This window comes from Emydura macquarii, unplaced genomic scaffold (assembly GCF_026122565.2).
Source record: "Emydura macquarii macquarii isolate MOO-44397 ecotype Brisbane River unplaced genomic scaffold, CSIRO-AGI_Emac_v2 contig_3470, whole genome shotgun sequence".
Taxonomy (NCBI): Eukaryota; Metazoa; Chordata; order Testudines; family Chelidae; genus Emydura; species Emydura macquarii.
In genome coordinates, this window is record NW_027133607.1 from 8,123,566 (window position 1) to 8,267,744 (window position 144,179).

Below are 144,179 nucleotides of genomic sequence, written 5' to 3' on the forward strand. Positions count from 1 at the left end.
TACAGAACCGCTTGCCATGTACTCCAAAAACTCCTCCCACACATTCCTTACATCTTCATCACTGTGCCCTGTTCACTCCACCCTTTCAGACAGCTTCCAAACATTAGCTGGAGTTACACACAGCTATGAGAGCCTCTATCACGAGGGTGCCCTGCAGTGTTATCTCCCTTTCAACCAAGTATTTTGTGTGTGTTGTTGATATTTAATAAAAAAAATACTCTCTGAAAGATCATCTGTATTTCTCTCCTGCACACGGTGGTTGCTGCTGCAATTAATACACAGTGGCAATGGGCACATTTGCACACTACAAATTACGGTCAGTATGCAATCATAAAAATTTACGTGCAAGGCAGCAAGTTACCAAAGCATGGCAGAATGCTTTATAGAAAGACACATTACTGGTGCTCATTGTAAAAATGGTTCCTCAAAGCCTCCCTGATTCGAATAGCCCCCCTTGTGCCCCCCAATAGCCCAGGTGTCTGCTCAAAATCAGCTGCCAGGTGATCTGCCTCATACTCCACCCCGGGGAAACTTTTCACTCTTAGCCTTACAAATATTATGCAGCGCACAGCAGGCTTCTATGACCATGGGAATATTTTCCTTATTTGGGTCTAGCCTGCCATAAAGGCAGCGCCAGCAAGCTTTTAATCTGCCAAACACACATCCAATGGTCATTCTGCAGCTGCTCAGCCTATTGTTGAAGAGCTCCTTGCTGCTGTCCAGATTTCCTGTGTAAGGCTTCATAAGCCATGGGAGACGGGCAGGGGTATTCAATAGCTGGACCATGGGCCAAACCTGGATTACCAGACGCTTTTGAACAGACTGCAAAATCTTTTTATTTACTTATTTTTATCATTATTGTTGTTATTTTCTCTTAAGTCTGGACCTTGACTAGATCTTGACAAATAAATTTGGATCTTGACAAAAAATAATTGATCACCCCTGGAGTCAGGGGTAGACTGGATCTCCCAGATCACTATGGGCATTTCAACATTCCCCATTGGAATCCTGTGGTCCAGAAACGAAGTCCCAGCTTGCAGTTTTATGTACAGGTTAGTGTTCCCGAAGATGAGTGAGTCATGCACCTTCCCTGAGCACCCCGTGTTGATATCAGTGAAACGAAACAAACCCAGTGATCCATAAGCGCCTGCAATACCATAGAGAAGTACCCCTTTTTATTGATGTACTCTGTCACAAGATGCTCTGGGGCCAAATTTGGGATAGCATGCCATCTATCACTCTGCTGCAGTTAGGGAATCCCATTGGTGCAAAACCATCCACTATTTCATGCATATTTCCAAGAGTCACAGTCCTTAGTAGCAGGTTGTGATTAATGGCCCTGCACACTTGTGTGAACACAACCCCAACAGTGGACTTCCCAACTCCAAACTGATTAGTGACTGAGCGGTAGCAGTCTGGAATTGCCAGCTTCCACACAGAGATTGCCACATGCTTCTCCACTGAGAGGGCAACTGTCACTTGGGTGCCCTTGTGGCTCAGTGTAGGGGCGAGCTCTGCACACAGATCCAGGAAAGTGGATTTGCGCATCTTAAAGTTCTGTAGCCACTGCTCGTCATCCCATACATGCATCACAATGCGATCCCACCACTCAATGCTTGTTTCCTGAGGCCAGCACCAACATCCACCATGGCAAGCTGTTCCGTGAATGCCAAAAGTAATCTGGTCTCATTTCTTTTCATGACACACAGCAGGGCAGGCACCATGGATTCCTATTCAGATTCAGAGCTCATGAGATACTGCATGATCAGCTGTGTTGCGTTCTTAATACTGACCACAACAGTAGAGAACAGTGCAGGTTCCATCCTTCCAGGCAGAGATGGTGGTAAACACACATCAAACGCACAGAAAACAGGGGCCATTAAAAAAAGGTGTGATACCTGATCGGAAGCCCATGGAATGATGGGACAGAAAAAATGCATCGTGGGAGGTTGAGCACCTACCCATGATGCACTGCAAACCACTACGCCTTCCCACAACTCCTAGCTGCAGAAGATGGCGAGTTGCACAGTGGGATAGCTACCCACAGTACACTGCTCTCACTGTCAATGCTAGCACATCAATTGAGGACGCGCTTTGCCAACAGAAGGAGTGTTGCATGAACGCGCACAAGCGATGCAAATAAAGTGGCTTATGATCATCGTTGTAACTGGTGTCAACAAAACTCCGTAGTGTAGACAAAGCCTAAATAGCCAACACAAACAAAGTGGTGGGAGAAAGAAAGCATTGTTATTTTTAATCCCATTTGGCACACGGGGAACTAAAGCACAAAGACAATAAGTGAAATGCCTAGGGTCACACAGGAAGACTATGACAGAGGTGGGAACTGAACCCGCATCTCCAGAATCCCAGCCCAGTCTCATTGCCTTGTTGTCTCTTTTCCTGCATGCTAAGGCTATGTCTACATTACCACTTATGCCAACAACATTTATGTTGCTCAGGGGGTGTGAAAAAACACATCCCTGAGCGACATAAGTTTCACCAGCAAAAGTGGTAGTGTGCACAGAGCTATGTTGGTGGCCTCCATAGCTACTGCCGCTCACTGAGGTGGTTTTATTATGTCGGCAGGAGAGCTCACTCCTGTTGGCACAGAGCAGCTAATGACACAAGTGGTCTTACAACGGCACAGCTGCAACAACACAACTGTGCTGTGGTAAGCTCGCTAGTGTAGCCATGGCCTCAGCTACCAGCCCGTTATGATGTGATGTTGCTGCACTTCCTGTCCGATTGTTTTGATGAGTAAAAATAGTTGAAATTCAGTAACAGGTGAGAGTCACTGAATCCAAGAGATTAAGGAGGAAACATAAGGAAACATATAGCAGACGGAAGTGTGAGTCAGGGAAAGACTCATTCCTCTTTATTCTTCATTAACATCTCTTCGAAAAACAAACACGGGGCTAAATCAGTTCACATGGTTATTGTTATGCTGTCAATAGCCCTGCTCCCAAGAGAAGGACACACACGGTTCAGCGCACACTCTCCAAGTTTTCAAAGAGCTGCATTTCCGGGTATGGAACAAAATGCCAAAGGAAGCAAGCCAACATGGAAAAACCCCAACTGTTTTTGTTTGCTGTATTCTGTTCTGCTTTGGCATCAAATGGGTATTTGCTCACCTGTATAGTAATACCACAGAACCTCATCAGTTCACACTGACAGCTGAGGAACTCATTGCAAGTTACAGTGATTTGCAAATTAGTGTCAGGAGTAGTGCATCACAACATCTTTAGTTGATTTGTATCTATTTCTATACTCATTCAACAAATGCATTGCAATAGAGTTAAAAAAAACCCCGAACTCTTAGTAATGTGTGATCTCATAGTGGCCCACACCCAGAAAAACACGTTAGCATGTGCTTAACTTAAACCTATGACTAGTACCAGTTAAGTCAATGGGAGTACTTGCATGCTTATAGTTAACCATATGCTTAAGTGCTGGACCGGGAAGTATGGCGTCTGCTCTGAGAGGTGAGGATTAACCATTTTTGTGGCGGTGTTATTCTGAACATGAGTGGGCTTGATTTTTTGCTCCCATGCACCTTGTGTAGTCATTTAAAGCTTGGGCAAAATCAACGTATCATGCTGCCTTTCTGATCTGATAGCACTTTGCACTTACCCTGCACAGGGGTAAATGGCTATACACTGTGCAAGGTAAGAGAGGATCCAACCCATTAAGTGTGTTGATTACTCCTGTACTGTGATGTCTACAAAAGACTTGACAATGGTTAGGAATGCTGATACCACTCAGGCTGACCAATATTGTCTCATTGTTTCCTTGTAACCCCATCTGTCTGCCTGTTATCAATCTGTTTTATGCTGCTGCTGTTGTAGCTGTGTCTGTCCCAGAATATTAGAGAGACAAGGTGGGTGAGGTGATATCTTTTATTGGACCAACTTCTGTTGGGGAGAGAGAGAGGCTTTCTGAATACCTTTCCCAGACCAGAGGAAGAGCTTTGTGTAACTCAAAAGCTCATCTCTCTTCCCAACAGAAGTTGGGCCAGTAAAAGATATCACCTCTCCCACTTTGTCTTTCTGTATCCATCTGTTGTCTCTTACCATAGACTGCAAGCTCCGTCGAGCAGGGGCTGTCTTTTTTGTTGTTGTTTTTGTACAGTGCCTAGCACAATGCAGTCCTGGTCCATGACTACGGCTCCCTGGCACCATGGTAATAAATAATAATAATTAATATTGGTGTGAGAATAAGCGAGACTCCACTGTGATGCGTTGCATTTATATAGCACCTTTTATCAAGAGCCTCATGGCCCCTGTGTAAAGTGGGTTAAGGATTATTACCCCCATCTTGGAGATGGGGAAACTGAGGCATGCAGCTGGTTAAGTGCTTTGTTCAAGATCACACAGCAATTCTGTGCAGAGCTGGGAATAGAACAAGGAATTCTGTAAGCAAACAGAACTCAGTTCTTGAAGTCAGGGGTGGTTCCCCCATTTAATTGCATGGGAACAGGAGCAGACTTTTAGTGAATGGAGCTGGCTGAATACTTTTTCATTCAAACAATTTTGCTATGAAAAATGGCTTATCGGGAACGAAAATTTTCATTTTGGTTGGATTTTCCTGGCTTGTCAATGAAAAAAAGAAATGGAATTTGGGGGGGGGGGGGAATATTCCGTTTTTTGTTTCGGAAAACTATTTTTTTAAACCGAAAACCAACGTATCTTTTACCAAAACATGGCTTTTAGAAACGGAAAACGTGTGTGTGTGTGTGCATGCATTAGGGGTGGGGAGCTGTTGGGGTTTTTTCCTTCTTCCAAAAATCTGCTGGAAGCATTTTGGCAGGAAATTTTGAAAAAAAATGAAAAGTAATTGGCACGTTTTACCAGCACTAATGCTACCTTTTTTGCACAAGCATAATCCCCTTGGAATCAATGGGACTATTCACTGCCTAAAGGTTCCTGAGACCAAAGAGGAGAGTTGGATTCCCATAGAATGTCAGGACATTTTAACATTCCATCAGTGTCTGAATCGTGCTTAACCTGATGTTCCATGTTAACTTCACTGTATCAAACAACTTCCCCTCCTGTCTCTACAGAAGCCACTCTAGGTTCTTTTCCTTTCTGCTTACAAATGAAGCTGACTTCTCTATCTGGGCCTCAGTCACGGCAGCTGGAGAATAGAAAAGAAGCTGAGTCTCTGGGGAAGTTATTGCTGGTGTATGAGGCAGTTTTATTTCCGGGGGAAGTGATTGCATAGGCCAGCAGCAGTCTTGTTATGATTTACCCAACAGCCTAAATGAGAGGGGATTTTCACAGGATAGTGGAACAGGGTCTCAGTGGTATGATGACGTTGGTTACACTGGCAGATCAGCTATATACCAGTGTCAGTTATCCTGGGAGATCAGCATCTTTTATATTGGGAGACATTTAAACCTTTAGAAGATATTGAAATACTTCTTACAAACACCAGAATCCAGACTGGTTCCTATAACAATGATCCACAAATAAACGATGCCTAAGAACTGGAAGGAAAAATAAACAGGTGATTTAAAAGTCACTTGTACTCAAAGGAAGTAAATATCACCCTGCCATGAAGTCTGTCTCTTTGTCTGTTAATGCCTATATGTCACTGGCCAGGTTTTAAATCCAGTCAGGTGATGGGTGAGGTATTATCAGGTGATGCTGCTGTGAGATCTTTATTGTCTGAGGAATTAATCTAGAGGTGGAAAAAATTAACTCTTTGAATCCTGCGACATGCATAAAAGATTAATCATTTCCCCCGCAATACTAAAGGTCTCTTTGCACCCCAGAGTACAGTGTATTAAATGTGTATGTGTGTGCCAGAGCTCTCTATGGAGTGGAATCATAACTGCTCCATTGTGTCATTTGCCCTATAGAGCTGGCACCGAAGTGCTGGGTCCTATGTATGGAGTAGGAACATCTCTGTCAGATCTCTGCTGCTATCATGAAGTTTAGGATGACCACAATGTGTGCAGCAGAGTGACAATTCTCAAGTTTCTATATGGCCACAGATGATTACCATATAAAATGAGAACAGAGAAAACTTTTGGACAATTAACTCAGCCTGGAAGTCATAACCACCCAGCCCTTCCCATATTACCTAAATTACCCTTCACAGACATCCTGTGAAGGTTTACATTTATACCCATTTTTAGACCCATATTTTATTTATACTACAGATATACCCATTTTAGATATGGAAAAACTGAGATAGAGGGGACAACTTGCAGTTCAGTGGTTTAGAACAGTTGCCTTAGACTTAGGAGACCTGGGTTCAAGTCCCTACTCTGCTGCAGATTTCCCGTGGGATCTTGGTCAACTCACTTAGACCCAGATCCTCAAAGGTTTTTAGGCACCTAACTCCCAAAGAAATCAGTAGGAGTTTCGTCGATTTGGGCCTTTGTCTCCTAATGCCTCAGAGCCTGTCTGTAAAATGCAGATAATAGCACTTCCTTACTTCCCAGGGGAATTGTGAGGATCAATACATTAAAGATGGTGATCGCATTCTGTGGTGGTGGAGCCATACAAGCACTTTAATTAGATATGAGTCAGAAGTGTCAGAGCTAGCACTAGAATGAAGGAATCCAGAGGCCAAGACTCCTGCTCCAACCACTGGCCAGTGCTCTCTTTTATGATATGTCGGCAGTAAAGCACATATGCCAAACACATCTCTTGAATGTTAAGACAAGGATTATCAGATTGCTGTGTCTGCTCACATGGCCCTCACCACTGCAGTATCTGAGCACCTCACGGTCCTCCATAGATTTTATCCTTACAACAGCCCTGTGAGATAGGGAAATATTATCCCCATTTTACAGATGGGGAACTCAGGCCCAGGTAGATTCAATGACTTGCCCAAAGTCCCACAGTATGACTGTGTCTGAATCCAGGACCTTATCCACTAAATCGCCCTTCCTACCATATAAAAATATTAATCCTCTTTGTTTGCCTTTAAGTAACGTCTAGAAAGATCAATAGACTGAATGATAGATCCATTCCTGAAGTGAGATTTTTTTCTGCCATATTTCAGCTCAGATCAAACTTTAACTAGCTGGGTTTCAAAGCCCTGAAAAGAGAGACTTATAATGGAAACAGCAGCTTAGTCTTAATCATAGCAATGTGGCTATTATAATAATAGATTATTTGTACTTCCCTTTTCAAGTGTCGCTTTCACTTCCCACTCACGTCTACTTTCTCAGCTGTCACCTCCACTTCAGTCTCCCATTTACACTGAACCATGTCACACACTTCTACAAAATATTTTCCAGTGTTGGGGCTTTTGTTTAAAATATGTCTAACAGTTTGGGGCCAAACTCAGATCCCATTGTAGCCAATGGCAAAAATCTCCCTGATGACAATAAAACCAGGATTTGGCCCCTGAGATAGAAGAGTGGGAGCAGTCTGGATGAGCTTTTCTTTGGTCAGGCAACACATTTTTGTCTTGAGGAGTTTCCACCATCTACAGATTCCTAAGATAAGGATGGCATTTCTTGTCCAAGAAGGATAAACAGAGAATGCGCTAAGATGGTGACTGACAGAACAAGTGTTTTGCGATTCTTATTGATTTTTACTGGGTTAGTGCCTAGGCACTCCAGTCAATTATTAGGGCCTCAGTACTACCAACTAGAAGACAGAAAAGACAGTCTCTGCCCCAGAAAGGTCACAATCTATGTATTCTCAGAGAAGTGGTTAGTCTCTCATTACTCAGCCAGGGAACTGCAGTAATTCTTTGCCAAGAGCCTAATTGTTCTTTCTCGAAACGTGGCAATTTCCTGCAATATCTCTGGGAGATCTTACTAAATTCAGTTGAAACAGCTTTGGATTCCATTGCATTATAAATGCAAAGATTATGCATTGTGGTGGGCCTGTGTGTAACTTTGCTAGGTAGGAGACGTGGCCAGCGTAAACCCCAGGGCAATGTTCCAAGCTTCAGACAAGGAACTTTTGGGACAGAGTTAAGTAGGTTTCCTAGTAAATACCTAGGGGGAGCTAAAAGCAAATTCTCACCTCCAGACCCAACCTTTTGAAGCGATGTCCTGAGGAGAGAACCGTTTTCTGCTGATTACCTGTTCGTGGTCTCAGGAGATCGATGACCTAAGCTATATAAAAGAAAGAGCAACCTATGAGTTGCGTGTTCTGATTCAGAAGCTGTTATGAACTTGTAATCACATGAATTCCCTTTTGTGGGATTTGAAGGACTGAATCTTCCCAGAGTCCTTCTTGGAGTTGGGGGTGATTTCTGGTAATTTTATTATCATCCAGGCAGGTTCCCTTGTTTTCTCTGTAATGCTTTCACCTTAAGAATAAATATGCTTGCTTAGAAAAGGCTGTGTGGTGACTTAGAGCTGGGGACAATTGCATTGTTCACAGCCTTCGAAGAGTAAGCACTGCACCAGTGCAGGCCCATCTAAGCAGTCTGGCTTCCTGGGAATGACACAGTGTAGGCAGGAAACTGTGCAGCCTGGAAAACCCCCAGTCAGAAGGGGAGAGACGTGGGGCTCTGCCCAAAAGAGGTCACAACTGGGGAGCCAGAAACCTAAGTGTGGGAGCTCTTGCTGGACTCCGAAGGGGGAAGAGAGATGCAGGTGTCCTGAACTGTGACATTCTCTGCTTTTGGGGAATATGGACGGGGCCCAGCTTGGGCAGAGGTTGGTGGCTCCAAAGAAGAGGGGTGGACTGGCTCCTAGTCTCTGCTATTTTCTCCTCACTTCCCTGGAGCTTGTGGAAGCTTTTCTGCTGGCGTTCAGTGGAGTTGGGGCCCAGTGGCCATGGGATGCAGGATTAGGGTGGGAGGAGCGTGGAGCATGCTATGCTGTGGAGAATGCTACCACGCATCCAAAAACAATCCCCAGGGGACATTTACCCGGAGGTTGCAGCTTGTTGGACCAACAGCAAAGCCCAGCGAATGGCTGCAGCTGACGTAGGAGACTTGAGGCTCCAATCACTTTTCCGTAGCCTTGTTCTGCCTCTTGGGGGAGTTGGGGACACTGCATTCAAGATGCCATGGAGCCATGCTGTCAGGGAGCTGGGGGAGGTTCAGGGGACCTCAGAGCTGGGATAGAGGCACAGGACCTCCACATGGATGGTTTTTGCTACATGTGGATCCCCTAAGATCTGCAGGGATCCTGGGAGGAAGGAGATTCCTCACCCCAAAACCCCATCCTCAGAGGCTCTGCCCCCCCAAGCTTACATATTTGTGACGTGCTTTGAGATCCTCAGATGTAAGGGCCGAGAGAGCCAGGAAGTCTATAATAGCCACAGCTGAGTGAATTGCACTTTCCAGCCCTGGGAGCAGCTTTTTCTGCCGACAGCAGAGAAACAATGAAGATAAATTGATCCGAATAAAATGTAATACCCAATCAGCATGCATTCTTAACCGTCAGGGTTCTGATGAGCCAAAGACCCATCAAGAGCCAGCTCCTATGGCATGTCACTGCTAAGACAAAGACAAAGCAATGGAAAATGTGGCTCAGCCTATTTGATTATGTGTAATTGCTTTCAATACGCTCAGGGTCTGACTGGCAAATGCGGTCAGAGAGAGGCGCAGCTGTGCATCTGAGCTGGCGAGGAAGGATTGTGGAGGCGTTTGCCTAGCAGTGAGGGAGAGCTGAGCTGAGGATGAATGCAAAAAGAAAAGGTCAGCGCACTCCCAGTGTTTCCCTCTCTTTGGACACAGCCGTCTGAAATCTGAATAGAGGATTAAGGGTCACGCAGAAGAATTCTCAATGCTAAGAAAGCTGCCCATGTTTTCAGACACAGCTACAATGATCCAGACTTGATCCTCCCCTGGATGATCTAGGGTTGCCAGCACTGTATTTCAAAAATAAGGGACTGTTTTCTTAGCCGATATTATTATTGTTATTATTATTAACAATCATTATTAATAAAGCAGTACTCACCTACATTTGCCAGGAGTATTTCCTGCTGCTTTTTGCAGCACTCAGCAACTCCTGATCCTGTTGTACAGAGATGAAGAAATAAGGGACGTCCTTTCTAATGAGGGACTGTTGGCAATCCTAGACCCCTTCCTTGTAATGCTGAGGATTGTTTACACGTGGGCCTCATGCATGTGCTGAAATATCCTTTGAGCAGCTTCTAAATTTGTTTTACTCCATGGAACCTTGGAGCCAATAAACCCAGGAAAGTTTCCCTGTATAAAGGCTGCACACTGTGCTCTTCTGTTCAGTCCTGTGCATGACCGCTGGGACGCGGTGAGAAAGGCAATCTCAAAACGAAGGTGCGAGCCATGATTTTCAAAAACAGACGCCTAATATGAGGTGCCTATGTCCATATTTGGACAGGTAAATATTTGGTCTGATTTAAAGGTGCTGAACGCTTTTTTAAATTACTGGAAAGGAAGGACGGCCCAGTGGTTAGGGTATAAGCCTTGGACTTGGGAGACGTAGGTTCGATTTCTTGCTCTCTTGTGACCCGGGGCAAGTCCCTGAGCCTTTCTAGCTATGTCTACACTGCATTGTGGACCTGGATCTGTGGGACTGGGGCTTGTGACTCAGTGGATATGTCTACACTGCAATTAGACACCTGCAGTTGGCCCGTGCCAGCTGACTCAGACTCAGGCTAAGGGGCTGTTTCATTGCAATGTAACATTCAGGCTCGAACTGCAGCCCGCACTCTGGGGCCCTTCCACCTCGCAGGGTCCTAGAGCCCCAGCTCCAGTCGAGCCTGGAAATCTACATAGCAATGAAACAGCCCCTTAGCCCAAGCCCTGCCAGCCTGAGGAAGCTGGCCGTGAGCGTCTAACCCAGTGTGTCCAAGCCCACACTTGAGCGTCCACACTACATGATAAACCTGGGCTTGCAGTTGCTAGACCTGGGTCTCGCAGCCGGTCTAACGTGTCCATACAGCGCTACACAGACCTTCTGTCTCGGGTCTACGGCTTGTCCATGCTGCAAAATGACAGGGCTGGGGCTCAGTCCTACCCCACTACTTGTGTCCTTGCTTACCCGAGTCAGATGGATTTGTGGACAGAAGGGAGGCCTTGGGCTCAGGTTCAAACCTGCATCAGAGCCCGGGCTCAGAGTGCAGTGTAGACATCCCCTCTTTGTCTCAGGTCCCCAACGGTACAAAGGGGATAATGACTCCGCCCTACTTCACAGAGGAGTTAGGAGGGTAAATATATTAAACACTGTGAGGTGCTTGGGTACAATGGTAATGGGGGCGAGATAAGTACCTTAGATGAATGTTTAGATATCGAACTATGCATAGAGGTGCTTAATGTCGGGCCCTCCTTTCTGAAAGTCGTAGCTATATTAGGGTTGCCACCCATCTGGGTTTTACCCGGACAGTCCAGTTTTTGGCTTCTGTGTCTGGGCTCCATAATGGTCCATATATGTATTTTTAAGTAGCTTGCGTGTGTTACAAATAAGCCACAGAGTGATTGAAAGTGAAAATATCTTTTACAATCCTGCAAAATGGTGTGATCTCTTGGCTAGAGCATTTGACTGGGACTGAGGACACCTGGGTTCTATTCCCAGCACTGCCCCTGGCCTGCTGGGTGACCCTGGGCGGTCACTTCAACTGTCTCTGATTCAGTTTCCCCTCCCATCTTTTGTCAAGTCAGAGTGTAAGCTTTTGAGGCAGGGACTGTCTCTTCCTCTGCGTCTGTACGGTGGCTAATGCAATGGTACGCTAATTAAGTTGGGGCCACTGGGTGCTACTTTAATATAAATAATAAATCAAATGTACTTTTTCGCCATTCGTGCTGCTTCTTTAGTTCCTGTATTTCACTCAGTTTGAAGAGTGGAACTCCCCGGGCCACTTTCACTTTCTGTTTAGTCACTTTCACTTTCTGGCGAGAGCAGACAGGAGCTCTGATGTGAGGCAAGAAGCTGGGCTTGAGTTAGGAGCTGGCTGACTCTGCTATGGCCGGCCAGAGGCCCTTGGTAGGAGGGTAGATCTGACATGGATGGTCAGGTTACTTGGAGACCAGGTGCTGGTGGTTAGAGTGTGAGAGCACCTGGATGCAAGGGAGGTGATTGAAGGCTGAGCCCAGTGGGGTTGGAGATCTTCCTTGAGATACTGGTTTTGGACTTGGACTCTGGGACTCTTGTACCCTAGAAGGGGCTGAGTGCTTTAAAGTGGCTTGGCCAGAGGGCCAAGTCACCTCTATGGCGGGAAGCTTGTGATGGAGGTGCCACCGGGCTGGGTCTTGCTGCGAGGGGGTGCTCTGAGATGGCAAATCTTGTCACAATGAACTCGGGCACATCACTTCCCCTCGCAGCCTCCATTTCTCCATCTGTAAAATGGGGATAATGATACTGACCTCTCTTGGAACGTGCTTTAAGACTAACAGATGAGCTGGGAGCTGGGACCTGGCAGGAAGAGGGCGGCTGCTGCCCACCTCCTCCGAGAGCCGGCGGCTGCTGCTAGCTTTCCAGCTGGGAGCTGTGACTGGGCAGGAAGCGAGCAGTTGCTGTGCGCCCTCCCCAAAAGCTGGCGGCTGCCGCCTGCCTCCTAGCTGGGACTGGGTGGGAAGTGGGCGGCTGCAGCCCGGCTTCCCGGGACTGTGGCAGCTCCCGCCTGTCTCCCAGCTGGGAGCTGAGACCCGTCGGGAAGCAGGAAGCTGCTGCCCGCCTTCCCCAAAAGCTGGTGGCTACTGCCTGCCTCTCAGCTGGGACTGGGTGGGAAGCGGGCTGCTGCTGCCTGGCTTCCCCAGAAGTTGGCAGCTGCCGCCCACCTCCTCTTCACTCTGTTTTTCCTCGGGTACCCCTTGCCTGCCTGTGTACCACAGGTTGAGAAACTATGCTCTGGAAGATCTCATGGAAACATGTGGAAGATCTTTTGGCAGACTCCAGCCTCTCTTCCCAGAATATCTTGCTATGAGATTATCAATTTGGTAACCGTCAACAGCGCATCATCTGCAAAGAGATGATCCCCAAGATTCTTTACATCTTGACTTTTATTTGAGCCAGGAAAATACAGACAGGGGAGAACCCTTGTCTTGTCTCTTGGCATGCTTACATTTGCCTGCAAGCATTGTACCCTTAGGAAGAGTGCTGGCTGATTTCTCTCAAGCTATAGAGCGATGGGCCATGTGGGAGGGGAGATTTCCCAAGAAGACGTCGTGTTGTGGGTGCTGTGGTGGTGATCCGGTAGGTGACACTGTTCTCTCCGACTGTGTCCCAAGCCAAAACCTGGTGAGGCACTAGCGGGTGATGTTTGAATGGAGGTGCCATCTTTCGGAGCAGGCACATAAGTAAAGTGCTGACCACTGGTACCTGGCACAGTGGGACCCAATCTGATCTTGAGCTCTAGGTGCCACTATAAAGACGATAAATCACAAGGCAGGTTTTTCGAGAGCAGGGATATTATCCCTAGCATCCTGGCTTCATTTTGATTTTACCTAGGGCCTCAATTTAGTAAGGCTCTGAAGTATGTGTTTTAATTTCAAGCATGGGCTGAAATCTTATTCCTGTCAATGGGACTCAAAGGTGTGCTCAGCTGTAAGCATGGCCTTAGGTGCTTTCCTGAGTGAGCACCCGATCCAACCCGTATTAAAGTCAATGGAAAGATTCCCAATGTCTTTAATGAGAGTCAGATTGGGCCTGAAATAGCCTCTGCAGCTTCAGCTGGAGAAACCAGATGGTATCATTAGGTACTGCTGATCAGCTGTGGCTCACCTCCCTGGTGGCAGGGAGAATTCCACTCTGTCCTAAGAAACTAGCTGCCAGACTGAAGTTCCTTAATGCTTCGAATACAAAACCTCCACTTGCTCCTGTCAAATCTCTCTGGCATCCATTGATTGTCTCATCTGGCCAGGCCACAGTTCCTACTGCTCCTTTACTTCTGTCTGCTGCCTGTCTCCCATTTATCAACCCCCAGCTGGCCTTTGCCATGAAAGCCTCAGGAACATTTGATATCACTGGGTGTTACAGGCCTGTAATCTGAACCATTTAGACACCACTGTATTTTAAAAGAAAAAAATAGCTCTCTGTGGCTCTTTCTATGGTCTGCAAATATCCATTTGCATAGGGACAGGAGCAGGATTCGATACAGATGTTTGGTAGAACACTGCACTGCAGAAATGCATGAGTTTTAAAGCCATTGAACTAAGCAATCTTATGCTGACACGTGAAGAATGTTAACAGGAGTCTGTCTCTGCTACCGAACACAGTCCGGTAGCACTCAGGAGGCTGAGCGTGTACACAGCATTTGTTCCCCTAGAAAATGTTAATGGATGATGCCTGGGCTCTCAGAGCAGTCACTGCAAAGCTGCTTAACTGCCTAAGGGGAGGTTAAAGGGGTCTGGAGAAGTGCTTGCAAATACATTAGACACACTGAGCCAATCTCTATTGTCAATGTTTGAAATAACCTAATCAGATTACAAGATGCATTTCCACCCTTATGAGGCTATGTCTACACTACAGTTTATGGGGGTAAAATTTATGTTGCTCAGAGTTGTGAATAACCCCCTCTGCTCCCCCAAGCGACATAAATTACATTGCTTCTCCCACCAACATAGCTTCTGCCACTTGCGGAGATGGTTTTATTATGTTGATGGGAGAGCTCTCTCTAGTCGGCATAGAGCGTCTTCAGACGTGCACCTGTGCCTCTGCAATGCTGTACACGTAGACATGCCCTGAGAGGCAACTTGTTCCGCTGGGTATGGCACCAGATCGTTACACACGCCTCAGTTGTGTTTCGAGTTCTGCCACTGACTGGCTGTGTGTCCTTGAGCATTAGAGAGGCAAGGTAGGTGACATAATCTCTTTTATTGGACCAACTTCTGTTGATGAGCGAGACAAGCTTCCAAGGTAAACAGAGCTCCTCTCCAGGTCTGGGAAATGCACTCAGAGGATCACAGCTAAATACTATGTGGAACAAATTGTTTAGCATAAGTAGTTAGCACAGATTTCAAGGGACCATTCAAGGTGAACTGGCCCATTAATATCTCTCCAGTAATAGAGGGAAAAGAGTTTTTTTTAAAAAGAAAAGCTGTGGGGTAGGGGTTAAGTGGGTTATAGATTGTTGTAATAAGCCATAAATCCAATGTCTCTAGCCAGTCCATGATTTTAGTATCTAGCAACGCTATGAATTTAAGCTCCCAGGCTCATCTTTTGAAGGTGGTGTGCAGATTTCTTTAAAGATGAGGACCGATAAGTCAGATATATAGTGATCGCTTATGAAAAGTGTTCACCCCCAGATGACACGGTGTTTTTGTCTCCTAGCATTTTTGTGTGTGAGTTCATTCAAGAGGGTAGTGATTGTCTCTTTTGTTATTGGGGCATTTAATGCATTGGATGAGGTACATGACTTGTTGTGACAGGCGTGTGCAGGACCCAGGGATCTTGAAAGGTGTGTTGGGGGGGAGGAGGGAAGTCGATCATTGTAGCAATGGATATGTCTGCAGGTTTTGTGTCTGTCGTTCTGGCAAGGTCTGGTGCCGATTTGAGTTGGTGGTTCCTGGTCTGTGAGGAGCTTGTTTCTGATGATGAGTTTGGAGAGATGGGGTTTTTTTTTTTGAAGGCCAGAAGTGGCGATTCAGGAAAGATTTCTTTCAGAAAGTGGTCCCCAATGAGTATGGATTGTAATTGGTTTGATGATATCCCATATGGGTTCCAGTGTGGGTTCTTAGGGGCTAAGCCTTAGCTGTTGTGTGGGAACAGTGATAGGTAACACAGAAACTACACTGACAGCGAGGTTCTCCACTACCTGGGTGTTTATTAGCTGCGGGGTACCTCAGAGGGCCAGGAAAGTGGCATGTCAACTTGAGTGTGTTGGACTTTCACATTGCAAGATGAGAAGCTGAGGCAAAGACACTGCTCAGTGCCCTGTGGGGTGGATGTTTGCCTCTGGTCATGTGCTTTTGAATTATGGTTGTGGTGTTTTACCAAATTAACATTGGGTCCCCTTTTCCCTTGTAATAAAAGTTTTAGTTTGTTGCATACAGGCTCAGTGCTTGTGAGAGGAGGAGAATTGCCTCTTAGAGGTGTCCAAGGGTGGTGTTTAGTTTTCCCAGATTACTGGGTGGGGGCTCGAGCTGGTTCTATTTTCTGTCGTAAAGAGAATCCCCTAGACATTGAACCCAGCCCTTGTTGGTGCCAACTCTACCTGGCAGGAGGGTTACACATGAAAGCGGGATGTGCATTTTATGGCTCCTCCCCATGAAATTGAACAGCATCTGCTTTGATGCTTCCTATCTAATTCCAGAATGAGGGTGTTTTGCGGTCTTTTAAAAAAACACAGAATATAAAATCTAAGCAGCTACTGTAGCTCTAGTGTTTATGATTATCCCAAACTGCCAGAAGCGGACAAGGAGCGTGTTAAGCATACAGCTTATTTCCTGAATACTTCCAAGAGGAGGATTCTTTAACAATGGTTAGAAGTGTCAGATTGATTCCAAGGGTCATGGTGGATTCTCCATTCCTGACAATTTTTAAATCAAGATTGGATTTTTTCTAAAAAATCTGCTCTAGGAATTATTTTGCACAAGTTGTAGGGCCTGTGTTATACAGGAGGTCAGATTAGATTATCACAATGGTCCCTTCTGGCCTTGGAATTTATGAATGCATGGCTGCCTTGGGTAATAAATTCCTCTTTGGGCCTGATGCAGCAGAGCCCAGGGGAAATCCTCAATGTTTCTGTTGACTTCAATGGCCTTTGGCTCAAGGCCCTTGCTCCATATAAAGCATAGCACCCATGCTACCCACCAATGTTCTGCAACCCTGAGCTGGATGGTTGAGGGGGCTCACTTCTTAGGGGAGAGGGTCATTGGTTCTCTGCCACTCTTGGCCTCTCTGTAACAGCTGCCAATTACGGTAGTGGTTTTAGTGCTGTCCCACCAGGAATTGGTCTGGTCCCACCAGCTCAATTCAGACAGGCCATCAAACAGCCATCCGGTTGTAGCACTTTTATTATTAAACATTTATATTACAGTGATGTCCAAAGGCCCCGATTAAGATTTGAACCCCCCCCCCCCCCCCCCCCCCCCCCCCCCCCCCCCCCCCGCACTTGGTGCAGTACAGACACAGATGAACAGATACTCAGGACTTGTCTATACTTAAAACACTGTAGCGGCACCACTGTAGCGCTTCAATGAAGCCGCTACCTACACTGACAGGAAGGGTACTCCACCTCCCCGAGAGATGGTAGTTAGGTCGATGGGAGAATACTCCCATCAGCCTAGTGCCGTCTACAGCAGGGCTTAGGTCAGTTTATCTGCATTGCTCAGGGATGTGGATACCAACTCAGCAACCAAGTAGCTAGTGCAGGAACTGGTAGAGATCCTATGATGAGGAGCACTATACAAGTGTCTGTAAGTACTGTCCTATGGAGTGTATTATCTCCATTAGAGCCTTGGGCCAAAATCTATTTCAAATGAGAAGTTCCTATGTAGCTTTATTCTTAATATATTTCCAGTGGGCTCTTTCACTCTGTCCTTACTCAGGCATAAACTCCCATTGTTTTAAATAGGAGTCAGGCCCTCAGGATTTGGCCCTTTGTTAATAGTTATATCTGGCGTAACACAGAACAGTGATGCTGCAAACGAACTTTTATTCTCTCCTCTGTCAGTTTCATGCACTAACACTTATTCCCTTGAAAAGCTGGAGGACGTCCGGTTTCTTTGCAAGCTGCCGTGCAAACGTTCCAGTGTCGTCCAGAGAGTCCTGCAATCCAGCCTGCAGGAGAATCCACACACAGGCTGCATGCTGGCCTGCACACGCCATGTGCAGAGCTGTAAAGAGACAGGACACTGACATGGAAATGAAATCCACAAGTAGGGATTTGTATTTCACATGCAACGCAAATGTCAGACTCCCGGCAAAGGGAATTAACCCAGGAGAAACTGGCCACGGGTGAATAATGACTGCAATTCCTTTTTCAATTATCTCATGCAATCAGTGCCCTGCACTCTACAGTGGTGAGACTTGAAATTGGACTGCTGTGTCCATTATGGATGCAGACAATGGGGGGTGGGAGATTAAATAAGAATGTTTTGTGCAGCAAGGAGCTGCCACGTTCAAATGAAGTAATATCCGCCTAATCGTTGTATAATATCACTAGCAAGAACGACAATCTAAAATCCTTCAATCAATGGCTGACACTTTAACAGGAGACGGCCCGAGAAACTAGAGAATCTGGCCCTGTAAGTCTTGGAAAGGAAAGATTTGTACTGGGGGTGTGGCTAAGCTGTGTAATGGCTGGTTCCATTCACAGAATCCATGGAACACACAGATCAGTGCCTTGGTTGGTGTACACTGTTGGCTAGTAGCTCCATTGACTTCAGTGAAGCTATGCAGATGTAGGATCAACTGGCACACGGTCTCTAACCATACAATGCAACATGTGTCAGTCTTGCAGAGAAGCAAGGCTGCAGCAAGTTGATCAGGCTGTAACTGGGTTCCAGTACGGCTGTTGTGCCAGTAGGCCGTCCTGTCTGCACTTTGTCTGGATAGCTAGGATAGCCAGTCCGCCTGCCTCCTTCCTCAGCCCAATCCTGTCAAGCGCCAAGCGCCTTCTCCTTCCACTCCCTCTCAAATCAGCTGGGAGTTGAGAATGCTCGGCATCTTGCAAGAGACACTCAGCACCTCACAGCTCTCTGTACAGGAGGATATCCCAAACTACATGACACACACCAACAATCCTCTGCCACTAGCACAAACAGCTGAGGCACTGTGGGATACATATCCGGACTAAGCCAGAACATGCTGATACTAACACAGTAGGGCATCAAGGTGGTATGGATGAGCCACAGCTGCTGACTCAAGATCACGAAGGAAAAAATGCTGCTGTACGGGTACCCTGAACAGCTCACACTGTAACCGGGGCAGGTGAGTGTAACAGGGCCTGAACACCTGACCTACAGTGTAGACTGGGAGAGAGTGGGAGTGTCTGTGGGGGTGTTGAGGGGGGCAGAGAGTGACTGGCTGATTAGAGGGCTGTTCGTGATGATGCTAAAAACAAGCATTTAGATCAACCTGATCATGGTGAACATTTCTGGACAACCCATGAGTTGCCAGTTTTGGCATCATTTAAAGCCATTTCATTTTTAGAAACACTAAGCTGAAGGGTGACTCATTTATTATCATGCGCAGATGGCATTGCCAACTTAATGCAATTACTACGGTGACTAGATTTGCATCCAAATTCCACTTACTATTCATTTACAAGTCATGCATCTGGTCCTGGTCGCAGATTAGGCACTGAACATACTGTGCTGTAATCTTTCTGGGGCAGGGACCCTGTCTTCTTACCTGTTTTTAAAGTGCCCACCACAGTACGGGTACTCAAAAAACAACCACCAACCAACCAGAGGGCCTTACCAGATCGATTTTTCCCATCTTTGGCATGCAGATCTGCTCCGAGGGACAACAGCGTTTGGATGGTACTTGTATGTCCTTCCTGCATTTTTAAGCACAAACACATTTGTTGCATGTTTGCTCAGCAGAGTGAGCCCTTTAAATCTTTCATTCATGAGCCTAATACAACCTACAGGAGGGGGAATAGAAAAGCAGTGTTTAGAGAAGCTCTGTATATGGCCACCACCATAAACCACCTGGCAAACCTTTGAAGAGCTACTGATATAGGTGCAGATTCTTTGGTCCAGTCAAGGAGCAGAGAGGTGCGGACTGCGGTTCCCTGATCCTGGGGCCAACCATGGTCTGCCTCAGTTCCTGGCATATGTTAGAGCAGCTGTAAGTTGTATCTGGCTGCCAATATCCTCAAGGAACTACTCAAGCAGCCAGAGATCACCAAAGCACAGCAGTGTTCCTGCCACACCACCTCTTTTCCAGGAACATCCCTTACACAGGAACAGAGCTACCAGGACAGCTCTGTGCCACTCAGCAATTCCCCCATGCAGGGGGAATCTTCCACTAGCCCGATAAGCTATACTGGCTGCCCCTTTGTGCTGCCACAACAGTGCGAAGAGACCACAGCAGGACTGAGATTCTCTGGCCCTTGACCAGCACTTCGGTGTGACATTTGTAATGGCCTCCCACGCCCATTACAGCTCTTTTGCCTTAACTGCTGTAAGCAGCATTGCAGGGGTTCCCCTATGATTTCATTGCTTCTGTCAAGCAAGGTCATTAGTCCTGCTAATGCTACCTGTAGAGCGGGCTACTATCATAACCCAAACTAAATAGAACAGCCACATTTGGAAAGTGTGAGAGAGAGTGTAGCGCCCAATCCAGTCAGGGGCTGAGTGCCCTCAGCTCCCACTGAAGTCACCAGTAGAAAGGAAGTCAGATGGAGTTGAAGGCAGTCCGTACTTCTTGGGAATGTTCATCACCTTATCGTGAGTGTGACACTCTGTCTAAAAGCAACACCCCAAAAACCCCATATAATTAGGATATATGCTGTACAAAATATGCCTTGTGAGGTATCATTTTAAAAGTCTTGATCTGCTAAACATTAATATCCTGGTGGATTGTATGTGCTATTATGGTACGTGAAGTTATAAAATATTGCTGAAAATGCTACTAGAACATGATTTAAGGTGGGAAACTCCCACAAACAGCCTTTCAGGCACAACACTGGTGTGGCCAGACAGCGTTGATGACTATTCCTCGCCCATTCAAGGAAAGAATCCACTAGCAGGGATTGTTGACAATGGGGACTTCACTGAGGAGGCACGTAGGCAATGGACCCTGACTGACCAATGAGAACGACCCCCCCAGGTCACAAGCTCAAGACTATAAAAGAAAGGGAGAGAGATGATCACTTGGCTTTTCTTCCCCCCCAGCTTAACAGTTGAAGGACATCAGGAAGACAAAGAACTTTGTCCTGGGGGAGGGGTGGTCCCAGGCGGGGAAAGCAGTCTATGCCCATGTACTGAAGATCTGTAGCTTGCTTGCAATCTCTCTCAGGGTGAAACATTTCTAGATTCAAATCCTGTTAGTGTTTGGAATTTAGACTGCGATCTTAGTTTTATTTCTTTGGTAACTATTTCTAGTCTCTTTATGCTTACTATTTACAATCACTAAAAATTTATATTTCTGTAGTTAATAAACTGTTTAATTTTTTTTTAACTTAACCAGTGTGGTTTTTGAGTGAAGTGTTTAGGCACTCTCAACTCAGGTTAACAGAGGCAGGTACATATTCTCACCACATCAAAGGGGACAGACTTATTAACAAGCTTGTCCTGGACAAATCTTTGACCAGTACAAGATAGTATAATCTCGGGGTGCACTCCTGTAGTGAAGAGCTTAGGGACAGTGGGGTTACTGGTTGATGCCTTGCTCTATGATGGGTATATGAATGGTTGAGGCAGAGTATTCATGTGACACATTTGGGTGTGTAGCACCATCTGTTGTCATGTTGGGTGATAATAGGGTCTGGAGGGGCTGTCTGTGTATCATCAGCAGAAGCATGGTTGGAGCTCAGCCCAGCTTGCAAGGGTGAAGAGATTCAGCAGTACCCCAGATTCAAGCTGTATCAGTGTGTAGTCCATGACAGTCAGTACCAGTGAAAGATCCTTTTTCAAACCCTGGAGACTGAAATCCTCAGCCTAGCCACTTAACAGATATAGTATGGGCAGTTTGCCTCATACTCCCTGCTAGTTAACCTTAACTCGATCTGATGGGAATCACCTCTAGGGGATGAAAGGATAATTTTTTTATCCTTGTCTTCTCAGTTGAAATGGTCAACATGGGAGCCCATTACTGCTAACTGTAGTGGTGGGTTTTGTGATGTGGATCCCTATCTCCTGTACCAAGGGTCCCACCAATTCACTTATTGGCCACTCCAGTCACGTATGTAACAACAAAAATCATGAAGGCCAGCCCAGTGGTCAAGTAGAACCGAGTTGTTGCTGCCACATAAGGAATCTAGAGTCAGGTCTTAAGTGTATCCCTTCTTCACCAAGCCAGCAGAGGAAAAACACTCAGCCCCTAGAGGGAAGAGAAAAGTGCTCTCCAGCCATCCCTTCTGCTCTGAGCAGAGGGATGGTAGGCTACTAAGATGCACAGCCTTTGAAACAGAGACAGCCCCAGAGAGCTGCAGCAGTAGCCTTGGCCCCATTTGTGGCTCTGCTCCTGGATGTGATCCCGGTCCCCGGTTCCACTTCTAGCCCTCCCAGGCCCTGGCTCCCGGCCCTGATCACGGCCCCTGAATGCGGCTCTGGCACTGCTCCCGACTGTGGCTCCCAGGGACGGGCCGGGGGGGGAAGGGAGAAACGCAGACCAGGTAAGGGGGAGTGTAACTCAAAAAGTTTGGGGACCACTGTTTTAGAGCAATCCTGAATCCTGGAAAACCCTCCTGCAAAAGACGACGGGATCCTAGAGCCTCTAAATGCCACCAGTCCTCTTATTCAATAGAGTTCAACTGACATGAGAAGTGGAAGTCAAAGGCTCCAGAAGTGAAAGGCTGTGACTGCTCTGAAGATTTTAAAGAAATTTGCCACTTTTGCTCTATCACCCGTACAGCTCCAGCCATGCTAGAAAAGGAAGGAGAGCTCATGTAGAATGACTCCCTGGTGACAGAGGCCTAAAGATGCCTCTTGTTAGCATGTTAGCACATTTAAGGTGTTAGCTGATCTTGCCTTTCCCCTCCAACCATCACTATGATCAAACGACTAAGGCCATGTCTACACTATGGCATAGCCCCGTAGCATAGACGCAGCCTACAGTGACAGAAAGGGCTTTTCTGTCATTGTAGGAACATTACTTCCCCAAGCAACAGTAGCATTCTTCCATCAACCTATCTGTGTTTACACTGGGGGTCAGGGCGCATAGCTATGGTGCTCAGGGGTATGGATTTTTCACACCCTTGAGTACCATAGCTATGTCAACCTAAATTTGAATTGTAGACCAGGCCTGAATCAAATTGTTTTTATTCTTTGCTGGCCAGTCAGCCCTAGGAGCCCTGATTCACTGTTAACAATGTAAACATTGGCAGCTGATGATTTCTTAAAAGGATTAGTCTTCATTAGGAAACAGTGTTTTCTCCCACATTGGAAATCTGGTCTGATTACTACTGAAGTCTAGGATTGACACTAGTGGGGGTGTATTTTAGATCAGAAACCTATGTCTTATTCATAGCTTCTAACCGCTATCTATTTGCTATTTATTTGCATTAGCCCTGAGAGCACTGGCATTTTCTGAAGGATTACTATATTTGTAGAATCTTACAAGAACAGAGATTGCCTCAGTGACACGGACTAATGATCCTTCGAGTCCTGGATCTTTTCTCTGGCTCTAGCCAATTTTGGATGCCTCAGAGGAAAATTTAACCCTCCCATTTCTCCTAAATAACGCTAAATAAATAATGCTGATTTGGCTGTTTCTTCTTCACACCAGCTAATTAGGCTTTGTTCTGCAGCATGTGTGTGGATAGCCCCCATTTGTGTCCTTCTCTCCTCTTTCCCATTTACTGGGTAAGTCAGCAGCCTAACAAGCTGCAATTCCCTCTATTCACAGCACCCAACGCATTACTGTGTGCACACATCGATAGCAATAAAAATCGTGAGCCAGCAGATGGTTTAGCTACAACAGCCTTAGCAGCAAATTGAGTTGAAAGCATAATTTGATTTTAATGTATTTATAAATGAAAAAAAACCCAAAACAAATTATGCTGCACATTGACACTGATTCTTAGAGAGGAACCAAAATCCATCAAACATTTTGCAAATCAGACTGTGTAGCTATTTGCTATGGCAGAGCTGTGATTTTTTCCAAAGCACATTTACATTCATCCTCCATCCCCGCAAAACACATGCTGTAAAATGTACTCTTGGCAGCCAAGAGGGCTTTCAACATAGTTCCTCAGTGAATAAGGAGGATAAGCTGGGAGAAAGGCCTCCTATGTGGGAGCCACCACGTGCCACAGATGGGATGGGATAGAAGAGGATAATGTTACTCGTTGTCTCGGTAAGTGCCACTGATGCATTTGTAAAAGAAGGATAAAGTGTCTAGACCGTGCCCTCAATGCTGCATGTTACAGTTCCTGAGACTGTGAGCTCCTCTGGGCAGGGACCATCCCTCTTTGTGTGGTTAGAAAGCAGTTAGCACATCCTGGGGGCTGCTGCAATCACACAATAATAGAGAGGGTGCAGCAGGTCTGTACTGCCAGACCCCCAGAAGGGATTCCAGATGACAGCCTCCGGGCTCCTGGGCAGAAGACACTGGTGAAGCAGCAGTGCCACCACTCTTAGTACAGTATGATCACCCCTCTGTGCCCAGCCAGCAATGCTGGTTGATGCAGGGAGGGTAGGGAAAGAGCCATAGCCCATTCACAACCTGGTCCTCCTTTCCCCTTTCTAGCCCCTGAGGGCACACAGATGTAGTAGGAAGTAGTAGATGCTATATTTCTTTATTAGAATTCAAGACAGCCCCTGAGTAAGTGGCACAAATGGGAGTGTGGGAAGCTTCTTGTACCCTCTAAGACCTTGTACACCTGCACAGGGTCTGGCCGGAATTCAACCCAACCTATTAGCAAAAAGGGCTACCCTTCTCACTACTGTAGTGTTTCTCAAATGGTGTGCTGCGGAACCCTAGGGTTCCGCGGGCTGTGTTGAAGGGTTCCGCAAAGAAGCGGAACCGCACCGCTGAAAGTTAAAAAAAAAATCGGGTGCCACCGAACAGCTGATGGGGCCGCCGAAAACGGCTGAGAGCGCACCGCCGAATCAAGCCTACACCGCGCCGCCAAAAAGAGGAAGATTTTCTCCACTTTTCGGTGGAGGGTATGGCATGGGCGTGCAAGGGTTCCGGAGGGGAAATAAAATTGAGAAACACTGTACTACTGTATTAGCTGATTCAGCAGGGCACTGTGCTATAGTCTGAAATTGCTAGTGTCATTGTTGGTTCATGACCTGCAGGGTCCCAAACTGGTAGGGAGACAGGAAGAGGATGAGGAGGAAATTCGAGACATGGGTTACTTCCATTTCCACTCCAGCCACTGATGAGTGGGCAAACTGTAAGCTGCTGAGTCAGTCCAAGACTAAGGAGAACCTCAAACAAACACATGGCTAAGATCAGCCCTGCTGACTCCTGCTCTTGAGAGCTGCAGAGCACTTACAGCTCCCCTTGGCTATCCAGCCAGAACTCCCTTCAACTACCAGACTTCAGTACAGACCCCTGCAGACAACAGATTGGTGGTGCAACTCCTACGGCGTGTACAGGTCAACTCCAGCACATGGCACAAGTTGTACCGTTCTGCAAGGTGCTAACTGAGCCAGTCTTCAGATGGCATTCAGGGCAAAAACCATCCTGACATACTCATCATCTCTCTTACAGCATGTCAGCTTACAACCGCATTGCACAAGCAAGGGAAAGCCGACAAACCTTGGCTGCATAATGTAGTGCCGTGAGTTGGATTGACGTTGCTCTCACATTGACATCTACATCAAGATCAGAGACAAGGAACCGGATGGCTTCGTCCTGTGCCGTGACTGCTGCCTGGTGCAAAGGCTGGGCTCCTACTGCATCTGTAGCTGTATAACAGGCCTAGCAGGTGGGAAATAAGGAATCATGAACAGCCTTGCCAAATTGTTGCCAACCTGGGTACAAACGATGTGTCTGTCCATTGTCATGACAATGACAATAAAAAAAAAAAACACATAATATTTTACTCATCCTTCAAAAGAACGACTCACCTGAGTCAGGTAGGATTATGTAATATTGGTATAAAACCCTTGTGTGTACAGTTGCATCAGCTCATTTACCAAGCTTTTAAAATGATTGGCAAAGGCTTCTGGGCCCATTTCTCTTCTCACTTGCACTGGTGTAAAACAGGAGTAACTTCATTGACATCAGTGAAGCTACACCAGTCTAAAACCAGGACAGGCCCATAGTCTTTCCAAATGCATGGAACACAATATTCTAGCTACAACAGGATCATCATTTCAGAGTATGCTGACATTTTGATAAACATCTAGCCTATCAATGGAATCCGGTCCCAACATGTAAAGGGAGGCTTTCAGGTCAAATGTTGCCAATTCTCACAATTTTATAGCTAGTCTTGTGATATTTAGTATTTTTATTAAAGCCCGAGCTTCTGGAGTTATGTGAACAGGTATGAACAGCTTTCACTTAAAACATAGGTATGGTTTTAGCTCTGAGAAAATGTTTAGCCGAGAAAATGTCGAAGACCAGAAGGCAAATAAAAAGAATGCAAAATGCATTAATATGGTCACGGATCAGGATGTGGGTGTTTAGGCCCAGTAGCTGGAACAATGGCAGTCAGGCCTAGTAGAGGGAGCAGTGGCGGTCAAGAACTAGGAGTCAGAGTCAATGGTCAGAGTCAAGGTCAGGAACCAGAAGTCAGAGCCAAGGGTCAGAACTGGAATCAGGGAGCAAGCAGGGTTGGAGCGGATTGGAGCAGGGCTGGGAGCAGAGCTGGCATGGGAGCAATACAGCTTGTAGGCATACGTGCTGAACAGCCATTGGCCTAACGCTGCTGCTGGGTTTAAGAGCACATCTGTGGGTTCCTCCAGCCAACCCGGCTGCCTGGCTAATCAGGTGATTCAGCTGCAAGTCCTCTGTTGCTCACTTGGGAGGCAGAGGGAGCTGGTCTCACGTTCAGCGGCAAATCCTAATTCCTCACAAAGTTTTTATACAAAATCTGATGATTCTTAAGCCAATTTTAAGATTTGGAGGGCCTGATTCTTGATTTTCGAAAACCTGGAAGTTGACAGTACTGCCTGTTAGTGTTTGCAATCCAAACGGCGCAGCACTGAGCTAGCGCATGAAGACCAGAAATGAAACTATTTAGAAACCGAACAGTCTCTTCCCATTGTCCATGCGGGTGAGAAATGGAAAATAAAAGCCAACTTCACCAACAGTGAGAAATAAATTAGATTTGTTTATATGATTTGCGGGTTTTATAGTGTAAGTTGACAACAGAACATACGTAATGAAGTGTTTTGTTATTTTAAATATACAACTGGATCTAACAGCAGCCTTATGATCATTTTAGAAGGAAATCAGAGGTCATTAGAAAGAAATACAGGGAGCAACAGCTGTTATAGGTGGAGAAAGTTCACTTCTTACACAGCCAGCCTGCTGTGGAAATCTACTGGCTCTCAGGTTATCACTCACAACTGTCAGAAGAAACTCTAGATCAAATATGGTATAAACACAGGCTAGAGATCCAGGAGTGCCTGAGTTTTAATCACAGCTTTGACATCAGCTCCTTCTGTAGCTTTAGGCAAGTAAGTCACTTTACCTGTTCTGTGCCTCAGTTTCCCCATCCATAAAATGGGGACGATAAACACTCCTGTGACATAGCGATGTAAGTGTGATGATCAGTTACCTAGTTAGGATTTATATAAATCATTCTGAAGAGGAAAAGCTCTAAGGCCCAGATTTACAAAAGCACTTAAGCAACTCGCTCCCACTGAAATCATGGGTAGGTAGGTGCCTGCATACCTTGGGAAATCTGGGCCTAAGTATTAACCATTAGGGCCCAGCTGTGAAGGCCTTCTCGCTACTCATATGAGTAGACCCACTAAGCCAATGATAACTTGGTATCACCTCACCAGTGGGAGTCACACATTCTGGTTTTTAGCAGAATCACCACCGTTAGCCACACCACTCACTTTTTACTCAGTCCTTCTGTTAACTTTAGTGGGAGTCTGCCTGAAAAGAGTCATCAAGATATGGCCCCATACGACTACACGAGCTAATAATGCCCTCTTTGCTGGGTTGCGTTTTGTATCTGGATCCTGGAGAAAAGACAATGTAGGTCTCTTGACACCTTACCTTATACTTTTCTAGAAGCAGCCGGGCTATGTCGATGTGCCCGTTTTGTATCGCATCCATAAAGGGAGTGACTCCACATTTGTCCCTGCTGTCAGGTTCATACTGGCACCTTGAAAAGATCATAAAACACGTGCTTGAGAAAAGAGAGGGCCAGATTCACTCCTGCGCGCCAGCTGCTTTGTGTTTTTGGAGCAGTGCATAGCAGCTACGCAGTAGTGTAGCTGGAGTGTTTCAGTGAATTTGACCAGAAGGATTTAGTCCTGTATGTGAGGCATTCCAGCTAAAATGATCACATGCCCCTCTCTCTCTGTCCCGTGTTGTATCATATTGGGTGCTGGCATGTGCCTTTAGAGTGACCCTGAGCTCTTTGGGGCACAGAGTTGTGATTTGTTTGGCCCAATTCCTGCAGGTTGAATTTCTCTGCCATGCGTGTGTGTGTGCGTGCGCGGGAGGGGGGCAGAAGTCTATGTACCATTTAAATCTCACTTACAGTCTCTGAACAGAACTTCTGTGGAAGATAAGTGGCGCACAGGCCATGGGTTGGCATAGGGGTGAATTGCACCTTTATTGCACAGTGTACAAAGACAGCACTACATACATTATTATCATTGCAAGCCAAACACAAGAACCTTACTCAGGCAGAACTCTCATTGGACCTGAGTAAAGACTGAGTCAAAATTGAGGATCTGGCCCAACACCACCATGATGGGTTAAATCCACCCCATGCCAAGGGTTTAGTGGGGCTGGGAGGAGTGTGAAGTCTACTATTGTGGAGGCTGTGGATGGAGATGGCTATAGCCTCCTTTTTCCAAGTGTATCTTCAACAGTGGGCAGCGCTGGTCAGGAAGAAAGTATGGCCAGAATGGCTAGGGGCGAACCGATTCAATGCAGTCTCCCCTGCCAGGACTCTATGGAGCCTCAGGCAGAAAATATAGCTACCCCTGGCAGAAAGCACGGAGGAGGATGGTGTCCTCACCTCAGGGTGAACCCCTGCTCCATTGCTCAGTGGGTCTCACTGGCACAGGCAAATTCAGTAGCTGGGATCAGTCAAGCTCAGAGGAATTACACCAGGGATAAATTAGGCTCAGATGGTTCTCTCATCGTCATAAGGACTCAGACAAACTGAAGGCAACAGGAGAGATTCAGCAAGAATAAGAGCCTGGTTACGTAATTGGGGCCTATGACACAGTGAATACTGAGGCAATCCGGAGAGTAAATTTGTCTGAAATCACCATAATCAGCTGTGAAAAGTGAGAGGAAATTGATACGTTCCCAAGGCTCAGAAACGTGCAGCTGGGATTTCTCAATGTCATCAATGTTCTTTGTGTCTGTTTAATCAAACAGGGCACATGCTCTAAATAAAAGGGGGCAGGCTGGGAGGAGGGAAGAGAAAAAGAGTGTGTGGGTGGGTAGTTAGATTTCACAGAAAAATTAGGACAGGAAGCCTGCTTACCGCTCAAGAAGCGTTTTCACTACGTCAAAACAGCCATGCATTGCTGCGGGAGAGAGGAAGTAGATGGTAATTCATGTTTTCATGTTTCCTCCCACCTACAAAGGAAAAATAAGTGGGTCTGGGCCCCTTTGGGCTTATCTGTGATGTATAAAGAAGTCCTGAAAGATTTTTAATTAAAACCTTTCGCTGCTTGTTATTTTTATTTTAGACGTATCAGGAATATCCAATCTTCCCTATGTCCTCCAAGGACTCTCCAGACAAAACATGAGAGAGAAGTGGAGAGAAAGCTTTATTTGCCCTGAAGTGCATGTGTGTTTTGAATCTTAACAAACATTTCTTTTCTTTTTTTGTTTGTCAGGCCTTTACGTGTCAAGTAAAACTAACACAAAACAAAGAGTTTAAAACAATCTGAAAAATATTCCCTTCCACTCTCAATTGTTCATGTTTTGCTTCCTTGAGAATTCAGATGGGCATGGCTCAGAACATCACACTGAGCTCGTAGTTGGGAGATGAGAGCAGGCATGCAAGGAACATGCACTTAGCCTTGTGGGGGGAAAAACCCAAGGTAAAAAAGCTCTTAATTGCAAATATAAAATCCTCTCTGGCCTTCCTGACACGATAGTGCAGCAAAATGGGAGAGGAAACCCTATTTTTCCCCCCATTTTCTTTGTAGGCCACCTGTATATAATAAAACCAAACTCACAGCTGCTACTAGCAGGCTATTTACTCATTTTGATTAAAGGGTTAGATAACACAGTAAATGTTTTAGTCTCCACAACCACAGAACTGTGGTTGAAGAAGGAATCTCAGCATATGTTGCATCTTAACTTTATGCTTTAATAGCAGCACTGTCAGCCTCAAGAGATCAAAAATCATGAGTCAGACCTGCAAAAATCACAAAATTGAAAAAATCATGAGATTTTTAGTTTAGTCTGTCTTTGAACTTCTTAATTCCCCTTTATTCCTCTGCCAACGTGTGTAACAATTTCAGGTTAAAAAGTCAACCTCTAATGCACCCAAAAATGCATGCCTCTCCCTGGCTACGCAGATTGAGATGCCTGCCTCATCCCTAAGACAGGGGAACTGCCATCCACTTCTTATTACTGTCTTGATCCAGAAGCAGCACTTCCCTGCCTCCCACTACCCTGGAATTTCTCTTCCTGGGACCCAGCAGTGCTACTTCCCTGACTCCACCCCTCCTCCCTCCAGCTGCCACAGGACTCTCTCTCTGCTGTAGGACCATATGTGGCCGGGCAGGCCTGTGTCCTTAGCCCCAAGCCCCCTCGCAGAGCTCTACCCCCCACCTAGCGCTGAAAACTGTGAGATCAGGGGAGTTTCTCGTGTCATTGCAACAGTTCCTCCTGCAGGCACCAAAATTCTGTGACCCTCTGGTCAGTTTGCAAGAGGTGGCAACACTAGCTGCTTGGACAGGACTCCCCCTCTCCACTGTCATCCCCAAGCTGGGGGGCCACCATTCAATCCTCTCCATCTCCTACCCCATCACTGTTTTCTCCATCCTTCTCAGCCTCTCTCCTGCCCCCTGTAATCACTCTCTCCTCCAGGGCCTAGCATAACAGAGCCCCGATCGCTGATTCACACCTACATCTCTCAGGGCAACAGGTGGTGCCAAATGGGAACACCCGTCACACAAATGGGAGGCGGGGTTGGGGAAGCAGCTACCCCCAACCCTGGTGAGAACTGGGCACCGCCATGTGTGAACCAGCATCTACAGGGCCCTGCTCCTTTTGGGGGGGGAGGGGGAGGAAGAGGGTCTGAGCCCCCTCTCTACCCCTTCATATGAGCTGAGATCAAGAGGGGGCAAAGCATCCCAGTTCCCCATGCTGCCTCAAGTGCTATGGTCACCCAGCGTTGCCTTGTGGGCATCCAGAACATTTAGTTCAGTTGCATTCAAACCTCTGAAAGTCAGGAACTGAAGAGTTAAAGTAAAGCAAACAAACTTCAGAAATCCAGGAAGTAGAGAAGGTGGATGCCACCCCCACTAGGCAACGTTAGCTCTGTCTGCCCTCTTTGAGCGAGAGCAGAGCATGTGAGCACTGGAGGACAAAGTCTAATCAACATTTTCTCTTCACTAAGGCAAAACTCAGGTTTAGGTCAGGTGCCGCAACTGGAGCTACCTACACCTGGGCCTACAGTCAAATGCTAAGCCCACTCCCCACAAACCACCCAGACTTGCTAAATGTTATCTCTTCGCCCTTGCCTTGAGGATTCCTTCCGAGACGTGGCCTTTACTCACCCCTCGCTAAGTCCCAGAAACCACCAGACTGCAGACAATCCCCATGACAAGACGACGCCTGGGCACTGCTATTGACACAGCCTACAGAGCTCAGCACTGAGATGAGACACACTTGATACCAGAAGCTACACGCGCCTTTTTCTCATATTGCAGTCACAGCTCTGCCAAGCTGTTCAAACTGGTCCCTCTACCATTCAGTACACCTACACCTTACACATGAATGCAACTGCAGCACTTTCACATTTAATGCTGGAATTCAAATTTACGGAACACAACACAAACAATGATGGCACGTTCTTTCAGTCCTTCCTCATATCTACTTAGTATAGACGTATACATTTTAAGGACAGAAGGGACTATTAACTAGTCTGATCGCCTATATAACACAGAGAATTCCATACAGTTACCGCTGTGTTGCACCTAATAACTTGTGTTTCACTCTAGCATCTTCCAGAAAGGCTTGACTTGAAGATCCCAAGCGATGGAGAATCCACCATTTCTCTTGGTTGTTTGTTAAACTTTGCCTCATCCTTACTGACTCATCCCCAGGGGCTATTGGCAGCTCCAGAGGGGCAGAATTAAGGTTGTGTTGTGAAGGTGATGTGAACCTTAACTGTTCATTTCTTAGTTTTCAGAAGTTTGAATGTATCTGGAAGGGCACAAGGCACAGACAAGCAACCTTAACTCTGTGTTAATGATGTTTTGGGGGTATTTAGTTAATTAAGCCTCAAAATACTCGTGTGAGGCATGGTGAGTATCCCCATTCACAGATTGTTAGTGAGGTACAGAGCTGTTAAAGAACACTGAGTGAAACAGTGAGGGAATCTGAACCTAAATTTTGGCACCCACAGTGCTCTCATCACAAGACCCCACTCCCTACCGTTCATGTTGTTAGAATATAACGCACACTTTGCACAGGTGTAGGAGGACTATACAACAAGCAAGGCAGTGGAGAATCAGACTTGCATGCCAATCCAGGTAGGCTTCCAATCTATTAACAGCCCCTACACCCAGCACAGATTATCCATACTCCTACCAGCAGCAGATTATCAGCCTTCACACAGGCACAGGTCACAGCTGCTGTTTTAGGGACAACTGCAAAAATTATAGCCTTATGCTCTTCTAATCCCTGAATGATACAAATCTCTTCTGGGGCCATTAAAAGTAGGCTCCATACCTGCTGTGTGCAGAGGAGTTCTCTTTATTTTGCTTTCTGTGTTCCAGCTGCTCGGAGACACTGTGAGCAAGTACTGGATGATCTGGGGATCACCCTCTCGACTTGCTATATGGAAGCAATTCCAGCCATCTTTATTCTTTAACAATGGGTTTGCTCCATGCTCAATGAGATCTTTAATCACCTCCATGTTTTTCCTGGTGCAAGCCATCATGAGAGGAGTCCTAGAAAAGGGAAGGGAGAATAAACACTGTGCACCCTCATTATACCACCAGCTGCTGCACAGCTAGCCTCTAAGATCCAGGCTGCATTGCTGTAACCACTGAGTTTGAAGCAAGATTTAAGGTTGGTTATGGCCAATGAGGGTTCTAGTACAGCGTGTGGGGGCAGGTCACTAGCCAGGATTATCTGGGTATACCTCATTTAATCATTTCCCAGGCATCTGCAGGGGCCTCTGGCAGGTCCCCCGTTCTCTGCCTGTGGCACACAACAGTCTAGTCTCTTGTGGGCTGCAAAACTTTGGTCTCATTTTGGTGTTGGTATTGAAGGCCTGTGACATACAGGAGGTGAGACTGGCTGATCTAGTGTTTCCTTCTGGCCTGTGACTCTATGACGGTTTGGCCAGCCAATGTGGACTAGGACTATGGAGCTGGTGAGCATGATGCATTTTATCATCTTGTCCTCTTGCAGTTGGCCCACAGACAGGTCATATATGACCTACTAAAGCCACTACAAGCTCGGGGAGATCTCCTTTAATTCAAGTTATCGAGGTCTTCTTGTAGCCGAAGTCCTGGATTCTATGCCACGTGGATAGTTTGGCTGATCACCAACATGTCTGAACAAGTGCAGCATATGAACTCACGACACATTCTAGAGCACCCTTTTCTCACAGTTAGTTTGGTCACCGTGCCCTCTGGCTGGCTGGACCATTTGAGCTCAAGTGAGTTTAACCTAGTTTAAGGACGGCCATTAGAACTGATTTTTACAGCAGAATAATTGGAAAACGTGACAAAGGGTGACACTGGAAATTCTTCTCATCATAAGCAATCAATCAAGTTTATGTGCACATCAGCAATAACAATGCACTCTTGTTTTCCACTAACATAAGAGAGAAAAGAAAGGCAGTGTGTACTTGAAATTTTGTTCTGTTGTAGATACAGCTGGTCAGATCAGTACTTTTTACCCCATACAGTTCCATTCCCTTCATCAGCATCGACAGTTGTGATTGTAGATAACAAATCACAAATTGGACAAACCCCTTTTCCAAGTCAATATGTGCTAGCCACAGTGAGATACTCATCTGATGCAATCAGCACAAGTGTGATGCTTCATACAATTTTTTTTTTTTTTTTTTTAACATTAAAGACTGTTCTCATTACACTAGGGGTGTGAAAACCTGGTAAGACTGTGGATTGCATTGGCATCTTCCTAAGACCTTAAGAACCATCCCCAATTGGTATACATAATAAAAGTAATGACTATCTGTACTTAATATTGTGACCCCTTCATCTGAGAATCTCAGCATGCTTCATAAGCATTAATGACAACACTTACATCCAGTAGAGAAGTAAACAATTATTATTCTCATATTCAGATGGGGTAACTGAAACACAGTGCGACTTGCTGAAGGCCATAGCAAGTCAGTGGCAAAGTCAGGAACAGAACCCACAAATCCTGACATCCAGTCTGATGTCCCACAAGCCCATCCTTTTATATGTAGATTAAATTAATGCATACAACTGTAATAATATTTGATTTGGTGATATCTCCTATTTTTTAATTGAACTGCAATAAACACCTACATTTGATCACCTGTGGCTTCACCCCAGTGCTATAGCCCACATTTGAGTATCAAGACACACTTTGGGTACCACCTGACTAGCATCTGATTCTTGCACTCATTTATGCACATGTTTAACTATACACATGTGAGTAATCCCACTGATTTTGATGGTACTATTCACATGCAACTGTACCTAGTGATTACAGGATCAGGACCTAGATTTGCAATCTCTTAGCATTTCTTTCAACCTCGCAGTGGGTATTTTTTTTGAGCATTCTAGTGTGCTCTAAGCAGATCAGAGAATATTGTCTCTGCCCCCGTCCCCAAGTAGTTTACAACCTAAACTAATCCTCTGCTGCACTAACATGTCTCTAGCAAAACAGCAGCAGCTGCAAACCCTACCAGCCAACACCACATTCAGCTCACTGGAACTTCACAGTCTAGTTGGGACCATTTAAACACTAACATAATGAAGAATTGACAAGTCTCAACAAACACTCCACTCAATCCTCTCCCTTTTTATTCTCAGGATGGGATTATCACCTACTTATTCTTGGGAGATTTCATCAAATCAATCTAGGGCAGACACCCTGAGGTAGTCTTTCTCTGTTCACCCTCCTGTTTCTCTTTGGTTTTCCAATCTCACCTCCTGTTTGATGCCATTAGGGAGGAAACATAGCATCTTTAACAGCTGCTACAAGCTGTCCGGCATCTCAAGAAGGCATGTTGTAGAGTCATATATGGTCTGTGAAAACAACGAGAGTCCTGTAGCACTTTAAAGACTAACAAATTTAATTTCTGCAGGCCTAAGCTTTCATGGGCTGCAACCCACTTCATCAGATGCTTACTCCTGGCAAGGCCACTGCATTACCCAGCTCCTTCCGTGGAAGATTGACTATTCCAGATTGCATGCAGTTTGCAGCAGCAGACTGCCAATTGGTTGGCTGGGTTGCTACCATACAGACACCCTTAGTTGCTGCTTCATTGACCTGATTTTGTCAGCCTACATGCACATGCCAGTATAAGGGATAATAACATGACAACGGCTTGATTGAAGTAAGTAACTTTTGAGCAAATATAAGCCGATCAGCACTGTTGTTAAAAAAGGGGTGCATAAATAAATCATAATGTGTTACAAAAGGGAGGTAGGAAAACAAATCCCTTAAAGTAAAATCCAGAAAGTTCTCCACTGATTTCTATAATCCATGCTGCATGTGGCATCCTGTGGTAGGCAAAAAAACCACAGGAGTCAGAGATGGAAAAAGACATCACCTGCTCCATTTCCCTGGCAGTACTGTATTGTTCTTCACTATACAGATTTAAGAACTTTATCTAGCCTTGTTTTCAATGTGCCAAGCAAAGAGGCCTCCACCACTTCCACAGCATAAAGACTCTAATCTCTTCTCTCAGGTAATATCTACACTACAGAGCCTATACGAGCACTATCCCTAGTGTAGATGCAGTGTACCCCAACCAAACCAGGAATTCTGCTGATGTAGGAACACCCTCCTCCCCAAAGGATATTAGCAATGCTGACAGAAGCACTCTTCTTTCGGCATAGCTGCGTCTACACTGACGGTTTGGTTAGTTTAGCTGTGTCACTGGGGTGTGACTTTTCTATACCCATGACCAACACAACTATGCTGGTATAAGTTTTTAAGTGCAGACCAGGCCTCAGGTTTTCAACTGCGGCAGGAGATGAGTGGCTGTATATTGATGTTAAGGGTGAATCTTTCCCCTGTCCCCCAATTTTGTTATGTATTGCATGAATAGTATACATACACCCAAAGAGTTTGGTGATTGGGTAAATAAATAAAGTGAATACTAGATCTTGCTTTCAGCAAGTTTTCCCATACTACTTCTTACATTTATCTTTTTAACCACATTAACCTGATATTGGCAATGATTTAACAGTTTAACTGCTAGTGTAGATGGGACAAAACTCATTACATTTACAGAAAGCATGATGGATTCTCAAGTAGGCAGAGATTTAGTCTTTTCTTTGCTAAAAGTGCATAGTATATATAAGGCCACATATTGGTATCTTCAATCCCAGTGCAACTGAATTCCAGGGCAAGGGGCTAGGCAAACAAGTATGTACTGTCGCTTTTGGAATCCATAGGAATGAAAGGTGCCATGGGAATATTAGGTATCAACATATCTGCATTTATTGTGTGAGACAAGTGTATTCCCTGCTTACCCTAATTATGTCAATGTCAGTACTAAACTGACTAATGATTTGTAATTATAAGGATTAGGTTAGTACCTCCTATTCATGTTCTAATTTCAATTTTAAATATTAACTGAGAACTTTATGCTGCTTCATGTGATGGAAATCCTTTCCCTCCACCACCTTGGTGAATAATGCAGCTTCATTTCCTTGGAGTAGTACTTTACCTTTTTATAGCAATTTTCTTCTGAGAATATTATTATTTATATTACCATATCATTATTTGTGTTATCATCAGATCTGCACTGTGCTAGCCACTATATGTGAATTTGTCATTCACTCATCCTTTTAATATCTGGGCACCCTAGATTTTAAAGATGGGGAAACAAGCACAGAGCTTAGTGATTTGACTGGGGTCATTCAGTGAGTCAGTGGAAGATCTGGATTAGATTCTGATTCCTGGACCTATGCTCTAACTATTAGACAATACTTCCTCCTAAACACATTTCAAACACTAGCCAGATCCTACAGTGAAATATGCCAGTGACCTACCAGTCTGCCTTTTTCAAGCAGTCTATCTCTGCACCTTTATCCAGCAGATACAACACACAGTCCTTGTGACCCATGGAAGCCGCTTCGTGGAGGGGCCTTTTGTAGTCATTATTAAACATCTCGATGTCCATTTCCAAGGTCTCTACTAAATGGGTTAGAACGTTCAGGTGACCGTGCCTGGCTGCATAGTGCATTAGAGTGTCTCCAGATTTCCCATAGTGTTTCCGCCTCACTTCCTTGGTCATATTCTCATCTCTCTGCAACTCTTCTTTGAAAAGGTCTAGCCTTCCTTCTTGAATCAGCCTGAGAAGTTTTTTCTGATTTTCGGCTTCAGCCATATATTTTCTGTGGCTCCTAAGACATTAAAAAACAAAACAAAACAAAAACAAAACAAAAAAACCAGGGTTGGGACAGCGAGATTTCAAAATAAAATTAGTAATGAGATTTAAAGGCTAAAATGAAAATCCAATATCATAAAAACAGCCTTAACATAAATCCAAAACAAGGGTGTCTCCCACCAAATGAGGCAGACATGGCAAGTCTCCAATATCTGACATCACAGGGTTAAAATAGCCACATGAAAATATCTAGAGAGGATGTGTGTGTGTGAGCAAGTGGAGGTTCCTAAGTGGGCAGGGAAGCTTAAGTGGATAAGAAATTCTTACAATAATCTGTGCCTGAGGAAAAAAAAAAAGTCTTATAAATCTCCCCTCCCCCCCCCCCCCCAATAACTGAAATGCAGATGCAGTAAATACGTCAGTAAATAAAGCAGTCCTGGATCTTATGCATAAAGCCAGCAGTTATAATTTAACACCAGCATTTGCAACAGTCAGCCATAAAATTATCATTTTAACAAAGCTCAACACAAAAGCTCGTGGGCTCAGCTACACAAAATGAAAAAGCCACTTGCATCTGTCACATGGAAACGGTGAAAGGCTCGCACCAGAGAGACCAGCGATGGCTTCTGTAGCTGCTGCTGCTGCTGCTGCTGCTCGCTGTGTCGCACCGAATTCCTTCCCCGCACACACGCTGCCTTCCTTTGGACACACACCACCTGCCCTGACAGCCCCTTTGTGTTCGGAGCACTGCGACGGCTGCCCCGGAGCAGAGCGATTCCCTACCTCGGGGCGGGATGGTTTAAACCCCCCTTCGCAAAGGGCGCCGAGGAGGGGCTGGCGGGCAGCGCTTGGGGGGGAGGGGGACTTTGGAGACTGTGGTTCAAGTCCCAGCGGGGGCCGGGCAAGGGTCGTGCCTCAGTTTCCCCACCTGCAAAATGGGGAGAGCCGCTTTTGTGGAGCCCCCCCGAGATCCGCTGATGAGACACCCTGGAGAAGCGGGGAGGGGGAGGCAGGGTTATTCCCAGCTGGCCTGGCCTGGCCTGGCCTCCTGCCTGGGGCGGGGCAGCGGAGAGACGGGTGCGGCCTGGTGCGGCCCGGGCCCCGCCCGCTCCATTTCTGGCGCTCCCGGGGCGGCACGGACGTTTCGGGGGCCGCGAGCTCGGCCCCCCTCAGAGGTTGCGATCCCGGGGGGGGAGGGGGCGTTCACCATGGTGACGCTGCAAGGTGGGGGGTGTGTGTGTTTGTGACACCGGCGTGACGTCACGGTGACGTCACCGTGCGACCACCCGGCGGGGCTGTTGACGTTTACCGGCCACCCCCACGTTGCTTCCTCCCCTTCCCCGCGAAAGGTCCAAGTGGACACGGGCCGGTAAACAAAACTCCGGGGAAGTTTTTCACTCGTCCCCCTCCCGCCACTGAGCCAAGGGCGCGTCTCATTGGATGGGGGCTGAGACCGCGCCGCTGTCTGATTGGCGGCTGGCGGAGTCAGTCTAAGGCAGCGGGCGGGTTCCCAGGAAAGTAGGGAGGTAGGTGGGTGGGCTGCGTTGTGGCGTGTAGGGAAGCTGAGCTGCACCGCACCGGCCGGGTCCGAACGTCGGCGGGACTAGAGTGAGTCTGGTTCGAACCGGCCTGGGCTCGCTCGGACAGGCGGGGGGGAAGGGGTGCACTGGGGGCGGGGCTAGGGCCTGTGGGGGGCCTGAGGGTCCGCATTGGGTAGAGGGCCGGAGTGTAGGGGGTCTGCAGTGGGGGCAATAGGGATGGGGCCTGTATGGGGGGGCAGGGATGGGGCCTGAGGGTGTGTGGGGAGGGTCTGTATGGGGGGGCAGGGATAGGGCCTGAGGGTGTGCGGGGGGGGGGGGGTCTGTATGGGGGGGCAGGGATAGGGCCTGAGGGTGTGTGGGGGGGTCTGTATGGGGGGGCAGGGATAGGGCCTGAGGGTGTGCGGGGGGCAGGGATAGGGCCTGAGGGTGTGCGGGGGGGGGGTCTGTATGGGGGGGCAGGGATAGGGCCTGAGGGGGGGGGGGGGGGGGTTGTATTGGGGCAGGGAGGGGGGCTGGCATGTCCAAAGCAATTTTGGCCCATAGGTGCCTTGGTGCCGCTTTGGAGAATGAATGCCCTGGGTGGGGTGGAGGTGGGGTGGTAATGCAGGGACACACCCTACTGTTTAAAAAACCAAGGAGAGTCCTGTAGCCCCTTAAAGACTAACCTATTTCTGCGGGCATGAGCTTTCCTGGGCTGCATCCCACTTCGTCAGATGCAACTGAGGAAATGGGTTGCAGCCCATGAAAGCTTATGTCCGCAGAAATTGGTTAGTCTTTAAGGGGCTACAGGACTCTCATTGGTTTTGCTGTATACAGACTAACATGGCTACCCCTTTGGAACTTTTCACCACACTTTTTGTGTCACAAAAAATGTGTGGAAGGGAGATAAGCAAAAGCCCATTTCTGCCAGGGTCAGGAAGAAACTCCCCTTAAGGGCAGGTTATTCTGTAACTGTACATGGCAAGGTTTCTTGCACCTTCCTCCTAAACCTCTAGGGGCTACTGCAAGGGAGTTTGGGAGGGTGGGGGAGAATAAAAAATGTTTTTTTTTTTTTAAATTTAAAATCTCCTTAAATTTAAATACAAGTTTATTTTTAAAAACAGACCTACTTATAATTAAATTTGCAATTATGACAACCTATTTTAAGGCCTAAACTTACTATAATCCATTAAATGCATGTAAATTAATTTTTAAAAGACTAAAATGTACATGTTTGCTGCCAAGAGTTAAAGAAAATTAAACCATTGAACTGGTGGAAATCATGGGCAAAAGCACCTGGAACCCTGAGTTCGCTGAAATGCTAAACCAGCTTTTGAAAGTAGTAGCGTTTTCTGCAGACAGAGAGAATGTTTTCTTCATTTCAGTTTATTCAACCTGTTGAGTTCAATGACAAGTTAATTCAAAGTTAAAAAAAAAAAGAAAAGAAAAGCAATTGAGAGGTGAAAAAACAGGGAAGTTTTTCTTCTTCTTCCAATCTCTGAATAAAAGCCAGGTGTGAGAGGATGAGATCTACTAGTTTTAAAATCTTGAATGGCGTGATGACAAGAAATAATCAGTTTAATTCACCAACTGCAGATAATACTTTTTGTTAATAATTCAGTTTGTTTTAAATGCAAAATATATTTTATTAAAAAATTTGTTTTGTATTTAGCACATAAGGTGATTTTATTTAACTAATCAAATTAAAATGCAACTTTTGTGCATTGTAATAGAATTTTAATTTATATCCAAATAGAGCTTGACACAAATCACAGATAAAAAAATTAATCATCTAGCAAATAAATGCATCATTCACTTTTCTAACATAGTAAAATGTAAAAATTAAGAATCTGAATAAATGTATGTTAAGCTATATAACTGCTAAAATAAATATGTATAGGTATAGAGTGTGTTCCTGGTTAGCAAAAAGAAGCACCACATTTAGTATAAAGGCTGTATTTAGTTACACATAACGTTTTAATGATTACCAGCTAATGAGAGTGAACATTTCCTGAGGAAAATAACTACATGGTACAAATGAAAAACAAGATTTAAAATAAATTTAAACCAAGGTTTCCTGTTTGCTGATTTAAATCATGATTAAAATTTGTGATTTAAATCAGTCCCCACTGGGTCACTGTCAGAGACAGGACTTGGAGTACTGCTCAAATCCAAGACAGCTCTTCCTCTGCATTGTGTATGCTGACCTTTATTGCTGGTAGTAACAGCCTGACTTGTCTCCTTCCGACTACATTAAGGTGTTGTCTGTGCTAGTATTTTTTTTTTTCCTTCAGAAATTTCCCACTATTACTACAATCAGCTCAGGTCCACTAATAGGAGTACTAACAAGGCACCAGTGTTTTAACCATCATATAAACATAGATCCGGTCACAGTTAAACACAATGGTTATAATGCCAGAGGCTCAGCACTTAGGGTTAAATTTTCAAAAGCAGCGAAGTGTCTTAGACTTCCAAATCCCATTTTCACACCTAAAAAAGTGACTTAGGGCTGGTCTACAATAGGAATTTACATTGGCATAGGTACATTTCTCACAGGTGTGAAAAATCCATACCCCTGAGAGATGTAGTTATACTGACCTAACCCCTGGTGTACACAGCACTAGGTCAATCGAAGAATTCTCCCATCAATCTAACTGCTGCCTCTCGGGGAGGAGGATTACCTATGCCGAGAGGAGAACCCCTACTGTAAGCATAGGTAATGTCGACACCAAAGCGCTATAGTGGTACCGCTGTAGCGTTTCAAGTGTAGACAAGCTGTTAGGTGGCTAAGTCTCGTTAAAGTAATTGGAACTTAGGTATCTAAAAACACTTCTGAGAGTATGATTCAGGCTTGGTCCAAATCCAGTTTTTGTACTAATTTAATTTGGGGGAGTGTTGATTTAAAAAAAAAATTAAAATAGCTAAATAATGATACAACCCCTCATGTGGACACAGGTATACCAGTATAAAGGTTCATTATATTGGTAAATCTTATGAGAGTGCGATATGTTTGTATCAAATTATGAACTCCATTCTGTATTATGTGTTGAATGTGTGCCTAAGCTTGTTTGAGGGCACTTTATTTTATTGCACTCAGAAGCCTACCCTCAGAGCATGACACCTTCTTGTAGGGCTGTCACTGAGAAACCATCAAGACTGCAATCTAGGGTCATTGACTTTGATTGTGTCTGAACAGTTGCCCTCCCTCAGTATTAACACGCTCATTGCTGTCACTAGTGGGAAATTTTTCCGGAGAAGGGGAGAAAGGTTTGTGTAGATGCAACCATGATGGTGCTGTTCTCTGGTAATAGTAAAGTTTCCAGACTTTAATCTTCTACATGTTCAATTAAAACAGTATCTGGTCTGGTAGTTAGGATAGAGGATTAGGAGTCAGGATTTATGGGTTCTATTCTTGGCCCTAACTTTGACCTTTGTCAAGTCACAGAATCTTTGTGTCTTGTAGGAATGTGAGAATTGACAAACTGGATTAAGCTGAGGTCCATATAGATCAGTTTCCTGTCTCTGATAGCATCGGGTGCCAGATGAGTGGACAGGTCATGTAGTGGACGATTAGGATCGTTAAGATTTTGAATCATTAAAGCAAAAATGCTATGATTTGATTTTAAAATAATAATTAAAGTTGGTGTTTCTGTTAATGATTGCATTTGCCTTCCCCTCTTTGCGTTCTGTGTCTACTCCCTTTAAGAAAGAGATAATTTTTTTGAATTAGAGTTTTTTCAAAATCCTCTGATTTGAAGAGCAGATAAGTTTTCTTCCTTCAATGTTTGCTTCTTGTGTGTTTTGGGGGCAGTGAAGTGATGGTGTATAAGGCATCAGAAACCCCAAGGGTCTTTGCTAAAGCTCTTAGTGGTGTGTAATAGCTCTGGAGGGGAGGAAGAAGTGAAGGAGAATGACTTGACCTTTTGATGATAATGTAAACCAAAAGCACTTATTGGCTTCATGGATATTTTGGGTATGGTTTATGGTATGAAATCTCATTCTCTACAGTGTGATATAATAAAGAACTAAAAACTGAAGCCAAGTGAGCAGTGTGGCTTGGATGCTTTTATTGCAGCTGGAAACACTATTGTACATGATCATTTTAGATCTTGACTCATAATTCTGTAGCTGGAAGTTAGGTCATCTATTCTTGCCAGTGCTTACTTGCCAATCCCTGTTATCAAATAGATGGTGTTCTGGCAAATTTCCATTTACAGTATAACGTTTTAAAATTGCTGACAGGATTTCCTAGTTTACTGCGAACACTAAGGATAAGAATTACACTGCAAATATATCTGAGGAGGGGGCCCAATTACAAGTTTGCAATTTTGAGTGTAGCTAGAAGTTTAGTGAGCCTAATGTTCTGGACATGTCCAGAATTTTAGCCCATTTGTTCAACAGGCTTGAAGACACATCTACATTACAATTTTTTTTCTGTTGTAACCAGATCCCTAGACTTAGGCCTGGTCTATTCCTAAAACTTAGGTTGACCTAGCTACATTGTTCAGAAATGCAGTTAAGCTCATTTAAGCCCCAGTGTGGACACCACTAGATCGAGGGAAGAATTCTTCTGTTGACCTAGCTACTGCCTCTCGAGGGGATGGATTTACTACGGCGATAGAAAAGCTCCTTCTGTCATTAGCAGTGCATAGCCATTTCGTACTGGATGCCATTTACAGTATAACATTTTAAAATTGCTCGCAAGATTTTCTAGTTTACTGCAAACACCAAGGGTAAGTCCTGTACAGTGCTGAATTAGACACCACGAGTGACATTATTGTGTAAACGTAATAATTTCCACATAGCTTTGGACGTTGCAAAGTGTCTTGGTGTTATATTTTACTCTACAGTGTATCTTCAAAGTTCTGTATATGCTTTTGCGTAGGCTATTGGAAGAGGGTAAATTGGCTAAGATGTTGGGATCATCCCATTTTGTACAGAAAATGATCACTAATGAACTGATCGTTTGTCTCTCTCGAGGATGTAGCATGTCGCCTGAAAACAAACAAACTTAATTCAATTAACAGGTGTGCAATTTTCTTTTCATGTTGGTGACAGTGCAACCATTTAAAAAAAAGCACCTTACAGCCAGTGGCTGTGAAGCCTTCAGCCAGAGCAGAGAAGGCTCCTCTTCCCTGACACAACCTTTCAGTCAAAGACAGGCGAACAGAGATCTAAACAGGGGCCTCTACCCTACATACAGGACCAAGAGACAACAAGAAGGTATGGTGTTTCCAAATCGGTTAAGAACTGAGGGAGTGTAATGTTAATATTAACTCTATGCAGCAGGTGGAATTTAACCCCAATTACTGTGAGCAGCTACTGAGGGAAGAGCAGTGGGGGACAGCTAACAATGTCCACAATGAAAGAAGTTGGTTGATCTGTACTATAATCACCCCTTAATATAACTGACTTAAACAGAGGCCTGAGCAATGGCGAGCGACTTAGAGCTACCTTAGAGTCATGAGTCCTTTCCCCTCCCAAGGAGAGGCGAGTCCCACACCAGGGCTGGGTTAAGTCCTGGTTTACACAAACATCCTTTCTCTTGCTTTGAAAAGCAGAGCTTTGCTATACCAGCCTGCCTGCCGCAAATGGCAGCTCTAACTGAGACACATTGCAGGCTCTGCAGTTGCGGAGATACAGAATGACCGATATTTCTAAAAAATCTTGAACATTCATTATTTAATATGCATTCTTCTTGATTTAGCTCTCTAAGTGTTGTTTGTCTAATCCCATTCAGGGATCTCAATGCACTTAACAGCAGTAATTAATGAATCATCACAGTTCTCTCTGTGAGGCAGGGAGCTGCTATTATATCCATTTTCCGCACATGGAGTACAATTTTCAAAAGTCCCCAAGTCTAGGAAGAGTAAGGAACTGGTGTGGACCAGTAATGTTGTCTAATGTCAGCATAGGAAGGCGTTAATATCCAAAACAATAATACGATTGCTTGGGTGAAGTGCTCCTGCATGCGTTTGGCTGGTGTGCATTGCTGCATTCATGAAAAGAGGTGCAGCTGAAGGTAGAGTTCATTGTAGACTTTCAGTTTCGCTTCTGTGCTCTAATCTTTTTGCAATCAAATCAATGGGTGGCTGGTAATAAATAGCCTTTTACCTTTTTAAAAAATGTTGGTCTCTTTTTGTTTTTATATTTTGAATGAGTACTTAAGGGCTGTTCCATTTACGGCGGGGGTTCTCACAACACGTTTTTTGGTGGCCTCACAGTGTGGCCACCAACTCCTGCTGGTGGCCACTCTGACAATTTTTCCAAGCTAGAGCTCCGCTGCCCCAGGGCTGAAGCCTGAGCTCCACCAGCCCCGGGAAGGTGGGTCAGGAACTCACCAGCAGCCTGAAGAGTCCCAGGTTCCTCTGGCGCCCACGTACACCAGCCCCACGTCTCCAGAGGTGCTGCCCATAGCCCCCGAGGAGGCAGCACAGTGCAGGGTGCCAATCCTTGCTGGTGGTGCCAGCAAACATCCAGGCAGTGCATCCAGGAGCAAAAGCTGGGCGCTGCAGGGAGGGGCCACCGCTTTTCCCCACTCCCAATCTCCTCCTAGGAGGCTGTCGTGGCCACTAACTGATTTAGGGTTTTGTGCTGCATTTTTCATCTCATGCAGGTAACAGCTTGCAGCTTCACTTGTCATTTCAACTTCTTTACTTATTCACCGGGTTCTGAAAAGTAAACTGCAGTAGGAAGAGCCTTATGCTGATCTCAGAGGTTGACCATGGTGGTTTTGGTTATCCTCGTCTCTCTCTGCTTCCTTCCTGTGTCGCTGTTTTTGTCTGCTCAGAGGAAATAATCAATGTGAAGTAGAATTTACAGCGTTCTTTACATTTATTTATTTGTATGGAAAGATCGTTGCTGTGGGGTAAGCAGGGTCTTAGCACAGAGCATGTGACCTTTTTATTTTAAAGGCTCCTGGGACTTTCAGGCATTGGGCACTCTAGGGTAACACATTTTGCTTGTATTCCTTCTTCTTGTCTTTGCTGTAGGGCGGGGTACTCAGAGGTGCATCACCGATTACTTCAACGTCACTCAGACGCAAAGCACCAGTAACGAAGTGGCAAAAAACAATGAAGTTAAAGAAGAGTCATTGGACTCCTTCACCGTCCAGTGGTTGTCCAGCCTGGAGGATCATTGCGAGCTATTTGAATGTGATAAAGATGCTGCACCAGCTCTCTGGGGTGCTGCTGCCTCTAGAAAACGAACTCTCTGCTCAGAAGGAGTTGGCAGCCATTATACAGAATACTGTAAATACGGTGGGACTGATAAAAAGCCCATGCTGGACAGTTCCCTCCAGTATTCTCCAGGACACACTGAAATCAAACAAGAAATCAAACAAGAACCTGATGACATAGAAATTGATCCAATTCCTGATGCATATTTTGGCCTCCTGGGGACTTCATGCTGTAAAGAACCCCAGGGACACATTGACCAGCTGCCCAATGAAGTCCTGAGCATTATCTTTGCTTTCCTCCCTGTGACTGACCTTTATCTGAACCTGAGCTTGGTGTGTCATCGCTGGAGAGAGATTGTCAGTGATCCACTGGTGAGAGTGTGGTTATATTGATTGAATCCTGATTGATTTGCTCCATATGTCATCTTCCATTCATGATTATGCACCAGGAACGTTCTCCCTGTTCTTGCTAGCGAAGTGACCTCTCTCTTTCCTCCATTGAATCCACTTCTTCTGCTTATCTCTCCCATCGGTATTCGCCATATCCTTCCTTCCTTTCACCCTTTTGTGAAGCCTTGCCTGTGAGGTGCCAAGTGTCTGCCAGGTGACACCGAACATCCTCAGTTCCCTTCTCCTCGCCTCCATCCTGTCAGTGACTCCAGCCTTCATCAGTCTCCAGTTACATTTCTGAACCATTACTTTCATGCTTTCTCCCATATGGGCTCCATCTGCTTTTGAGGAGCTGCCTGCAAACATCTGCAAGGCCATCCCCTTGTCCTCCTTAAAACCGCCCTCTGCCACAATCCCTCCAAAAAAACTCTCCATCGTTGGGCAGCTCACGTGCTGTGACCGCTGCCGCTCTTTCTGAGCAGTATTGTCTCACTGTTACCACATGCCACCCCCATCTGTCTGCATCCACCCATCATCACTTGTCTTACAGGTTGGCTGTTTGCTTTTGGAGGTGGGGGACTGTCTTCTAGTTCTTTGTTTGTATAGCACCGAGCACAATGGTGCCCTGACCCATGACTGGGGCCCCAGTGCGCAACACAAATAATAAAGGATGGTGAACGTATTGGGAGCTGTTTCTGAGTTGAAGACAGTAAGAGATGAAGAGCCCTTAGCACTGTCTACCATAAAGTCCCGAAGTGGTAGCTACGGTGGGAGGGCTCCTGTGGACAGGCTCTAGAGAGCCACAGGATGTTTTAAGCATTATAGTTTTCTTATCCTATTCAAAGTAGGTCTGAGTGGCGATGTTCAAAAGGCCGATGGGGCCTTGCCTGCCCTGGTGCTTCCACCTGTGTGGTTAAACTAGGGATAACTATAGTGAGAAATTCTAGAGAAACAAGCCTTTCGTAGACAAGTCCTTACACTGCAAGGAGCAGAATTTTCACTCTTTTCTGCTCCTTCGCTTTTTTTTTTTCTCCATATCTTTATTGTCCCATCATGAGCCCCCTGCTTGTTTTCATCGAGCTGCTGGGACTTGCCAAATTGAAATTAAATGTCTCCACCAGAAGCGATGCTTGCTTCTTGGTGATTGTCAGAAGAAGCCTGTTGATAAAATGGTTAGGGTTGAAAGGTGCTGGACAAATAGGTGCATTGATTTGCATTTTAGTTTATTCCGTGGAAGAAGCTGTACCATCAGTACCTCATAAAGGAAGCCCAGGCTCTGCTCACAGTGGAATGGATTCTGGATCGCTATGGTGTAACCAGTGAGCAGGATCAGTGCATGCTGGGGTTCATAAGGTGAGTCTGTTTCATTATTTGACTTTACAGCTGTGCGTCAGCAGGTGCCAGGAGCAGCCCAACAGTGTTTTGTCCTGTTTCCAGTTCTGTTGCTGTAGAGGTTTGTCTCCATTTTATGCTGTGCTTGGCCAAGAAAGAGATGATTAACTTCCTCTCACGCATCTTCCACCTGTTTCACCTTATTGGGAGGCTCAGGGGAGAGGAGGAATTAGTTATGAGAAGGAAAAATGATCAGTGGGTCTTTTCGGCTAGGCAAAAAAATGCCTCCTCTGCCCCATCCTCTCAAAATCTCTTGTTCCTGTTTTCCCTTACTCTGACACTAACAGCTAAAGAATTTATGCCATAAAATATAACCTAGAGATGATGTTCTAAATTTCTTACTCATTCCACTGTCTGTCTGCTATTCTTTATTACTTGTCTTACTGTAGTGTGTTGGAACCCTAGTCGTGGCCTGGGACCCCCATGGTGCTAGGTGCTGTACAAACACAGAACAGAAAGACAGTTCCTGCCCCAAAGAGCTTGCAATCTAAGTATGAGATAACAGATGGATACAAACCGATGGGGATGCCAAGAAGACATTGGGACAGTACAGGTCAGCATGGTAGGCAGTGACCGTAGCACACAGAGGCCTAACCACTGTCAAGATTTTGTAGGCAACATGGGAAAGGAGAGTTTTAAGGATGATACCGCATTAGCTTTGCAGGTGTTTGCTGGGAGCTCCTCCCAAGTGTGAGGAGCAGCATGGGAGAAAGCATGAAAGCACAGGGAAATTTTAACAAGTGGGCAATGGAGGTCTGATCGGAGCTGAATGTCAACATCTGGATAGCGACTGAGAGATGATATGTAGGGTGGAGGATAGGCCACAAGGGCCCTTGAAATGTGAAGACAAGTAGCTGATGTTTGATGCAATAGAAAAGGGGGAGCCAGAGAAGGGCTGCAAAGGGAAGGGCGAGGTGATCAGAGCGACTGACTAGGAAAATGATCTTTGCAGCACTATTCTGAATGGATGCAAGCAGGGCAAGATTGCATTTGTCAAGGCCAGAGGAAAGGATGTTGTAGTAATTGAGATGTGAGATGAAGAGAGCCTGAATGAGAGTTTGAACTGGGTTTGAACTGGTAATCATTAAATCATTAAACAACCAACTAGAGAGACAGACAAGCCAACCAATAAGACATTATTACTTATGGCAGGTCCAGAATCCTAAGAGTTAAAATTATTAATTGCCCACTACTTAATTAACATAAGGTAACCATTAAAACATACTGATTGGCAACTAAATATGCCCTTCATGTTAAATTTGGTGCTTCTTTTTGCTAACCAGGATACACTATATCTATACACATTTATTTAAGCAATTATGTAGCTTACCTTAACATTTATTCAGATTCTTAAGTTTTAATTTTTTATGATGTTAGTAAATGGTGAATGATACATTTCTTATTTATTGGGTGATTAATATTTTACTTTATGATTTGCGTTAAAATCTAGCTGGATGGAAACTCAAATTCAATTCAAACTGGACAAACAACATTTTAATTTTTTTTATCTTAAATGTTTTGGGTGCAAAAGAAAAAAGTTGATCAAAACACGTTTTGCATTTAAAACTAACTGATTTATTAAACAAAGGAAGCATGAACTGTAGTTTGCAAACTGAATTGATTGTTTCTAGTCACCATGTCCTTCAAAGTTTTGAAACCAGTTGATCCCATCGTCTCTCATACAGGTCTTATACTTAGATAAGAAGAGGGTTTCCTGCTTTTTCAATTCCCATTGATTTCTTAACTTTGAGTCAACTTGTTCATGAACTGAACTAGTTGAATAAACTGATATGAAGAAAATATTCTCTCTGCACCTGGAGAAGAAGCTACTGCTGTCAAAAGCTGGTTTAGCATTTCAGCAAACTCTGGTTCCAGGTGCTTAGCCAGAGACTTCCACCAGTTCAGTGGTTTGACTTTCTTTAACACTTGGCAACAAATATTTACTGCTTAATATTATATTTTGTATTTAAATTATTTTAATAGATTATAATAAATTTAGGCCTTAACATAGGTTTTCAATTTCAAATTTAATTTGAAATATTTGTATTTAAAAAAAAAAATCTGTATTTAATTTAAATTTAAAAAATTGATTTTTTTATTGTTTTTTTTTTTTTTTTTTTAAATCACCAATTTTCATCTGCCCTGTGTTGTCCACAGTTCTTGAGAAAGGAGGTACCAGGGAGGGCGTGTTGGGAAGATGAAGAGCTCTGTTTTTAGCTGTGCTGAGCTTTAGCTGATGGCTAGACATCCATGAGGAGATGTCAAAGAGACAGGTCACAATTTTAATTTGGACAAAAGGGGGCAGGTTTGGAGAAGAGAGTTAGATCTGAGAGTCATCAGCATAGAGAGGGCATCTGAATTTCTGTTTGCGGATGAGATTACCCACCGATAGGGTCTAGGGGGAGACAGACGGCTGGGGAACCCCCACAGGAAGTTGGAGATGGGATGAGGAGACTCCTCCAAAGGACACACTGAAGGAATAATTAGAATAGGAGGAGAACCAGGAGAGGACAATCACGGAAGACAAGGGAAGACACGATTTCAAGACAAAGAGCATGGTTGCTGGTGTCAAAGGCAGCTGACAGGCAAAGAGGCTGCGGATAAAGTACTGGTTCTCAGCTTTGTCCAGGAAAAGGTCTTTAGAGACTTTGGCAAGCACGCATGGTTTCAGTGGAGTACTTGGGACTGAAGCCCAATTGGAGCGGGTCAAGGAGAGGAACGCCAGACAGTGACTGTAAACCGTGTATTCAGTGAGGTTCAAGATGAAAGGTAGAAGGAAGATGAGGTGGTAATTGGAGAGGCAAATGGGATCAAAAGCAGTGAGATTTTTTTAAGATGTGAGAAACTGAAAAACCCAACGTATAAAAGAAGCGATCTTTTCTCTGGTCAGTGCACACAGGATTTCCAGAGGCCATTCTCATTACTAACAGCAGTGGCTGTGAGAATCACAGCTCCCTCTCATCTTCATTCCCTGTGCATTATTGTTTGTCCTCCTGTCATGCCCTCAATATGCTATGTACTGTCTACACATGCAGGAAGACGCAATCCCTGCCTTGAAGAGTTTACAATCCAGGACCCTGATCCAGCAAAGTACTTAAGCATGTGCTTCCCTTAACTTTTAATCCGTGGAAGTCAATGAAGTTGGTCACATACTTAGGTGCTTTGCTGGATTGGAGCCAGAGGGCTCAACTGCTGGCAGGATTGAGCCCATCTTGCTGCGTGCATACCGTAGAATAAATAGTATGCACAACAGGGCAGCTTTAATGTTACTGCAGATGCCGTCATTTTCATTTCTTGAATTGTGGGCACTTTCTGCGCAGGTGTGTGGTCACCTCCAATGCTGACCGGAGAATGGACCCTGATGCAGTTCTCAGGTGCTTGAAAAATCATCCTCTGTTTACCAAGGCAGAAATATGCATCATCAAGAAATTGCCTGATTTAAAGTGCACTGCGGGGGTAGGTTAAATGTTCATTGGGGGTGGGGGGGGTTTTCTTACATTTTACTTTGTGTGTCACATCTGGAGCAGTGGGTTTTCCTAAAGAAAATCGTTTGCCAGTGATAAATTGTTAGCATAAATAGGAAATGTTAAATAGCCACCGGAGTGGGAATTGCCTGAGGAAATTTGTTACTGAATACTATTAATGATCACAGGGATCTGTTCACAATGCTGGCCTCTCCTCCCCCTAACCTTGCAATACCTTAAGTAGACAAACTGTGCAGTCATCTTGGTTGTCTCCAGTCTTCTTTTTGCCATCACCCTGTCTAGGCTGTGAACGTGTGGGCCGTGATGGCAGCTATTGTGCTCTTCTCTGATGGTGTTCGTGACATCCAGAAGCTGATGGCTTGTCTTAGGAGACCCAGCTCTACCCTTTCAGTTCTGAACATCACCGAGACCTTGTACTGTATGGCCACGCTGCTGAATGCTATGAGGGAGAAGGGCATCAATATCAGTAATAGGTGAGGAGGGAGAGATTTGCATATCTGACAATGAAAATCTGCCACTGGAATGCTTATTGTGAGCCACAGGTGTGCTTGGCACTATACAAAGCTAGAGTAGCAGATCATTGCCCCATTGAACTTCGTTCACACCAGCTAAGAGTCCCCTGTATTAGGAGTTCAGGGTGTTTTTCAAGTGCAGTTATTTTTAGAAAAGTGACAGTATAAAACAAATACTTCCATATCCAGCAGATCAATCCAACTCCCTGTGCGTATTTGGAGTCCTAGTTGCTTATCCCAATTATGAAAGCAAGTTGTTGTTTCTACTCCGGTTAGCACTGCAGAGTCAACACAGCTATGAGAAACAGCGAGCTTCTAAGGGAAGTTATAAGTTTCAATCAGCTGTCATTAACTCACTGTGTAGCCTTGAACAGGTCACTTCCCATCTCTGCCTGCATTTTCTAAATCCACCTTCCATGTGTGTCATGAGGATTAAGTGGTTAATCCAGGCACCGGGCAGTAGTCATGTAAAATGCTATATGCGATGATTATTCCGAGTGAGCTGGATTCTCTTCGATATCAGCAACAGGGTAATTAATCAAGCTCCAGTTGCAGAATATTTATTACAGCTGTTGGCCCATGAGGAGAAAAGGATCTAACTTGATTCTCCCTTCCCAGGTTTGGTTTGCTGAACAGATGGGGTTATAAAGATAATCTTTTTACAAGATTGGCAAACTTGATCTCTGGTTCCTGAGAGGCAGTAAACATGGAGCCTTCCCCCTTTTTCCCCCCATGCTGCTTTTTCAGTCACTTTTCAAACTATAACAGCACTTTAAAAGATGATGTTGTCTCCCGCCTGATTTAGACTTATTGAATGCTTGTGGCCTGCCTTGCTTTTCTGTTTGTGTAAGTGATGGCTATCTACACACCTGATGGAAAACCTTGGGTACATTCATATCCCAAAAGCTGCCTGCTTAAGACAGGTGGTTATTTAGTTATGGGAAATCTCTGGTCTGTCCACTGAAACTGCAAGCATCTTGGCTGGCTGTTTTCCTCAGCACCTTCAGCTCTTTTTTGCTGGGGTGTTATGTTATCTTTCCATGTGCAGTTTTACTCATCTCAGAAACAAATCTGAAGTCCTCTGGTCGAATCTGGCACCTTATTGGACAAGTCAGCTTGTGAACTCTCCAAATATGGCTTTATTGGCAGCATAAATGGCTTCTGAGGTCTGTTATTGGGGGCAGAGGGAGGTAACTGACATTTAATTGAGTATTGTTAAAGATCCTCTTACATTAATGTCTTTATATTTTCTGTTAGGATTCACTATAGTATTTTTTACTGCTTGTATTTGGTGGAGAACTCTTGCCCCGTTACTCAGACGACAGAGCTGGAAACACCAAGTTCAAACCGTGGAAGAGGCACTCGGCACAGGTACTGCTCACATATTTGATCTAAATGGCAGGTTCAAATGCACAGATCCCTGTAAAGTCCTGAACCAAGCAGACTGAGCAAACACGTCATAGAAAAGATTAGTTTTAGAAACTTCTATTAAACACAGTTATCTGTATATAACTTGACTACTGCTGGCTAAAATGACTGTTGTCTTCCCAAATCTCTAGGGCAGACTGTTGCCTTCCCTGTAGTTGGGGTGTTTTGGGGATGAAAGGAGTGTGACTGGTCTAATTAAACTTGATGGTCCCTTTAGAAACGTGTGTGTGGGGGGGCACCTAGCACAATGGGGCTTCAGCCCCTCCAGTTGCTACTGCAAAGCAAATAATTTTAATAAATGCATGTTTATTATTATTATTATCTCCTTATTTAAGAGAAGCAGTGAGACAAACCAGCCTTCTAGGGTGACCAGATGTCCTGATTTTATAGGGACAGTCCCGATATTCGGGGCTTTTTCTTATATAGGTGATTGTTACCCCCCATCTCCTGTCCCAATTTTTCACACTTGCTATCTGGTCATCCTACAGCCTCCAGATATTTGCTAGTATATTCTTTTGCCCCACACAAACTCCATTTTGTCATCTATATTGATACAAGTCACTGAAAGCTGATAGCTTGCTACTTTAAAGGAAAGATTATCCAGTGGTTAGGGCACTAGCCTGGGCCTTTGACAAATCAGATTCAATTCCTACTCTGCCACAAACATCCTGTGAGATCCTGAGCAAACCACCTAACCTCTCTGTGCTTCAGTTCCTCATCTGCCCTCCCTCACAGGTGAAGTGATGGGAATACCATAGATAGATGCCTTGAAAACGTGGATTCAACCCTCTTCTTTGTTTCCCAGCCCTAATTCCGTTCCCTTGCCCAGAAATCTTAGTTTACGGTTCTTTCACAGTTGCAGTCAGTAGATGGGGACTTTTCTGGGAATAGTCATTTGTTCACTAAGAAGAAGAATTTGTTCACTTCAGAAGAATCTGCAGAGTGTTCCTGGCCTGAGAAATGTTCTCTTGGTATGTCCCACCAGCTTTCTGGAAAAAAGTAGTTTGCCGTATAGGTTTATTGCAATAATTATATTTTTATTTATAAAAACAACACTGAAATACTGAATTGCTTTACAAACGTTAATTAAACCTTACAGCTCCTCTGTGAGATGGGGATAATGATCCCCCATGCTACAGCCGGGGGAATGAGGAGAGGCACAGAGAGCTTAAGGGTCAGAAGATCCTAAAATCCATTTTCAGAGGGGACTCAGGATACCAAGTCCCATTGGGTTTTTCAGTGAGTTGTAGGAGCCCAACTCATTTTTGAAAATGAAACTTAGCATCTGAGTGACCTAGGTTTAAATTTTCAAAAGGCTCCAAAGTGACCTTACCCAAGTTCCCACCCATTCTTTCTCCTCTCTCCAGTCATGTTGCTTTTTTTCTCTCCAATATCTGCTCTTCCCCCCATGGTCCCCACTGGTACAACCCTCCTTCTGGCCTTGTTTTTTCTGGCCTTATACAGCTGTAGCCTTCTCCTGTCTGGCTTGGCTGCCTCTTGTCTATCCCCAGTCCAGCCTCTCCAACAGGAAGGCATTGCAGTTCCCTGCTCACGCACATCACGGCTGTATGTTCCTCATTGGTTGTGTTCTTTTAAACACAGAAAAATAATTGTTTTGCTCTTGTCTTATTTTATTTTTAGTAATAAGCTTGACATAAAGCTAACCCACGAGCAGCAAAGGATCCTAAACCATACAATCTTGCCTGGTCAAGTAGTGAAAATTATGGCATTTGCAGGTAAGAAAGCTGACCATGAAACAAGTTGTCAGGGACACTTTATCCAAAAAAAATTATTTTTTTTGGATTTATTAGACAATTAAGCAAACGCCAGTTCTGTTTTTTTCCCTTTTCTGTGCTGAGGAGGTACACATGGCAAACATTGCTTACAGCTAACAAAAATGAATCAAGAGTGTTTTGTGTAGAAATTAAAAATAAAAATGTAGGCAGGAAATAAGCAACTCTTAAGAATACATAACTCCAGCTCCTCATACAAGTGGACTAAAAGGGAGTGTCTTATAATAGATCAAAAAAGAAATTAAGGGCAGTAAATTATAAAAGGAAATCAATTTTTGATCTAGCTCTTAGTAGCAGTATTACAGTAGCGCCAGTTTTGGATCAGAGCTCTGTTGTGCTGGGGGCTATAGAAGCAGGTAAATAAGGCCGCCCCTCCCATGGAGAGCACGCAGACCAGGAGAATATGATGCAACAGGCAGAAATGATAGAAACGGAGTGGGAGCGGGGGGGGGCGGGGGGGGGTGTGGTGTGAGGATGCAGTGAAATTAACACATTAGGCATTGTGAAAGATTCCATCCTGAGGTCGCCCCCTTGGGGTGAGGGAAGGCACTTTGCTTACCTCATACCTCATTCTCTGTGTAGCTGCAAACCTCTGTTCGGTCTGGGGGACAGTCCTCCAGCTGTGCCTCTTAGCGAATCTGCCCCCTTTTCGGGGGACATAAATTTGCAGTCCCAGCAAAAGGAAAATACTTCCACAGCCCTCTTCCTTGAGCAAGGGAGAGGGAAGCAGTCTGTCAGGCCCTATACGCAGTCTCGGTTCCCACTCTTCAGTGGAAATAAAAGCTGGGGCTTAATTTGTGGGTGGGTTTTCAACACAGAAAAACAGACTGGCCCATCCTCTTCCTCAGAGGGCCTATGCAGGCAGCATTTGTGAGGTACAGGTCACATAGTGTCACCGGGTCCCAGTCGGGGGGCCTTGTCGCTACCTGCTTCTGCATGCCCTCAACTGCACTGAGGTCCTGCCTTTTGGGGGCCTGCCCCCAAGCCTGACAAGCCACACAAGTGCAGCCAGATAGTGATCACAGGAGTTCCTTAGCCCCTGACTGAGTGGTGGGGATGTCCCCTGTCCCACCCCACGCACACGACCATAATCTCAGCTTGCATTCATTTCCCCCGAATGTTCTCATGTCAGATAGGTTATCTGGAGTGTTGTAAAAGTGCTGCGTGATTTTATGGCCGTTCATAACATTTGTGGCGACAGGTAGAGATTTCCAAAGCTGACTTAGCCACGCACCTCCCATTAATTTCAATGGTGGTTTCAATAGTTGGCTTTGAAAATCTCCTCCATATTGCACAGACTAGGCTACCAATAAAGGGGTGATGAAGAGCCTGAGGGGGGAGAAGTGCTGGGAATACAGGTCGGATTTCGACACAAGGACACTTTTCTTCCTTTTTTTCTTTCGCTCTTCAGGTACGGGAAAGACCTCGACTTTGGTCAAGTATGCGGAGATGTTTCCCCACCTCAGCTTTCTGTATGTGGCATTTAACAAGGCCATCGTAGACCATGGGAAGACGGTCTTTCCCCCTAACGTTACGTGCAAGACTTTCCATTCATTAGCATACGCGAGTGTCGGCAAACAGTAAGCAGCGATCGTCTCATTTCCCTGGTCGTGGAGCAGGGTGGGGCAAAGTTCAGGGGCTGTTCAGAATCGCAACGTATAACCCACCAGCCAGCGCCTTCCTCTATTGCAGGCAGTGCCCAAACTTTTCTGGTTGTGCCCCCTTCACCAGTGATGGAATCTCTTTGCGACCCCCTTCATTGCCGCACAGTTGACTCAGCTGAGGAGCTTGGGCTGAAGGTGGAGCTGGGGGCAGAACTGGGGATCGGAGCGGAGAGGGAATGAGGGCAAATCTGGCCAGGGTCAGGGAGCAGGGGTGGGAGTCAAGCTGCGGCCAGGGGCTGGGAGTGGGCCTGGGGCTGCGGCCAGAGCTGGGAATGGAGCCATGGGACAGGAGCTGAGCTGAGGGTAGTAGCCGGGGGCCAGTAGTGAGAGCCAAGCTGGGGCCAAGGGCAGAGCAAAGCTGGGTGGCGCTCCCTCCCCATATCCTGTGGGGGCTGGCCTGCTCCGCTGAGCCCCCCCAAATGTGCCTCCCTGCCCCGCTACAGTATGGGGACCATTGATGTGTGGTCAGCAGAAAGACCAAGGACTGAACTAGCCTCTGATCTCTAGGATGATTCTTCCATATCTGTTGAGGGCAGTGTACGGGGGAAGTTTGCACTGTTGCCCCTGTATAATATATGCCATCCTTTTCAGGGCACTAAATTGGCACAGAAATATTTGAAGTATTTAAAAGGGGTGAATAAAAGAATTGACTACAGGTATCTTGCAGGGTATTTTGCAAAGCATCCTATTTGGATTGTGTTTCTGCTTGTGTATCACTTCTTATATTTCTTTTTCATTGTCTTTTGGGGTTAAAAGAAAAAATATGTTCCCTTTCTTTGCTCCTTTATGAGGTTTAAAGAAGACATGTGAGGCATTTTTTTGTTTGTTTTTTTCCCTTGTTTTTTACTCTAGAAATTTCTATCTAGTCTTCCTTTTCTCTTCCTGGAGGAGCCTCTGGACGACTGGAGAGTTGGTAGAATTAAAACAGTAGAGAAGCCATATAATCAGACTTCCTTACATTCCTTTGAGCACATCCTCAAAGTTACGCATGTGCTTTCCTGAATTGGGTTCTGAGGCCTTGTGTATATACAAAGTTGCATCAGTTTTAAAATCACATCGTTAGTTAAACTGATTTAGTTTTAAACCAGTGCAAAGTTCTGTGTGGACGTTCTCTTGATGCTGTTTAAACTTGTTATGAATTAGCCCACATAGTTTTGCACTGGTTTAACTAAACCAGTTTTAAACTGGATTATAGATAAATGAGAACAACTGTGAATATAGACAAGGCCTGAGAGGAGAGAGGCTTTTTTTTTAATTAAGCTATTTGAAGACATTTTTGTTGTTTGTTAAAGCCTGTTTAACTCAAAGGCCTCCATAAATAATTGGAAAGAAAACCTCCTTGTTAAAGATTCAGTATCTTCCACTCCTTCATAATGACCTCCAGCAAAACATGGAAGACCTAAATTGCCAGCCCTGATATTTCTGAAGTGAAAAGTGTGGAAGAAAAAGAATCCTTCTTTTGAAATAACCTTTCAGGACTTCTTAGATATCAGAAGAAAGCAAAATAGGGCTGGCACTCAATTTTCAACCCTTTACATGTCACCTTTAAACCAGTTTGCAACCAGCAATATTTGAATTCTTTCATATAGCATGGCCCCGTGGTGGTGATGCTAGCCCGGGATTTAGGAAATGTGAGTTCAGTTCCCTGCCCTGCCACAGATTCCCTGTGTGACTGTGGACAAGTCACCTAGCCTCTCTGTGCCTCACTTTTCCCCATCTATAAAATGGGGATAATAGAACTTCCCAACATGATAGGATATTGTGAGGGTAGATAAATTAAGGATTGTGAGGTTCCCAGATACTATGGTAATGTGGGAGGGTCATATAAATACCTTAGCTCTTTTGAGCATTAGTTATAAAAGGAAAGGCTACATCACTTCTCTAGTAGGTTTTCTTGCAAACTAATAATGTGTTTTTTTGTCTATGGCACAGATATAATGAAGAAGGCAGACTGAATTTTTTCAAACTGTCACCCTACATGATCAGCTTCCTACTCAAAAACCGCAAGGGGCAATCTCTCTTCATAAGAGCGAAGACAGTAGCTCAGACGCTTGAAAGCTTTTTTGCTTCTATAGATGAATTCATATCGATGGAGCACACCCCCATATGGTTCAAAAATACACATGGAATGAGGGCCCTTGTCCGTGAAGAAGAGAAGCAAGTGAGTATCAATGGCGAGGCAAGAGTCTAGTTGAGAAGGAGTGGAACATTCATCAAAGCAGACTCCAATGATACAGTGGTGCTTGTGATTCAGTACTCAGAAATTACCAGTCAAGTGCATTTCTCCTATTTCCTCTGATGAGACAAGAAACTCATCCATAGCATCCTGGATAGTCATTGGGAGACTTTCCAGTGGGCTTTAGACCAGACCCAGTATCAATCTCATATGTACGTATGAGGAACAGAGAGAGAAACTTGAGATCCCATGTGTTTCTGTTAATATTTGGAAGGCATTCCAGTATTAGAGTGTTGACAGTGGTATAAAAATAACTGGATAGCTCTAAGAGGGCCAGTTCTGGCTTAAGAATACAGGTCATTTCCTGTGTGTCTAGCAAGTAGCTTTGAACAGTAGCTAGTTGCTTGGCTGAGGTTGTGGTGTTTGAGTTTTGTGTTTCAACCCACCCCTACGCTGTTGTTAAAATTGCATCATTTTAACAGGGAGCGTCTAAAACAGAATTATTTTTAACCATTTTAAAAATATTTTGAATGCCTGTAATGATCACTTCACATGTTAATTTCTTCAAATACTTAATTTTTGATTTAGTCATCCAAGTACATAATAGATATTCATTTCCAGAGGCCAAAATGCTGATAACATAAATCTTCATAAGGACTTAAGTTCTTCAAGTTACTTTCTGTAAAGCACAATTTTCAACCCTCAATAAGTGAGGTCTGGAAATGAGATAATAAGCCTTTCACCTCTCGATCACCAGTTCAAATCCACCTCAGGTCAGAAGTGGCTGACTGAAATGTGCAGAAAGAATAGCAAATATGGCAGATGACCAGATTGGCTAAACAAAGAAGTCTTTGGTGAGCTTAAACACAAAAAGGAAGCTTACAAGAAGTGGAAGCTTGGTCAGATGACTAGGGAGGAGTATAAAAATACTGCTTGAGTATGCAGGAGTGAAATCAGGAAGGCCAAAGCACAACTGGAGTTGCAGCTAGCAAAGGACGTGAAGGGTGACAAGAAGGGTTTCTACAGGTATGTTAGTCCAAGAAGGTGGTCAGGGAAAGTGTGGGCCCCTTACAGAAAGGGGGAGGCAACCTAGTGACAAATGATATGGAAAAAGCTGAAGTACTCAATGCTTTTTTTGCCTGTCTTCACAGACAAGGTCAGCTCCCAGACTACTGCACTGGGCAGCACAGGGTGGGGAGAAGGTAAGCAGCTCTGATGAGGTGGTGAGGTGACTGGCTCTGTGGATGTAGGGAAGGCGGTGGATGTGATATACCTTGACTTTAGCAAAGCTTTTGATACTGTCTCTCACAATATTATCAGCAAGTTAAAGAAGTATGGGTTGGATGAATGGACTATAAAATGGATAGAGAACTGGCTAGAGCACAGGGCTCAACGAGTAGTCATCAATGGCTCCATGTCTAGCTGGCAACCAGTAACAAGCAGAGTGCCCCAGGGGTCGGTCCTGGGGCCAGTTTTGTTCAACATCTTCATTAATGATTTGGAGGATGGGATAGATTGCAACCTCAGCAAGTTTGTAGATGACAATAAGCTGGGGGGAGTGGTAGATACCCTGGAGGGCAGGGATAGGATACAGAGCGAGCTAGACAAATTAGAGGATTGGGCCAAAAGAAATCTGATGAGGTTCAACAAGGACAATTGCAGAGTCCTTCACTTAGGATGGAAGAATCCCATGCACAGCTACGGACTGGGGACCAATGGGCTAGACAGCAGTTCTGCAGAAAAGGACCTGGGGGTTACAGTGGACATGAAGCTGGATATGAGTCATCAGTGTGCCCTGGTTGCGAAGAAGGCTAATAGCATATTGGGCTGCATTAGTAGGAGCATTGCCAGCAGATCGAGAGAAGTGATTATTCCCCTCTATTCGGCATTGGTGAGGCCTCATTTGGAGTATTGTGTCCAGTTTTGGGCCCCCCCACTACAGAAAGGATGTGGACAAATTGGAGAGAGTCCAGAGGAGGGCAACAAAAATTATTAGGGGGCTGGAGCATGTGACTTATGAAGAGAGATTGAGGGAACTAGGCTTGTTTAGATTGCAGAAGAGAAGAATGAGGGGGGATTTGGTAACAGCCTTTAACTACCTGAAAGGAGGTTCCAGGGAGGATGGAGCTAGGCTGTTCTCAGTGGTGGTAAATGACAGAACTAGGAGCAATGGTCTCAAGTTGCAATGGGGGAGGTCTAGGTTGGATATTAAGAAAAACGTTTTTTCACTAGGAGGGTGGTGAAGCACTGGAATAGGTTACCTAGGGAAGTGGTGGAATCTCCATCCTTAGAGATTTTTAAGGTCTGGCTTGACAAAGCCCTGGCTGGGATGATTTAGTTGGGGTCAGTTTTGCTTTGAGCAGGGGGTTGGACTAGATGACCTTCTGAGGTCCCTTCCAATCCTCATCTTCTATGATCCTATGTAATCTCATTAGCAGGAGCTCATTTCCCAGTCTGGAGTCTGAGATGTCATCTGGTTGGTCTGGTTTCTCTCTTGTACCATTCTGTCTCAGAGTAGGCTGTCTCATCTCATTGTGTTGGTGCCATGTGGTAGAGTTGACTTCAGGATCAGATCAGACGGAAAGCCAAGATCAGGAGGAAAAATAGTGGGGAGAGAGGAACACACCAGGGAAGGAGAGACAAAGCAGGGTCTCGCATATTGCTGCTCGTGTCCCTGCTGGTGTGTCAAGGTCTGGACTTCACAATGATGCAGTGACTTTTGGGATCCATGGGTGAAGGACAAAGTCCTTGGAGTGGAGTGGGACAGAGGCTGATGGCCTTCCCCCTCCGCCAGGAATTCCGCCAATTGATTTGCCAGTCCCTGCCCTTCACTGCAAATTTTTTATTAAGGGCCCCAAAAGAGGTGATGAGTGGAAAAGTCCATCCTCCCGTTGTTTTGTTCACCCATCAAGCCTAACTTCTGATGTGCCAAGCGTAGCCCATTGATTTCCAATCTCACATTGTTCTTGTTTACCAGGCATGATCTTAACACAGTCCTCCAGTTGTATCCGTAGGCCTTTTTGTTTGGACTAATTTAATCTGTCTCTCTCTTACACGTTTTCCCATCAACATTTGTTATCTGTTGTTGTGACCTTTTATGAACTTTCACTCACTTTTTACAAGTGAACTTACAATTAGGGTAAATGATGAAGCACAGTTACAACAACATTGCCCACGCCACGCACAAAATGAACAAACTTGTACAACTGGGAACTAAGGGCAAACTCATGAGAGAGGCCAAGAGATGAATAGGCATGAAGACTGAATTTCCCATCCACCCTTACAAGCCAGTGGGACTATTCCCATGCACAAGTTTTTGCAGAATTGGAGCCTAAATTTTAGAGGTGATGGGTGACAAATAGAGGATTGCGTGAGGAAGAAAAATGTTGCTTATTGAAATGTGCATATCCTGAGTTTCTGCTTCATAGAACTGTTGTTTTGGGCTATTTAAAAAAATGAATTTGCTTTGTGGCATGGCAGATGTGGGGTTTTCAGGAGGGATTTCCCTTAGGTGTGGACAGATTTAGCAAATAGATTTTGGGAAGGGAGTGCTACATGCAGGGGGAGCATGGTGTTATTTTGCCACGTGGACGGTCCACACAGAAGGGAGATATGTCAGGAGATGAGGTCAGAGTTGGAGGCCAGGGAAAGAATTGTTGCTATCTTTCAGGGCTATATGAGAAACTGAAACTTGATAGGTGAGTCATTGGGGATACCAGAGGAGGGATACAGAAAAGGCAATTTAGACATGCAGACTATAGGTTTGTCATCTCAATTATACTAAAGTACGTGAGGCAGCAGAGCGTGACATTCTGAGACTGTTTTGTGCATGAATCTAGCAGGGTTCTTATGATGTTGCTTTCTAGATCATTGTTGAAGAAGCAAGACGGATATGGGACAATATGAAAATGCTAAATGGAAATACAGAACGCAATTGCAAAATGACATCGGATGGTATGTTGTCAGAGAGAGTACAGATGTTAAAAGGGACACCATCAGTTTAAAAAGCAAAAATAGTAAATTAGAAAAAAACCAAACCAACTTCTGGAGAGATTTGTGCAAGTAACACCTGCCATGGCTATTACTGAAAGCAGATAGAGGGAAAAGAAACCTATCTTTTCTCAGTTCTTTGCTTTGTTCAGACAGCTCTAGTGTGCCTTTGACAGCTCATGGAGTATGGTCAGAATCACAGAAACTGTGTAGTTAGTTTCCCCTTTGGTAGTTTGTCTTTCACAAGCAGCAAGGGAGAAGGCAACATACAGGAGCAAAAAAATATGCATAAACCCACAAAATCTGTCGGGGACACAGGGCCAGAAACTGCTTTTAAATCACTCTTTAAAAACTGATTGGCATTCAGGTTGATGGTGTCTCATTAAACTGAAAGTAATTTGCCCTTAGTTATGACTTTTATATATGAATTACCTGATCGTCCAGTCCTTCTTCCAGGGTATTTGAAGCTTTGGCAGCTTAGCAAGCCGCGGCTTTTTGAGTATGATGCCATATTTGTGGATGAAGCGCAGGACTGCACTCCAGGTGAGTAAAGCAGGAGACAGTCTGAGCAAATAATTGATTGTCATTTCTAAGCACTTTTCAGATGTTAACTAATTAACCCTAATATTCCCATGCCACAGACAGGGAAATAAAACACCAACGGCATTGGTAACTGAGAGAACTTGCTTTCTATGCACTGTGCTCCAATCACTAACCCACATTTAGGGAGCTGGTTGGTTGGGGGAGGAGGGTGCACACGAGGTGGAGGAGGAAGAGAGGAGTTTTATGTATTTCAACTTCTATGCAGTAGCATCATTATTATTTATAAGTCGTACCTTGAGGCCCCAACCAAGATGAGGGAGAACGAAAACACAGAGGGATTGTGATTTTTAAGGCTGTCACACATGGAGTCCACAGTGGGGCTAGGAATTGAACCCAGGTGTCCCCTGTCCCAGTTCAGTTTCTTAACTGCAGGACCATCACTATATTCTAAATATTTCAGGTCACTTACATTGTTTAAAGGACTTGTCTTTTTTCTCAACTGCTTGTTTAGGCTTGAACCATTTTCTTTACCATGCAAAGTTTATTTCGGTTTTGCAAACAAGTCTCTATGAGTTTAATTAATGCTTCATTTTTTGCTGCAGCCATCATGGATATTGTGCTGTCCCAGACCTGTGGAATAATCTTTGTAGGAGACCCACACCAACAAATCTATACCTTCCGAGGTGCTGTCAATGCACTCTTTGCAGTGCCGCACAGCCACATCTTCTATCTCACACAGGTAAGACTGGGAAGCATGTGCCTGTGCCTGTGTATTCCAGTGCTGAAGACCCATCATTTTCTCCAGTAAAAAGATTAATTCAGTTTAAAAAAATGAATGACAGTGCCTCTTCCAAAAGCTAGTAGGTGAGAAAACATCCCCTGTTGTCAGTTAATCAAAGTGGATGATCTTTTTTTCATAAACAGGTGTAATTTCCTATATGCTTTTGTGTGGGATTGTCTTCTGTTTGCCTGATCTCTGCTTCCTTTGCTCCATCTTGTAGAGTTTCAGATTTGGCCCTGAAATAGCTTACATCGGAGCTACTATCCTGGATGTCTGCAAGAAAATCCGAAATAAGACATTAGTGGGTGGAAATCAAGAGGGTAAGGCATTAAATTGTGTTTGTACAATGCCTAGTACAATGAGGTCCTGGTCCAGGACTGGGGCTCCTAGGCGCTATTGCAGTACAAATAATAATAGTAAAAATATATGCTTTTAAAAATGTTTTTGTTCTTGCTTTTCTTCATACATTGGCTTACTGGCTGGGGGGCCTTTTTTTCGTCTGCAGGTGATGTGAGAGGCAGTGTGAATGGGAGGACTGCTTTCTTATCACGGGGCAATTTGAATGTGTTTGAAAATGCAGTGATGGTTACTGGAGGAGAGAGACCAACAAAAATACACTTGATTGGGGTAGGGTAGATTTCTTATTTTGTATGTGGAAACTGACAGCTTCTGGGAGAGGGGGCATTGAAGTGACTCTAACTCTACCTAAGCAGTTTCAGTCACAAGTATAAATTGTCTTGCCTTGAAATAAGTGTCCCAGATCCCCCAGAGTCCGTAGCATATGACTATGTTAAGTGACGAAGCAAAGTAATTCATGGTGATGGCAACGGTCCTCTCATTAATGGGGAAAGTGTAATATAGTGGATCAAGGTGAAGCAGTGGATATTGGGGCCTATAGTTTCCACAGGCCATGAACTCTGTGTGCTCATCTATAGTGACACCTGATTTTCTGCTATACTTCTGTAAAGGAGGCAATATCAAACCTAACTCTTAATTCCCCAACTTCTCTGTGTGTATGTCAGTCTATAAATGTTATCAGTGCATAGGATGGGATTTTCAAAAGCATTCAGCATTGGTCTAACTCGGCTGCTACTGAAGTCAGCTGTAAAACTCTGATTAACTTCAGTGAACTTCACTTTGACATAGTTTTTGTGGTTTCCGTTAACTTTTTTAATATTCAAATGGTTGATACGGGAGCTAGTGGCTTTCATCTGTGGGTTATTGAGCATTTTGTAAAACCCAGAAAAAGCATTCATAACAACACAACGGAACAGGTTCTAGTAGTATCAGCAAGGTATTTGGTTTTTTTGCATTTTATCTCTGTGTAGAATTTTTTTTCTGGTCTGCAGGGCAAGATGACTGGGAGTCATGTTTTCAAAATTCACACTGAATTTGTATCTGCAAATACTGTGCGTGCACTTGTAGTATGTGTGCGTAAAAATGTACTCGTGCTTTTGCATGCTCAAATTTTGCAGATGCACTGTAATGATAAAACTTCACACTTGACTAGCACAATGCTTCTGAGGCACTGAATGTGTTTTACAAAGAGTTATGAATAAAGCCCTCCAATCCCTGTGCAAAATGGGTGAGTTAGTCTCACTGCACCAGTGTGGACCTGGAGGCACAGAGAGGTTAAGGGACCTGCCCAGGTTATTTAACAAGTCTGTGGAAGAGCCAGGAATAGGACTCTCATCTTTTGAATTTCAATCCTATGCTGTAAGCGCTAGACCATCTTGCCCTCCCTTTAGTCATGAAGCTGTAAACTAAAGCTGAGCAAAAACTGGAATTTCTATCCCATGGGAAATCATGATATTTCAATATTTTTGCATCCTGAATTGGACTGAAAAGCCCCAAAATTTCCTGAAATGAAAAACTGAAAAAAATCCTGATTTGGAACTAAGGAAATGTTTTGACACTTTCGATTTTTAAATTAAACATTTAATCATTATCAAAACTAGCGTTTCATTTTGGTTTGTTGACCCAAATTGCAACATCATACTGCAGTTCCCTTTTAATGCTGCATTGCCTCACGGAAATTGTAGTTCCAGTGCCTCATGTCCTCCTCCTTCCCTATTAGCTGGGCTCCCTGGCCATCTTACATCTCCAATGATACTCCATGGTCATGTGACTGTTCATGATGCATCCCACAGCTCAGAGAGGAGAGCATGTGGTGCATCATGGGAGATGAAGTCCAGCCATGGAGTTGAAGCTGTATTGGAGAATAGAGGCATGAAGCACACAGAACTGCAACTGGCATAGGACAAAATAGGGGAAATGCAGTTTAATGTCAAGCTGGCTTGAAATGAAACATTTTGGTTCAGTTCAACAAACAGAAATATTTCTATTTGAACTGAAAATTGTTGGAAAATCAAAAATTTTCTGCAAAATTGAAATTTTTTTTTATAGGAACTGCATTCTTTTGAAAAGCAATTTTGATGGAAAAATTCCCAACCTCCTCTTCTGTAAATGAATCCACAAAATACATTCCTGGCCACAAAACGTGATTACCAGCTGGGATTTTGTTTTCCATCGCTCATTCTGTGTGGGCTTTTTGTTTGTTTGTGACGGTTTTTGTGTCATCTGGGATCATCCACAAATTTAGGCTAGATTTTTTTTCTTTCTAGCTTCATGCTGACCATGCATACTATAGTCTGCATTTTAGCTTCATTTTTGAGTTGTTTTCTCTATTTACGCTCTAGGAAACATACATTTTAGCAGGAAACTAGGTCTTGTGTAAACTTTAAGTAGCATCTTCAGTTAGGTCAATTTTAAAAGAATTTTCATCTGGTTTAGGGGCCTAAAAATTTTGGACTAGACAAAATTCATGACATTTGGAAACTCCTTCAACCTGAAGAGGAACGTGTGAGATGTGAGTATATTGTCATGTATTCTTCCCCTGAAGTTACATACCATGATGTTTACTTTTCTAGCTTCTACCAAGCGTTATATCTCCATCTGCCCCAACTGATAGATGTAAACGTCTTTCACTTCATTGTGACTGGCGGATCACGTTGTTTGTTCATCTTCTGGGTGATTTGTGCCTTGCTGGTTTGTAACTATCGGTGATAGTTATTTCTGTGTTTTTACTGGTGAAGTGGAAACATGGAATCTAACGTCGTAGCAAGAGCTTACACTTCCAGATCCTGTCCTCTGAGATCCTTGATCTCAACTAGAAAAGTCCAGTAAACTATGTTTTATCTCTGTCCTTGCCATTTCTTTGACATAAAATGGAGGTATTTATTAGATGTTTTGAATGTTGGTGAACACCTTTATTTAGTTTTAGGGTATCATTCAGAAAAACATTGTCCGAGTCACTTAAAAAAAAACAAAACAAAAAAACAAAAAACCTACCTCCACCTTGGACCTAATCTACCAGCGTTGAAGCTTTGTTTGCTGATGTTAGGTCGAGCCTGGGAGCAAATCGGGTTATAGTGTAAACTCAGTCGCAGCCTTAAATATGGAAGTGGTTTATTGCCTCTTTAGAATATGAGCCATTACGAAAAGTGCCCTCTGTGTAAGAACATAACTATTGTGTTAAACTGCATGGATCTTGGCTGCTTGTAAATTTAAAAATGTTATTTGTCCCACTCTAAATTCATTAATAGATTCAGTCACTGATTCCAAGGCCAGAAGGGACCATCGTGATCATCTAGTCTGACCTCCTGTATAACATAGAACTTCCCCAGAATAGTTCCTACAATCAGATCTTGTAGAAGAACATCCAATCTTCACTTTAAAAATTGGCAGTGGTGGAGAATCCACCATAACTCTTGGTAAATTACTCCAATGGTTAATTACCGTCACTGTTAAAAATTCATGCCTTATTTCTAGTCTCAATTTGTCTAGCATCAACTTTCTCTGCTAGACTGAAGAGCCCCTTATTAAATATTTGTTCCCCATGCAGATACTTATAGACTGTAATCAAGTCACCCCTTAACCTTCTCTTTATTAAGCTAAATAGTATGAGCTCCTTGACTCTCACTATAACACACATTTTCTAGTCCTTTAATCATTCTTGTGGCTCTTCTTTGAGCCCTCTTCAATTTATCTAACATCCTTTTTGAACTGTGGGCACCAGAACTGGACACAGTATTCCAGCAGTGATTGTACTAGTGCCAAATTCAGAGGTAAAAATAACCTCTCTACTCTTAGTTGAGATTCCCCTGTTTATGCATCTCAGGATTGTATTAGCTTTTTTGGACACAGTGTCACATTGGGAGCTTATGTTCAGCTGATTATCCACCATGACCCCCAAATCATTTTGAGAGTCACTGCTTCCCTGGATAGAGTCCCCTATCCTGTGAATATGGCCGACATGCTTTGTTCCTAGATGTATACATTTACATTTAGCTGTATTAAAATGCATATTGTTTGCTTGCACCCAGTTAACCAAGCCTTCCAGATGGTTCTGAATCAGTGACCTGTCCTCTTCATTATTTACCACTCCCCCAGTTTTTGTGTCATCTGCAAGCTTTATCAGTGATGATTTTATGTTTCCTTTTAGATCATTGATAAAAATGTTAAAAAGCATTGAACCAAGACCTGATCCCTACGGGAACTGACTGGAAACACACCCACTTGATGACAGTTCCCCGTTTACAGTTATATTTTGAGACCTATCAGTTAGCCAGTTTTTAATCCATTTAATGTGTGCCATTTTGATTTTTATATCGTTCTAGATTTTTAATCAAACTGTCATGTGGTGCCAAGTCAAAGTATTACGTCAACACTGTTACCTTTATCAACACAACTTGTAGTCTCATCAAAAAAAGATATCAAGTTAGTTTGACAGGATCTGTCTTCCATAAACCCATGTTGAGTTGCATAAATTACATTGCCCTCTTTTAATTCTTTATTAATGCAGTCCCATATCAGCTGCTCTATTATCTTGTTCAGGATCAATGTCAGGCTGATAGGCTTATATTGACCTGGGTCATCTCGTTTATTCTTTTTAAAAATTGGCACAACGTCCACTTTCTTCCAGCCATCTGGAACTTCCCCAGTGCTCCAAGATTTATTGAACATCTAGATTAACAGCCCAGTGAGCTCCTCAGCCAACTCTTGTAAAACTCTTAGATGCAAACTTTTGGACCTGCTGATATGAAAAAGCTTGGCTTTAATAGCTGCTGTTTAACATCTTCCTGAGATGATATTGGAATGGAAAGAGGGTTATCATCGCCATATGATAAGACTATATAATTTGTTTTATCCCCAAATATAGAACAAATAATATTTATTGAGCATTTCTGCCTTTCCTTCATTATTATTGATAATTCTATCTTTTCCATCTAGTAATGAACCATTACTGTTGTCAGGATTCTGTTTGTTCATAATATATTTTTAAAAACTCTTTTTTGTCTTTAGCTCTGCTGGTCATTGACTTTGCCTTGTGTCCCTTTGCTTCCCTTATCAGTTTTCTACAATTCCTAACTTTTGATTTATGTTCATTAATATCAGCTGCCCCTTTCTTCCATTTATTATGTTATGTTGTTTATTTTTATATCTACATTCCCCTCTAAACCAGGTTGTTTTATTTAACCAGCATGGTTGCCTTCTTCAATTGTATCTTTTTGGGCATCTAGTAAGGTGTTCTTCAATAATTCCCATTTACTGTTTACATTTTTCTGAATAAATTCTTCCTCCCTGATGATCTGTTTCATAATAGTTTGCACATTATAAATGTGATCAAGTCGTGATCAGTTGTACCTATGCTATCATTAACTTTTAGTTCTGTGATCAGTATCTGTTAGGACAAGGTCTAATAAAGATTTCTCTTATGTTGGCTGCAAAGCTTTTTGAGTGAGGAAATTGTCATCGATAATGTTTAGAAATTCCAAGGATGTTTTCACACTAACAGCATGAGACCTCCAGCATATGTCACTCAAATTGAAATTCCCCACGATCACTCAGCTTTTCTCCTACACATTATAAATTGGTGCGCTAGGAAGCGGACATCCTCTTCCCTAATTTGATTTGGTGGTCTGTAACTGACACCAACTAATACCCCATCTTGTGCTTTATCTGTTAAGACATTGATTGATCCATAAGTAATCAAGATAATTTTTGTCCAGGTTGTCAGCGACTCGGAAACAGGGAATGCCATTTTTGACATAGAGTGTCATGCTCCTTTCCTTTTGCCCACTCTGTCCTTCCTAAGTAGGTTATAACCATTGATTTTAACATTCCAGTCATGCCAGTCGTCCCACCAGGTTTCAGGAATACCAACTAGATCAAGTTTATGCTTCAAAATGAGCAATTCCAATTCCTCTTGTTTGTTACCCAGGCTCCTGGCATTACTGTACTGGCAATTCAGGAATGTCTTCTCTTCATGTCCTCTGGTCCCTTGACTGATTTTGTTCTCAACATCTCGATTTTTGTGCTGAGCGCTCATATCTTCTATCCCCTTTGGCTATTAGTTTAATTCTCTCCTGACTACCTGGGGACAGGCTGGCTAGAGGAAATTGGTCCCCCTTCTACTGAGATGGAGGCTGTCCGTACTATACACCCCCCTCTCCCAATAGAAGGTGGACCAGTGTTCCACAAAACCAAAACCCTTCACGACTTACTTTAGCCAGAGGTTTGCTTCAAGAATCTTCTGCCTTCAGTCTTCCTTTGCTTATGGGACAGGAAGGATCTCAGAAAAGATTTCTTGGACATTCTTCTTTAGTATGCTTTCAAGTTCCCTGATATCATCTGCTATTTGTGCAATAATCCATGATGCAATGTCATTAGTGCCTGTTGACTTCTGGAGCATATCCGATCTTAGAGTGGTGTCTTGTGCCTTGGCTTTGGAAAGGCAGCACAATGTCCTGTTGTTCTCCTGTCCCTTGCAGAATATTCTTTTGATTCTTCTTGGTCTAGGAACTCCTTAGCTTCTCTGATTTTCAGTAGCGTCTCTATTTGTCCCTCCAATACAAGAATCTTTTCCTCCAGCACAGCCACCAACTTGCACTTCATGCACAGGAGATCTCTTCTGTCAGGAAAGAGAACATGGCACATCCATTCCAGGTCACCACCACTGTTCCATCTCTGGCTATCATGATGTCTCTAAGAATATTGTGACTTCTGTAAGGATCCACCCCATAAACTGTTCTGCTAACCCAAGAATATCACAGTATCTTCAAAAGGGAATTTACCATTTAGAAAAATAATAAATTTAGTCTTTTTGAGATACACGCTACTGCTTTTACTGCAAATAATATCCAGTTCTTATACAGAACTTTGCATCTGTTCATCTCAAGTGCTTTACAAAGGAGGTCAGTATCATTATCCCCATTTTACAGATGGGGAAACTGAGACACAGAGACGTGACGTGGCTTGCTCAAACTCACCCAGCAAGCCAGGGTTGGAGTTGGGAATAGAGTCCTAGTCTCCTGTGTCCCAGTCCAGTGCTCTATCCACTAGACCACATTGCCTCCCCTACTCTTTATTTATTTCCGTTTCATTTGGAGTTATAAATGCTACCAGCTGTGCCTTTCTTGTGTATTAACATTATCCAATACACTTGTCACTAGTGAACCTCCAAATTGAAGACCACTTTATCAGGAAGTGGGTTGAGAAGGATGGTTTCCAGGGTTTAAAGAGCTACGCAGCTAACACTGAAGACAAGGAGCTGGAAGTGAAGATCGCAATAGTGGAAAAATACAATGTCCGGATTCCCGAGCTGGTGGAGAGGATAAAGAACAGTCACGTATCAAATATAGCATTTGCAGGTAAAGCAAAACCCACCTGTTTTTTTAGAGAAGGAAATTGATTCCCCTTATTTAATCCAACCTCCTTTCCCCAAGCTCTTAAAAAAATAGTGTGTTTGGCCTATGATGGTCTTGCACCCAAAAAGGAATGAGACAGCTTCTTCTGAGACATTCCTGGGTTCACTGTAGAATGAATTTTCCACTGGAGCTTTATAACTGAGGTTCTGTTGGAGATGAATGAGGATTGTTGGTATTTCCTGGAATCTAGCACTCTGACCCCGTGCCTTACTTTATCCTGCCTATTAAGATTCGCATTCAATACATCTCCTGGATACTGGCTTAAATTTGCAGAAGATTGGTGGATTTATAAAATACAACAAACCCGGTCTTGTTTGGGTTCAGGTCTGTGCTGGGGTGCGAGGTAATGGCATTTTCTTGCTGGGCCAGTCCTGGTCAATGGGCTAGTGGATAAGTGTAGGACAGGTGCTCTGGTTTGGGTGTGACTCTCTCTGCTCTGTTCTAACAGTTGGCAGAGCTGCTTTGCTTCCAGTTCGCAGTGTTGTAGCCGTGTTGGTCCCATGATATTACAGAGACAAGGCGGCTGAGGTGATATCTTTTATTGACTCAACAGAAGCTAATCCGGTAAAAGATATTACCTTACCCAACTTGTCTTGCTTCCAGTTCATGTTTAAAAGCTAGTGAAACTATAAATGCAGAACAAAGTAAGTTAATCTGTACATAAAGTGCTTAGTAAATAACAAGATATAAAAACATATTTTGGCTGGTATCCTCTCTTTCGGTTTCCTTATTTCCTGCTGTGTGTTGGTTCTAGATTACGTGTTAGGCACTGTACACAAAGCCAAAGGCCTGGAGTTTGATACCGTGCTGGTTGCAGATGATTTTGTGAAAGTCCCATGTGCCAAGCATAATCTCGGGAGGCTGCCTCGTTTTAGTACTGGTAAGGGAGATCCTTTACACTGGAACCATTCTTTTCCCTGAAGGGAAAGGTGATGCACAGGATGGGCCATTTGCGCCTCCCCCATCAGAGACCGCCCCCTTTGGAGGTAGGCATCGGATTGTCTCTGGCCATACTTAGCTGTGTTCTCTCCCACGCTTGCTGCCGTTTACTGACTTCTCACTTGTGGTGTAGTTCCTTTGTGTAAGTCTGTGCTTGGGAGAAGGGAAATGGCACTCAAGTGTAGGTTCGTCACTCAGTGAACATTCACTGTTCCTGATCAGCAAGGAATGTGTGTGCCCTAAGGGGAGAGAATTAAATCTGTTTGCTGTCCCTGATGTCTTGCACAAGTCCTACCGTGGCTGTGTAACAAACACATGGCAGGGTCCCATACACCCATGCAACCTTGCTTATTATATTCTTAAAGAGACACCAGCCATGTTTCTATGACATACCCAGGTCGTCTTAAATTTTCACCCTTATTCAGCAATGGATAGAACTAGCTGAAATACCAGAACAAATTCCAAAATCTTAACTAAGTCCCTCTCTCTAATCTGTGCCTAGACATGCTGCCAGAAGATGAATGGAACTTGCTGTATGTTGCTGTGACTCGTGCCAAAAAGCATCTGTTAATGACAAAATCCCTAGAAAACCTTTTGACCTTGGCTGGGGTGAGTTAAACATGCGACTGCTAAGTGACTCATGGGTACCGCAATTTGGATCTGTGATCAGATGGAGCAGGATGTTACAAGGGGTCATTGACCAGTTTAAAAAGAGAACGATATATGTATAGCTTTGAGTGCTTGCTACCATAACATTTGTGCTAGAGTCCTTCAGTGCTTAAGGGGCTTATGGGATCGGGTGACAGGATGTGGATAGTGTAAAGGAAGGTGAAGTTAACCAGTAAGGAGGGAGACTAAGATTCATATTATTCTCTGAACGATGGGCTGAGTTCTCTTCTTAGTTATACCAGTTTAGGTTGAGAGTAACTGAGATATTTGGGTCTTAGCCTTTATATTTCCTGATCTTGAAGTTTTAAGTGCAGCCTTAATGTTGCTTTTAGACTTATCTGATTATAATACAGCGTTGATTCTGCCTTTCTCCCTCACCACACGTGTACGTGTTCCCTTTCCTGCACATCCAGTCCTCAGTCTTGTTCCAGTTCCTTCCTTTCAGGTGTTTTTCTGTGGTTGGATTTTTTTAAGCTCTCATGTTGCAGATCATCCTCGCTGCTTACAACCCACGCATGTTCTGATGTCCTAAGTTCACTGTACGCCTCGTTCTTCTCCTTTTCAGGAGTATTTCTTGCGGCCAGAGCTGACGAGTGAGACCTTAAAGAATGGGGCAGTTCATTGCTACATGTCACAGTGCCGCAATGCTGTGCCTGCCGGCTCTGTTCTAACCATGAAGAAAGTGCCGTTCACTTACGTAAGTCTCCTCTCCTCTCCTTTCCACAGTAGAACCTCAGAGTTATGAACACCTGGGCAATGGCCGTTGATCATAACGCTGAACAAAACGTGATGGTTGCTCTTTCAGAAGTTTTTACAACTGAACATTGACTTAATACAGCTTTGAAACTTTGCTATGCAGAAGAAAAATGTAGTTTTAACCATCTTAATTGAAATGAAACAAGTACGGAAACAGGTTCCTTACCTCATCAAATCTGTTTTTTAAAACTGTCCCCCCTCCCCTTTTTTTTAGTAGTTTACGCGGTGCTGGATTTGCTGCGGTTTTCTTTGTTTTTGTGGGAGTCTCTGTTGCTGCCTGATTGAGTACTTCCAGTTCCAAATGAGGCGGGCGGCTGACCGGTCAGCTCGTAACGCTGGTGTTCACAACCCTGAGGCTCTGCTGTACTTGTTCACTGTGTTTTGTGAGCCTGATGCCAGTGAAACGTGCCAGATTTGATAGCCCTAGAGACATCGTGTCTCAGCCTTTTAGCTATGATTGTAGTAGTATGAGATGAGTTCTGCCTGTGAGCAGAAGGAACAGGCACAAGGCAGCCATCACCCACCATTGTGACTCAGCCCTGTCCTGGTCTTTAGGCTTCTGAAGGGTATTTCAGTCTTCCTGGCTCATTCCAGCCATGCCCTCTCAGGCATGTCTACACTGCAGTTAAAAACACACAGCAGGCCTGTGCCAGCTGACTCCAGCTCTCAAGGCTCAGGCTAAACTGGTGTAGACATTCTGGCTTGTGTTGCAGCCCAACCTCTAGGACGCTCCCACCTCATCGGGTCCTAGAGCCCGGGCTGAAGCCCGATCCCAAATGTCTACAGTACAATTACGGCCCCTTAGCCCGAGCCCTGTTAGCCAGAGTCAGCTGGCATGGGCCAGCCACAGGTTTTCAATTACAGTGTATACGTACCCCAAGACTATAAAGGGGCTCAGTTAGTGCCAGTTGCAATTGTGTGTGTGTTGGGAGGGCGGTTGTGATGTAGACACTCTTCTTCTGGTCTTGGAGTGACCATCTCATTTGACATAGACCATCGTTGATAAATAGAATCATCATGACCCCTACCAAACAGGGTCTGGATTTGAACCTGGATGGAGACCTTTGTTATCCCAGCAGCATGGCCTTGGAGTTAAGGTGCTCCAGAAATCTGGGATCAGTTCCCAGCTCTGGCAAAGATTTGGTGCGTGACCGTGGATAAGTTACTGAGGGACAGATCCTCATGTTGACGTCCATGGAGCTGCACCAGTTTAACACCAGCTGAGGAACGGGCTCATGATTTCTCTGCACCTCAGCTCCCCATCTGTAAAATGGAGATAATTTTACTTATCTCCCTGGGAAGGTGGGGAAGAAAAACATTAACCATGTTTGAGAGGTGCGTGGTACCACTCTGATAGGAGCCATAACAGTACATAGCTATATAACTGCCCCTTGAGCCCTCCAGTCCTCATCAACCCACTGGGTCAGGCCTCTGTATAATGAAATGTCTAATTTCTATCGCAGGCTGCTTTATAAGGGATTTCTTTAGAGAGAAATAGGTGACAAGTACAAGACATGCTGGATCTGATTCAACAGCAGTGTTCCCAACTCCTATTTCATCCAGTGTCTGGGGGTTTAATGTACACTGGCCCAGTACTTATGAGAGGGAGGAGGCACAGACTCTTTTTTTCCTCTGATCTTCTCCTTTTAAAATTTCCTATGGATTCTTTTTCCACAGAGCAATGGCACCAAAGACCAAGGTGGCTACCTGTGCCATGCTTGTGTCCAGCAGCGGCTCGGCCCCTTGACACAGCTGACCATTTTCCCTGAGCTGATGCAGACCATGGAGGTCCTCAATGAAGTGTTAGAAATTCCAAGGCATCTTGCTGTCCTCCAGGCTCTGTTTTGAAAACAGGAGGGGGCTGTTTTTATGTCCCAGATCTGGCTCTAAAGTGAAAGTGAGGAGATGGTAGATATCATCTCTGTATTATTACTGATGTCCTTGGAGAAATTAAGTAGATAGATCAGGAACAAGCTCATCAAGAGAAGGACAAGACGAGAGCTGTCCATGAGGATGCTGTGAATAAGGCCTGGGGTATCTCCCTTGTTAAAAAGGGGTACCTTGGTTGGCGTGTTCCAGGCCTCTTTCTATTACATTTCACTGGAAAAAACACACACTACGTGACTTGTACAGTGCTCGAAGCACTTTGACTTGACAGTTTTTTTCTTTCTGATCATTTGCATGCTTTCCCCACACGTTGCCCATCAGCGTGGCCAGTTCCTGTCAGTGGTGGGCATTCGGATGACTGACTTTTATGTTTGCCCAGCCTTTTTGTAATATTTAAGCCCCATCCCAATGCATTCTGGTCATTGGGCAAACCAAGACAAAATGCAAAACTAAGGGAGAAGATATAAAAGCATTTTATTACTAATGAAAGAACTCATTCCTGGAGTTCATTTTCTTAGACCTAATCTCATTTCCAGCCTCTCCCTTGCTGCCTCTTTCTCTCTTGTGCTTTATTGCCTCTTCCCTGTGCATCAATCTCTTCAAACAAAACAAAATCAACTCTTCAGTTAAACCTCAGGATGATGATTAGAGAGAAGAACCAGAGTGTCTTATGCTGTGATCAAGTATGTAGCAAAAACCGAAGCCTTTTTGTATTAAACATTATGGTTTTTTTATTGGAGGAAAAACTGTCTTCAATTGTATTTATTTCCTGAAGATCCCACTAGAAATGAAGCCGCAATATGCATTGATTTAATGATGGATTTAGCCATGTATCTGTGGAAGCAAGACACAAAGATATCCCTCCTAGGAATACACTTACTTCTGAGCTTTTGACCCTAGAATTGTTACAGCATCAAAGCATCTGATTTGATTGTACAGTATATATGACTGTGATCAACGGAGAAACATACATCAGAAAGAACCTGCTCTTGTACACCCTGTCATATACCTCGCAGGATATATTTATTTAATATGACACAGTTTCCTGTCAGTTCAGTGTGTTCCAAAGCAGCTCCTTATGTAAGCCCTTTGAAGTCAATAGTCACCCTCCACCTAACCAAGACAAATGTGGCCACATCTTGCTGGTAAAATGAATGATTCTAGATTAATTTCCTGTTTTCATCTGGTCCTAAATTGAGCTAAAATTGTCTGAAACTTTTCCATATCTGGTCTCTGAGAGCATTTGATCTGGGTCCAGTTGATACCATTACAGCAGGTTTGGCCTTTGTTACTGGAATACAACGTTCTTATGGCAGCACACAGCTTTCCCCAGTTCTGACATTCCAGAGAAACTGAGAAGTCACGTAAGCGCAAGAATGACAGACCTGTAGGTAGAAAGGAGTGAAACCAGGAAGACCATGCAAGGAACCATCAGACAACACACAGGTGCATTCTCATGGACGTTTCTTTACAGTTTCCACACCTCCAGTTGCTTTCAGGAATGGTCTGTAAAAGTCATTTGCCCTTCATAAGAGGCCAGATCCCTTGTGGGGTGATTACATCCTCCCACCTTTAAATTCTCCCTGCAGCTTCAGTTTGCAAAAGTGTTCCTTTCTGCTCGGTCTGTAAGGCTATGTAACAGTGCTGTGTATTGATTGAACAGCTGCTGCTTCCTGCAGCTTGTGTCCCCATGAGGGATGAAATAATCTGTGTCCAGCTGGTACATCAGCCAGCTACCATACATAAAGCACCTGAGGACCCTTCAGAGTGAAAGGCTGCAGGGGAAGCACCAGGTTATTAGCATGAGTGTGACAGCATCAGTCATTTCAAACAAGTGCCTGCCTGTCAGATCCAGTTTCCAGCACAGTTTCCTGTGTGATAAATTGTGAGGACCAATCCAGTGGCATCTCAAAGGATTTTACGTGCATGTTCGTTTCTGGATGACTTTATAAAGAGCTCCTGGCTCCAGTGCACAGATAACTGGTCACTAGATGGCGGCACTGCATTAGCTAAATTAAAGTAAAAAGAAACGTATCTAGTCTGTTTCTGGAAAGAATTTTTAATCTAGTCTTGGACTCTTCACTTATCCCATGGCTCAGAGGGATGAGTTGTGGGAACATGGAGGGTCTCATGGTCCCCTCCCACCCCCCAATTTGCTGCTTGGCTTATACTGAGCATGCTCAGTAACATCTGCTGAAACCCCTGGCCTCACTGTGTCCTCCCACTATCGGTGGGCCTGGGTCATCTCTGCCAGGAGCACAGTATGGTACACCCACCGCTGCCTTTCTGACCTGGGGCTGACTTCAGCAATTGATGTTTCACATGGGATATTTGGGGGGAGGGAGTGGTATTAATATAGATGGAATATCTGAGCCTGGAGCTGAAGGTGTTAACATGACCCTGTCACTGTCCAATGTTAAACAGGGATAGGGGGTTTGGTACTCCTCAGCCTACTTAGTACCCCAACAAACACATCATTAAGCATTATTTTATTTTATTATTAAAGATACTTTATATTCCAAATGCTTTTTAACTATTTTCTGTATTAAGGCTTGTGCTTTAACAACATCCCTCATTTCCTTTCACTTTAGCTGAAGAGAACTTTTAGAAAGAAGCTCTTCCTTGTCTGATGGTCTTTTAGATTGTGTTAAAGATGGTAATAACTGTCCTTTTTGGGGAAGAGAGAAATTATTGTTATAGGTTATTGCAACACTTTATAAACTTTATTACCATTGAGTTTACAATTAATGTAATTTGTAGGCCCAATTATTGCAACATGGTGGTGAACCCCATGTTGGATTTCTCTGCCTGGCAGAAATGACTTCTGCTTTCTAGTATTTATGGTATTGCCAGAGATAAAAGTGAACTTATAAGATTAGAAAACCAAAGTGAGATAGTAACAGCAAGCATGGGCTAGGTCTGTTTGTATCTTCATCTTTCTGTACATTCCTACATAAGGTAGCTAGAAGATGTGGACGACGAGCTTTTTGGTGGTAATCTGTACCACTCACACTCAAACACAATAGATGCTTTTTTAAAAAACCAAAGAATTCCTCTATTAAAACAGCCCAAGATAAGTGTTGAAGGCGAGAATGTCGTTGCCTCGGTAACACTGTTCTTCAAGTGCTTGTTCATGTCCATTCCCAGTTAGATGTGGGTGTGCCACATGCACCAATGCTGGACATTTTTCCCCTCGTGGTACCCGTAGGGCCAGCTCTAGCGCCCCCTGCAGCGGCGTGCACATGCGCCCGCATATAGGCACTGCCGGCCCCTCCTCCCTCAGTTCCTTCTTACCGCCAGTGACCGTGCTGGAATGTCTCTTGCTCTTGCAAGTCCCTTCAAACCTAGTGGTTTTTTCTTTGTTATAAATGTACACAGTTGATTGTTAGCCTTAGTTAGTTGTAGGGTTTTCAATAGATAGCAACCCAGGGACGGGTCATGCCCCATTCCCTGGGGTTTAAACCCTGTGCTTCGTGTAGGAAGCCTATGCCGAAGAGCGACCCACATCAGAGCTGCCTTAAGTGTCTCAGGGAAGCTCACATCAGCGAGAAGTGTAAAATTTGCAAAAGTTTTCACCCACAGACTAAAAAGGACCGGGACATTCGTCTCAAAGCCATTTTAAGGGAGTCGGTGCTCACACCAGCATCGGAACCCGGCCGCTCGGACTTGGTAGCAAGCACCACAGCCTGGGCACACAATGCTCCTCCGGCACCACCTTCTTCCCGGCACCAATCACCATGTCCGGAACCGAAGAAGAGGCCAAAAGAGACGAGCACCGAGCAAGGGCGCTCGCCATCTGAAAAGAGAAAGAAGGGTGCAGGGGACCAGGCGAAACCCACAACCCCCAAAGGGTCCCTTGCTGTTGTGAGCTTTGACCCCAGGACCAGGCCCACCACCAACTCCAGGTAACAGTAAAGTGCTGCACTGCCTGGCAGTGCCATCAAACCCGGAGGCCTTTCAGGTGATGAAGGACCTCCTGGTGATGCCTGTACCACTGACACTGAGAGAGAGCAGACCTCCGCACCAGTACTCGGTGCCAGCGGGCAATGTATCGAGGGGCAAGCCTGCACTGAGATCTGCATGGCAGTCCCCGTCTCCATGCACCGTTCACCAGTGCATAGATGATCTCCTGATACAAGACCCGCTCTCTGGAGCAGCACAGTGACAGGTTGGACTCTCCCCGTCAGTCTCTGGATGCCCGGCACCGATTGGCAGAGCAACAACACTGGCCCTCGGAATGCTGCTGGTCTCCAGACTCCCTGTGTAGGTCCCAGGAACCCTGACCCCACTCTCCTAGTCCTTATAAGAAGCCGAAGGACAAAAGCTGGTCCTGAGACGCCCAACGCTTAGGCTCTCCGCACCGGTCCCCGATACCGGACTGCCGGCATGCCCACCACAGTGCCGAAAGAATTTTGGAATCGGCACCACCCTGGTCTTCGGCTAGCGGCTCCTCGACCTCGGAGGGGGAGGACGTAGCCCAGCAGCCCAGACAGACAGCCTCAGCACCTGGGTTCCCAGCAACACCACTGAGGGGGGCGTGGCCTCAATGACAGTGGCCTGGACCATGGCAGTACTGGAACCCGGGGGCTTCCCACAGAGAATCCCACAGGCCTGCTTGGTGGCGGAAACCTCGGTACTGAGGTCTTGCGTTCCCAAAGCTCAGCGCTGCTTTTGGATGTCGAATCAGACCAAGGGAGGTTGCCCACCTCAAGCCTGGAAGAGGCCCCTATCCTACCACAGCTACTGGCCTCTTCCTCCTCATCATCACTTGGAGGAGCAGAAATAGGACCATTCACAGCGGGCCCCCCTGGATGATTTCAGATTCCATCAGGACTTGTTAAAAAGGGTGGCATCCAACCTGGGCCTCAAAATAGAGGAAGTGAATGAGCCCGTGGATGAGCTTTTTGGGATCCTGGCATCAGCAGCCCCCTCCAGAGGGTCCCTTCCTATGCAGGAAGGAGTGGTGAAGCTTGCCAAAGCACTGTGGTAAACCCCGGCTTCCTTCCCTCCCCAGGTCAAAAGGGGCAGAAAGAAAGCATTTACGTGCCAGCTAAGAAGTTTGAATACTTGTATACCCACCCCTCCCCAGGATCGCTGGTAATCACAGCGGCCAGTAGGAGGGACAGGCAGGACCAAGTGAGCTCTACACCAGAAAGGCTGGACTTCTTTTGGCACAAAGTTTATTCTACTGTGAGCCTTCGACTGCGCATATTTACCCAACAAGCGTTGTTGGGTAGATATCATTTTAATATCTGGCAATTGCTGGAAAAGTTCGTGGACTCCCTAATGCAGCTCTCCAGGCAGGAATTCGAGGCCATCCTGGAGGAGGGGAGGACAGTAGCCAGGGCATCCCTGCAAGCAGCCTTCGATGCAGCAGACTCTTCAGCCAGGACCATGGCATCTGCTGTATCGATGAGAAGAACTTCCTGGTTGCAGTTGTCGGACCTGCCGTCAGAGGTCCAGCAATCCATTCAGGATCTTCCCTTTGATTGCACGGCCCTCTTTGCTGAGCAGACCTAGGCTGAATGGCATGGAGGACTCAAGGGCAACCCTGCTGTCCTTTGGCCTATACACCCCATCCTCAACCAGGAGACATTTCAGGCCTCAACAGCCGCAGCAGTTTGGAGGTCAACCTCGCCGTGAGTCCTACAGAAAAAGGAACAAAGGTTATAAGAGGCGCCAGGGCCACTCATCGCCCTCTGCCTCCAAGTGAGCTTGAGCCGCCACCATCAAGGTGGCAAACAGACCTTTTGGAGGCACGCCCAAAGGTGACCTACCAGTTTTAACCCAGGATCCAGCCTCCCTGTTGTTTTCTTCTCGTCTAGCCCCTTTCCTCCCAGCCTGGGCTACCATAATATCAAACCACTGGGTATTCAGCACAGTAGCCGCCGGATACACCCTCCAGTTCTCCTTGCTCTGCTCTCCTGCCCCCCTTTCCCGTCCCTCTTCATGGACCCCTCTCACGAACATCATCTTGTTCAGGAGGTGCAAGCACTCTTACAAGTGGGTGCGGTGGAGGAGGTCCCCCAAGATCTAAGGGGAAGAGGGTTTTACTCTTGCTACTTTCTAATCCAGAAAGCAAAGGGAGGTCTGAGGCCTGTCCTAGACTTAAGAGGCCTCAACAGGTACCTCAGAAGACAAGTTCCATATGGTCTCCCTAGCTATCATTATTCCTCCATTGGATCCGGGTGACTGGTATGCCGCCCTTGACTTAAAAGATGCCGATTTTCACATCTCAATCTTCCCAGGATACAGACGGTTCATGGTGGGAGCTTGCCACTACCAGTTCACGGTGCTTCCTTTAGGCCTTTCAACCACACCACAAGTTTTCACCAAATGCATGGCGGTTGTTGTGGCGCATCTACAACGTAGAAAGGTACAGATTTTTTTCTAACCTGGACGATTGGCTCATCAAGGGCAAGATGAAATCTCAGGTCCAGGACAGCATCGCAATTGTCCGATCCGCCTGCCAAGCGCTAGGCCTGCTGATAAAGGAGCAAAAATCAACGCTCATCCTGGTCCAAAAGAGAGAATTTATTGGGGTGATTTTTGGACTCTACTCGGGCCAGGGCACTTCTGCCAGAGGGAAGATTCCTGGCAATGTCAGGCATTATAACCTGAATTTCAACCCACCCTTTCATCGGAGCAAGGGTATCCTCAGCCTGCTAGGCCACATGGCAGTCTACACTTACGTGGTGCAATATGCCAGACTGCATCTCAGGCCCCTCCAGATATGGTTGGCATCGGTATATTTCCCGGCCAGGCATCACCTGAATAGAGTACTCATGGCCCCTCTGTGGATACATATCTCCTTGGCCTGGTGGACAAGACTGCATCACATGCTCTCAGGCATAACCCTCAGAGACCCCTCAACCAACGACATTGCTGATCTCAGATGCCTCGGACCTAGGATTGGGAGCCCACCTTGGCCTCCTCAAAACTCAGGGCACCTGGACTACAAGGAGCTGGCATTGCACATCAACATCAGGGAGCTCAGGGCAAGGAACAGGAAATGCAGTCAGCTTTGCTCTCAGCAAAGACTCAGCAACGGCTTGCTGACTGATGCCTTTCTCCTGCCCTGGTCAGGGAGTCTCATGTACACGTTCCCACCAATACCGTTGATCCACAGAGTCCTCATAAAGGTGAAGAGAGACAGAGCACAGATGATATTGGTGGCCCTGGCAACACTGGTTTGGGATGCTGCTCGAGCTATTGGTAACCCGCCTGTGGACTCTTCTGTTGCGATCAGAGTCGCCTGCTTCACCCGGACCCGGCCTCCCTACATCTGACGGCTTGGAAACTCCATGGCTGAACCGGGAGGAACGAGCCTGCTTGACCCAACTCCAGCAGATTCTGCTAGAGAGTAGAAAGCCATCCACCAGGACCTCTTACCAGGCTAAGTGGAGACATTTCACCTGCCGGTGGCTGACCAAGGTGCCTACCCCGTGGAGACCCCGATCCAAATGATCTTGGACTACCTGCTCCTCTTGAAGTGGTAAGGATCGGCCTTCTCATCCATTAAGGTCCCCCTCGTGGCCATATCAACATTTCACCTTCATGTTGATGGTAAAATGATCTTCTTGCACGAAATGACGGCCAGATTTCTCAAGGGCCTTAAAAAGTTCTCTCCCTCGATTTGGGACCTGACTCCCCAATGAGATCTGAACCTGGTCCTCTCCAGGCTCACTGGGCCTCCATTTTGAGCCCTTGGCCTCCTGTTCCCTCGTGCACCTATCCTGGAAGGTCACATTCACATCAGCAAAGCGAGTCTCGGAGATCAGAGCACTGACCTCAGAACCTCCCTATGCTGCCTTCTATAAGGACAAGATTCAACTGCGCCCACACCCGGCTTTTTTGCTGAAGGTGGTTTCGCACTTCCATCTCAACCAGCACACGTTCCTGCTGACCTTCTGTCCAAAACCTCACAACCCCAGTGAGGAGAGGCGCCTGCATACCCTGGACATTCGGAGAGCCCTAGATTTTTACATCGAGAGGACCAAACCCTTCCACTGTTTTACGCAGCTCTTCGTGAAAGGGCTGCCGGTGTCATTGCAGCAAATCTGAAAGTGGATCACAGCCTGTATCCGAACTTGTTATAAACAGGCAGGGATTGTGCCTCCAACATCCCTAACAGCCCACTCAAGAAGGGCCCAAGTGTCCTCAGCAGCCTTCCAAGCACGTGTCCCCATGCAGAACATTTGCAGAGCCACTACCCGGTCGTCAGTACATACCTCCGCATCCCACTATGCCATAACGCAGCAGGCTCGGGATGATGCTGGCTTCGGCAGAGCGGCGCTACAAGCGTGACGTCCATGAACTCCTGCCTGCTCCAGAGATTCTGCTGGTGAGTCACCTAATTAGGCATGGATACGAGCAAACACTCAGTGAAGAAAGAACGGTTACTTACCTCGTAACATCTCTTCGAGATGTTTGTTTGATCACAGGGGCAGGTGAATTATGTGGCAGTGGCATGAAACTGAGACGAAGCCTTCCAAATGATCCAGACAGTCATGACACCACCTAGATTTTGTAATCTTTGCCTCCCATATCTCAAAACTTCCTGGGTGAAATGATGATACCAGCCCACGTGTGATTGTCCCTATCGATTGTAGTTAACTAACCTGTTTGTCTGAAATGAGAAAATACATAGAATTATTAACATGTAGGTTATTTATTGAATAGCTTTTACAGATGGGAAAAATCTGAAGCAGCTACTTGCCTAATCAAACCAACGACGAACCATCAGCCAATCCCTGTTGTCCCTTCCAAAATTAATTAGAAAAACAAGTAGTAAATAATCATGATATGCTAAATAAGTGCTAGCAGAGCATATTTTGAGGACATGTGACTCCTGTACTCCTGGGTGTGAGTACTGGGGAATATCACATGCCACAGAGAGAGAGAAACGTCCCAATTAGCATCTGAAGAGGGACTTTAGAACCAAAGTCAGGGTAGCCAACACCCTACCACAAGGGACCATTAAATAGATCAGGTACGCAAGAAGAAGAACCAGAAAGCCAGGGTAGCCTAGACCCTGCTACAGGGGACTCAGAAAACAGACCAAGTATCTAAAGGAACCCAAAGAAGAAAGGAAACAGTCTCCATCTAGAATTGGTATCTGTGCCTGCTTGGTCTGCTAATCAGGATACTATGTGGGGCCAGCATAGTTACTGAGGGTTTATGCTTGGAAAAATGAGGCTTACTAAGGAGAGGCATTGTTTAGTCCTTTCTATTTGTCTGTGATACCTGCTTTTCAATAAATAGCTCTGCATTGAAGAGATTGAATCCTGGTCTTCATTGATATGATTATTGGGTGCACAGCTGTGGGCACGTGAATTGATCTGAATCAATCCTGGCCCAACAGTGGTGGAGAATTGCATGGGCACTGTGCCAAGTGAAGTTTGACTTTAATTTGTGAGTTAAAAAGTAGAGCTTGAAGTTGGGAAGCGAAAATTGATATTTGATTTGACTTTATTGATTTGACTTTTATTGACTTTGTGTGTTTGAATTAAGGTTACAGAGGGTCACAGACAGGAAGAAAGATTGTGGAATTGCAATCTTAAAGTCAAGGATATTTCCTAAGCGCAAACAAGGCGGGTTTACCTCGAAGGTGAAGGCGGATGCCCTGAAACCTCCACCTCTAGCTGACAAGTCTCTATTGAAACAGGTGTGTGAGAACCTGGGGTTTGACCCATTTCTCGTTGATGCTGTTTCCCACACTATATAAGGAGGGTTGTTTAAATGATCTGTTAAGATATCAGGAGAGCTACAATCCTAAGAAAGAACAGATAACTTGTGCTGCTATGTGGATTATGTATCCAGCGGTAGACAAGCTTTTGAAGGAGGGAGAAGTAGCAAACAATACTTCCACTGAACTGGTAGAAAAAATGGAACAGTTCACAAAGCATATTAGTACAATCAATGCATTAACATTTAAAGGTGTCACCAAACAGCAGACAAGGATGTTCCTGCAATCCATTTGGCATGCACATAAAAGCAATAGACATTGGAGGAACAAATTCAGGTTTCACAAGAGCAGGTAACAACCCCCATTCTCCTTTCAGAGCCAGGATAAAAGAAAATACAGGGGTACAGGTTTCCAACTGCTTTAACCCATGGAGCCTTACTCTGAGATAATATCTGTTTGCTAAATTTGCTGCTGTTGCCTGTATTTTAAGATACCTTGATACAGTTAATTGGTTCAGATCTTCCTTCCTTCCTAGGTTGCTCTTAATAACTTTCTTCCCTTTTCTCCTCACTTCTGTTCTCTTTGTTTTAAAAGTTAGTTATTACAGAAACCTCCATCACAGAGGAAGCAACTGAGAATAAAACAAAACAAAAACAGTAAAGAGCAAACCAGGAAAAACTTTACTTTTAAATAAGTCCAGTAAATTCATTATTTTAACCTTTCAGGAATGCAGCAGTTGGAATTATGCCTAACTTTCTTGACAATATGGTTGCCAAGCAACAGCTATGCCAATTTTCTTTCTAAACCTAACCACTGATTAAATATTTAGAATTTTGGGTTTTTCTTATTTCCGTGTAGCAAAATTTTGAAGTAAACCAATATAAAGTAATAAGGAATGCTTTAAGTTACTAATAAAGGGGATAAATAACTTAATATGAAATTTTTATCAATTCTTATGCAGGTTTTCTTGCTTATTTAGTTGTTAAATCTTCTGTTTATCTGTTTGTTTTCTAAGATGTATTACTTCGATGACTAAGTTCTTAAAGTTTTATTTGATATAGTTATAAATATAGTTTTGGTGATATTTGTTTTTAATTATAAGTTTGTCATGTATGATATCCTGTGTTATATGTTTTTTGTGTGTGTGTGACATGACTGTGTGTGTGTGTGTGTGTGTGTGTGTGTGTGTGTGTGTGTGTGTGTGTTCAGTTTCATTGTGTTGCAACAAAAGTTAATTTAATAGAAGTGGTACCACACTTTTTTTTTTTAATATTATGGTTGGAGCCATAACCATCATGACACCAATCTTTTTTGCAAAGCTCAAAAGGCCTCAGTTATAAATATATGTACATATATTTACAATTCACATATTTTTGCCTAAACAAATAATGCAATTGCAAACAAAAAATTTTTTTTTATTAAGCATACTTTATTTATTTATTTATTTTATTTACTTATTTTTGGACAAAAACTAAGGGAAGAACTTCAACAGCAATGTAAAGGGAAATAAAACAAAATGTCAATTTAAGTTTTTATCAACTTGTGTGCACCTTTAAATATAGTTATAAGAATGTTTATAGCAAAAATGTCATCAGAATACAACAATACAAGTTATATATAAGTTATATAGTTATGTTGTAAAATGTTAAAGCTAACCAAACAATATTAACGTGTTTCCACCTTTGTCTGCCAAATATAACCAGGTGTCATAAGGTTTAGTGTCCTCAAAGTGTTTACATAGATTTGTAGTTACAATTTATTTTGGTTTAATCTTTAAACTCTTTTCTTTTATACTATCAATAGAGCAGGCTGCGGTGATAATACTGATCCGAGTCCAAATTTTGGACATGATGGGATGAAATACTTCTGGATTTAGAAGAAAAGAAAGACGAATATCAGTTGCAGGAGGATCGTTAAGAATGCAAATATGGGCTCATCTTTTAAATAAAGGGTTAAGTGTGACATGATCAGATGGTCGACCCACCAGAGAGCATCCACCAGCTTTAAGTGAACTGACGGAAAAGGAACGGACTGAAAAGAAACAATCCCAGCCAGTGCCACAGCCCAGGGCCAGAGCTATTAACTACAGAGCATACTCTGCTCAGTCCTGAGGGTGTTTTGTGACAGAAACTGACAGCCTTCAAGGCAGTTCCACATCTCAATGAGGGTGCCTAGCCCCTAGCAACTCCTGCCCTCAAGACTAAATGTTGGTTGCTAAATTAAAGCCCCACATAACTGGTAGACCATACGTAAATACAAGGCAAGTGGGGGTGGAAGAAAATATACAATGGTTGCTAGCATTAATTGATATAAGAACAGAGGCAACTTTGATTAAGTCATTTCAAAAGAATATGCAAAAAGGACAAACTATTCCTTTGTTTGGGTTCAATGGCAAGGAAGTCAAAGGGATTTTACTAGAACATCTACCATGGGTAATAGGTCATACTGAATTTTTGATTGATACTGTGGTTTGTGATCAGATGACTGAAGAAGCTACATTGGGAGCAGATGTGGCTCAACAGGAAAAGTGGGTGATTGACTTGACAGGAGGATGGTTGTGGAAAAGAAAAGGAGAAAGTGCGAGGGGACTAATTATTTCAGGAGGATTAAGAAAGTGGGTTTGCAAGGCCATGGCTGTTGTGGTATTGCCAGACAATGAGTGGACAAGGGAATTTCCTTCAGTGTGGGCTAGAAAAAAATCTGAATATGGAAGCATAGAAGCTGCGGTGGAGCCAGTGAGGAAATTTGTGAAGCCAACCCCTCAGTACTCTTATCCAGTGCAAGCCATTCGCTAATGGAAGTCCCTCAAAGACTACACATCCCATATAAATCACAGTCATAGAATCATAGAACTGTGGAGGCTGGAGGGGACCTCAGAAAGTTGTCTGGTCCAGCACCCTACTCAGGGCAGGACCAGCACCAATTAAGTCATTCTAACTGGGGCTTTGTCAGGCTGGGCCTTGAAGGCCTTTAAGGATAAAGATTGCACCACCTCCCTAAGTAACCTATTCTAGTGTTCTACCAACCTCTTAGTGAAAAAGTTTTCCCGAATATCCAACCTAGACCTCCCCCGCTGTGGCTTAAGGTCATTGCGCCTTGTTCTGTCATTTGTCACCGCTAAAAGCGGTCTAGCTCCATCCTTTTTGGATCCCTCCTTCGGGTGGTTAAAAGCTGCTGTCGGGTTCCCCCTCTCACTCTTCTCTTCTGCAGACTGGGTAGGCCCAGTTCCCTCAGCCTCACCTCATGGGCCGTGTGCCCCGGCCTCGTAGTCATTCTTGTTGCCCTCCGCTGCACTCTCTCCAGTTTTTCAGCATCCTTTCTGTGGTGGGGGAGAAGGGGCAAGGCTGAACAAAGTGTTCCAGGTATGGCCTCACCAGTGCCAAATGAAGGAAGATGATCGCTTCTCTCGATCTGCTGGCAATGCTTCCACTGTTGCAGCCTAATATGTTAGTCTTCTTGGCAACAAGGGCATGCTGTTGGATCATATCCAGCTTTTTATCCGCTCTAACCCGCGGGTCCTTTTCTACAGAACTGCTGCTTAGCCAGTTGGTCCCCAGTCTGTAGCAGTGTATGGGATTCTTCCCTCCTATGTGCAAGACTCTGCATTTGTCCTTGCTGAATCTCATCAAATTTCTTTTGGCCCAATCCTCCAATTTGTCTAGGTCACTCTGTATCCTATCCCTACCCTCCAGCATATCTGTCGCTCCCCCCCAGCTTAGTGTCATCCACAAACTTACTGAAGGTACAGTCCACCCTCATCCAGACCATTGGTAAAAATGTTGACCAGAACCAGCACCAGGACTGATTCCTGGGATGCTTGAGACGGGTTGCCAACTAGACATCGAGCTGTTAATTACTGCCTGTTGAGCCCGATTATCTGGCCAGCTTTCTATCCATCACCATCATCTGGAATGGTGAAACGAGCCAATTGGACAATAAAGACAAGAGTGAGGAAACTGATTGATGCCAACTAGTGTAACTAGTTGTAACTAGGACACACTCAGTTCTGTAGATGGCCTGTTGCTCTGAAAAAGTGCCTCAATACGTCTGTAGATGTAATGTATTTGAGACAGACACAGTCGTGGGCGGACTACAGGGAAAGTTACAAATAAATCGTCGTCGTCATGCCTGGTGAGGCTGACTAAGTGAAGAACTCCGATAAAGAGGGTGACCTATGCAGAAAATGGCCAATTTTGCGTGGTAACCAAAAAAGGTACCAATCTAGTCCCTTGGAGTGTCAGATCACAGACCCATGTTTTGTTTTACTCCAAAATAAGTTACTTTAACAGAAAACCAAGCAATTTCTCCTATTCCCACTCCTGAAAGCCACTGTCATCCTATCTAATCCAGCCTATCAAAAATTAACTATCCAAAGTACACCACCATTCCTTGTCTATATTCCCCCACTAGGATTGCAATTAAAAGCATTATTGTCTCGTAAAGAAACCCACCTCATACAGATTACTAATGATACAGAGAAGACCAAATGAGCTATTATTCAATTAATGGATAAAGGTAATAAGTCTTCAGCAAACCCCTGGGTAAATAAAAAATGTTTTTGTGAGAACCCAACTATTGTGTCTTTGTGTATTTATAGCAAAAAGCTGAAATGTGTGTGGTAGAATCCTGTGGGAAAAATAAACCACAAAAAGTGTTTAAAATAAAGCACAAAATAAAATCTGTATAAAACAGGGATGTTTGAGACTTATGTCTGAGTACAAAAGTGCTAACTCACCCTGTTGAGCTGATGGTTTAATCACCCCACCCCACTGAACTACAAGGGTACCTCTGCTGATTTAATGGAGCCTGTAGGTCTAGATGTGACCATCCACCTTTGTTTCTACCAGGGTTACTTAATGATCAGTAATTAGGTTCGATGGACATTCACTCACAGTAAGGGAGGTGGGTAAGTGGCACTGTTGAGCTCTGGGTTAATAGTAAATTAAAATCTCAGAAGTTCATAGATGCTATTGGACAGTTTAAATGTAACCTCAGGGGTTTGTAAAGGCTATTTGACAGATTAAATATAAACCAGGGAGTTTGTAGAAGGCTGTGGGTCAGTTTAAAAATAAAACCTCAGGAGTTTGCTGAACGCTGTGGGTCAGTTATTCTAGCAACTCAATGTCATGACAAGTTTAAAATAATATATTTACAAAAATAAACAAGGGCCTAACCCAAAAAAAACCCCAAATCTGAAATGTTTTAAGGGTTCACAAACCTCCACCATACTTCTATTTTTTTTTTTTTTTTAAGACTTTTTTTATCAGAACAATCAAACATTTAAAATCTATGGGTATTTTTAGAGTGTTTATGATGTTTGTGGCACATCCATTTTATTTCAAAACTTTAAGCATGAAAAAAACATGTTTAAAATGAAAGGAAAAAATCACCCTAATACATTCATTGATATCTGCAAGGTCCTGCAGTCAGGAGAGGGTACAGTATCATTAAGGATTGTTATGCATGGTGATTTACTAATGATGATACATGTCTTTATTGCAGTGTGAGCTGTTTAGCATGGAAACAACAACTTCAAGCTGTGTTTCACCTGGGCAATGTAAAACCCTATTTTTAACTATAGTTCGGCTTAATGCTGTTTTAATATTATTTTAAGAAAACCAAGCATTAAACAGGTTGTGTAGGGGTTTGATGCATTTGGGGAATCATACTGACTAAAATTATGCTTGTTCTTTAATCCAAAGGCCCAGATAAACAAGGGGGAAAACAGAATAACCATGTGCCAGCATCCCTTTACCCTTGTGGTGGAAGGTAAGTATTTGCAATTGGCTTTTAGATGCGCGTGTGTTTTTTAAAATGGTTTTAAGTTAATGGTTATAATGTTTGAATTGTTGTTGGGCAGGTAGGGGCTTGTGCTAGATATAAATGGTGGGGTTTGTTGAAAAGTATTTTGTTGCAAGCTGTTGGTCGGTGTGTTTAAAAACGACTGGGTTTTTTTTTATTTTGTGCAAAATGCGGTGTGTGTTAAAATGTTGTTTAAAAGTTGTTTTTAATGTTTAAATTGTTGTTGGTGATTTTGGGGCCTGTGCAAGACATAGTTAATGGTGGGAGATTTAAAAAGTATGTTATTGTACACTTTGTTTTTGGGTGCCTGGTGGAAACATGCGCTTGTATTAAAAATGTCTAGGAAACACTAGTGGTAGAAATTAACCAAAAACCTGTGTGTGTTGTACAGCTTGAAGTAGATTTTTTTAAATGACTTTTTAAATAGAGAGGTAAGAAAAACCCCATGACTATTTCATTTTTAAAAGTTTACAAGACTGTTTCATGCTTTTTATTATAATGTTGTTTGCCCCACAATACAGTCAAAACATGAGACCTTTAGACTCAGATACGTCAGACCCAAGGACAAAACAAAAGACTCTGATAAAAAGCACCAATGCAAACACAGCTCCAGTTCCTCAGCGGTCAACACCACACCAAGCCCTGAGGGAACTGTGAGCGAAAACTCATTCACAAATCCGGAACATGTGCTTCAGGGTTTGTGAATAAAAAACCAAGGACTGAAAAATCCTGTGACGCTGGGGTATCTAGTTGTTATGAAGTATCTGAAAATTATTACAATCTATTCTCCCACCTCAATAAGCTCGGCACAGCTCTTCAGTCTTCTAAAAAAATGTGGCAAAAATATGACGCTGATGGGTGCTGTATCCTCAGGAGTTCTGAAAGAAAGTATGACTGGAAAGTATGCCAAATATGCAAAAGCTCTTGCAGGTGACTTTGAAAAATACTTCAGTTTTCCAGAGGGTGGCTCTGAGCAGGTATGACTAGTTGTGGAAAGGGGCCCAGGTAAATGGGGCATCTTGAAGGGTACACAACAGCTGAGGTGTAAACAAAAAGGGGGATGGCATTTGGGGGATAAATGGGTGACTGCCAAAAAGTTACAGCGTTGCTGTAAAAATGTTTAATAAGACTAAAGAGGTGATGAGGAGAAAAAAACAAAGAGAGATGCGCCCTCAGGGAGGCTGTCAAACTGGCGTGTCTGAGAATGGGGATGCAGAATCCAACCTGTGGGGTGGTGGTGACTCTCACCTAGACTCTGATTTAGAAAATTCCCCAGAAGGCTCTCTAGACGGGTCCGCGTCTACTCCTGATGGCCCTCGCAGTGGCCCCTTGGAGTCTGACTCTCAAATAGCATCTGACGTAGAAGATGCACCTGATGGTCCCATAGAAGAACCCCCAAATAGCCCCAAAAATGCAGATTCAGATCCCCACCCTGATGTGTATATGGAGCGAGTGAGAAGCTGGCAACAGGAATTACCTAGATTTGGGGTACGGTGTATTGTGAGGAATTTCATTTTGTCAATCTTGAACGAATCAATTCAGCTGAGCAGGTCATTGAAGCAGTACACAGGTAGAGTTAGTTCTCGATGACGTTAACAGTAGGCTAGCCCCTGACGATTACACTCAGTTACATTTAGAGGATCGTAATTTAACCGATCCTTTGTTTTCAGTCAGAAGAAATAGGGATGACCTGTCTGCTGAAAATTTCTTAAATCAGGCTCCTAAACTATTACAGAATAATAGAGAGGCGCATGTTGATGGGACGTTACACCTCGTTGTGACGGTTGTAAAAAACATGGGCAGAGGGTGGTCATAGAGTTTTAAATTCTATCCTCAATAGTCAAATCGTCCATAAAAAAAGAGACAGTGTTTAGTAGACCCAATTTACACCGGTACCAATCTGTGTTTTGTGGGCGGGCCCTTGGCCACCATGTCTGACCATAAAGCTACAGACACAGAATTGTTAGACGAGGCGAGAAAGTTGCATAAGAAACTGAGGCGGTCGGATTGAAAAAAGATTATGTTCATTGACATAACGGCATTTAAACAGCATTTGCGAGTCAACATACAGGTGGCGCTTTATATGACGAAAGGGGGTAGGGTTTTTTTAAAATGGGGGGCCGGGTGTACCCCAAGACATTTTTCATTCTGCTGCACGATGAGCATTACTATGGGGTTTTGGATGCGAAAAAGTTGTTCGGTGTGAAAAATTATTGTGAGTTTTGCCACGCAGTTTACAGTCACGACCACTCTTGCAGGTACCGTTGCCGCCTTTGCTTGAGCGTGACATGCTCGGAGAGTATGGGCGTGCAGCTGAGGTGTCCTAGCTGCAGACTCTATTGTTGGTCCAAAGAGTGTTTAGACGGGCACGTAGACGTTGCATCGAAAAAACAAGTTGAATGCCTGTTTAAAACTTTGTGTGGTGTCAGTCTTACATGGACAAGGGGCACAAGTCCAAAGGGAGGCATTGTAAGCAGTGTCCGGGTTTGATCACCGGTGATGTAGACAGCAACAGCATGATGCCCGGGGAGAAAACGGAATTTTTCGACTGGTACCAGGACAACCAAAATTAGACATTTGACTTGCAGAAAGAGCTCACTTATTATTGTCAGCAGGATATCAAAATTTTGAGACAGGCCTGTATTCTGTACGGAGAAGAGATCATGAAAATGACAGAGACGGTAAATATTGTAGAGAGAGACCATGATAAATTTGTGAAGGTGAAATTGTGTATAGATCCTTTCTGGTACATAATGCTGGCGTCTGTCTGCATGGCTATGTACAGATTTATGTTTTTACAGTCTAACACGGTAGCCCTTCTTCCTCCAGACAACTATCACAGGCATTAAAAGTAGATATTCGACCCCATCTATTCAGTGGCTGTTGTATACCGCTCACAAAGAAAATATACAGATATGTCATGCGTTACGGGGTGGGGAGTTACACGTAGGCCCCTACTTTCTAGATGGTTATGCTGTCATTGACGGGGCGTGCACGGCCTTTGAATTTAATGGGTGTTTTTTCCACGGCTGTGTCACCTGTTCCCGTGAAAAAGCACTGAACCCTATGAAAGGGACAACTTTCAGGTTTCTTTATTACAAGACACAGTTCAAGACCGACTATCTGAAAAGACTAGGGTATGTAGTCAGGACTCTCTGGGGACACAAGTGGAAGGTCATGATAGAAACAGATAGGGAGCTTGTGGATTTCTTAAATAAAGCCCAGTTGCCTCAGCCTCTGGTCCCTAGGGATGCTCTTTTTGGGGGTAGGACTAACTCCATCTGTCTGTATTAGAAACCTAACCCCAGTGAAGAAATCCACTGTTACGATTTTACCAGCCTGTAAATGTAGTAGATGTGAGAGCATGAGGCCTGAAGCCTAGCATAACAGGCCAAGGCATAAGGCCTAAGCTAAAAGAATGGTCAAATCTGTTATAAAGCCAAGTTAGCAGGAGTCAGGCTGTGAACTTATAACCTCACAGAAACTGGCAGGAAGAAAGCTGATACTGCAAACACGTATATTTCCAAAACATTACTAAAGTCTAAAAATACATAGCCTTACAGACCGAGGTGAAAGGAACACTTTTGCAAACTGAAGCTGCAGGGAGAATTTAAAGGTGGGAGGATGTAATCACCCCACGAGGGATCTGGCCTCTTGTGGAATTCATTGGAGCCATGGCGATTGTTTTCGATGACTTGGGTCCCACCTGCTCTGCCAGGAGCACACTTCAGAACCCATGCCCGGGGAGAAGACCAGTCACCAGGTTCGCATAGAAATCCAGGACTTAGTGGGCAATGCTAGATGGAACAAAGCAGCACTGCACTGTCATTTCCAGCAGGGCTTGAACGAAGAATTAAGGATGAGGTGGCACGGGTAGAGCCACCGTCTGACCTAGACACCCTGGTCAAACTGTGCATCCGCATTGATGATGACGACTCCGAACGTCGACTAAAAAGCGATCGCGGTTTTTGACACCTCCCTCAGGTCAACCAGATTCAAACTCTGCCTTGCTGAAACAGACGAGTGCTCAACGCATCTTAGACTTATGTCTGTATTGTGGGGAACCTGGGCAGTACGTCCATCGGTGCCCCAGTAAGACTCATGTCCCGTCCCACGGAAAGCCCCTTTTGTCAACTGGCACCCTGATTGTGGTCAAATAGTGAGTCACCACCCTCCAACTTCCTCTTCGGTTATGACATCCTGGAAGGTGTGTTGTAAGCAAGACATGAGAAGTAATTCTTCTGCTCTACACTGTGCTGATTAGGCCTCAGCGGAAGTTTTGTGTCCAGTTCTGGGTGCCGCATTCCAGGAAAGATGCCGACAAATTGGACAAAGTCCAGAGAAGAGCAACAAAAATGATTCATGGTCTAGAAAACATGACCTAGGAGGGAAGATTGAAAAAACTGGGATTGTTTAGTCTGGAGAAGAGAAGACTGAGAGGGGACATAACAGTTTTCAAGTACATAAAAAGTTGTTACAAGGAGGAGGGAGAAAAATTGTTCTCGTTAACCTCTGAGGCTAGGACAAGAAGCAATGGGCTTAAATTGCAGCAAGGGCAGTTTAGGTTGGACATTAGGAAAAACTTCCTAACTGTCCGAGTGGTTAAACACTGGAATAAATTGCCATGGGAGGTTGTGGAGTCTCCGTCGTCTGAGATTTTTAAGAGCAGGTTAGACAAACACCTGTCAGGGATTGTCCAGATCAGTGGTTCCCAACCTTTTTGGTTTGAGGGCCACAGATATCATTTTTGCAACCCTGAAGGGCCACCAGTCTCCACCAGCAGCCCCCGCCACTGCAGCCAGACAGAAGTAGTTCAGCAAGAAAGCTGCCTTCTTGCTGATCTCCCGTCCCCCTGGCTGCAGCGGGGAAACCACACACATCCTGTAGCCCCGTGCGCTCCACCTGGGTCCCTGGGCAGTTGCTCCCTTCTGCAGCCCGGGGGACAGAAGATCAGTGCTCCCCTCTCTCTGGCTCCAGCAGGGACCCTGGCCCTATAGGCCCAGGCAGAGCGCTTTGCCGTGCTCCCTGCTAGAGCTGGGGAGAGGAGTGTTGATCTCCGGTCCTCTTGGCTACAGCAAGGAGTCTGCACCAGTTTTGTAGCCCCGCAATGACATGCTCCACCTGAGTCCTTAGGCAGCGGTTCCCTTCGGCAGCCAGGGGGAGGGAGCGGTGGGCCACTTTGGAAGACCCCGCAGGCTACGGGTTGGGAACCACTGGTCTAGATAATACTTAGTCCTGCCACAAGTGCAGGGAACTGGACTAGATGACCTCTCGAGGTCCCTTCCAGTCCTACGAGTCTATGTTCCTGCCACATCCGAGAGCACTGGTGGATTCAGGGGCCTCTGAAAACTTCATGGACCTGGATTTTGCTCAGACTCGTAACATTCCCATTCAGCATAAGAGCATCCCCCATTTGCGGGAATCCATTGATGGGTCCATCCTCCCGGCCTGGTTATTCATCAAACAATGTGGCTGACTGTGACCCCACTCCTAGGCCACTGGGAAGTTCTACAGTTTGGACTGATCTGCGCCTCTCAATTCTCCGTCATCCTCAGCAGTCCTTGGCTGGTTGCCCGTGACTCACGTATCCAGGAGGGATCAGGCACGGTGCACTTAACATCAAGATTCTGCCGCTAGTTATGTTTGCCAAGGTCAGGTGTCAAACCCGGATCCTCTCGCACTGCAACAGCTGATTGGGGGGACTTGAAAGGTAGCTGCTGCCCTCTCCATCACCCGTTCATCTGCTTTGGGTATTCTAGAGAAATATGGAGATTATGCCGATGTCTTTGACAAAAGGAGGGCAGATATTTTGCCACTGCATTGCAGTTATGATTGCCCCATTGACCTGCAGCCTGAGGGAGACATCCCCTTTGGACATATTTACTCCGTCAGAACCAGAATTCCAGACGCTGTGAGAATACCTCCATCAGAATTTAGAGACGTAGTTACTCCATCCTTCTATTTCTCTGGCAGGGGATCCAGACTCAAAGTTTTGAGACTGTACCATGGCATGCCGGTGAGCGGCCATTTTGGCTGCCATAAGACTGAGGCCTTGGTGGTGTGAAATTTCTGGTGGCGAGAGGTGAGTCTCCTGTGACCTGCGCTGTCAGACCAAGTGCCCATGTGCTAAACTGCTTGGTCTACTCTTGCTTCTGCCCACCCCACCTCAACCCTGGCGTGTGGGCTCTTTGGATGTCATTGCAGAACTCCCTCGCTCCCAAAGTTGCACCATCATCCTGGTTGCTGTTCATCTTTTCACTAAGATAGAACATTTTATTTCTCTTCTCTCTCTCCCCACCAAGAAGCAGCCTGGTTTTTCTACCATGTTTTTTGGCTCCACAGATTGTCAACTGGAATAGTGTCTGATTGGGGTCCACAATTCACTTCCCGGTTCTGGCATGAACTCTATAAACTCCTAGGAATTGCACTGTTCACTTCCTCATCCTATCATTGGCAGACAGAGTAGGTAAATCAAACCCCTGAGCAATATCTTCAGTGCTTCCTTAACTATTGCCAAGATGACTGGGTCCATTTTATTCCAAAAACGTTTTCACCCTCGTCTCCATCTAGTTGGATCTGCAGACTCACAAGTTCCTGCTGTGACAGACCTTGTTACTCACCTTCACCAAGTTCACCAGGAACTTTTCAGAGCATCTGGAAGCCACCAAGAAAACATATAAACCCAGTGCCGACCAAGACCAGCAAATTGCACTGACACCGAGAGTGGGGGATAAGGTCTGGCTGTCTGCTCAACATCTCAAATCCTCCCACCCATGTACCAAATTAGACCATCAATACCAGGGTCCATTCGAGATTGCTGAACACGTCAACCTGGCAGCTTTGCAAATTCAGCTGCCCAAATCCCTGAAAGTCCACCTAGTTTTTCACCTGTCTCTCCTGAAGCCCGACACAGAAAATCCCTTCCCTGGCTGCTCCAAGCCTCCACATCTCCCATGGAGGTTCAGGGACAGGAAAAAGACAAAGTCTGAGAAATCCTGGATTCCAAAATAATCTGAGGTTGACTTCTCTACCTTGGGAACCAGAAGGGAATATCTATGCCCCAAAGTTTGTACTCTCTTTTCACCAGAAGAGCCCAGAAAAACAGGCCCTAAGGCCCCTAGAAGACACCCTCGAAGGGGAGATACTTGTCAGGGAGCCAAACGGAGTCTGCTGCGGCTCCTAGCAACACACTGGGCGCAGCTGATCCCAGCAGGAACTGCCTGATTGATTGCACTTCCTGACTGCTGGAGGGGTGGAGCTAGCTACTGTTTGACCCAGCTGGCAGTGGCAACAGCTAACGTGCGTTGGCTGAGCAATGCTTTCCATGCCCGCAGCGGCGCGTGCTCCTGCTTTTCCTGTGCCTGGTCCTGCCTTCTGCTCCTGCTCCACCTGCGCTTGTGCCTGCGTCAGCGCCTGCCCTGCTCCATCCTTGACACCCCTAAATCTGAGCCCTGGCTCAGCCTTCCGACCGCGTCTCTGGCTCACCTACTGGCTTTGGCATTTGGCTTTGGATGCCCGGCTCTCACCCTGGGCTCTGCTCTTGGCTATGCCCCTGGGCATCCCACAGTCCTGGGACTTGACTTCAGCTCAACTTTGCTCCTCTCTAACCACCAGACGGGGCTACCTCCCACGGCTCAGTCTCAAACCATTAGGCCGGACTGCCCATGTTCCGGTCGTGTCCAAGGCCCTATGCACCTGGATGACCTCAATGCAAATCACTCTTTATAGTCCTTTCAGGTCCAGCCCTGACTTTTTTTTATTTTTTTCTTGTAGTCAAAAAGTCAATAACCTGGCTGTAGCTGAATGGGTGCCCCGGGCATGCCAGATGTGTCCTTTAACTCATACTCATCTTGTAAGGCTCCGGGCTATGTCTACACTGGCGCACACTCTTGAGTATGGGACTATGTCCATGCTCCCCGTAACTTTGTCAAATGCCCACATGTGCTGTGCTGGACACGGATATAACTCTAGGTACGTTCTAGATCAGTGGTTCTCAACAGGGGGGGTACACATACCCCTGGAGGTATGCAGAGGTCTTCCCAGGGGTCCATCAACTAGATCTTTGTCTAGTTTTACAGCAGGCTACATAAAAAGCACCCACGAAGTCAGTACAAACGAAGATTTCATACGGACAGTGACTTGTTTATACTGCTCTCCGTGCTATATCAGCGGCTCTCAAACTGTGGGTTGTGACCCCAAAGTGGGTCACACGTTCATTTTAATGGGGTCGCCAGAGCCGGCGTTAAACTTGCTGGGACCCAGGGCAGAAAGCCAAAGCCCGTGCAACTTAGCTTTATGGGGGGGTCCCCTGTGGAATGACGCTCTGGGCAATCACCCTGCTTTTGCCATCCCCTAACACTGGCCCTGAGGGTAGGAATAGACTATGTGGAGAAAAACGTAATTGCTGCTGTCGCTTCATTGCCTCCCAGGATGACAAGGCTCACAAGTGAAAAACAGGCTCAGGTGTAAGTACAACATTTATATTCCAATCGATTTATTTCATAATTATATGGTAAAAATGGGACAGCAAGCAATTTTTCATCTCGGTGTGCTGTGACACACCTGCATTTTGATGCTTGATTTCGTAAGCGAGTCGGTTTTAAGTGCCATGAAATTTGAGGCACGCAAGACAAATCAGACTCTGGAAAGGGGTCCAGTAGTCTGAGAACCACTGCGCTAGAGGATACCCGCATCTACAATGCCGTTGTTACGTGAGAGCAGCGCTACTGTTTCAGGGGCAGTATCCCGGGGGGCTATGCGAACAGGGACACACTCCAGGAACCGCTTTGCTGTGCAATGTTGGTCCTGTCCCTTGCCGTCACACCTTTGTCAATGACAGTTCCTGATCACATTACCCCCTCACTATTATTCCCTGCAACACTGGGTGAAAGACGTGAAGCCTGGATGGAGGGGGCTCCATTGGAGGAACTTGACAAAGGGGGTGGGGCATGATAATACCGTGACTTTGGCACGGCCGCTCAAACACACTGACAGAGATGAAAAGTCAGTGCCCAGTTCTTCAAATGCCATTGCTCCTAAAATCTAGAATTTAGCATCTGAGCAAGAGTGGATGTTGGTGGGGAGGATGGAGGTCCATTGTAACGTACCAACCACAGGTTCTGGTTCTTGCCGCAGCTTGGGGTTCTTCTGTGGGTTTATTTGTTGGGGGGCGGGGGAGCTTCCTCAACCGGCTTCTCTGGGTGGCGGGACAGAATCAGATGCTCACTGCCCTTCCGGGACATCCTTCACGGTCCCTGCTGCCTCCTCGCCCTGGCCCTCATCAGCATCCCGTTGTACAGTGAGCGTGGCAGGGTTGAGGAAGGGGTGGATGAGCCACTTCAGCCTCTGGACTGGGACCCTACAAGGGGCTTCTACCACGAACCCTCCTGGAGTGACTGTTGGAGTCTTTGGCCTTCCTGTCTGGGAATCTCAACCTCTTGATAATGGTTCAGGCACTGGGCTGGAGCCCGCTGAATGCCCACCTGCTCCAGCCTACCTGAAGTTTCCCGGTATAGAGGAATGTTCCTGCCACTTTGGGCAAATTGTGGGGGCCAGTGTACTCCCACCACCCACTGATCAGCACCTGAGTGTGATTGGTGGGCCCAGCGGGAGGATCCGTTTTCACCTGTGTTGCTCGGTAAAGAGTGCAGTGGAAAGCTGTTCTGATGTGGTCTGCACAGCACCCTACTACTGGTGAAAATGGGGGGACAGGGACCTCTATCAATTGGGTTAGGCTGAAAACGGTTCAGTGTGTTATAGGAATGGGGAGAGAAGACCACTGAAACTTGAGACCTGGTACATGCTCCTTACCCCTATCCACCCTGCACAGTGGCATGGGTATGGGGCCACGCCACAGCCTGAGGCATGTACTTACACACCCCTCAGACATGCTAGCTTACTCTTCCTCTACTCACCTTCAGACACATGCTTCTGGGATTTAGGTGTGGACAGTAGGAGGGTTATGGTTCAATATATGCGCAGTTGCAAGTGTTTAAAATGAATACATTTTTTTTTTTTTAAATCGGGCCAGATTCTCATTTTCATGACCTCGTGACTTCAGTGGAGGGACACCAGTTTACACCAGCTGAGCTTCTGGCCCCTGGTATATTAGAAGTTCATAAACACTCAAATATCTATCCCAAAGCTGCAGATGTATAAGGAGGGGAATGACTAGTCAGCTGGTTCTTTGGCTGAGACAGATGTTTTGGTATAAGCTGAAGCCACGCAGACACTCTGGAGCACAGGGGTGGGGAGGGGGAAGGAGAGGGGATCTGTAACAAGTACAGTCAATTACAAGTGTGTTGAGTTGGACCTAGACAAAAACTTGGTCACTTCAGAATGGCATCATTGTCAAAGGGACACGTGATGGGGTGTAGCAACCCCACGCTGCCCGGGAAAGGGTTACGGAGCTGATGTGCGCTCAACCGGCCCCACCCTGCAAGCAGGGTCAGGTTTGGGAGGAGAGGTTAAAAGCGGAGAGCCCAGATCAGTTGTAGGGGCTGGTTGCGAGGGTGAGCAGACCTCATTCTGTTGAGAGGAGCCTGGCTGGGGCCAGAAACTGCTTGCGGCAGTGGCGTCCTACCTGAGGGAAGGCAGGCCTGAGGCAGACGGTGGTTGCGCTGTGCTATCAGTGCCTTGCTCGTCGGTGTTGAGTACAACTGATGCAGGCGGTGCCTAGCCGGCAGGGGGTGATAGCCCAAAAAAACCCTTTAGTCCTGTGCACTAACCAGAGGGCCAGTTCTGATGGGCCATGAGCCTAGACGTGGTCTTGTCACGGGGCCTGGTCAATTTGGGTTAAGAAAGGAGGGTTGCGTGAGTCAGTCTGAACAGAAATTGTACATTTTATTAATTTAAAGAACACTCTTTTGGGGGGTAGGAGGGAGGGCATGCATTGAATCGCTCTCCCTTGTGTTGCTTCCTAAACACAAAAGCCTGACGTGAGGGCAGGCAGAAACTGAAATGAAGTATTAACTGACAGAGAAAAGCTGTCCAAATGGAATCCATGTGGCCAAGTTCACATCTAGGGTAAACTGGAGAACAGGTAGTGTTTTCTTGGGATAGTCTTCCAGTCTCAACTTTCTAAGGTGGGGTAGTAACCCCAGGATGGAATCGATGCTGTGCCTAGCACAACGAGTCCCAGATCTGTGACTGGCACTTCTGGGTCCAACCACAAAATAAATAAGAAAAGAACAAGCTGATTTTTATCTTGTTAGTGGGCGTGTAACACAGAAGCAATTTACACAGAAACCTTTGATACCAGGAAGAGAGGTATTTATAGCAATTTGTTAACAACAAATCATGTTCCACCACTGCATCAGTTTATAATGGGCAGTCATGCATCTTATTTGTCTATAGCAGTGTTTCTCAATTAAATTTGGCCACGGAACCCTTTTGAACTCCATAAATAATTGCGGAACCCCCCAAACTCTTAACGGTCTTCAAATGTCGAAATAAGCAAAGGTCAGCATTTCTCAATTAAATTACACTTAAATTACACCTACACTGGATACCCTCCGCCGGAAAATCCAGGACATCTTCCCTTTTTCGGCGGCGCGGAGAACAGCTGCTCTCGGCGGCGCGGAGAACAGCTGCTTGCGGAACCCTAACAGTGTTCTCGCGGAACCCCAGGCTTCCGCAGAACACCATTTGAGAAACACTGGTCTATAGGAATTCATGTAGCACCTTGTATAATGCATCCATTATTTATCCCCTGGCTTTAGGGGCATCGTAATTGTATATGTCTAGGTATCCCTCTTTTACCAGGGCTGAGTGACTTCATTTAACCTGGGGAAACTTAATGAACATAGTGAAGTAACTGGATGGATGTGTATCTAGATCAATGGTTTTCAACCTTTTTTTTTTCATTTGCAGGCCCCTAAAAATGTTGAATGGAGGTGTGGACCCCTTAGGAAATCTTAGACATAGTCTGTGGACCACAGGTTAAGAAAAACCGGTTACTAACCTTTCATAATTGTTCTTCGAGATGTGTTGCTCATGTCCATTCCATGCTAGGTGTGTGCGCACCACATGCACCCTTGCTGGAGATTTTTCCTTCAATGGTATCCATAGGACCAGCTGTATCACACTGTGGAGCTGCATGTGTATGTGCCGATATAAGGAGCCCCACTGGCCCCATACTTTCTCAGTTCCTTCTTGCTGACAGAGGCGAAGGAGGGTGGGTCATGGAATGGCCATGAGCAACACGTCTCGAAAAATAACAGCTACAAAAGGTTAGTAACCGTTTTTTCTTCTTCAAGTGCTTGCTCATGTCCATTCCATGAGAGGTGATTCACAAGCAGTGCCCCTGGAGGTGGACTTGGCATTCATAGACGTGCTGATTGCAATGCTGTTCTACTGAAACTGGTATCGTCCCTGTTGGGTGATGGCTGTCACGCTGGCTGGATTGGGGTGGGGGGTATTTATTATATTGTTTGACATCAGTATGTCAAAATCATAATAATTCATGTGAGATATGCCATGTCAGGTACTGCTAGAAAGGCTATAATGTGCTAAGTCAGATGATAACGATTATGTTCATGTGTTATATGTGTAATGGAAGTTATGGACATGGTTGCTATATCTGTATTTCAAATTGTGCTGTGCCTGGGTCACACCCCAGACAGGATGGCTGCAGAACAAAAACCGGCTTGATGGCCCATTAAGAAATTAACAGGTACAAAGGGCCCGGGGGGAGAAGCCAGGGATATACCTGATGAGTCACCAGGACTAACTCATGTGACTCTGGACTCCATTTTGGTTCCTGTAAAATTCCACAAGCAGCATGGAAAAAAAGCCAGAGGACATAAAAGGAAGAGGCCCGGGATCCATTTTGTCTTCAGTCTGTCTTTCAATCATTCAGTCTTTCAGCCTACCTCTGGACCAATTCATCTACAACTGAACTGAAGCTGTGAAACAAAGGACTGAGACCCATCCAAGTATTGGATGTACACCAGAGGGATTAGACAAGCCTGCAAACTCCACAATTCTTCTAGAAACCTGATGAAGATGGACTTTCAAATCATTCGTATGTATCTGATTGCTTTAATCCTTTAACATTTCTCTTATAGTTTTTCTTTCTTTTTATAATAAACCTTTAGCTTTAGTTACTAAAGGATTGGCTGGCAGCATGGTATTTTGGGTAAGATGCAAACGTATATTGATCTGGTGCTGTGGCTGACCCCTTGGGGTCAGGGGAAACCTTTTTGGTAAAGAGCATAGGGTTTAAATAACATATCTCTTTACTGGACCTAGTGGCTGATTGGGAGCCAAAGACTGAAATGCAGTAAAGGGGCTGTGTGTATTTGTGTACTGGCTTCTTGATAACCGGTGTGGGGAATCAGAAGCACTGTTTGTGTCTGGTTGGGAAGCCTGACTTCAGTGTCACCCACCAGTGCTGGGAGAATCTGCTCTCCGTTTACAGCCTGCCCTGACCTTGGCATTTTCAGGTGGCTGCCCTAGGCACGGACGGGTCACAATGGCGTAGTGGGATGCTAAGATATGAACTGACAACCATCTTGCGGCTCTGCAGATGTCCTGGATTGGTGCTTGCGCGAGGAATACAGCTGATGAAGCCTAGGCTCTTGTGGAATGAGCAGTCATGATGGCCAGGTGCAGAACCTTTGCCTGCTCATAGCAAGCTCGGATATAGGCGGTTATCGAGGATGAGATTCTTTGGGATGACACAGGTAGCTCTCGCATCCTTCCCACTACTGCTACAAAGAGTTGCATGGACTTGTGGAAGGGCTTAATACTCTCAATAGAGGAGGCAAGGGCCTGCCTAACATCCAATGTATGAAGCTGACATTCTTCTTATGAGGTTTTGGAAAGAAGACAGGAGGAAAAATGTCCTGGTTGTTGTGGAATTGCAACACCACTTACGATAGGAAGGCCAGATGGGGGTGTCTTGTCCTTGAAGAATGCCATATAAGGGGGTTCTGACGTCAGAGCTTTGATCTCAGAGACCTTTCTGGCCAAGGTGATTGCCACCAGGAAGGCAACCTTCCAAGAGAGAAGCAGTATGGGGCACGATGCTAACAGCTCAAAGGGAGGCCCTGTGAGCCTCGATAGGACCAGGTTTAAGTCCCATGGGGGGATTGGATCACGAACTTGAGGGTAAAGTCTTTCCAGCCCCTTGAGAAACCTGACCATCATCTCATGGGAGAACACTGATCTGCCATGCACTGGAGGGCGGAAAGCTGAGATGGCTGCCAGGTGGACCTTAATAGATGAGAGAGCCAGACCTTGATGTTTTAGGTGGAGCAGATAGACTGCAGAGAAGACTGGGATGGAGAGAGATTCCATTTGGAGGCCCAACAAGTGAAAATTTTCCACTCGGCCAAGTAGGTAGCCCTGACGGAAGGCTTTCTGCTACCCAGCAAGACTTGTCAAACCTGGTCCAAGCAATCCTGCTCTTCAGAGTTCAGCCACGCAGCAACCAGGCCGCCAGGTGCAGGAAGGCAAGGTTCGGGTGAAGCAACCGGCCGTGGTCTTGTGAAATCAAGTCTGGGCGGGGTGGGAGCATGAGTGTTGCTGCCACCGAGAGGTCCAGAAGCGGAACGAACCCATGCTGGCATGACCGCCATGGAGCTCTCAGGATAACCTTCGCGTTGGCCCGTTTGATTTTTAGGAGGACGTTGTGAACCAAGGGGATTGTTGGGAAGGTGTATAGTAGAAGAGAGCAGGAAGGCATTGGAGAGGGAGCCCATGCTGTGCCCGCGCAGTGAACAGAACTGATGGCATTTCCTGTTCTGTCAGGTGGCGAACGGGTCTACCTGGGGAGGTTCCCACTTCTGGAAGATGACACTGACGACCTCCGTGTGAGGAGACCACTCATGGTAGAGGAACAGTAACTGTGTAGGTGGTCCCCCAGGGCGTTCTGGGTTCCAGGAGATGTGGCGCCTCGAGGGGAATGGCGTGTTTCATGCAGAAGTCCCACAGCCAGAGGGCCTCCTGGCATGGGGCTGCAGATCAAGCGCCTCCCTGCTTGTTGATATAAGACACTGAGGCAGTGTTGTCCATCAAGACCTGCACCACTTTGCCTGAAATCTGGGGAAGGAACGCCTGGCGAGCCAAGCATACCATCCTGGGTTCCCTGACATTTATATGCAAGGAGAGTTCTTCATGGGACCAGAGGCCCTGAGACTGTCGATGTGGGCTCCCCACCCCAGGTCAGCAAAGTGAGGACCGGAGGCAGAACTGTGAGTATTGAGTCCAAGAGGTATCTGCTTGGAGACTGAACTGATGCCGGCCACATTGGTAGGAGTCTGAGACATAGCGTTGGGTACTGTACCACATAGGTGCATGCCGCCATGTGACCCAACAGTTTGGGGCACACCCAAGCAGTCGTTAGTGGGTGGATTGTGACTCTGAAAATTAGGTCTAACATAGCTTGGAAATGGGCTTCCGAGAGGGAGGCTTTGGCCTGGGTCAAATCAAGCACTGCCCCGATGAACTCTATTCTCTGACAGGGCCCCCATGTGGGGGGGGAAGGGTATACTTTACCGGGGACCAGAGGTCCTGCGGGGCCTGGGCCAGGCTGCAACCCCCATTACCATGAGGACAGAATTGAGGCTAAATTATAGATCATGCCTGAGGATATTTATAGAAACGTATTTCCCTGTATCTATGTATCTATTGCCCAGATCTTGGGAGATTTGCTGGCGCCAATCAGAAGCAGTGTTCGAGCAGTCTCAGACAGCATTGTGAACAGGGAGTTGCTGGGCCTCCTGGCCCAGCCCAGGCCCTTCTCTAGAACGGAGAGTGTGTGCTTGTGCAGTTAAACTAGGACTTGTCGTTTGAGACTGAGAGACAGAGAGATTTGTGCTCCTCTCTGTGACATGCTCAGATGCAGTTGGTAGAAATGATACAGCAAATAGGTAACATATATAGGAGGCAACATACACATATCCAAGGGCATAGATAACAATGGGGTAGGTGGATAAAAGCCGGGTACTTGAGGCCTAATGACAACCATTGAGTAGGAGGTGAGAATGGGTGATCAGAGCAAATTACTTCTTGTAATGAGAGAGCCATTCCAAATCCCTGTTTAAACCCAGTTTGAATGTGTCAAGTTTGCAGATCATTTCTAACTCAGCAGTTTCTCTTTCAAGTCTGTTTTTGAAGTTTTTTTGGAGAAGTACAGCAACTTTCAGGTCAGCAACAGAGTGCCCTGGGAGATTGAAGTGTTCTCCGACTGGAGAAGCTGGAGAGCTGAAGCTCACGAAAGCTTATGCTGCTGAAATTAAATTTGTTAGTCTTTAAAGTGCTACAGAACTCTTGTTGTTTTTGCTGTATACAGACTAACTGGAAACCAGTCGGAGGCAGTGCCGAGGGACCAGGGTCGGGATGGTGACCGATGCAACGGTACCATGGAGGGCTTGCTCCTGCACGGTGCAGAGGTGGTCAGTGCCGGGGCGGAGTTCGCCAGACCTTGTTCCCTTCTGATTCTGGTCACCTTAGCCAGCGGGGGTCCTTGAGGGTTCAGTGGGATCAGGAGGGACAGCAGGTCCTTCGCCATCTGAAAAGCCTCCGGTGTCGAGGGGGGGTCAGCAAATGTCTGGCCCCGCAGCTGCTCCCAAGAGTTGTTGGCAGGACTTGGTGCTCTAGGAGGACTCTGTGGCACTATCAGTGGCCCAGGGGAAGACGAGTGGCCTGACACAGGTCTCACTACACCAGTCCTTCCCTGCTTGCCTCTCTTTGGCACCGCAGAGCACCCTCTCTTGGTGCGCTGTTTCTTCTTATGTTTCTTCCTCGGCACTGGGGATGGAGAATGGTGCCGGGGAGCGCTCCACACAGATGCCAAAGTACTCGGCACTGATTCAGAGTGGCTGGGCTCCAAGACAGGTCTGAGGGCCGCCTCCATAAGAATGCTTTCTGCATGTCCCTGTCCTCTCTGGTACGAAGTTTGAAGTTCCTGCAGATCTGGCTGTTCTCTTTGACGTGAGACTCCCCCAGACACATTTTAGACAGCAAGTGTGCAGGTCACTCACTGGCATGGGCTTGCCGTAAGAGGCACCCGGCTTGAAGCCTGGGGGGTTGGGACATGCGAAAAGTCCCTCGACGACAAAGACAACTCTGAACACCACTATATACACTAACGCTAAGAACTGTATACACTAACTATGATAACTACACAGAATATGAACAGAGAAAGTCCAACCACTGGGAAAGAAACCTTGCCATAGCAAGAAGGATCATTTCAGCACCCGTCACGGGCAGTAAGAAGGAACTAGAAAGTGCAGGACTGCTGGTGCCTTTAGACCGGCGCATATTTGCATGGCTCCAGAGGGCGCTAGACCCACTCCTACAGCTAGCACTGAGGGAAAAATCTCTGGCAACTGTGTGGTGTGCATACACCTAGCCTGGAATGGACATGAGCAAGCACTCAAAGAAGAACCACTGATCTAGATGAAAGGGAAGAAATCAAATTCCAGTCCTGTGATCTCTCAGCTGCCTGCAGTGGGTGTGCTGATTTGATCAGAACTGGTTCCAAAATTCGTGTGGCAAGTACAGTGAGTATTTCAGGAACTGGCTGCAGGGCAAAAATAATTGGTGTGTGGGCCGCTCTGCCTGTAACATGCTCATATCTGCCGCCATATGTCCCAGGGCTTCGACTTCTTGTTGCAGTATGGTTCGTATCTTCGTTCTTGGCACTGGATGACTCCTACCCTCAAAAGGACACGTAGTCTGAGCACTTGTAAATATGTGATGGGATGTCAGCAAAGCTACACGCGAGTTATGCCAATCATCTTAACCAAAGGTCAATAAACCCACTCGGCCACACTCCTCCACCACTACCACATTCTCTATGGTCTGTTTTACCCAACAGCTGCTGGAATCCTTTCACTGCCACTGATTTTTTTTTGGTGCCTCTCTCTTTGTAAAAGGAGGCCGTGCTGTACAACGCTCGGAGGGACAGGACCTATAACCCATACATGTTACAACCTCCGATAATACGTAAAATAGCTTTCTCGCACCTAGCTGTAACGTGGTGATTTTAAGGCCTGGGATCTTCCAGGTCTAAAAGCAGATGCTGGGTCTCAAAATGTTCATAAGTGGCTGCCTAAAATTAGTCACCTAAATCCATATTTACACACCTAAATAAATGGCCTAATTTTCAGTTGTGCTGCCTGAGCCGCTTGAACTTCCCATTGGCTTCAGTGGGACTTGTGACTTTGCCTCACCTCTGAAAATCAGGCCACTTACTCAAGTGTGTAAACACAAGCACCCAGGCTTACAAATATTATCCCCCCTCGACCTGGCTCTGGAAGACAAACTGTGCTCATGCAGTATATCCTGTAGTGGTCATTTTGGCTGATTCCCTGAAAACAGAGTTGTCAGCCCCTGTGTATGAAAGTTAAAGATCCCACAGCACTCCCTGTATGAGAGATGAGGGTTTGCACTGATAGCTTTGGCCAAAACTTTGCTCTGCCATGCAACATGCTGTGTCAGTTGCCCTGCCCCCTCTCTTTCCCCCCTCCCCCCCCAGCTTAGCTGGTAGGCGTGTAATTTGTCAAGTGCTCTTGGACGAGCTGCAGTCCACATGCCAGAGGTGATCGTGCAAATCCTGCGTCTTGGGAGGGGGTTAAACTAGATGACCCTTGTGGTCCCTTCTAACCCTATGGTTCTCTGATGATGATGATGATGATGTAACAACATTGTGGTTAGGAAGCCAGATAAAAGGCCACCTGGGATCAGCGGATTTAGGACCAAGAAGAAGGCAGAGAATGCAAAGGCACTGATCCTATAAACTCTTTTTGGAGTGACCGTAGAGTTGACTGCAAGATGATGCTGACTCTGCTCAAAGACTGGCAGGGTGCTAGCGGGTTGGTGAGGCAGAGGGGCTGGTGACAACTTCTGAGAAATGGCTTCTTGTAGTTTTAACAGGCTGGAGAATTGTGCAAAGCTTAATCTAGGGGGTGATGCATTTGGGATTAAAACCTAGACAATTCTAAGGCAGATCCCATCAGGCGCCAGACGGGGGCAAAGAGTAATTCCTTTGGCAGCACGAAGTGTTAACGTGGCAAGAAAGGTCTTATCTTGTTTCCCAACATTGGCACTTGCACTTGAGCTGTGACGCACCCTGCTGCCCATTGGCGTGAATCATGCTTTGTTTGCCATACTGGAATCCTCTGTCATAAATCTGTTTATTCATCCCTGTACCACAGAATCACTTCACCCAGCAGCTTGCCAAGGGCAATATACTTTCCCGGCACTGGAGAGCTTGCAAATGAAGCATGTAGCAATCTAACAGCCAACAGGATAAGCAGCCATTGCACAGTGGATAATATAGCGTGGAGATGATTGTGCCATACAGAACTGAAGGTTAATTCTTAAACTGCTAGCATGCTCCTCCTTCTCCTATAAAACCTCTGACAGCAATCCAAATGAATGCTTAGGAAGAGAATGTTGTAAGCACATGGGATCTAAAAACGTTCAAAGGACTAGGAAGGCCTGCTGGAGTAAAGGGGTGAAGGCCAATGCAGCTGTGCCCATTTATATTGGCAGAGAATTGTTTCTGTTGTGCCTGGAGGCATTTCATCCAATTGAGCTCTCAAGGAAAGGGTTGTTGTGGCTGGAAAACTGGCTGGATGTAAATGTCACCAATTTTCTCGCGTGATCGACTTCGGATGGAATTAGGCATCCGCAGAAGCCTTCGCATTTCAATCACAGCCACTCTTATTCCTATGCAATTCTGTTGCCTCAGAAATAATAGTGGGGGTGGTTTTGTAACCCCACAAAGTAAAAACAACTCTTTGAAACCATTAAACAGAAGTGGCAGGAGCTGTCCCTGCAGAGTGATGTTAAGTCTCCGGTAAGTCAAGCAATTTAAACTCTTGTAAAAGCTCATTTTTTCAACACATCTACAGGCCATTCCCAGTAATAACAGAATGAATTCCATCCTGCAGACTTAATCACGAAACCCAATTTCTCCCTTTTCCTTAACATTTAATGTGATATCAGGATTTTATGCAGTTACCACTCAAAGAAAGTTACTAAATCTGGTTGTGACTTCTATTTTTTTTTTCTTTTAAGTAGTTCAGGCTACCAGGAAAGAGCTACAAGGTTTTCCTTTGAGAAATCTTAAGCCATCAGGATTCACAGTTAATGCCATGAATGTATATTAACAAGGCATTATGTGTAACAAGCTCTAGATGGCCTGGGACCTGCCTACCTGGGAGAATCTCTCTCTCCCGCTGTGCTATACTGCTGCAGCATCTGTTGCTCAGTTTAGAAGTCCTCCTTGGTTTGAAATAGACAAGGTGCCAAGGATTTCTCCATGAGGGGCTCTCAACCTTGGAGTTGATCCTCTCCACACCGCAGTCTGTAAGAACCAGCATGAGAAGCAGGGTGTCTGATTGATGAATTTGTCATGTAGGAGCTGCTGTAAGGCAGGGTTTGCTATTTATTAAAGTCTTGGGTAAGAATCAGATGTGTGCATGTTAATACATGAAGACCATAGTGCTTTAGGTCATGCACTTTGTGGTGAGTCAAAAGGAAGACAGTAAGTAACAGGATGTAATTGCATGTGTCTGGCTGGTTTAGGTTCTGATCCTGCAAGGGGCCGAGTGTCTCCTGCGAGATGCTGTGTACCCTCAGCTCTTTGTGAGGCTTGCAACACTTCGTAGGATCAAGCCTCTTAGGGTTTGTCTAAAGCGCAGCTGGGGAGTGAGTCTCCTAGCCCAGGTTCAAAGACGGGTGCTATGGGGTCTAAAAATAGCCGTGCAGACATGGTGACCTGACCTGGCGCTCAGGCTCTCCAGCCGGGGTGGGGAGGGAAGGGAATTGAGAGTCCAAGTTCCAGCCTGAGCTGCGGTGTCAAAGCAACGTCCACACGGTAGCGTGAGCCGTCCGTGAACTCCGGCTGGGCGGCTCGCTCCCAGATGCAATGTAGACATACCCTGGTGTCTCTTTCCGTGTCTTCAATTACAGATGGGCCTGAACCAAAACTCCGGATCGAAGGCTGGATCCCAGAGAAGTTCAAATCCAGACCCGGCTTTGCAACTGTGAACCTGTTTCTAGTTAGAATAATGAATTCAACCTTAAAGCTGAGCCGGAGTAGCAGCCTTGCTGTGGGTATAGGCGTTGCAGTCTAACCCCGGAGCACTGGTGATTAATAACTATCCCTAAAAGAGTTTTATGGGACAGACGTGTCTGGTGGCTGGTGCTGGTGTGTGTGTTCATGTTGCACCTAGCACCATGACTCGAGTTCCTAGGCACTACAGCAATGCAAATAATCATCTGTTTTATTGTATTTGCAGGGCATTTATGGCCTTGGTCCTGTGTCTAAGATAAAAAATATTCATACAGCAAAATTCAGAATGACATTCTGGGGTTCACCCCACTTTGGAATCTCTTCGGTTCAGAGCTCTTTGTTCTCATGTCAGTCCCATCTATTCTGTTGGATAAAGGGTTTAAAACAGACTTGTCCAACCCCCAGACCATGCACCAGAGTCCGGCCCACCAAAGGCTGGTCTCCAGCTCGCCGGGCCAGCACCGCCCCAACCCCAAACGCTCTGAGCCCCACACCAGCCAGGCGCAGCAGCAGCCCCATCCCCCGAGCTAACCAGAGCAGAGGAGCAGCCCTGTGCCAGCCAGGTGCAGCAGCACCCCCCCCCCCCCCTCTGAAATTTGCTCACCGGCCCCCCGGAGTGAGAAAAAAGTTGCAATGTGGCCCCTCAGGTGAAAAAACTGAAGACCCCTGGTTTAAAAAAAACACTCAGATTGTGCCTATTTTGCTAATTTAATTTATGGTGTATAAAAGAGGGTTGAAATTTTTCTTTTGTTCATTTTTCCTCCCTTTCCTCCTCCTCTCCCTCCCCTCCCCCCCAAAAACGCCATTTACTTAATAAATTCGAGTCGTGTCTAGGCTGGAAGACTAGTGGCGAGCTAGTGACAGCCCAAGAACCAAGCGTGAAACCTGAGCAGTCGAGAGTGGAGGGGATTGTTATTCAGACAACTTAAAATTCTTAGTGTTGTTCTGTGGTCCTACCTGACTGCAGTGCAACGCTTGATTAACACTTGGGAGAACACTGTCTATGTTTAAAAACTCATCGCTTGGGGGTCTAACACTGGATGTACTCTGTGACTTTCCCCAGTAAGTCTTCCAGCTAAATCAGAAAACACCAGAGTTGACATCTCTCAGTTTAAAGAAAGAAAGGTGGAGACGGGGAGACAACCTTTCAGGCGTCTTTATCCAACACAAAGAATTAAAAAGGGCACAGAGTCTCCTATAGACAGTTCTTCACTGGAGGCTGTGGCCTGGGCCACAAGTCCTGACTCCCAGTATCTCACTCTATCCAGCACACATTTTTCTTAAAGCTGATGTATGTTGTGCAGTTCAGGGAGAACCGGAATAGTCAGTAGCACTTCCGGGTGACCCATGGCCTTGCCTGCTGTAGAGAAGTACGTGCTGGCATAACTACATCAGTGGAGTTACACCAATGCAAATGCCTAGTGAAGACATGCTGCAAAAAGTATAGTAAAGCTTACCCCAGTAACGTGTCGTTCTAAATACTGCTTTCCATTGGTGCAGCACATCAGGGGCTTGCACGAGGGTAACTATATCACTATAGTTACACTAGTGCAAATGTCTTTGATGTAGACAGAGGCAATGTGTGAAGCTAAGTGAGTACAGATTTAAGGTGGTGTGCTGGGACTCAGTTGCTTTTAGCCGTTCCTGGAGACAGTCTTCCTTGGAAACTCATCGAGCCAGATTAATAATTTCTCCGTCTGTGTGTGTGCATGGCACAAGGGGACTCGGCTCTGTGCACTGATTAACGCCGAACTTGGGCTGTTGAGCTAACTTGTTCCGTCTCCCCCATTTGGATATTCCACTCTTTACCAACTCCCCATCTCGCCCCACAGCGATTCTTACTAGAGACACTGCAAAGGGTACAGAATTGCAGACTGATCCCCTGGCCATAAAAATGTTTGTTAGTGTCATGGGTGCTAAGCAATGTGTTAATTTATTGCACAACGTGAGAGAAAGGATTGGATGTGGGCTAGTGCCAGGTGGTGAACGGGGCCTTTTTGAGAAGGAGCCCATAGAATATAGATGCATGCCCTCCCTGGGAGGGAAAATTGCAGTGTAAAATATTAACCGAATATTTCCATTACAGCGCCCACTGTCCTGGTAAAATCTGTAACAGAACTATGCTGGTGGTGGTGTGATCCAAAGGACACCTGTCTCTTGTCTTCTGGAAGCACCTGGAATGTGCAAGTATCTGGGCTGAGGTTCTAAAGATCTGAAAGATCCCACTGCAAACTGTCGTGGCAGATCCCGAACTAGTTGGAAGTGGTTCAGGATGAGTGCTCTGATCCTCAGACTTGCTGTTTACTCAGGAAAATAAGTTGTTTTCTTCACCCGATGGCTTCAGGGGTCAATGCTGTCTGAAAGAGAATGGATAACAGAAGTCATAGAACCCAGGGGAAGGGAGATGGGCAAGACAACAGGGTGCGTGTTTAGTCACCACTGGATGAAGTTAAGATGTTGCTTTAATAAATGGCGTAGGTCCATACACATTGACACATGCAGGGAACAAAACGTCGTGTGTAATATTGTTGTGGGGCAGCTCCAGAGGCAGGTGGGAATTGCTGCGGGATGAGATGCATAAAGGTTTGGGCAGCAGGAGGGCGTGCCATAAAATTGGCTGTGTTTGTGAAAGGCATTTTGGCAGGTCAAAGTGGAGATGGTGTGTGGTGGTTTTACGGGGAGAGCAGTGCTTGCCACAGACCACTTGTCTCATCTCCTGAGCCTTTAACTTGCCAGCCTGTAGGTCTCCATGTCCTTTATGGCCATTGTCCCTTTCAGCACCCCCCACCTCACTTTACGTGGTATGGCTGGGGCTCGGCTATCTCTGGGCTGAGCCTTGGCTTGTCCTCCGTGCTGTCCAAAACCGTGTTTGATAATGGGAACAGCTCCAATACCTGGGGCTGCACATTGGCGCCTGATTTTGATCAGTGGTCTCTGCTTTTGCAGGCCGCCTGCTAGCGCTCACCCACCTAACCAACTGATGGTACCCGCAAAAAGCGGGGCTGATTCGGGGCTCTCTTCAAAATGAGACTCAAGACATGGAAAGGAAACGCCTCTCAGTCTCTCTCGATCTACAAGATTTCATTATTTGATACGAATCTTCCCCAAGATCCGTGGTAAGAAATAAGCTGGGTCAGTGCCCTCTGCGATATTGGATACAGAAGGCTATTGATGTCCGGCTCCTCTCCATGAGTCATAGTGCAGGGCAAGAGGTCACAGATAACATTTCCCAGTTAACTGATTGTTTCCTGTTTATTCCCCTGAACAATCTCGCCTGGGGATGGCACAGCTTTTTCCATACCTGGGAAGCTTTTGCCCCCGGCTTTGTTTGCTGTTGGTGCGGGGGTGAAATAGCTACTGAATGAAAGGGAAAGGAACATGCGGGCTGCTGTCGTGCGACAGACCAACGTCCATCTGGCTTGGCCGCTGTCTGAGACGGGATACCAACTCCCGGCATCACAGCGGGTAAGCATATACCCACCATGATGTACGTAACTGTGCCATACTAGACCATAGAGTAAGAGAGGAACTCTGTCTGACTGCAGCCAATGATCAGTTTATGGTCCTGAAACATGAGGATGGCTGTCCTCTACGATTGTCACCCAGTCTGGAGTACCTGTAGGTGCTATGTAGATGGAAAGATGGCTTTAAAGCTTTTTCCAGTTCTTATTAAACATTTTTCTTCAATATCCTGCAAAAGCAATACAGGAACTCAGAGAGGAAGGATGGTCTAGTGACTAGGGCACGCATCTGAAACGAGAGCACCAGGGTCAACTCCCTGCTCTGCCACAGACTTCTTGTGCAACTTTGGGCAAGTCACTTAGTCTCTTGATGACTCAATTCCCCCTCTGTAAAATGGGGATAATTAGCGCTGCCCTACCCAACAGATGAGATGGGAGAGAGATGTATAGATTACAGATTATGCAGATTTTAGTTAGTACAGATGGTGGGCAAATAAGTACCTAAAATAGAAACAGATCATGTATGACCACAAAGGTTATGTCCTTCCATCTGTTTCAAACTTGTTCCTTTTAATTTCATCAAGTTCCCTCTTGTTCTGAATTTATGTGAAAGGGCCTAAGCACTTGATTGACCTTCTCTATTGTTTTAAATACCTCCATCATATCCCTTCTAATTCTGCCCCTTTCTAGACTAACGATTAGTCCTCCTCTCTCTGGGTATGAAGGCAGCTTCCTCTCCTCTCTATGCCTCCATTAATGTTTTGTTTCCCTTCACTGTTTCTTTCTTCTGTTCCATTTAGAGATAAGGTCACCTTGTTCATCTCTGTTGGCAGGGTGAGATTGTGCCTCACAGTAGATTTCCCAATGCTCTGTCCAGTCTAGTTTCAAATGACCTAACAGGGGGATTCCAACATTTTCCTTGGAATGCTGTTCCACAGATGAACAGACCTACCATTGTTAGGAAGCATCTGGGGGAATTTCTAAGCTTGCTTATCCAACTGTTTTCAATTTATTTGATGAGATATTTTTAATCCTTACTGTAAATGTAAAAATGAAACTACTTCTTACAAATCCAAGTGTATGCAACTCCACTCACTTAAATAAAATCCCAACAGGTCTGATTTTCAGATGTTCTGACTACCCACAATTCCAGCTGAAGTCAATGGAAGCTGCAGGAATTTGAGCATCTGAAAATGAGGCCCAGTGTTTGTTTGTTTGTTTGTTTGTTTGTTTGTTTGTGAATTAAGTATATACAAAAGATGTTTTGCATCTCACCTTTGTTTTCTTATGTTCAGGTCGTGGGTAGTCCTAGGCTGTGTTATTCACTATCAGCTCCCAATCGCTTCTTCTCTGGTGTTGTCTTTTCACGGCATATAGGACGCCACCTGTAGTTCTTCAGAACTTTCCACATGGACAGTTCTTGGGCATTTAAATTCTTGTGTAGTTTCTCTTTTGAAAGCAGCCATTCATTAAAATAAGAATTGAAATATATGTCCAAGTTATCTAGATACTCTCTTATGGGTATAGGACATAACTCAGCTCAAAGGACAAAGTACAGAACAGGGATGTAATAAGGTTTATGAGACCATTCCTGTCCTCTCTTTGAAATGATGATGGGATAGGAAACCACATACTTGCCACGGCTTAGAAATGAGGCTATATTTCCAGTGTCGAGTAGCTGGTATGTGGTAATTGACAAGTCAGCGTTTAATGCACCTGACCTGTTGGTCTTTGTAAGCAGCAAGGATCCTTCCCCTTTCAAGTTTAATGGATTCACTGATTTCACTAAGCATTATTGTTCAACCAGTAGGTGTCACACAAGATGATGGCACCATCTCTGTCCTTTCACTTGAGTGTTCTGGATTGTTTGAGTCATTGTCTTCTTGTGCTGTTCCATCCATTTGTTCTGACTCATCTGGAGCCATGGGAAAGGTTGTCAGTGTTATTGTGTATTGTTGCCTCGTGTGGCTGCAAAAGGAAAAATTAATGGGATCAGCAACTGTTGGCAACTGTTTTGCGGTGAAAGGCATCTGCTATGCAGTCTGCATGCTAAAATGCTGACCAGGAATGTGAACTGTGAAGGGGAAAACACATGAATCACAGAGATTCTTGGACTTTGATTATTGACTAATTAGATACCAGGAGAGGCTTCTGGGCTATTCCATTACACTAGGGTACGGTGTCCACATGTCGTAAAGGAGATTTAGTCTAAATGAGAATCAGGCCCACAGAAATGAGAGATGGAAAAGACCTACTTGAACAGTTTATTCACCCATCTACAGTCCCTTCAAGACTGCACTGATCGTTGGTGTGTATTTGGGAGTGCTCTACCTTCTCTAACTTTAAATGACTCATGCTGTGGGCCTTCCATCACATTCCTTTGGAGGCTATTTCACAATCTCAGTAGCTCAATATCTCGTGACAGTTTCCTGAGATATTCTAGCTGAATCTTCCCTTCTAGATTTCATCACCTTATTCTTCGTTTCACCCTTGTCCAACCCTGAATAATTCTCTTCCTTCTGTCAGGTTTACACCCTACAAGTAAGTTAATGATTGTTATTATGGCCCCTGTTTAGCCAATGTCAGCAATAATTATCCTTTAAAATTTGCATAAGAGAACTATGCTCCAGCTTTCTGCCTCTCTAGCAGATGTAGGGCTCAATTTTGGAAAGTGACCTCCATGTTTGCGGACACAACATCCCACTTATACCTAACTGGGTTGACTTGCCTGCATATGTGACTAGTTCACAAATCAGACACTTAGATATCTCAGTGACAGTGTTTATTCCCACAGTTAATTATGGATGCAGCTATTTATAGGCACAAAAATGGAGGCAAATTAAAGTCTTCTGTTAAAATGGGATCTTTGGCCTTTCTTTATGAATGAATCCTGGCTGCCTCTTAAATAATTCCAGTTCTTAATTGCTCTTCTGAACTCTTTCCAAGTGCTATGCTAAAAACCATGTCTACACTGTGATTAGGACTCCTTGTAAGTAGGTTTTGTTTAAAAAATGTAAATAACAAAACGTAAAAGACTAGTTATAAAATAGGAGAATATTTAAAAATACAACAGATGGCCCCAGTTGTTCCAGGTATTTTGTAGTTTGGAAACTGTGTCTTAATAGCATCAAAGTGAATTTCATTCATGTGTAGAGGGCCAACACAGAGCCTGTTCCCCACTTAAGTTCCAGTTAAGCCCTATTTTGAGGATGTAGGCAGAATTTAGGAGGTGCATAGGACATAGGATAGCCCTCAGCACAGGGGAGAATTTCACTCATCAGTGCTTAATGGCAGCTTAACTGATGTGTCCCCAGTGAAAATTTAATTATAGTCTGAGTTAGGCAGCTTGGACAATCCCAGTCATAATCTGTTTCTCCAACTAAGAGATTTAGATGCCCAGTTGCACAATTCTCATTGGAATTAATGGGAGTTGTGCATCTAAATTCCTCGCTTGGCTTTGAAAAATCTCAGGCTACTTTTTTTTCTGCAACTTGGTTATACTGTATCATTATGTAATTACATTCCTGGAATACTTACACTCGCTGCCTCCAGACACAACACAACACAACACCAGCTACAATGGCCAGCAGCAACATGGGAAACCCTGCCAAAGAAGAAAACAAAAACTAAACTCTTCTGTATTTAAAATAAAGACCAGTGATCTGACAGCTGCAGGTCAGGATTTAATCACCCTGGTGTCCTGGCCAGATTGGAGTTCAAGGGAAAAGTGCCACAGGGATTGTTATTTCATTGACTAGTGATCTGGTACTCTGAAGATGTGCAGGGAAGATGGCCAACCATTACACCGACAGTACTGCTTTCTGCAGCACATCAGCTTTTCTTCCTAGCAGGTCTCCCATCCAAATACCTTGCAGACCTGATGCTGCCTAGCTGGAGGGATCCGATGCAATTCCAGTCTGAGTTGGATTTGGCTGCTGACATGTAAGAAGTAAACAAACCACGCCCTCTCACATTTATAGACTGTAACCCTTTATATAATAGAATAATTCTTACCCACAGACGAGAGCATAACTCGAGAAGAAACTGTAAAAGAACACAGAAGAATACATGTTTACAGCTGGATCCCACTCCACAGAAGCAGCAAGTATATTCCTCCCTCCCCCTCGAAAAACTGCAGTGCAACTTTTTAACCAAAGCAAAACCAAAGGCTGTGCTGAAGTGAGTGACTGCCTGTGTGTGAGTCATGGGGGAGAAGGGGATTTACAATTCTCCAATTAATGCCTGGTGTGTCTCATTTCTGAGCACCTTGAATTAATGGGTTAAGGGCCAAATCAGGCCTTGGTGTAAGTGGGTACAGCTCCAGTGACTCCAACAAAGTTTGGCCCACTGATACGGAGGCTGGATTTCACCTTCTGATTCTGCATTAATGAGCAGTTGACAGCCAGATTGTGCCTAGCCCCTATGTAAGTAGTCAGAAGACAGAGATGCTGGCAAGAGCCTCCCCACCCCATTCTCCTGCAGTTCCCCTTCCCTGAGCACAGGAGTCACGTCCTCCTAGTGGCCTTGGTCTGTTAGCACCCCAAAGCAGGATTGGGAAGGGGCAGAGAGGTGACACCGGGCTGCCCCCTGCATCAGCTAGGATATAGGACTGGAAGGGATTTCCTGGGCCATCAAATCCATCATATAATCCTATTCATAGGAGAGCTGGCTGGCCAGGCAGGGAGAAGCCTGCTGCACCTCTGGAGTGCATTCCCTCCGGAAGCCATGCAGCTCCTCCTCGCTGACCCAGGCATCCAAATGGCCGAGCACAGCACTTCACCTCCATGCCCAGTGTGCAAGGGGGTCTCATGGAAGACTTGGGATGAATTCTTCAGGGGCTGTTTCTATTTTGGCTATGTAGGTAGATCACCCCAGGACATTACAGAGTTCCTCCTCTCCTCCCCCCCCCCCCACCACACACACACACACACACACACACACACATCCCGACTCTATTCTTAATTCCTCGGTGTGTACTACGGAATCTTGGCGTTTCAAAATCAGGAACAATTTCAGTGATATTTTGTGATGTTTCCCCCCTGATATTTTTGGTCCATTTTGTACGGTGAGATGACATTTTTTTTTTTTTTTTTTTTTGAAACGTTGAAAATATTTTGAATTTTTCAACCTTTCATTTAAAAGCTGAACTGGCGGAGTGCTGTGGAGACCCGGGGCTGGACTAGCCGGGGGCTGTGGCTTGTGCCCGAGGTGATCTGGGGAGGTGGGGGTGGGCAGGACTCGACCAGTTGGGGATGCTGCAGATTAGCATGCAGATAGGAAAGTGGACAGGTGACTTTAGTCCTGCGCTAGGTTAGCTGGTGAGCGTGGAGCTGAGGTGACGCCACAGGCTTGTGTGAGGTTAGGGTTAGTGTGTCTCAGCCGAGGAGGCTGGGTCGGTGTGTGCTGCCTCGGCCTGTTGCCCAGTGACGTGAACGCAGGGCCGGAGTGCTCAGGGAAAACCACAGCCAACTCCCCTTCTTCTGCTTCCTCCTCCTTTCCAGGCCTGCCTCCCAATGCCCCACCCTTGGGGCCACGGCAGAAGCTATAGATGCTGTTGTCTCCCTCTGTACGATGGCTGGGGATGGAGGGAGGGCAGTAAGGGAGCAAAGAGGCGACACTGAATTGAGAGAGCTGGAGGGAGGTGAAAGAAGGAGGGGGTTAAACAACCCCGTGGGGATGAAGAGGATCCAAGATCCACAAGGTGTGGGGGCCTAGGTCCCAGGGAGTGGGGTGGGCTGGGGCGGTGAAAGACCATGGGGAAGGAGCTGGGGAATCAAGAGACCTGGCAGAAGCATCTATTGGCAGCTGGGTGGGTGGGGAGAACAGAAAGTCGAGGGGAGCGTGTAGCACCTTGGAAAGGGAAGAGGGGCAAGATGGGCGGAGGAGTGAAAACAATAAAAAGGGAAGAGAAAGAAAGAAGAAAAGAAAATGTTAAAAGGCTAGAAGAGGCGCCAAGAAGGGAGGAATGAGAGCAGGGAAGAAATAAATGGAGGGCAGAATGAAGCAGCAAGAAATAAGGTACAGATTTAAGGACAGATTACTTGTTCTTTTCTTCCATTCCCCAAACCCTAGACTGGGCCAAATCATTGGGCCGTCCCTTTGCCTACTTGGCCTTTTCCATTACATCTTAGGCCCAACTGTTCACACTTGCGTGCCCCCAGATAGGCATCTCAATCCATATTCAGGAACCTAAATTAATGGCCTGATCATCAGAGACGCTCCCATAAAAACAAAAGGGACCCGTGAGGGGCTCAGCCCCTCTAGAAGAAGGTCTCAAGTAAGCACCCAAGTTTGAAATACAGCTGCCACGTACCCAGGTTTTATATGAACGTTTCCACGAGTGCTTTGTATTTAGTTTGTGTGTTTGTATCACAGGAGCAACAATAAGAGAGGAAGTGAGCTGGGCTCAGTTCCCGCCTTCGCAGGTTATTGCGATGCCTGGTTAGCTAAAGCAGTTATGGCCCCGATACCACGGAGTACTCATGCTTTCCTTTTGTGGCAGTATCAATCCAAACCATTTCAGCGAGGAAGAAGTGGATGGAGCAGAGCTGTCTGCATGCAGAAGTCGCATCAGTTTAACTAGCCCCAGTGCAAAACCCCGTGACGATAGTCTTATTGTGGATGGAATGGCTTATTTCATTTTAGCATAATCCCATATTCTTTTTAACTGATTACATTAACTGAAGTAAGTCATTCTTAAACCGAAATAAGACCCACATAAACTTGCATTGGCTTGACCACTATTACTTCTGTTGTGGTAGTGCCAAGGAGTGCCAGTTGTAGATCACTGATAGACCCCTTTGTGCTAAGTGCTATAAAAACACAGCCCAAAAATACGGTCCGTCCCTACCCCAGCGAGTTTATAATTGAAGTATAAGACAAGGGCAATAGAAAACAAGGAGACCATACTGGTCAGTGTGACAGATAGGAGTTTTAAACCAATTCAGTTAAACTGGTACAACTTTGTGTGTGGACATCTAAATGGATTTTAAAATGGGCCTACTTCAGTTTAGACTGCACCTGTAAGGGTTTGTTTACATGTAAACTGGAACCAAAATAACTGAATTGGTTTTCATTCACAGCTCTAGTTATTTCAGTGCAGATCTGTGTGTGGACACTCTTATGTAAAATGAAGAGTGTATGATTTCAATGTAATGTAAATTGATGTTTTTACTGAATTTATTGTATTGGAATAGGACACTTATTTATACCTTAATTACAGGTGCTGGCTACATTGATATAAACCAGATTTAAACTGAGATGAGAGTGTCCACACTGGGGTTTGTATCAGTTTAACTAAATTGTTTTTTAAACTGATTTAAGTTAAACCGGTGCAACTTCTGTATGTAGACAAAACCTGAGTTCAACTGGTGCAGTGTGTGTGTGTGGACAAGGCCCACAGGTGCATATAGTCCCTGTGAATATTCTGATGTACTAGGTAATACTGAAATGGTTAAACAAGGTACCCAACAGGCAGAGTCACTAGTGGTTTAGGTCATGCGATTACTAGGGGATAGTTGGTGACAAACCTTCAGTGTCATGGGTGACTGTTGTGGGAAGCTGTGTTGAGTCTCCCGTGGTCAGATTGGTTGGCACTGCTGTTGATCCTGCTTCTTCCGTTGTAACGGTTTCCAACAATGGCTTGTCAGTCCCGAACTGTGAGGTGTGTGTGTTCTGGGTGGCTGTTGTACGCCGTTGTGTTGTGTCTTCCGTGGTCACACTAGCAGGCACCTTTGATGACCTGATCCCAGTTGTGGTTGTTGCAAGTGTTCCCCGTGCAGGCTCGCGAGTTCTGAGCTGTGAGATGGGGTCTGTTAGGGGTGAGGTGGTCTCCCTTGCATAGGATGGTGTGGAGGCCATGGCTGGGGCTGTGGTAATCTCTGCCGTTACGCTGGTTACTGGTTGTTTAGATGGTGTAAAAGTCTTTGATTCTATCAAGTGGTTAAATACATGCTTAGGCACATTTGAAAGACAAATGAACTATTGTTTTTATTTTAGCTATTTATGTCCTGATTCAGGCAGGGGTATAAACATGCGCATACCATTGAAAGCAGTGGGATTACGCACATGCTTAAAATTAAGCAGATGCTTAAGGCCCTTCCTGTATCGAGACTTTAAAGACTAAACATGTGAATGTCTCTTACCCAGATTAACTCTTCCCTGGGTGGATAGCTCATCCGAGCACCCTCCTCTTTGGGTTACAAGGGGAAGAGATTTAATGACAATCAAGTATTCCTTTACAATCTATTAAGTTATACAGGTCACTCGTTAATATATTCTTTTGTCTTGTTTCTGTAATAGGTTCTACCGCTCGAGCCCTCCGTCAGGCCCTATTGCGTGAGGTGTTGTATAAAGACACATCGCGCCAGACAGTCCCTACCCTGCAAGCTCACAGTCTGAGACACGGCAAAGGAGTGTAGTGAACAAGAGAAGGACAGAGGAGGAGGAGATAACGGAGTCAGGCACTGTGGCCAGCGTTTTCAAACACGGGTGCTCTGGCAAAGCTCTTCCTCTCCCTCGGCAGGTCCAGCGCATCCGTCTAGCGGCAGGTCAGGGACCTGCTTTGCTCCTTAGTGGTCTTCCACCTCTAGTGGTGGGGGTGGGTAAGACAGCCCCTCTGAGATGGCCGCTCCCTGCTGGCTCCTGGTCCTGTCTCTGGTTCTCACAGGCCTTTGCCTCTGTGCTGGAGCTCTTTCCCCTGCAGTGAATGACCAGTAGGGAGTGGGGGTGGGCCCAGTCCCACACTTGACTCCAGCCCCCAACTCAGGGACCCGACAAGTAGCAGCCTTGTGCTGTGGCTTCAGGAAAGCTGCTAGCTTCCCTGGGTTATTGCCCCGTGCCCCTTGGCTTAATGTCTGGACCCTGCTGGGACAGGGGCCCTTCTTGGCCTCCTTTCCAGGGGAGGCTCTGGACCCCTGACAGCCCCATTGGGCGTGGCAATGCCCAAATCAAATGTCCAGCTCAATCTTTCCCTTCTGGCGGGTTCTCTTCTCTTAGGCCTCCAGGCCTGGGAAAGGTCCTTTGCCCTCTTTGGGCAGGGTTTGTCCCTGCCCCAGTCTTTGTACCTGCAGGGTTCTCCTCTGCCAGTGTTCTGCTCCTTCAAAACCCTCCTGGCTCTTGACAGCATCTTCCCTGCTCACACACTCTGGTAGCTCGATTCACTCTCACAACTCCAGCCACACCCTTTCTCTGGAGGGGAGGCTTTTGACAAGTCCTGGGTGGGGCCTTGATTGGCTCCAGGTGTGTTAATGAACCTGGAGTAACCCCTGCTCAGCTACCAGGGGAAAAGGGACTTGCTGAACCTGGCAGTGATATATTGGCCTTCTAGCACTCTCCGGTAGCCATCTAGTCTGACCCTGTCACAGTGCTGAAGTAAGACACTGAAACCCATATTTAGGCTCTATGAGAAATGGGAGATGTGGTTGCTCAGCACCTCTGAAAATCAGGCCACTCAAAGGATTTAGGTGCCTAACCGTAAACACCTGGCTTTCACAAAGCTGGCTTAGGTATATTCAGGTGTCGCTGCAGCTACAACCATCAAGGCCAGCGAGGGAATAGGACTCATGAACCAGATCCTCAGCGGGTGTAAATCAGCATTGTGTGGCTGGTTTCAATGGAGTCGCATCAATGTACAGCAGCTGAGGATCTCATCCACTGTAACTAACTGAAAACTCAGCACCTGAATTTCAGCCTCCCACCACCCTCCCCCGACCGACAAAATTTAGATTCTTTTTAGTCAAGACAGTTTACCTTTGTTGACAGGACTGGCCGCCTCTGTCCTAGGTGCTGATGTTATCTGCTTGGGGCTGGAAGTTAAAAGCTGTAGTGCAGGGTCCACTTGTGAAAGAAGACATAATGATATGGTTGTTAAGGTGTGACAATACCTTGCCCTTCCATAGCGTCCGTCTCCCATTGAGCTCAAAGCCCTTTTACAAATAGTACTAAGTTAAGCCTCAGGTAGGGAATTATTAACTACTCTTGGTTTGCACATAGGGAAAGTGAGATGGGGAGGAAGTAAAGGACTTGCCCAAGATCACGGTTAGTAGCAGAACCCTGAAATCCTGACTTCTTTCCCTGCTTTATTCACTAGATCACCTGGCTTCTCTACACAACAATCATAATGATCTTTGCCTTAGCAAAGGAGAACTCATCGGCCCCATATCTCTACCTAAAAATTGACTGTACCCAACAGACAGCTGGTAATGTTCTGCCATACACTCCTGAGAGCAGCGTGTAATGCACTGATGCCCTTCTTTGCAGTGTGGGACTCTATTAAGTCAGTGGAAAGACTCCAGTTATCTCCAATGGGCTTTAGACTAGGCCCCATATGAGTGCTGAGGAACTTGGGGTATCAGGCATGCGGTGAGGTGCAGAATAGGGATGCCACAACTTCTCAGATGGAGTCCAATTTTTCAGGTGCCTCACAAACCAGCAGCCATTTCCTCCCATCACTGCATAATTGGCCTGGTGCATTGCTGGAGAAGTTTTTGTATTTCTGTCATCCAGATGCTGGCCACTGCCAGGGTGAGGGCACCACACCAGATTGACCAGTGCTTTGATTTACACAGCAAATCCAGCCCTGCACTGGATCTCTCCTTGTGTCCCAAGCACAAACATTTGGGAATACTTTACATTGCATGAGAACATATAAGAACATAAGAATGGCCATATTGGGTCAGACCAGTGGTCCATCTAGCCCAGTATACTGTCTTCCAACAGTGGCCAATGCCAGGTGCTTCAAAGGGAATGAATAGACAAGGTAATCATCAAGTGATCCATCCTGTTGGCCTTTCCCAACCTCTGGCAAACAGCAATCCCTGCCTATCCTGGCTAATAGCCATTGATGGACCTGTCCTCCGTGAACTTATCTAGTTCTATTTTGAACCCCGTTATAGTCTTGGCCTTCACAACATCCTCTGGCAAGGAGTTCTACAGGTTGAAGTGGTTCCACAGGTTGTGTGAAGAAATACTTCCTTTTGTTCGTTTTAAAAGTGTTGCCTATTACTTTCATTTGGTGATGCCTAATTTTTTTGTTATGAGAAGTAGTAATTAACTCTTCCTTATTTACTTTCTCCACACAAGTCATGATTTTATAGACCTCTATCATATCTCCCCCTGCCCTTTAGTTGTTTCGTTTCCAAAAGTCCCAGTCTTATTAATTTTTTCTCATATGGAAGCTTTTCCAGACCCCTCATCATTTTAGTTGCCTTTTACTGTATCTTTTCCCATTCCAATATATCTTTTTTGAGATGGGACAACCAGATCTGCATGCAGTATTCAAGATGTGGGCATACCATGGATTTATAAAGAGGCAATACCATATTTTCTGTCTTATTATCTATCCCTTTGCTAATGATTCCCAACATTGTGTTCGCTTTTTTGACTGTCGCTGCACATTGTGTGGATATTTTCAGAGAACTTGTCCACAATGACTCCAAGATCTCTTTCTTGAGTGGTAAGAACTAATTTACACCTGATCATTATATAGATATAGTTGGGAATATGTTTTCGTATGTGCATTATTTTGCATTTATCAACATTGAATTTCATCTACCATTTTGTAGCCCAATCACCCAGTTTTGTGGGATCTCTTTGTAACTCTTCCCAGTCTGTTTTGAACTTACCTATCATGAGTAGTTTTGTATCATCTGCAAATTTTGCCACCTCACCGTTTACCCCTATTGCCAGATCATTTATGAATATGTTAAATAGTTCTGGTCCCAGTACAGACTCCTGGTGCACACCATTATTTACCTCTTTCCATTCTGAAAACTGACCATTTATTCCTACCCTTTGTTTCCTATCTTTTAACCAGTTACTGATCCAAGAGAGGACCTTCCCTTTTATCCCATGACAGCTTACTTTGTTTAAGAGCCTTTGGTGAGGGACCTTGTCAAAGACTTTCTGAAAATCTAAGTACACTATATCCACTGGATATAGAGAATCTCCATTAATAGATCCTCCCCTAAGAGATGTCTCTGTCTGAACCACATGCTCCTCCACATCTGTCAGCTTTCCCCCAGACCTTAGTTTAAAAACTGCTGTATGACCTTTTTAATTTTACATGCCAGCAATCTTGTTCCATTATGGTTTAGGGGGAGCCCATCCTTCCTGTATCGGCTTCCCCTTTTCCAAAAGGTTCCCCAATTCCTAATAAATCTAAACCCCTCCTCCTTGCACCATCCTCTCATCCATGCATTGAGAACCTGCAGTTCTGCCTGTCTAACTGGCCCTGCGTGCGGAACTGGAAGCATTTCAGAGAATGCTTCCATGGAGGTCCTGGACTTCAGTCTCTCACCTAGCAGCCTAAATCTGGTCTCCAGGACCTCTCCCCAATCCTTCCCTATGTCATTGGTACCTACATGTACCATGACCACAGGCTCTTCCCCAGCACTACACTTAAATGTATCTTGATGTCTCGAGAGATCCGTAACCTTCGCACGCGGCAGGCAAGTCGCCGCGCGGTTCTCCCGGTCATCACATACACATCCCTTTCATCTGCTTACAGAGGGCCCGGTTCTGCAAACCCTACTGCCATTGAGTTGAGTAGTGCATACTCACATGGCCATTGACATCAATGGGACTATCTGCTTGAGAAGGTGCTGCTCAGTGTTGTTACAGAATTTGGCCCACTTAGTTCATATTTTGCTGAACATAAGGGGCCAAACTCAGCCTGGGTATAAGTGGGCAGAGCCACATCTAAGTCCACACCAGGGATCAACTGGACCCAGTATCCTCCCAAGGCAGCACAGTGATATAATGATCATTGTCATCAAACTGATAGTCAATTCTGCCTATCCTCCGGCACATCATTTTCTGATGTTGCATTCCATAGCATTAAGCACAGCTGCATCATACCATCTTGACAGCACTTACTAATACAACGTATATTTGGCTCGGTCCAATGGAGCATTTTGGTGGCTTCGTCCTTTACACACACAATGAGGCTGGACGTCCCAGCTTTCCTTTTGTATCCGTCTCTGCATGTGTACCGCAGTCTGGCGTTCAACAGATTATTATCCCCGACTTTAATGTCTGCGTTGCTGACCTCCTTTGGCATGTTGCATCTTTCTGAAATGGAAAAAATGCAGAGAGGAAAAAAATACATAACACTGAAGATCACATCACAATAGTTTAGGTATTGCTGGTTAACTTGAAAAATGTCTCTGGCCAGCCCCATGTGTGTGCATGCATGCTCACATGCACTCCGTACTGCCCTCTACTGGCTGCACCTGGCCTTTAGGTTTGCTCTGTTGCAGAGATGCCCAAACTTTAAGATGCTAGAGGCTGTCCTGAGAACTTGCTAGGAGCCTGAAGTGTGATCTAGTGGTCAGAACACAAGGATGGAGCGTCTACGTTCTCCTGCCAGGTCAGCCAGTTGCCGTGACTCCTCGGACATGTCACTTAAAACCACTGTCTCAATGGTTCCATCCATACAATAGGAATAATGACACTTCCCTCCCACCCAGAGTTGCTGGGAGAAATAGTTAATGGCAGTCTAACCCTTTGAAGGTAATCAGGACTAAGGCAACAACTCAGCTGTCCGCCCCTATTCAGAAAAGGACTTAAGCGTGTGCTTAACTTTAAGCACATGCTTATGTCTGCTGACTTCACTGCACTTAAGCATGTGTTTTGTTTCAGTTGAGTGCTCTGCTGAACCGGGATGGATTTAAGCACATTCTTAAGTACTTTCCTGAAGTGGGGCCTATGTCAAATATTTATATAATGGGCAGACGCACAAGAAGAATGTTTGCTGTATTATTATTTGTCAAATGTCTGCAACTGTGTTTCTCAACCCATGGGTCACAATCCCTTGGGGGGAGGGGTCAGAAAAGGTAATTGGGGGGAGCAGGTCATGAGGAGTTAAATTTTATTTCTCTAAAGCAAAAGAAAATTTGGCTTCCCTCATTCCCTGCAAACTCTTACCTTCAAGATCAAATATTCTCTGTCAGCCTTTCAAATCCCACTCAGAAAAAAGTTATATAGGCTTATCCTTAGTAGCATGAATACATTTTTTACTCGTACTTTTACAGTAAATGTAAAGGGGTCCAAATGGACTTAGAGTAAGGTGTTGCCAACCTGAAAAGCTTTACGTAGGTAGATGCCTCTGTCTCATCCACCCATGCTGCTGATTAAGAGGAGGGATCATTTTGTAGATAAGGCACCAGACTGGAGCTTTTGGAGCCCTGGACTCTATTCCTGGCAGACAAAGTCACTGTCTGCCCCTTGGAGAAATCGCTGATTTAGGAGCTTAAGTCCCACTGAAAGTCAATGGGAATCACATACGTGCTTTAAAATTTTTTACCCTAAAAGTGAGGTGCTCAAACTTGAGGGCAGGCCTCCTTGGGGGTGGGGGTGCAGAATGTATTCTTGGGGGGCGTGAGAAGCTTTAGGGAGAAAAAAAATGGCTGCACACACTTTATCCACAGCAATGAATAGCCAGCAAAGCTGATTCCTCCAGACATGTCAGGGCCTGAGATGGCACTGTGCATTGTGACTGTTTCTGTTATGCTTGCATAGCATTATACAAAGTCGTTGCCATCTGTATGTTAACCCGTTTGCTATGGAGAGGTGTGCACATTTCATCGTAAGCGTCTATCGCAATTGCAGTTTTGCTTTTGCTCTTATTACAATGGCTCGTTGGCTCTGTTTGAATCAATGATCAATGCCTTACTGTTTTTAACAGTTGCATCTTGAATTTTCTTTATCGGTATATGTCCTTGTGTGCTGGGGGGGAGGGGCATAAACTATGACAGGCACAAAGAAGGGCAGCGCGACCAAATAAGTTTGAGAACCACTGCCCTAAATGATTAGACCAAAGGTCACAAAGGAACTGAGTTAGCAGCAGAGTCCAGCAATTATTCTTTGTATTATTGTAGCGCCTAGGACCCCTGGTCATGGTACAAACACAGAACCAACCGCTAGTTCTGATCCAAAGAGCGTACAATCGAAGTATAAGATGAGACAACGGATGGAGACAGGCAGAAGGAGTACCGAGGTGCAATACTGGTCAGCATGATCAGCAGTGCTATCTGCACCAGCAGCCTAACCATTGTCACATTTGTGTTTAAAGCATCAGGACAAAGGAGAGTTTTAAGCAGGGTGAAGGACGATAATGGGTTAGTTTTGTGGAAAACCACACTGAGAGAGCAGTTATCAGCGGTTCGCAGTCAAGCTGAAAGGGCATATCGAGTGAGGTCCTACAGGGATCTGCCTTGAATCCGGTTCTATTCAATATCTTCATAAATGATTTGGAAACGGCACAGAAAGTACACTGATAAAGTCTGCAGATGATACTGAGTTAGGAGGGGTTGCAGGCACTTTGGAGGACAGGATTAGAATTCAAGATGATCTTTACAAACTGGAGAAGTGGTCTGAAATAAATAGGATGAAATTCAAGGAGGACAAATGCATAGTGCTACAGTGAGGCAGGAATAATCAATTGCATAAATACAAAATGGGAAATGACATCCTAGGAAGGAGTACTGCGGAAAGGGATCTGGGGGTCATAGTGGATCACAAACTAAATATGAGTCAGCAACGTAACACTGTTGCAAAAAAGCAAACATCATTCTGGGATGTATAACAGGAATGCTCTAAGCAAGACATGAGAAGAAACTCTTCTTCTCTCCTCAGCACTGATATGCTTCAACTGGAGTCCTGCGTCCAGTTTTGGGCACCACACTTTGGGAAAGATGTGGACAAACTGAAGAAAGTTTAGTTGGGGCTAGTCCTGCTTTGAGCAGGGAGTTGGACTAGATGACCTCCTGAGGTCCCTACCAACCCTAATCTATGATCCTATGAAAGTCCAGAGGAAAGCATAAAAAATGACTGAAGGTGTGGAAACATGGCCTATGAGGAAAGATTGAAACAATTGAGTTTACTTATTCCAGAGAAGAGAAGCCTGAGGGGAAAGATGAGGAGAGAGGGCTTTCTTCACACCATTGCGAAGATTTTATTTGTATTTCTATTGTTTTGAAATGCGGACCCCCAGGCAAGATTTTATTGCATGCAGTGTGTCAATCCTGAACAAAGAACATAATCAACTCTTCAGTAAAGCAATTATGTACCTATAGTCTAGCTGTTGTGTCACATGTTGCTGTGTTAAGCATCCTGGGTGCAATCTTTGTACCCAGGGTCCTCCTCCTTACAGGCAGCTGATACAGCTTGTACAGCGCAGTTGTGTAAGGGTTTGCCTACAGCAGTGGTTTTCAATCTTTTTTTCATTTGCGAACCCCTGAACATTTTTGAATGGAGGTGCGGACCCCTTTGGGAATCTTAGACGTAGTCTGCAGACCTCCAGGGGTCCACAGACCACAGGTTGAATACCACTATTCTGTTATAAGGACAACCGTATGCGGACCCCTTAGACATAGCCTGCAGACCCTCCGGTCTAGGTAATACTTAGCCCTGCCTCAGTGCAGGAGACTGGACTAGATGATCTACTGAGGCCCCTTCCAGTCCTACATTTCTATGATTCCATGTTTATGGGGAGCTCCTCCCAAGCATGAGGGGCAGTACAGGAGAAAGCATGCAGATGCTTGTTTGAAAAGGTAACAATTGGGCAATGGAGGCTGGCATCATGGGCCAATCAGAGGCAGGCGTCAACATCTCCATAGTGCATGACAGATCACAGGTAGGGTGGGGATATGCCGTGAAGGGCCTTGAAAGTGAAGACCAGTAACTTACGTTTGATGCAATAAAAAAAGGGAAGCCAGTGGAAGGTGAAAAGCGAGGGTTGACAAAGCAACGGGTTAGGAAAATGTTCTTTGCATTCTGAATGGATGAGAGCGGGGCAAGATTGCATTTGTCAAGGCCAGAGAGAGGACGTTGTAGTAATGAAGACATGAGATGAGAGCTTGGATGGGAGTTTTAGCTGTGTGGATAGACAGGAAAGGCTGTGTTAGAGATGTTATGCAGAAAGAATTGGCTCTGTAGTTTTATAGCTGGAGTTACGGTGCCAGCCAACATATATTCTGGGTGTGTGTATGTGTGTTTTGTTGTGGAGCTAATTGTTGTGCCAGGAAGCCACGACATTCTTTTAATTTCTCTGTGTGTCAAGGGATCGCCCTGCTCTGCTCTTTCAGTTTCACTGCCGAAGAGGGAGGTTCTCAGCGTCTCTCAGCTCCCAGTCTGAGAAGCTCATATATCTTCACTATCATTATTCGGTATACAGGGGTGCCATAAGCGTGCCCGGTACATGGCAGAGATTGGATTCTGGTGCCAAGGGGCTTGCAGTCAAACTTGAACAATCAATACGGAAAGATCCGTCTGGGAAGCAAAAGCAAGCAGTGAGACTGGCCTAGGAAGACGTGGGGTTTTGAGAGTGATTGGGAAGAGCAAAGAGAAGCTAATGGAAACAAGAGAGCTGTCCCAAGCACAGGAGGTGGCGTGATGCAGCTTTCTCCTCTTTGCCCCTCTTCTCCTTTCTGTTTCCTTATCTCATTTTTCTGCTTGGATTTTCTCAGTTCCTCTTCTACTCCCCATGCTCTGATTTGCTCAGTCCCATGCTCCCCCCTTATCTCAGCAACCGCAAGAGATCAAAGATCATGACCCACAGTCCCCCAGAGTCTTGAGACTGGCCCCAGAAATCATGATATTTTAAAACATTATCCAATGGTGTGTTATTTAGTCTGTCTTTTGACTTTTAACTCCCCTCCCCTCCTCTGGCTATGTGTGTGCGCGCTAATTTCAGGTTGAAAAGTCTCTACTGTACCCAGAAATGCATGCCTGAGCAGCCAGGGGAGACTCCATTCACCCTTGCGTCATCCCTCAGAAAAGAAATAGGTGGCAGCTCCCCTATCACTGTCTTGCTACCTCCTCCCCTATCCTCACTGCCCTGAGGTTACTTCCCTTCCGCAGCCCAGCAACACCATCTCCCCCCTTCCGGCCGGATCCCAGCTGCAGGAGAAGTCCCGAGGCAGTGGCAGGCAGAGAAGTATTGCTGCTGCGTTTCCCCGATCCCCCCCTCATCCACTGCCCCAGACCTTTTCTCTGCTCTAGGGCCATAGCCAAAGCTCAATCACAGAGCAGCGTGTCCTCAGCCCCGAGGCACTCGCACACAGCTCTGCCCAGCCCTGACAATCTAAGCTCAGAGGAGCGTCTCACATCATTGCAAGAGCTCCTACTGCAAGCTTCCAAATCCCGGGATTCCTGAGCAATTTGCGAGAGTTGGCAACACGACCTTCTCCGTGCTGCTGGGAACTGACTCCCCTTCCCCACCACCACCCCCAGGCTCAGAGAGCTGCCCTCTGCTCCCTTCATCTCCCACCCCCTCACTGTCCTCTCCAGCCCACTGGTACTACTGTTGGTGAGAGAGACGAGCTTTTGAACTTACTCAGAGCTCACTCCTTCCGGCCTGAAGAAGAGCTCTGGGTACGCTCCAAAACTTGTCTCTTTCACCAGCAGTAGCTGGCCCAATAAAAGAGAGAACCTCACCCACCTTGTCCCTCCAATATCCTGGGACCAACACGGTTACCACAATATTGCAAACAATGTTGGAAACCATGCATTTGCTTCCTCAACTAATGGGTGCCAATATATTCCTTGCTATCTCTAGTGACTGCTTCCCCTAACGCACCGATAATATCTCAATCTTGTCTGTGTTGAGTTGATTCTCATCCAGCCCGCTGGCTCATCTGTACACTGAGGAATCCATTGCACCCCACCAGCATACAGCTGGAGGCCATTAGCACATTTAAACACAGCACCCTTGACCCCACACTGACCCCAGACAGACACTGAGCAGCCTTTGGGGGGAGAGGGGGAAAGGAGGAGGAGGCATGCTTTGTCGTTCAGAGAACTTTTATGATCAAGTAGTCAACAAACGCCTATGCACAGGTGCAGATAGTCATTGCTTTTATTACATGTGACCAGAGGACGCAAAAAGCATGGTTTTTATAAACTACAGAAACAAAACACTTCCTCGGCGTTACCAAGGAGTGAAATGCAGCCCCCAGGAGAGTTGCAACATGTCAGATTTCCCCCTTTCCTTTTTCTAATTTCACAGGATTTTGTGGCTTTTTTTTTTTAATTCCCAAACTAAAGACCGTCATTTCCAAACCCAGTTCACATTGCTGAGTAACAATGCTGCAATTACACGTCCCATTGTTTACAGAATCCCCACACCGAACAGCCAGGAAACAAATAGTTCAGGGCACCATAAAACCTTAGTTCGCCTGCATAATAAAATTCACACCAACTCCATCGCATTGAGGGAGGCTGGCTTGGGGGGGGGCTGAAGTGGCCCTCCATAAAAGTTAAAGCATCCATGGGGTAAAGGCCATTCCACTGGCGGGGGCTGCCAGAGCAAAACCATGCTATAGTCCTTCTCCGTCACAACCTCATCTCAATGTTCTCCCTGCGCAGTGATTGGAGTGGGTGGCTTGTTTTACACTGCGGAGGAGGATCTCCTATCTAAGGGCAATCCCCAGCTGGTTCTGCTCAGGCAGCTTTGTGCTTCTGGGCACTGACCCAAGGCTGAAGACCTGCCCCTGTTCCTCTCATCAAAGAAATGCTTAGCTCAGCGCAAGAACCACTTAGCTCCTACTGAGATTTTTTTTTTTTTAAGTTCTACATTGTAATTTGGGTTCATTTGAAACACATATTTTTCCTTTGTTTTAATTCTTGACAACGTGATTTCAATATCCACATGTTTTCTTTTCAAGTCTCCTGCTCTCCTCTAATATAGTTAATCAACGGTGTTTTTTTAATTGCTGTTTGGTGAGAATAATGGAATGCAGTTCTGTAGCCTTAAAATTACACCTGCCGTGTAGAAAGTGTGTGTCCTTACAGGAAAAAACCAGGTACCAACCTTTCTGGAACTGTTGTGCTTTGTGTTGCACATGTCCATTCCAATGTAGGTATGTGCGTGTCCCAAGCACAGCTGCTGGAATTTTTTCCCTTAGTGGTTTCCGTTGGGTTGGCTCCAGTGTCCTCTGGTGCAGCACGCTAATAGCACCGGTATAAAGGCCCCTGCCGACCCCCTTCCCTTCAATTTCTTCTTGCTGACTACCCCTGAAAGAGGGGACGGAGGGTGAGTTTTGGACTGGATGCATGCAACACGTCTTGAAGACCAACAGTTCCAGCAAGGTTCGTAACCATTTTTTCTTCGAATGCTTGCACCTGTCCGTTCCAATGTAGGTGACTCACAGGAGATGGATTCAGAGATCAAGGACAGGCTGACTGCAAGACTACGTGGCCAAAGCCAGCGTCGTCTGTAGCCTGCTGTGTAGTGGCCTAGTGTGTTGTGAATGCATGAACTGACGACCGGTTGCTGCCCTGCAGGTGTCTTGAATTGGTTCTTGTGCTAGGAAACACGAAGTAAGCCATGATGAGACTCTCTGTGCAGAAATGGAGAGACCTTTCATTCTTTCCGCTATCACTCTGAACAGCTGAGTGGATCTGCAGCATGGTTTGGTCCTTTGCATGTAGAAAGCCAGGGCCCGCTGAATATTCAACGAGTGGAAGTGCTGTTCCTCTCTATTCACATGAAGTTTAGGGTAGAACACCGGCAGAAAGATTGCCTGACCGCAAGGGAATTGTGAGACGACCTTTGGATGGAATCACGCACCGCATCGTTAGGTGCCTGCAACTCCGGTACCACAGCAAGCCCCTCTGACGCGTGCGCAGGAGCAGCGTCAAAGCAGAAAACACACAGGACAGTTTGTGGTGCCATCAACTCCTGAGGCTTTTGCAGTGACCCAGATACCTTCTGACCCTGCTGGTACCTGGCTCCCAGAGGAGCGAGACTCAGCACCGCCAGTGCCCCTGAGTGGTGGGGAGTTATCACCAGGGATTTTACTCAGTGCCGCGGCTGCTGTCCAAGGGAAAACCTCCACTGACAGCCTCAAGATCACCTCGCTGACCTTCTCCGGCACCGAGTGGCACGGCACCACCGCAACGCAGCTCGTCGTCCTCGTCGGAATCGTAGATGGGATCGTATTCCTCGCGGCTCACCGGGCCGTTCCTACCCCATCACAGCCCCAAGTTCAACGGTACCCCCGGGTGTTTTGCCACTGGGTCCATGGGGATCAGCAACTATGCAATGGGCCTTTTAGAACCCTGAGGGGTTTCCCCCACCTCAGGCTATCTTCTCAAAGAGCTCATACTCTGTCATCTCGGAGGCTAGGGTGCCTCGGTACCACGCAGAGAGACCCCGGACCCAGACTTCGGTACCGAACATGGCACCTGGCCTCAGGGGGGAAGCCTGGCAGGCTCCTGTGGATGCTGAGGAACCAATGGAGGTTCCTCAACCTGGTTTCGCCTCCTTATCCTCCTCTCCAGACAAGGCGATGGTGGCACCCACCACAATAAGGCATATCTGGACATGATAAAGTGGGTTGCCTCTAACTTGGGGGGGTCCAAGCAGAGGTGGTCAAGGAGGTGACTCACAGACGTCTGGACATTCTATCGCCAATGGGCCCCTCTAAGCAGCTCTGCCACTCAATGAAGCCATCATGGACCCGATCAAGGCCCTGTGGCAAACCCCTTTCTCCTCCCACCCCGACAGCCAAGCGCACAGAGCGCAAATATTTCATTCCTGCCAAAAGATATGAATTTCTCTTCTCACACCCTCCCCCAGGATCCCTGGTTTTAGCAGCAGCCAATGAACGAGATCACCAGGGGTAGATTGGTCCTATGCCGAAGGCAAAGGATCCAAAGAAATTGGACCTTGTGACACTGGACCAGAAATGGTAAATCTACTAGCAACTTAATTGACCCAAATTCAACCTTTAAAGGCATATTAGAAAAGTATATAAATGTTAAATAGGACCATTCCTTATAAATAGCTAACAAAGCCATGTTAGATAGACTAGAACTTTGAAATATAAACTTGTATCGCTAGGGAATTAGAAGAAGATACTGATTGTATTTGTCTGTGTTTACCTATATCTTGTTAGATGTCAACAATGTAACCACATTTGCTCGTAGATGCTAAGCTTTGGTTCCTGTCTGTTACTATATTGATTCTATCGATTCCGCGATCAAAAGGGAATAGGAGCAACTAGATGAAACGTGTGGTGTAATAATATCATTGTCTATATTTCTCTTTAAAGTTTGTAGTAAATTGTCTATGCACCTCTGAATGGTAAATGGCCTTATGCTAATCAATGCAACTAATTACCTGCGTATACATAGGAAATAGGAATTGACTTCAAAGCAACCATGTATATTACCTGTTCTTCACCCAAGGAAAGCCCGCTGTGTTATCTGTGTCAAAAGGCTATAGTAGCCTGCCAGGGATCTCTAAAAGAACTTTTGGACCTGTTCCTTTTTTTCATCTCAAATCTGCTTGGACCTTATCGGGGAAGGTTTTGAGTCGCAAGACTGAAGTCTTCAGCTCCAATCTGGATTACCCTACTATGTCTCACGGAAGAATTTATCCAGACTCTACACGTGGACTGCCAATTGGATTATAACCTATGGAATTGATTCTGAAAGAGCTTTTTGCAACTCAGCAGCTCATCATGTCTACTATGAAACTGATCTAAGAACTTTATTCCTGTCTGTATGTATAATGGTCTTTAACCACGATAACTCTTTTCTTTTCTTTTTTAACAAATCTTAGGCCTGGTCTACACTGGCAATGGAGGCCGACGTAACGCCATTTACGTCAACCCTCGAAAGTATGCGTCTCCACTGGCACGTTCCGCAGACCTAAATCACGGTAAAAGTTGACCTAATAAAACCACCTCTGCAAGTGGCATAGTGCTGAAGTTGAATTCCATGTGTCAAATTAGCGTCAGTGTAGGCAGAGCACAACGTAAATCGAAGCCATTGGCCTCCGGGAGGTATCCCATAATGCTCTGTTATGACCGCTCTGGACATTTGTGCTCTGCTGTAACATGGCCATTGGTCTGTGGGGTGAAGAGTCTGTTCTGGCTCAGCTCCGAGCCAGCAAAAGAAATTTGGATATCTACGAGAAGATATCTCGCGGCATGTTGGAGAAGGGGCACAACAGGGACATGCAGCAGTGCCACGTTAAGATCAAAGAGCTGAGGCAGAAGATTAGGGAAAGCTAACAGACGTTCTGGCTTCTCGCCCAAAACATGCTGCTTTTACAAGGAGCTGCATGCGATTCTCGGCAGTGACCCCACCACTGTGCCACCACGCAGCATCGATACCTCTGAAGAATCCCAGTCCAGGATGAATGAGGAGGACTCTGTGGATGAGGAGGATGAAGATGAGGATAGCAGGGTGCAGGAGAGCGGGGTATCCATTCTTCCTGTGAGCCAGGACCTGTTCATTACCCCAGAGCAGCCCAGCCACACAGAGGACAGCGGGGCTGATCGAGATGCCGGGGACGGCACATCTGGTGAGTGTATGTGAAAAATCCCATTTTTGTGGTTATGTCCCCCAGTCCAGCTTCTTAAAAGGAGTTTTTGTTTTTGAGGGAATGGGCTTCCTGGGTGTTGGTCCATTTAAGCAGAGGGTTACCCCCGGCACAGACTATTTATGTGCAGAGGTATGCTCTGAGAATCCTCTGTGGATATCTCAAGGAAACTTTCATGTAGGTAATCTGTAATCCTTTGCAGAAGGTTTCTGGGGAGGGCAGCCTTATTTCTTCTGCCACCCTGCCACTCTGCTATTAAATGAGTAGGCATCATCGCGGAACACAGCATAGCAGCATAAGGGCTAGGCCTGTACCCGATGCTTGCATCAAATCTTCCCTTTCCGCCTGCGTTACCCTCAGGAGACTGATATCACACATGGTCACCTAGGGAAGATGGCGCAATTTTTAAATACCTGACCAATATAGTCACTCCATGTTATTCCTCGGTCATGGACGGTGTCCCTGGCCACCTCTACAAGACAATTCCTAATCATGGTATTGTTGCTATGGGCGTTACAGGTCGGGACACTGGTTGCCCTATGTTTTCTGCTACGACACTTCACCTGCAGTGTCCTCTAATCTATTTTGCTCACCTCCTCCCAAACCAGTCCTTGGGATTGTACAGGGGAGACCTGAGATCCCTCACCTTGCTCAAGTGGGGATTGTGGAGTTTAGTGCTAATGAGACCGCTCTATACTGGATGCAAGGGCTCCTTGCTTACCATGTCAGAATGCCAGTCTGACCCGTCCAATGTGTACAGATTGGAATGCGGGTTTTGCTTAGCCTTGTGAACATGAAGGGGAGTTCTTTTTACATTGTAACATTTCTTTTACTACTTTGGGTCAGCTAACAATGGCAACTTTGTGCTTTGCTTTTCTTACAGACTGTAGCTCATGCATCCCTGGCAGGCGACTCTGGATGCCGCCAATTCTGCAGCCAGATCAATGGCTACTGCGGTAACAATGTGCAGGAACCCCTGGTTGCTGTCCTCAGGGTTCTCTCATGAGATGCAACAAATGATTCAGGACCTCCCGTCTGAGGGTTCATCGTTCTTCTCAGAGCAAACAGAGGCTAGGATGCACGGCCACAAGATTCTAAGGCAACCTTGAAATCCCTGGGACTTCACATACCAGCAGGGTCAAGGAATCAGTACAAACTGTAGCAGATGGGCAGCTACTTCCCTCAGACAGCCAGACAGGACCAACAGGGGAGAAAGAGCAGGGGGTTCAGGCACAGACCCCCTCATCCATCATTCTCGGCAGGTCCTGCTCAATCCATACCCAGATACTTGGGATCTTTGAAGCACTCATTTTGATGAGACACTCAAGGTCAGCCTTGCAGTTCCCTCTGCATCAGATCCAGCTATCCCCTTGTTCTACTTCCTGGCCTTTCCTACTTCCTGGATGCCTGGACTCAAATAGCTTCAGACCACTAGGTTCTCAGCACAACAGAACTGGGCTACAACATCCAATATTCCACCTTCCTATTCCCCACTCCATCCCTCTTCAGGGACCCTTCTCACAAGCATCTGTTGGAACAAGAAATCCAATCCTTCAAGTGGGAGCTGTGGAAGAGGTTCTGTTTCATGTGAGAGGAAAGGGGTTCTATTCCCGCTACTTCCTAATTCCAAAAGTCAAAGGTGGTCTGTGACGTTCCCCTCTGCAATCTGGACTGGTATATTGTTATGTCACCCCAATCCTGGAGCGCGTCTCACTCTGCTTTGCTGTGTGAACCCCCCAATCCTGGGCAGCTCACACATAGCCACCAGCAAGCAAGTTGCTCCGCCGACTTGGTGAGTGAGTGCCTTTAGCCAGCCACTCATGGGATAATGCAATGGTATGACACCCAGTCAATATCCCCAGCTCCAGATGCAACCCTAGGAACTGCCATCTTACAATGTTCAGTGCTGCCCACTGAACACTCATTGGTTCATCAATTTACCAAAGAAATTGATATGCACCAGCCTTGTCACTTCAAATGGAGTTTTAACACACCTTGAACCACATGCACTGCTTTAGATAAAACAAACAAACAAATAAACAAATACATTTATTAAGTACAGAAAGATTTTAAGTGATTATAAATCAGAGGAAAGCAGGTCCGATTTGATCAAAAGTAAATAAAAGGCAAATCACATCCTAAACTAAGCTTCAGAGCAGTAGCTGTGTTAGTCTGTTTTCAGCAAAGCAACGGAAGTTCTGTGGCACCTTAAAAACTAACAAATCTATTTGGGCATAAACTTTCATGGGCAGAAACCCACTTTGTCAGAGAACTTTACATCAGTGCTCAACTCGAATTTAACTCTATATTTGTTGCCTATTTTTACTTACTGTGTGTCTTAGTGCAAAACAAAAGAAGTGAATTATTTTCATTCTTTGCAACTCTGCTAGAGATATTTTACCTTGTATTATAGAAATATCTTCTTTTCTGTTTTATAAAGTGTAGGAGGCTCCAAACTCAAAAATACCATGTGTCACATAACTGCACACTCAAATCAATCATATACAAATAACAACATTTAGCTCATATGTAATAACACTTTTCGTTCGTAGATCTCAAAGCACTTCTCATCCGATGAAGTGGGTTTCTGCCACGAAAGCTTATGCCAAATAAATTTGTTAGTCTTTAAGGTGCCACAGAACGTTCGTTGTTAAACTAAGCTTAACTCTTTCAGTAACCTCATAGTCTTTGATGATTTTCTCAGCACTGGCTGGCTGGTCCACCTCCAGCTGGCCCTCCCCCTGTGGTCAATGCTTCAGTTGCTTGATGTTGTTTGTAGATGTAGTGGAAGAGAGAGAGAGAGAGCTAACAGCCCAAATGTCCCTTCTTTTCAACATGTCCCTTCGCCTCCCTCTGTGACCTCACCCCCCTTTCAGGGTCAGGTAACAAACAGTATCCGTCTGAGTCACATGAGCATTCCTTGATTAATGATTAGGCTAGTCCATTATTCCTGAAAGAGCTGGTTTGTTTTATGCATGCCTTAATGAGGAGTGAACTGCCTCTCTGCTCTTGGTGGGTTTTGCTTGAATCTGTTTCAAGCCATGAGACACACATTTGGGAAGATTACATAGCGAAACCTCAACCATACACATGACATTGCTATAGACATATCACTATAACAATAATGTTTAGTATGCCATGAGCATTCCAGAAACGTCTTACATGGCATACCTTGCATTCAACAATACACAATTACACTAAAAGGGTGAACATGAATGATACACAGTCACACTATAAGGGTGTACATGGGGGTGCAGTGTGTCAAAGGGTCTCACACCCATTTTAGACTTGTGTCATCTCAACTGATATCTCAAGAACTTGAAGTTCCGTATAGGCTTCCAATCATTCCTTTGCGGGATCCCGGGGACTGGTCTGCCACTCTCGATCTAAAGGATGTTGATTTCCACATCTCAATCTTCTCTGGTCACAGACGTTTCCTAAGGTTTGTAATGAACCAACGTCATGACCAGTTCACGGTGCTTCCATTCGACCTCTCAGCCACCCCACGAGTTTTCACCAAGCACCTGACAGTCATAGCGGCTTTTCTCAGAAAAAAAGGGAGTCCACGTATTTCCACACCTCGACAACTGGCTAGTCAAGGGCTGGTGCAGAGCTCAAGTGGAAGCCAACATCCATCTCATTCAATTGACCTTCAGCACATTGGGCCTTCTGTTGGACTTTGAGAAGTCCACCCTTATCCCCGTCCAAAGGATGGAGTTCATCCGTGCAGTATTCAATTCCGTACAAGTGAGAGCTCTACTTCCGAATGATGGGGTCCACTCAATTACATCCCTAATAAAGTCCCTCCAAACTCATCCAGTCACAACCGTACGAAGTCTCTTGGGCCACATGGCATTGAGTCTCCTGAGCCACATGTCTGAGTCTCCTGGGCCACATGGCATTGTGCACGTATGTAGTGCAACATGCGAGGCTATGTCTCAGACCTCTCCAAGCCTGACTAGCCATGGTTTACTCCCCCATTCTCCATCACCTGGACTCAGTGCTCATGCTTCTGGCCCAGGTCCTCAACTCACTGACATAGTGGCTGGACAGCCGCACAATATGCCTGGTGCTACCTTTCTCAAGACCTCAACCATCATTGTCAATAATATCTGACGCATCAGCTCTCGGTCGGGGAGCCCACCTATGGTCCCTCAGAACACAGGGTCTCTGGTCCCAAGAAGAACTCTCCCTTCACATCAGTGTCAGGGAGCTCAGGGCTGTGCATCTAGCCTGCTAGTCATTTCTACCTCACATGACGGGCAAATCCATTTCAGTCCTCACCGACAATACAACAGCTGCGTTCCACATAAACAGTCGTCAGGTGGAGCGCATTTTTCCCCCGTGTCAGGAAGCAATCCATCTGTGGGAACTCTGCATCATTCATTCCATCAGTCTAGAGCAGCGGTTCTCAACCTTTTTTTCCCCGAGTACCACTCGGGAAAAAAAGGGGGGGGACTTCTGGCAGCGGTGGGGTTTCGCGGGGGGGGGGGACTTTCAGCGGCGGCGGGGTTACATGGGGGGGAACAATGCCCTCCGCCGAAACCCTGCCGCCGTTTGCCCCTTTTTGGTGGCAGGGTTTCGTGGGGGTGGGTGGGGGGGGAGACTTTCGGCGGTGGCA

The 144,179-nt window shown here is 45.5% G+C and overlaps 2 protein-coding genes and 1 long non-coding RNA gene across 8 annotated transcripts; 1 reads left to right on the forward strand and 2 right to left on the reverse strand.

Annotated features, from left to right (window-relative positions):
- Positions 1 to 17,478: 17,478 nt before the first annotated feature.
- ANKRD16 (ankyrin repeat domain 16) lies at positions 17,479 to 38,340 on the reverse strand. 5 transcript variants are annotated; one of them, XM_067534877.1, is made up of 8 exons: positions 37,973 to 38,315; positions 37,030 to 37,383; positions 32,528 to 32,748; positions 29,097 to 29,139; positions 27,644 to 27,752; positions 25,226 to 25,387; positions 19,268 to 19,346; positions 17,479 to 17,679 (listed from the first exon to the last, which is right to left on the reverse strand). In XM_067534877.1, exons 2-8 carry the CDS (start codon positions 37,365 to 37,367, stop codon positions 17,519 to 17,521), a joined length of 1,113 nt encoding a protein of 370 aa, XP_067390978.1. In that variant the 5' UTR covers positions 37,368 to 37,383; positions 37,973 to 38,315; the 3' UTR covers positions 17,479 to 17,518. The 5 variants fall into 5 exon arrangements, with proteins under 5 accessions (XP_067390978.1, XP_067390977.1, XP_067390979.1 ...); XM_067534876.1 differs by having other exon boundaries at positions 37,940 to 38,315; XM_067534878.1 differs by lacking the exon at positions 25,226 to 25,387 and having other exon boundaries at positions 37,940 to 38,316.
- A 549-nt stretch (positions 38,341 to 38,889) lies between these two features.
- Positions 38,890 to 88,781, forward strand: FBH1 (F-box DNA helicase 1). Of its 2 annotated transcripts, none has more exons than XM_067534917.1 (23): positions 38,890 to 38,975; positions 43,946 to 44,110; positions 45,880 to 46,436; positions 47,677 to 47,807; positions 51,167 to 51,302; positions 51,614 to 51,804; positions 53,101 to 53,214; positions 54,913 to 55,007; positions 56,476 to 56,644; positions 58,661 to 58,889; positions 62,771 to 62,858; positions 63,351 to 63,437; positions 64,040 to 64,176; positions 64,439 to 64,538; positions 64,724 to 64,845; positions 67,012 to 67,087; positions 71,733 to 71,930; positions 72,742 to 72,867; positions 73,429 to 73,535; positions 74,161 to 74,292; positions 85,759 to 85,905; positions 86,178 to 86,277; positions 87,730 to 88,781. In XM_067534917.1, coding segments are annotated over exons 1-23 (3,264 nt in total). In that variant the 5' UTR covers positions 38,890 to 38,974; the 3' UTR covers positions 87,786 to 88,781. The 2 variants fall into 2 exon arrangements, with proteins under 2 accessions (XP_067391018.1, XP_067391017.1); XM_067534916.1 differs by having other exon boundaries at positions 38,936 to 38,975; positions 43,915 to 44,110.
- Positions 88,782 to 113,522: 24,741 nt separating this feature from the next.
- LOC137144579 (uncharacterized) lies at positions 113,523 to 124,122 on the reverse strand. Its single transcript, XR_010917429.1, has 5 exons — positions 123,753 to 124,122; positions 120,238 to 120,267; positions 119,761 to 119,827; positions 117,499 to 118,191; positions 113,523 to 115,119 (listed from the first exon to the last, which is right to left on the reverse strand). It is a non-coding gene; the product is annotated as an uncharacterized lncRNA (long non-coding RNA).
- Positions 124,123 to 144,179: the final 20,057 nt, after the last annotated feature.

Bases quoted from the DNA above. Each gene is read 5' to 3' on its own strand.
- ANKRD16 (XM_067534876.1), bottom strand. The intron at 27,753-29,096 runs GTAAGCAGGCTT...GATCTTTTCAAG, and splicing joins GTGAAAACGCTTCTTGAGCG to GTGCCAGTATGAACCTGACA. The intron at 25,388-27,643 runs GTAAGGTGTCAA...CCCACCTGCTAG, and splicing joins TGCTTCTAGAAAAGTATAAG to GCCTGTTATACAGCTACAGA.
- FBH1 (XM_067534916.1), top strand. From the start codon at position 43,933: ATGTTGGTGACAGTGCAACCATTTAAAAAAAAGCACCTTACAGCCAGT. The intron at 51,805-53,100 runs GTGAGGAGGGAG...ATTTTCTGTTAG, and splicing joins GGCATCAATATCAGTAATAG to GATTCACTATAGTATTTTTT. The intron at 64,177-64,438 runs GTAAGACTGGGA...TCCATCTTGTAG, and splicing joins ACATCTTCTATCTCACACAG to AGTTTCAGATTTGGCCCTGA.